Source organism: Musca domestica, unplaced genomic scaffold (assembly GCF_030504385.1).
Source record: "Musca domestica strain aabys unplaced genomic scaffold, Musca_domestica.polishedcontigs.V.1.1 3, whole genome shotgun sequence".
In the NCBI taxonomy this organism is placed as follows: Eukaryota; Metazoa; Arthropoda; class Insecta; order Diptera; family Muscidae; genus Musca; species Musca domestica.
The window spans coordinates 28,557,120-28,701,298 of NW_026712299.1; the positions used below are offsets into that span (position 1 = coordinate 28,557,120).

A 144,179-nucleotide genomic window follows, 5' to 3' on the forward strand; every position below is an offset into this window, starting at 1 on the left:
AGTAGAGTTCAAGTACTAATTTTCAAAATAACAAAATTTGTCTGTTGGACAAATGCGATTCGACAATTGCAAAATCTTCAATGGAAAGATAATATTTTTGTTCCTTTTTATACCCTCCACCAAAAAAGGTATGGAGGGTATATTAAGTTCGTCATTCCGTTTGTAACTCATCGAAATAATCATTTTAGACCCAACAAAGTATATATATTCTTGATCAGCGTAAAATTCTAAGACGATTTAGCCCTGTCCGTCCGTCTGTCCGTCTGTTGTAATCACGCTACAGTCTAAACGAATTAAGATAGAAAGCTAAAATTTTGCACAGATCTCTCTTTTGTCTGCAGGCAGGTCAAGTTCGAAGATGGGCTATATCGGTCCACGATATCGTATAGCCCCCATGTAACGGTACCCCCGATATTCGGTATTTTCATGATTTTACCCACATTTTTCAACGGAATTGTCTGAAAATCCACACAAGGAGTTCCTTGTGGGTACTTTATACCTCGGCAGAGAATTATTTATATAGGTCCACAATATCGTATAGCCCCCATGTAACGATACCCCCCGATATTCGGTATTTTGATGATTTTACCCACATTTTTCAACGGAATTGTCTGAAAATCCACACAAGGAGTTCCTTGTGGGTACTTTATACCTCGGCAGAGAATTGTCCATATAGGTCCCCGATATCGTATAGCCCCCATGTAACGGTACCCCCCGATATTCGGTATTTTCATGATTTTACCCACATTTTTCAACGGAATTGTCTGAAAATCCACACAAGGAGTTCCTTGTGGGTACTTTATACCTCGGCAGAGAATTATTTATATAGGTCCACAATATCGTATAGCCCCCATGTAACGATACCCCCCGATATTCGGTCTTTTGATGATTTTAGCCACATTTTTCAACGGAATTGTCTGAAAATCCACACAAGGAGTTCCTTGTGGGTACTTTATACCTCGGCAGATAATTGTCCATATAGGTCCACGATATCGTATAGCCCCCATGTAACGGTACCCCCGATATTCGGTATTTTGATGATTTTACCCACATTTTTCAACGGAATTGTCTGAAAATCCACACAAGGAGTTCCTTGTGGGTACTTTATACCTCGGCAGAGAATTGTCCATATAGGTCCACGATATCGTATAGCCCCCATGTAACGATACCCCCCGATATTCGGTATTTTGATGATTTTTGCCACATTTTTCAACGGAATTGTCTGAAAATCCACACAAGAAGTTCCTTGTGGGTACTTTATACCTCGGCAGAGAATTGTCCATATAGGTCCACGATATCGTATAGCCCCCATGTAACGGTACCCCCGATATTCGGTATTTTGATGATTTTAGCCACATTTTTCAACGGAATTGTCTGAAAATCCACACAAGGAGTTCCTTGTGGGTACTTTATACCTCGGCAGAGAATTGTCCATATAGGTCCACGATATCGTATAGCCCCCATGTAACGGTACCCCCCGATATTCGGTATTTTGATGATTTTAGCCACATTTTTCAACGGAATTGTCTGAAAATCCACACATGGAGTTCCTTGTGGATACTTTATACCTCGGCAGAGAATTATCTATATAGGTCCACAATATCGTATAGCCCCCATATAACGGTACCCCCCGATATTCGGTATTTTGATGATTTTAGCCACATTTTTCAACGGAATTGTCTGAAAATCCACACAAGGAGTTCCTTGTGGATACTTTATACCTCGGCAGAGAATTATCTATACAGGTCCACAATATCGTATAGCCCCCATATAACGGTACCCCCCGATATTCGGTATTTTGATGATTTTACCCACATTTTTCAACGGAATTGTCTGAAAATCCACACAAGGAGTTCCTTGTGGGTACTTTATACCTCGGCAGAGAATTATCTATATAGGTCCACAATATCGTATAGCCCCCATATAACGGTACCCCCGATATTCGTTATTTTGATGTTTTTAGCCATATTTTTCAAGGAATGGTCACAAGGGGTTCTTTGTGAGCACTTTACCCACCGACAGAGAATTCTCTATATAGGTTAACGATAACGTATAGCTCCCATATAATGGTACCCCGCGATATTCGGTATTTTGATGATTTTAGCCACATTTTCCAATCGTATTGTCTGTGAGTACTTTACACGCAGACATAGATTTGCCTTTATAGGTCCACAATATCGTATATCCCCCCATATATCGGCACCTTCCTATATTAGATATTTTAAAGATTTTAAAAGAATTTGTATTGGATTTTATTTTTTTGAAAAATTTCTAATTCGTTCCAAATGGTGGAGGGTATTCAAAGTTCGGCCCGGCCGAACTTACTGCTGTTTTACTTGTTTTCTTCTTTTTTCGTTTGTTCTTACTTGTCGCTTTAGGCGTTGGCCAGATTTGGGGACCAACCATGGTACAATAAAAAGGTAAGGTAGAGCTCCCAGCTGATTACAATTTTTTTATAAGTGTGTCCGACTTCTGCCAATTTTGTGCATGTATTTGTTGTTTTGAAAAATAAGAACAAAACATTTTCAAAATCAATAATTGGAAGAATCTTAAATTTCGGGGCGCGCATTAATGATATTAACCAGATTTGCCATGGAATTGAAAGATTGAACACTTTGGATCATATTTTCGAGAGAACGTCCAGGTATTTCATTCATCTTTCGCGCTATTTGACACATTTTAGAAATTTACAAAAAATACAAAATAAATGAAAACAATCTGTTGCCTATAATTTTGAATAATTCTGACAGGAAGCGGGTATAGCCTCAGGGCTGTATTTCTGTAGTTTTATGAAGCTGTTCTACCTCCTCATTGTACCATGGGACCAACTAGCACATTCGACGTCTTCATCAGAACAAATGACCACAACTATCACGGAAACACACAGAAGTAAGGTCACTTAATTACTAACTATTATTGTTAAAGCGACTCCCATTAGTCCGGTCGTACTAGCCTTTACGCCCTTTTTGACTTCTTTACTAAGACGTCATTTTGTTCTCGTTTTATTAAATATTAAACATAATTTTATTATTATTAACCATGGTAAAATAAGGAGGTAGGACAGCTTCGTAGAACTAAAAAAATACAGCCCTGACGCCCGCTTCCTGTCAGACTCATTCAAAATTATTGTTTTCATTTTTTTTTTCAAGCGCGAAAAATGAATAAAATGACTGGATTTCTCTATCAAAACTATGATCATAACTGTTCTATCATTCAATTTCATGGCTATATTGGATAATAGCTTAAATGCGCGAGCCGCAATTCATGTGTCTTCCAATCATTGCTTGTGAAAAATTTTTTTTTTTTTTTTTCATTTTTCAAAACAATAAATACATACACAACACTGGCAGAAGTCCGGCACACTTAGAAAAAAATTGTAATCAGCTGTTAGCTCTACCTTACCTTTTTTAGTGCTTTGACCAAAACAAATCCGGTTTTCTGACAGAACCGTCTTGAAAGATAAGGATAATCAGTATACTTTCTTTTTGTTATTAAATCTCTAACTGAAAATAAAAATACCAAAAATATATGCATAGAAGTCATATTAACGGGTCACCATAAACCACTAAACATAATAGATTAAAAGTTAGAAATATTACCGAAAACCATGCTCATCAGTAATTTTAAATATTTAGAGGGGACCTTGCAGCATTAAACACATCCCCCACAATCTTCTATAGGTTTTAAGCGTCAGTGGAAAGTTGGTTATGTTTTAGGCCTAAAAGAGCTCCCCTGCAGCCTTAAGGTGAGGTTACATAAACAGCTTGAAGTCATGGCTGGGCATATTTTGTGACATTTCATAAAGGGTTTCAGAGCCGCACTAAAATACTGCTGCCAAGCTATGTATATGCCTTCAACCTACTTATGTACTTACACCTTTAGTATTGTATTTTTTCAAACAATTAACAGTCAAATCACTATAAATTTTATATATTTTCTTCCTAAGTAACATGGGTTGGATATTAAGTAGACTTCCCAGGCTAACCAGTGTGGAACACACTCTAATTTATTTTTTCTCTCCATTGGCTCTAACTTTTTATACCCTACACCACATAGTGGTAAGAAAATTATGTCTTTGTGCATTTGTTTGTGACATGAAAAAGGAAGCGATATAGGATCTCCATAGAATAACTTTCTGAGTTGATGTATGCATGTCAGTCCGTCCGTCCGTCCGTCTGTCTGTCCATGTATTCTAGAGAACAAAATGCAGATAGCATTTATTATCCGATTGAGATGAAATTTTGCACAAATAATTTGTTTGGCCCAAGGACGAACCCTATTCAAATGAGATAATCGGTAAATATTTAGATATAGCTCCCATATATATCTTCGTCCGATTTGCCTTTTATTGTACACCAAACGTGTAATATCAGCCCGAATAGAGTGGAATTTTACGACCAAATTAGGCCTGAAAATAGGTATGCCAAATTTGATCAAAATCGGTTCAGATATAGCTATAGCTCCCATATATATGTTTCATCCGATTTGTTATTTTTGTCCTCCGCAGCCATAATATGCACTCTGTAACAACAATATTTGGGGAAATATATCAAATACAGTTCAAAAATACATTTGCTAAATTTTATCGAGATCGGTTCAGATTTGGATATAGTTCCCATATATAACTTCGTCCGATTTACCTTTTATTGTGCACCAAACGTCTAATATTTGCCCAAATGGGATGAAATTTGGCACTTACGACCGAATTGAGTCCAGAAGCTAGATGTCAAATTTGGTGAAGATCGGTTAAGATATAGCTATAGCTCCCATATATATTGTTCATCCGATTTCTAGTATTTGTTACCCACAGCCGTAATATGCACTCCGTAACAACGATATTTCAGGAAATATATCATATACAGCTCAGAAATATATTTGCAAAATTTTTTCCAGATCGGTTCAGATTTGGATATAGCTCCCGTATATATCTTTATCTGATTTTAAATTAATTTTGCACCAAATGGGCAATACAAGTCCGAATTTAAAAGATACAAATGCTTCGGCATATTTGGTCCTTTGAACTTTAAATTATAATTATAATCATAGCGTGTATGATTGAATTCTCCCATAAAAACTTTTAATTGTTACGTGGAGCTCTACTAAATTAGCAAAGTGTTGTAGGGTATCATAAAGTCGGCCCCGCCCGACTTAAGGACTACTCTTTACTGGTTTTGAACTCTATTAGCACTAAATTATATGTTAACTGCTTAGTTGGTTTAAATTGGTTGCCTAGTCGCTGTGTCAAAATTTTGTATATTTTTTAATTTGACTTTTCCCATTGATTTTCAATTCAAGTTTTGATAATTTTCCTCAACGACTTACCCAGCTTAATTCTTTACGATATACGACCGACTATCTACTAGTTCATATCCCCAAGCCATTTTCCGCCTCTAACTCCCTACCCCAAACAGCTGTTTTCGAACATTCATTTAGTTTCTGTTGCATTGAACGCATTTTTACATGCCGTCGCCTGCATAATTATTATTTTCCTATATATTTTGTATTTATTTCTTACATCTACTTCGCCTTACTAACCTTATTTTCTCGACTAAATTGTTGAAAACATTTAACGTCGTAATATATTCCCATGAAATACAGAATCTCGTTCGAAGAGAAACTGTTATCTAAGTAAACCTGTTTTTTCTATTTGGGAAAGTACTCACGCTGGGTGGTCTAAGTCTTTTGGAATATCCTACAGACTGTTTTTACCATTTCTTTGCAATACGCGTCGAAGTTCAGAGTATGCTCTATTAAGTTAGTTTGCAATTTTGCTCCATGTGGATTTTTTTGAAATGGTACAGTTGACAGTAATACTAGGAACACAATTGGTGCGAACGACGAATTTCGCCCTACGCGGCGACAAAATGAGCCGCGAAAATTCGTCGTATGGAACACAATACCGACGAAATTATAAAACAGCTGATAAAGTTGTTTACTTTTTGCTGATTTGTTGACTACAATGAATCAGAGAATTGTAAAGTTAATTAAAATTGTTAAAATAATAAACATAATGCATATTATAGTAAAAGCTTATCTGCTTGTGCGAAAACGTTTACGGAGAAGATGGTGGATACGGCCAGTGAACATTAAAAGAAACACCGAAGGATTCCAGAGAATGGCTTTTACGGAGCTAAAATTAAGAGATGAAGAGCACTTCTTTAAAGCTACAAGGATGACCGTGGAGAAGTTTAATGCTCTTCTAGATTTGCTTAAACCACGATTGCAAAGATTTTCAAAAAGAAAGCCAATTGACGAGGAAACACGTTTGGGCTTAACTCTAATGTAAGTGTTTGCTGAGAACTAATTTCCAGACAACAATTGATCCATATATTTTATTGCCAGATACCTAGCTCATGGTTGCAGTACACAGTTTTTGGCATGGACATACAAAATGGGTGTTTCGACTGTGAGAAAGATAATTTATGAAACTTGCGATGCGATCTGGAGCGAGCTCCATGAGGTATATGTTTCCCAACCTAATCACCATAAGTGGAAAAGTATTGCTGAAAGGTTTGGAAACTTAAATGTATAGTGTTAAATAAAATAATAATATATGATATATTTATTTGAAAAGATTTTACACGAAAACAGGCATGCCGCATTGTGTTGGGGCTATTGATGGCAAGCATGTCAACATCTTTTGTCCAAAAAATAGTGGTTCACTTTTTTATAATTATAAAAAAAGTTTCAGCATTGTGCTAATGGCGGTATGTGACGCGGATTATAATTTTATGTTTGTTGATGTTGGAGCTTTTGGCAGCCAAAGTGATGGTGGAGTCTTTGCAAGAAGTTCGTTTGGAAAAATGATTTTGAGAAATCAAATTAATCTTCCCCCTGGTGATAAACTACCTGGTAAAAGATTTTGTACATTTAATTATAGTAATTAAATTTTGAGTTTATACATTTAGGCACTGATAAAACGTTTCCGTATTTCTTTGTGGGAGACAATGCTTTCCCTTTGAAGAGAAATTTAATGAGGCCATATCCTGGACGAAGCTTGTCTGCCGCTAAACAAAATTTTAACAAAAAGTTATCTGCCGCTCGTGTATACATTGAAAAATCTTTTGGCATTTTAAAAAACAGGTGGAGGATTTTACATACAAACATTCAAGTGTCACCCAAAAACGTAGATAAAATAGTTTTAGCAACGGTAGTTCTTCATAATTACCTAATGTTAGATAAAACCTGCGGATATTTTGAAGAAAGTTTGGTGGATCACGAAGAAAATGGAGTAATTATTCGTGGTACATGGAGGCAGGCATCAGAATCCCAGCCTTCTATCCGAATTTCCCATGCCAACCGTTCATCAGCAAGTGCTTTTGCTGTGAGAGACGAATTAACAAACCACTTTTTTGAAATTCATTCCTGAAAAATTTCTTCGAATTCAATTTCATTAATATTTTAGTAATCAAAAATTTAATTTTATTTAACTTAAAATAAAAAATCTTATAAAACAAAACCAAAACTCAAATGTATTTAATACAAACTATATACTAAGGCAACATTTAATGTCATTTCAGTCATAATTAAAAAAAAAACTTAAAAAACAAAAAAAGAAAAAATTCAGTTCATAGAATTGAAATTTAAAAACTAAACTCACGACCTTAGCCTCGATTTCTGATATTGTGGCCTGTGGTAAATTCGACTCAATTAGTTTTTGGGCCAAGCTTTCGAAAAGCAACAAGGTTGAGTTGCGGCTACTTTCACTCCCTGAAGCAATTTCTCTTACAGAATTTGCACACTCCTGCATGAAGACCGTAGTTATTTCTGCGTCCGCGTGCTTCTTGGTGTACTTCGGCGGAGGTTCGTTTGCTTGGCTGCTGCTTTCGTCAGTTAGCAGAAAATCGTTGACAGAAGACGACGAGCAATCAAGAATGCTTGGCAAATCATTGTCTATGTTATCAATGTTTCCAATTGTTCTACTCAAATGAAAACACATTAAAATTTGGTAGTAACATATTAATAGAATGTACTTACGTTCGTGCATCTTTGTAGTCATCTAAAAACTCCAGCGACTCCATATATCTCCATCTTTTAGATGGGCTTGGTGCGCCACTTCCGGAAGCAAGCTGAGCTGCTCTTTTGCGCCTTTTGTAGGTGTCTCGGAGCCCTTTCCACCGTTTCCTGCAAGCTTCACCTAAATTTTGCAATGTAAAACAACATTGTCATTTATTTCTTGCTTACCCGACAAATTGACCAAGCTGCCAATTTCCTCCCATACTTCCGTCTTTTTTTGAACATTCTTGTAGTCTTTTGAGGCCAAATTATACAAGAACTCATAATTCTTTACGTTCTCTATTATAATTTCAGTTATGTCCATCTTCTCTATTATAAATTCACTGATATCCATCTTCACTCAAGTACAAGTACACAAATAAATAAACAAATTATTTATGTTTTTTTATACGAATAACAGATAGTAGAGTGACCATAACAAATTTTAAAGTAAAAAGTAACTTTATTTACTAAAACACATAAAATTCGTACAAGTATGGCCACATTGTATTGTTTTGTTCGCCGGTCGCCGGCGTATGAAATAGAAATAAAGCTAATTGAGTTCGCGGCGACCGACGAAATTTTCGCCGGTGCCGTGATTGTGTGCACTTCCATATACACATATGTGTTGTATTTTTGACGACGAACATACGCCGCGAAAAAATTGGTCGTTCGCTCCAATTGTGTTCCTAGCATAAATTGCTTTGTTCTTAGCTCATTGGATCGGTTGAGAGAGTATTGTATTGTAACGGCCATCTTTGTCATATGAACGATTGTTGTATTTCTATTTTCTCGGACAGTTGGATGTATGTATGAGTGCAGAAACAATACTGCTTGAGAATGAGAGGTTCTGTAAAAAGTAGAGTCTTTCCTATGAAATATTCTTTTTTCCATTGAAGGAAATGAGAATATGATGTTCTTATTCAGCCAACTGCCAAACGAACAGTTTGGATTTGAAAAAAGAGAAGAAATAATAACAATGCTTAGGTTCTTGCAAAAAAATTAGTTCGGGATGTTGTTTACAGTAGCCGGTATAAGAAATTGATAAATAAAACAAAATTGTCTACCCAACCTATTTAATGATAGAATGGAAATATATTATGAAATTGAAACATCCTCATTTGTAATTTATAATTGGCTTCAATAACAAACTTTTAAATTGTATACGTTTATAAAATTGTTAATAAATCAATGACATTCTCCTGAATTTGTAGTTTTTAATGCAAATGTGGGAACCATCAATATAATTGTCCCAAACACTGTATACGTATTGTGCTTTCAATTGCATTGAAAATAATTGACCACATCAGCCAGTAGTAAGAATGAAATAGTTTATTCTTATTTTAACTGATGTTAAAGAAATGAACTTAAATCTTTAGTAGTAGGGAAACATAGAATTTAAGTGTTGTTTCAAAGATGTATTTTTTAACAGATTAGCAGTTGTTACTTTGAGCAGATCGACTTTATGTATCCGTCCATTTGCTATCTCATTTAAATAATGATAGAGTTTTGTAGGATAGTCATAGTCGGATCTTTCAAACATATATATTTTAGCCAGTATTATAAGATGTGGTTAATTTTTATTTTAGAATCAAAAATAACCGACTTCAAACTTGAATAAATGTATCAGGATTGTTATAGGAATAGTGTTCTCCATGAACACCCACTAAAAATTATTTATTAATGTTTAGGCTACTTTATGTATAAATTATTTGAAGAGAATAACCTGATAATTGAAGAATCATAATAAATTCAATTTATGTCAAATCTTTTGTGGTTAGTCAATAATTAAAAAAAGAAAACTTGAAAAATATATATGTTAGTGTAGCCTTAGCTCAACATGGACCATTCAGAACATATATATTTTTTAATCTTAACAATGCATTTTATATGCATTTGGAACTTTCCTTTAAAACTACTGAAAAATACCATTTTGCTAAATCACCTACACTTGACATCCCTAACGATAATAATATAAGAAAGAGAAGACTAATGGTAGTTGTGTTCCAGTACTTTTTTAGTAGTAAAACTAGTAGAAGAGAGAACAGTACGAAATGCCATTCTCATTTAGGTGTGCTCAAAAAATAAGGGAACGCAAAATTAGTAGAAATGCGATAAAATGTCAACATTAAAAATTCCAAAAGAAAACAGTCTAAATCGGACTGGTGAAACCTTACTAAAATGAACGCCAAAATTTAAAAAAAATGAGTATTGAAAATAAGTTAAAATTAATAATTATTTTTGAATGCTGTTTATTTAGAAATTTGCTTTTTCAGAATGCGTTGAAGAGTATTTAGAGGTGGAGTTTTCTCAAATCCCAACCCCGGAGATGCTGACATGTTTGTTAATGTTAAGTCTGCTAGAAGACTTAATGCCACAAGTTGGGAAGACAGCCAACCTAAAAAATAAAAAGAAAATGTTCGCAGTAATAAGCGAACTTCTTTGATTTTAAGCTAAATTTTTCAATTTACCTAATTTTGGACTGTTTTCCAATACGTTTTCTTCGTCTGATTCCCCATTCAGGCAGTCCTCTTCACTCCTGGAATCATCTAAAAGTGAATACATCAGTTGCTCCATATTTTCTCTTTTTGTTTTTTGCACGACAAACATTAGTTTTTCTTTAGTCTTTAAGTTTATCTTTTTTCTTTACATTTGTTGTGACGCGCGAACATTGAAAAGTATCAATACATTTTTCAACCTTGTTAGCCCTACCAATTAAATGTCAAATTTACAATTTGCACATTTCTGCTCGGTCAAATTCATGTAGCTAAACAAGCAGAAATGTGCACCACTCAGCGCCATTTTCTTCTCGATAGAGCTGCAAGTTTTTGCTAGTTTTTGGAGTACGGGAACGCATTGTAGCAGAATTGGTACTAATTTGTAGGTTCTGGAACACAACTGATGCTATTAATAATACTGGCAATAATAGTTCGTGTTGTAACAGCTAGACGAACTGTAATTACTTCATTTTTGTCAGTTAAAGTGATAAGATCAAATTCAGTTGTTCAGTTAAATAAGTTTTATCGATTGTGTCAAAGTTTTAACGGTCAAAATGCCAAAAAAAGTGTGTGTTTAAGTGCCAGTTGTACAAACATTTGTATATATTCCCCCTAAATGAACATGAGTATTGTGAACGACAATTGCAGAAATAGTGTTCAATTCTACAAATTGACGCCCAAAAAGTGAACAAAAACATGCGAATATGTGACAATCACTTTCTACCAGAATTTTGTGGAAAAATGAGACTAAAATTAGGAGCCATTCGGGGTGAGTTTATAAGTTTTGTGTTAGTTTGTGTTTTTACAGGGTACATTTTAAAGTTTTTATTGAATTAACTTAAAAACAAGTTAAAAAGTTTCCGTCGGTTTTGCCGACAGATTGATACCCTCAGCCTATGTCCGTTTATTGAAGTATATTTTGAAATGCTTTATTTTATTACAAAATTAGAGCCTTTATAAGAGAGTTACCGAAGGAGTGGGAGAATATTGTGCATTTCGCTTATGACCTTAGTCTGATATAAACAGTGACAGACGGACTGACGAACATCGCTAGATCGACTCCGAATGTCCTGAAATGGATTTCGTCCAAGGAGACCTAGGGTCTAAAACCGTTATTTCGATTAGGCACGTTTTGACCGTATCATAAGATATATACTCTCTCTAGCCATATGGCTGATGGTATAAAAAATCAGCAGATAATGCATTTTACTCTCAAAAAATGTATTCAAAAAGCTGCAGCAACAAATAAAACATTTTATAAATAGATTAACTAAGTGATGCAAAATCTAAAAGAGAAATAAGTACGACCTTTTTAAGAGAAATATGTTATACAATTTTTTATTGTACTGCGCCAATCCTGTTGTTTTTATTCTAACATTACAACCGGATTACGAAAATATATCCAAGACAGAAATCATATAAAACTTATTTAAAAACACATAATTTTTTTGTAACACATAATGTTTCATAAATACATTTCAGTTGTATTTTTATATTTTTTTATAAACAAATATGTTAGTGTGAATCTTTTCACAGAAAATAAAAACAAACTCAATGAAAGTCAAAGCAGGTACGCTACTTGATCTTGTCTGGTTGCAGTCCATCTATTAAAAACATTTCAAGTTTAAATTAAATTATCTCAAATGTTTTTATGTCTCTGCTAGAAGGATATGGAATACATAAAAATTAACGACTTCCGCTATTTAACCGGGATGTTGCCTAATGCAATCGGAAACTTGTGTGTAAGTTATACATTCATAATCTCATTTATTATTATTTTTTTTTTTTTCATTTCAGATGTACCAAATGAGGAGCAACTTCTTGGTCTACCAAAATCCTTAAGAACGCAGACTCAACTAATTGAAATGAAACCAAATGAAATCATTTCCATCTTCTTGTTTTGATGAAGAGATAAATTCAGAATCACCAAAAAATAAACAAGAGCCCAATACCCAATCCATAAAAAAGAAGAATTGATTGCACATCATACTTTTCCCTTTGAAACTTCTTATTTACGTGTCATGAAGCCCCTAAAGTGTTACGAAAGAAATATCAAAATTCCAAAAGCACTAAATAATGAAAACCACACGCCTACAATGTGCAATTGTAACTGCCACAAACAAAATGCAGCAATTGAATTAGAAATTACAAAGCGAAAATTGCATATGGAAATAACTTTTCTGAAATCACCACTGGAAATTCAAAAGAATTACTATGAGAGCATCATAAGTGGCATCAAAAAAAAGGAATTGACCTTAGAGAGAAAAATTGAACAGATAGCTGAGTCCTTAGAGGCTATCCACGAAGATTCTATTTATTTCAAGGATATGAAAAGTAAAGAGTCAGCTCATTTCTAAAGAATGATATGCGACGACACAGTACATTATAGCTTGATACAAAATAATATAGCGCAAAGTATGTATATAACGTCGAGGAAATGCTATAATTTTATGAGAAATGAGCTGAATTTTAATCTTTCACATCCGGGAAGTTTATTGAATTGGCGTCCCATAAATAGAGTAGAAATGGGTAGTGACCCCTTTATAAAAGAAAATTTGAGGAACGTTGTGAAGAAATTTTCTAAAAGGGAGCGCCAAGTATTAATAGCATTTGACGAAATGGAAATGCGCCGAGAATTGGAGTATCGACGGGTTTGAAGATCTAGGTAATGGCAACAGAAGGGGAAATATTGCCAGAAAAGCTCTCATTTTTATGCTGAAGGCTTGTTGTAGCAACTGGAAACACATTATGAGTATCTGCGCATTCTCAAGTGGTGCTGAGGCGTAGTTTGCGACCAAGGTTCCGCAAACTTGAAGTTGCACACATAGCTATGTCAAGGAGAGTTCCATTTTTTTTATAAAATTAAAAACATAGTTTTTCTATGGGACTTTCCCCACATTTTCAAGTCCCTAGCTAGAGCTATTCAAGTGTTTAGCAATACTGTTTCCGCAGCCATACGAACCCGTGTCGTCAATAGTGTCCTGAATGAAGAGGCGGAGGTTACAGCCGATTTTATTAAAAAAATCAATGACATTTCTGACGAATTAAATGTTAAAAATATGTACTCGAGGAAACCACATGGCCAACCTATCAAAGAGGATGCAGCTTAAAAATAAACCGACTCAAAAATGCATTGGAATTTGTTAATCAAATACAGGTAAAATCCCAAGTCAAATGAGGTTAAAGCAAACAATACTCGGCATCATTATGTTGTCGGATAAATAATTTAAAAACTGCGAAGACGTGAATACTATTCTTATCGGGAAACTGAGTCAAGATGCTCTAGAGAATGCGATTTTTTTCTAAAAATGAAAAACTATGGCACAGTGTTGCGATTAATTAACCCGCAAGATTTATAATAATTTAATTTATAATTTACCAATTTGTTATATATTGGTATAAAAAAATTTGAAAAGTAGCCACAAATCACTTATTTAAAGAAATCTTCTACCAGTCCATATTACGAAAAACAACCAGCACATTGCCCTGGTTTTTACAGGAAGGAGAATGTAAAGGCCACCGCAAAAACCATCTTTCATACCTACTACAACTTTTAATATTTAAAAATACAACATGGCTCTCGAAGAATTTAGTGCTTGAACAGACCAACGCACTTATGAACAAAAGTAAAAAAGGAAACTTTATATAATAAATAAAGACCAAAAACGAGAAAAATTTGGAGTCCAAGGAGGTACGGTATTTCGACCATATTTATATTCAATTATTTATAACTTTATATTTTCCAGCAGCCACGTCATCACCATCTTTCAACTTGCCTAGATGGTTGATACTTTGGAGGGTGTGGAATACAATGAATATTTAGTGTCACAAGTAACAAGTCATACAAAAAGGTACATTTCTTTATTTAAATTTATTTAAAATATGTATATTAAACTACTTTTTTAATCCACCAAAATGTTCTTGCGAAAGTATTATTATTTCTGTGACTATATTTTTATTGGTGAAAAAAGCAAGTGTTTAACATACACGTTAATATTATAAATTCAATGATGTTGATGCAAATTAAATGTTATTTAAATATGCAAAAGACTTTTGGAGGACTCTGTATGGACTACTTGAAAAAGAAGGAAGAGTAGGTTCTATTTTAGTACAATTTTATTTTGCTGACTAACAAAAATATTGGAACATAGATTTCGGTGGATGGCTCACTTTACTATTTTAGTAGCAGTTAAATACCGAACGGAAATCAGCATGGAATAGAAATTTTAAGAGTAAGTTATGAAATTGTAAAGTTAATGTAATATTTCAGGGCATTAATGATTCCTTTTTTATTTAGTTGTGTCCGGCTCTGTTCACTATATTAGTGAATGTATGATGCCAACACAAGGATATTCGACCGAATGTATGAAATATTGGAACATAGATTTCGGTGGATGGCTCACTTTACTATTTTAGTAGCAGTTAGACGCCGACAGAATGTAGGTTAATTTGTTAAAACTAATTATTTTACTAACTCACAATTCTTTCCTGATATTTATGAAATTTAGGAATAATTGGATTACTTTCGTAACATATATTCAATTAATTTCAACATAGCGCGAAATATAACATTAACTTTTAGGAACTTTAATTTTATTAGAAGTAAAATGTTTCATTCATTCTAACTTTTTAATATTTACATGTCAATTTTCTTAAATACATGTCAAGTACTTAAATACAATATAAGTTTATATATACCATGGTACAATAAGGAGGTAGAACAGCTTCGTAAAACTACAAAAATACAGCCCTGAGGCTATGCCCGCTTCCTGTCAGACTAATTCAAAATTATTGTTTTCATTGTTTTTTTCATATTTTTCCTCATTTTTAAAATGAGTTAAATATCTTAAATGCGCGAGCCGCAATTCATGTATCTTCCAATCATTGGTTTTGAAAATATATTTTTTTTTCATTTTTTAAAACAATTAATACATACACAAAATTGGCAGAAGTCGGGCACACTTAGAAAAAAATTGTAATCAGCTGTTAGCTCTACCTTACCTTTTTGTTGTACCATGATATATACCTTTTTCATTTCATCTATAAGTTATGTATTTAACTGAACTAAAAACTAGTAGGCAAAGGTTACAGTCGGGCGCGGCCGCCGTTTTATATCCTAAAACACTATAATAAACTGCACAGCTTGTATAGGCGTGATACTCGAACGAATTCCACAAGATAATTTGATAAATAGTAAAAAACAATCAGGTTTCCTTCTCTAATTTTCGAATTATATGACCTTAAATGAATTTCCTCATTTCCAATTTATAGGTAGATGTTTCACCTAATTGGTCTTTGTAGATCTGGAACCAATATTTTCCAAAAACCTAATATCTCCAAGTGACAAAAATTTAACATTATTGGGTTTTGGCCGAAACCACGAAGCATATTCGTTCGTTAATTTTGCCTTATATAAACGCCCTATGTCATGATAATGGGTATTCGAAACAATATTTTGATACTCAAATTCATCTATATGATTTGCTGTATCTCCGATATTTGACTATATTCGTCAACAAAATCAACGTTAACGAACGAAATAGTCATAAAGTGCGTCCTTCTTGAATTTGTGAATTCTCCAAAATGTCACTTTCAGCATTTCGGTGTAATGGAATTTTCGTATTTTTCCCCCAAAAGTTAGGAGACTATTTCACCCATTATATATTTTTCAATATTCCGTAATCATCAGCCTGTTTCCGCTTTCTGTCAATAATATTTACGCTGACAAACGAAAACTTTTGTTCATTTTTCAAGAAAATTTTTAAAATAATGAAATTCGAGAAAAGGACTTGGAACGATTACTTCACTTCTCATAAAGATATATTTGACATTATTTTCATGGCGATCCACTATATATGGCTCTATTGCAAATGTCAACTGGTGCGTATTTCAAGAAAAGTAATGCTTCTGTGACAGAAAAAGCAGAAAGATAAAAGAGGAAAGGAAGGAAAAATTCGTTTAATAACACAAATAAAATAATTAATTGTATGTATATATGAATAGGTTTCGTGATGTCGTTTGGCCGTTTCATACCTCCTCAGAATGAGCAACACCAAGGGAAGCAACAAATAGGTGAGAGCAATAATAGTTGCAGCAAAAGATTTAGAGATTTACAGCAAACAGTGAAATTCTCTAACATACAGCAGAAATTAAGCAAATCTTACAACTCAAGACTTTAAGACTTTCTTTACTGGTTTTAATTCTACTTAGTACCACTTTAATTTTAACAAATCAAAATGACAATGCCAAAAAAAGTACTCCATTATTGTTGCAAAATCTAATTTGTTAAACAACAACTCAGCAATGAATACAGCTATTTATGAAATTGTATAAAATAATGTATAAATAATACGCGCAACACATAGACACTTTCATAAAATTTGCAATACATTATATATGATAATGTTCGGCAATTGTATTGGGCCGTAAGGAAAATTGTTGGTATTATAGCTGATACAAATTTGTATTAGAACTAATGATATGTTTATATTACCCCTTATTGTCGGTCTAACCTAGTTTGGAAAGATTTACTTGACGAATATGCAATGGAATTGGAAATATTAATCCCCTCGGTCTACTGAATCCGCTAAAATGTAAAAGTACTATATTAACAGGATTTATTTTCATTAATCATAATAAACGGATTTATTTCAAATCCGATGAATTTACGATATGATATGATAAGTTTCTAATACAACATTTAAGGTGACTGGCTTAAATTATCATGGCTTCTTCGGAAAAGAACTAAGGACCGTAGGTCCAAAATCGAACTAAGTCAACCTAAAACACCTTTGTTCTTCTACCATGGTAGAAGAATATAGGTAGATGCATCAACGCTTGGGAACATTGATATGTCAAAATTTTTAAAATGTTTTATGAAAAATAGGAGGATTTTTTAACGTTTTTTGTACAACGCAAATCAGAGGTTGTTAATGAAATAATTTTTAAAAATTTTAATAATTTTTCATTCAACATTTTCAATTCCAAAATCGGTTTGACAGTTCATTGTCTCAGCAGCTGTATCGATGCGACTACCTGTATTCTTCTACCATGTTGTTCTACGAAAAAGACAGCCAGTCAAAACCGCATTTTATGTATTCTCAACTTTAGTTTAGAGAAAATACTATAAATATCGGAATTATGGGAATTGGAACTTCATTGAACTTCATTAAAGTTCAAATTCTGCCAAGTCAATTGGATCCTCTTAATTGGCCTGGTTTCTGTCCATCAGGCTTCTCTCAGAGAATATGCTTACACTGTAAGCAATAAGTAGAAGAATATCTTCTAAGGTAAAACTGTGGTTCAACTCATCTATTAAACTATATATCAAAACAAGTAAAAAAGCTGTAAGTTCGGCCGGGCCGAACTTTGAATACCCGCCACCAACGAATTTGGCAATTTTCAAAAAAAAAAAATAAAATCTCTTAAAAATTCTCCTAAAATCTTGAAAATACCAGATGTAGCCGTTATATAGGGTCTATACGACGACGTGGACCTGCATAGGCAACTTTTGACATAAGTAATTACAATATTCAAATGCGAAACTTGAAAAAAAATGCATAACCGTTATATGAGGGCTATACGATGACGTGGACCTGCACCGACAATCTCCTGTCATAGGCTGTAGCATCCATTACGAACATCAAATATCAAATTTGAAACAATTCCGGTAAATAATGTCGCTAAAATCATCAAAATACCGAATATCGGGAGGTACCGTTATATGGGGACTATACATGGTCCATTTTCAATACCAAAACACCTGCAGACATAATATACATTTAAGTAAAAATTTAACAATCTACTTCATTTCGTTCGAAGCTTGAGTGATTTCCACAGACGGATAAATGGACGGACATCGCTAAATCGACATAGAATTATATGCTGATCAAAAATATATATACTTTGTGGGGTCTAAAATGTTTATTTTGAGGTGTTACAAACGGAATGACAAAGTATACCCTCCATAGAGTGGTGGAGGGTATAAAAAGAGATATTGCTTATTCTAGGCGAATAACATTTAAAACGCCACAGCTTTGTGATAAGACTATAAGTATGATATAAGATTTTCGTACCGCCAGAAGAAGACTGAATAGTTACATAACCCCTGCAAAATCAGACTATTTTCATTTAAAAGTCAGGACTGGAGTCAAAAAGTAAATGGTAATTTATTAGTGAGATTGGTTTATTAAAATGTATGACAACTGGCAGATATCACAGTGGAGCTCAATGAAAAGTTTGTCAATTTACCTTCTCCAGATAATGAGCCTCCCTACTATGGATATAATATGGGACCATTTGATAACTACATCATCAATAGATAGATATTTTGAATTCTACAGCATTACGAATAAGGAGATTCCAAATTGCTTCAAAGAAGTCATTAGTCCTGATAGAATCCTATTCGTATGAATCATACAAAAATCACTTTAATGCCGAAAGCAGTTCGCCAATATTGTCCAATTCGTATCTGACCTTATATTGATATAAATGTTACAACGTGCCATATTTGGACTATATCGTCTACTTCCTATACTCTATGTGGATATATGCGTGTGGAGCCAGATATAACTCTTGACACTATATGGAGTGGATTTTGAAAGAATGGCACAATATTGTCCATTTCGTATCGGACCTAAATAGATATGATATAAATATTGCGACGTGCCAGGATTGGACAATATTGGTAACTTCCTACCAGAAGGAGTGGACCTATATATTCCGTCGTAATACCAGATCTTGGTGAAAATGTGTGAAATTTGAAGACTATCGGACTCTTACATCATATTTTATAAGAGTTATAATTACTCAAAATGTTGACCCTTTGTGGGAGAGGCACTTGATGGAGTGGAGTGATATTATCCAGAACTGACGCAAATGTTAGGAATTAATATTTTAAACTAATATTTGCGCCAGTTTTTATACCCTCCGTCTGTCCATGTATTCTTGTGAACAAAATGCAGGTCGCATTTATTATCCGATTGAGATGAAATTTTCTAAACAATATTTTTTTGGCCCAAGGACGAACCCTATTGAAATTGGTGAGAATCGGATCAAATTTAGATATAGCTCCCATATATATCTTCATCCGATTTCGGGTTAAATGTGCACCAAATATCCACTATCAGTCCAAATTACCTGAATTTTGGCACACCCAACCGAGTTCGGCCTAGAAGCAAGTATATCAAATTTGGAGAAAATCGGTTCAGATATAGCTATAGCTCCCATATATATCTTTCATCCGATTTGGTGTTTAAGCCTCTTACATTCGTAATATGCACTCCACAAGAATGATATTTGGTACCAGATATAAGATACAGCCCAGAAATAGCTGTTTGTAATTTTATCGAAATCGGTTCAGATTTGGATATAGCTCCCATATATATCTTCATCCGATTTCGGGTTAATTGTGCACCAAATGGCCGATATAAGTCCAAATGGACTGAATTTTAGTACATCGGACCAAATTCAGCCTAGAAGCAAGTATATCAAATTTAGTGAAAATCGGTTCAGATATAGATATAGCAACCATATATATGTTTCATCCGATTTAGAGTTTTAGTCCCATACATTCGTAATATTCACTCCACAACCGTGATATTTGGTACCAGGTATTAGATGGAGCACAGGAATAGCTGTTTTAAATTTTATCGAAATCGGTTCAGATTTGGATATAGCTCTCATATATAACTTCATCCGATTTCGGGTTAAATGTGCACTAAATGGTCAATATCAGCCCAAATCACCAGTCTAGAAGCTAATACGTAAAATTTGGAGAAACCCGGTTCAGAGATAGCTATAGTTCGTAAAATGCACGATAGAATTAGATATATTTTGATTTTGTACCAAATATCTCATAGAGCTCTGAAATGCCCTGTATAAACCTTTTTACGAGAGCTCTACTAAATATGCATAGTGGTGTAGGGTATCATATAGTCGGCCCCGCCCGACTTTTGAACTTTCCTTACTGGTTTTTTTTGAAATTTTCCAACTTTTTGCGGGGGACGTACCAGAAGGAATGCCCATCTCCGAACTCGATTTAAGTTTGACAATAATATTACGATGTACCAAGTTTGGAACAAATCTGATACTCCATTCGATAGTTATGCACACCAGCCAGTCAGACAGTTGAACGAACATCGCTAAATCGGCTCCAAATGTCCTGAAACGGATTTGGTCCAAAGAGACCTAGGGTCTAAAAGCAGTATTTCGATGAGGCACGTTTTGGTCATATCAAATGATATACAGGGTGAGATAAAAAAAACTGCAACAAAATCAAATGTCATAATTATACCCTCAGCCATATGGCTACAGAGGGTAGTCGAAATAACGATATTAGACCCTAGGTCTACTTGGACCAAATCCGTTTCAGAAAATTTGGAGTTGATGTAGCGATGTCCGTCCGTCTGTCTATCTGTCTGCCTGGCTGGTGCGCACGATAACTCTCGAAGGGAGTATCCGATTTGGCCCAAACTTGGTACATCGTAATATTTTTGTCAAACTTAGATCGTGTTCGGAGATGGGCAATATCGGTCCACTCCTTCTGGTACCTGCCCCACAAAAGTTGGAAATTTTCAAAAAATATATTTTCTGCACAGAAAGAGAAACGGTAATTCGAATTTGCCCCAAGTTTGCAAATCCTAGTATTTGCGTCAGTTCTAGATCAGGTGCGAAAATGGGCAATATCGGTCGGAAGTCAAAATATATTTAAATAATCGAACATTGACTGAGGGCAAAACCGAAAGATACTTTTAAACTTGTTTTTAATTAACATTTAACTATTCCGCTTCAGAAAACTCATATTATCCATATCCAACTTTCATTTTCCTTTAACATAACAATACAGTCTATTGTTAAAATAAATATTATTTTGTTCTCTACTCTCTCAAATATTAAACATTCAAATAATGATGTGTTTTTAATTGAAATACAATAATGGTACTTTTCCACATCCATTTTAGTTTGACTTAATCTAATAACACAACAATAACGATGGCAATAGGAAGGATATTTGGCAAATCCTAGTCTAATATTAATTTAATGTATGCAAATAAATCTCCTGCTCATAATTGTGTCGAAATGCATGTGTAAATATTCATTATCGATATTTGATATTGCATTATGTACGTGTGTGTGTGTGTGAGAGAGAAGTGGGATTTTTATTTATTTTTTTTTTTAAATCCCAACAATGACAATTTATAAGTTTTTTTTTGTGAAAATAATGTGTCACTTAAATGGAAAATAAATATTTGTTGTTAGAATTTATATTTCCGACACATTGCGGTCCAAAGTGGTTATATTTAAATACATTCCGCTTCTATTGATTATATCCAACAGCATGGCACAAGTAAAGGAAAGAAATGCAGTAATCAAAATGAATGAGAAAACCTATGTGTGACTGCACCCCTCATGATCCAATATAAGGTCCCCCTTCCAGCTCAGCTGATTACCAAACGATCTGTCTATTAAATTTGAATTCGCTGCAACCAAAACAAACGACAAACATGATTTTTACTGTTATGCGAAAATATTTGTTTGGCCATTTGAAATTTGTTGTAAAAATAAACCAGTAAAGAAAGTCCTAAAGTCGGGCGATTTTATGATACCCTACACCACTTTGCTAATTTAGTGGAGATCCGCGTAACAATTAAAAGTTTTTATGGGAAAATTCAATCATACACGCTATGATTATAATTATAATTTAAAGTTCAAAGGACTAAACATGCCGAAGCATTTGTATCTGTTAAATTCGGACTTGTATTGCCCATTTGGTGCGCAATTAATTTGAAATCGGATAAAGATATATATGGGAGCTATATCCAAATCTGAACCGATCTCGATAAAATTTGGCAAATATGTTTCTGAGCTGTATTTGATATATTTCCCTGAATATCGTTGTTACGGAGTGCATATTACGGCTGTGGGTAACAAATATGGCAAATCGGATGAACAGTACATATGGGAGCTATAGCTATATCTGAACCGAACTCAAATTTGGCATACTACCTTCTAGACTCAATTCGGCCGTAAGTGCCAAATTTCATCCCATTTGGGCAAATATTAGCTGTTTGGTGCACAATTAAAGGTAAATCGGACGAAAATATATATATGGGAGCTATATCTAAATTTTTACCGATTATCTCCAATTTCAATAGGGTTCGTCCTTGGGCCAAACAAATATTGTTTGGAAAATTTCATCTCAATCGCATAACCACCATAGTATGGAGGGTATATTAAGTTTGCCATTCCGTTTGTAACACCTCGAAATATTAATTTTAGACCCCACAAAGTACATATATTCTTGATCAGCATAAAATTCTATGTCGACTTAGCGATGTCCGTCAGTCTGTCCGTCGGTAATATCACTCTAGCTTCCGAACGAAATGATGTAGGTTGATAAAATTTTACTTAAATGTATATAATGTCTGAGGACTTTTCATATTGAAAATGAGTCAGGTACCTCCCTATTTTCGGTATTTTGATGATTTTAGCGACATTATTCACCGGAATTGTTTCATATTTGGTATTTGTAGTCCGTAATGAATACTACAGCCTAAGACAGAAAATTGTCTGTGCAGATCCACGTCTTCGTATAGCCCCCATATAATGGTACTCTCCTATTTTCGGTATTTTGATAATTTTAGCGGCATTATTCGCCGGAATTGTTTCAAATTTAGTATCTGAAGTTCGTAATGGTACCTCCCTATATTTGCATACCCTCAGCTAGAGGGGGTATATATCATTTGATACAGTCAAAACGTGCCTAGTCGAAACAACCGTTTTTAGACCCTAGATCTCTTTGGACCAAATCAGTTTCAGGACATTTAAAGTCGATCTAGCGACGTCCGTCCGTCTGTCTGCCTGGCTGGTTCCCACGGTAACTCTCGAAGGGAGTATCCGATTTGGTCCAAACTTGGTACACCGTAATATTTTTGTCAAACTTAGATTGTGTTCGGAGATGGACAATATCGGTCCACTCCATCAAGTACCTCCCACATCAAGGCTATTTAAACTGTTATAAAATGTGATGTAAGATCCTGATTGTCTTGAAATTTCACACATCCTAATATTTTTATCAAACCAAGGTCTGCTGTTAAGATGGAATATATCCACTCCTTCTGGCAACGACCCCACAAAAGGTCGAAATTTAAAAAAAATATTTTTTGCACAGAAAGAGAAACGATAATCCGATTTCGCTGCAACTTTGTCAGGTGCAAAAATGAGTAATATCGGTTGACTCCATCAAGTGCCTCCCCCACAAAGGATCAAAATTTTGAATAATTGTAACTCTTATAAAATGTGATGTCACAATTCGATTATCTTACCAATATTTTTATAAACATAAGATCTGGTGGTAAGATGAAATATATCGGTCCACTCCTTCTGGTACCTCTCACACAAAAGGTAGACATTTTGAGTACCCATTAGGCTCATAAAACGCGAAATTAACATCCGATTCCATTTAGACTTGGCACATATGAATATTTCTATCAACACAGGATCTGTTATAAAGACGGTAGTGATCGGACCATTCCTCCCCCACAAAGGGTCAAAGTTTAGAATAACCAAACGTTTATAAAATCCAAAATAAGCATCAGGTTCTCTTTATATTTCATACATTACATTATTTCCACTGACAAAAGATTTGTTGTGAAGATGGGATATATCGGACTACTCCTTCTGGTACCTCCCCCACAGAAGCTCAAAATTTTGAATATCCATGAAGCTCATAAACAGCGAAATTAACATTCGATTCTATTCAGATGGTACATCTCAATATTCCCATCAACACAAGATCTGTTATAAAGATAAGGTTCAACGTTTTAAAGAACAAAATGCTCAAAGAAAGCGAAATTAGCATCCAACTTTCCTCAAATTTCACACTTACAAACATTTTTGCTAATACAATATCTCTTGTGTAGATGATATATATTTGTGAACCCCTTCTGGTACCTCATTCACAAAGGGTCCCAATTTTCAATACATTTATCTGTCATAACCTGCGAAACAAGTCAGCGATTTACAAATTTACAATTGCTATATCTAAATATATATATATATATATATATATATATATATATATATATATATATATATATATATATATATATATATATATCTTTGGCAGAAACCTGAAATGAATATGGAATCTATGATTTTCCATAAATTCGATATAAATGTTAGATTTCCTTGTAATATTGCCCATACCAATATTATTATATGTATTATTATGATGTGTGTATTTTATTATGATGTGTGAAAATGGAATGCTTCGATCGACTCTATCTGGTACCTCACGCACGTGATAACATTTTCCAAAAATTATCATATATCTCATGATAAGAGAATTTTTAACTGATTTTTTTTTTTTTTTTTTTTTTTTTTTTTTGTAAATTTTCACACATTTCTACCTTTTTGTATGGTATCAAAGTACGTCCCGGCCGAACTTACAACTTTGTTACTTGTTAAATATCAAAGTTCTGTGGGTAAATGTGACTAGGATTATCAAACTACCGAATATCGGTGGGCATCGTTATGTGTGCGCTATATGAAATATATATAAATATTCAATGTTCTGCCACCGGAGCTAGAACCGATTATGAACTACAAATGCAAATTTTTAGACAATACAATGGAAAAATGTGGCAAAAATCATCAAAATACCGAATATCGGGATGTACCGTTACATGGGGGCTATACCTACAAAAACCAATTTTTAGACAAATCCGTGGGAAAATGTAGCAAAAATCATCAAAATATAGAATATCGGGAGGTACCGTTATATGAGGTCTATACAAAAACGTAAACCTATACATACAATGTTCCGCTACTGGAGATAGAACCTACTATAGCCTACAAATACCAATTTTTAGTCAAATCCGGTAAAAAATCTCATTTTCAATACTAACAATCCTAGACATAATACAAATTGTTGTTAAAAATTTTTGAAGCTCTATGTCAATAATATTGGCTGTATCCTCATTTCAACAGACAGACGAACATAGTTAAATCGATTTAGAATTTTATGCTGATTATGAATATATATATACTTTATGGCGTCTACGATAAATATTTAGGGATGTTACCAATGACAAGGCTAATATACCCTGCTTTTCAAGGTGGAGGTTATACAAATTTATATGGATTGGTTTCAGTGCCAACCCCGGTTTTATTGTACCATGTGTGTATTCTCGTATGTATTTCATGTATGTATCATAAGATTCCGTATGCTTACTCACATATTATTTGTTGTCCAGGAACCTGTTACCTATCCACACAATATACAAACGTATCATTATTCGCAGTTTAATAACAGATGTTTTCTTTTTGCTGTTTTTACGTTAGTTTTTAGTTGTAATTCAATACATTTTATTTCACACAATCATGGAACTTTTATAGATTTCTTTATTATTTATTAAAATTGTATTTTGATACACTAATTTTAGTATTTATATGCCTCACATAGCTTATATTTAATTTTAACACCGATAAAAATAATAATCACATATTTTGATTTTTAAAGACAAATTTCAGAAAACATATTTTAACGCAATGTTTCACCGACCGATATGAACTGACATACCATACATTTTTTGGTTGTCAATGGCATATCAGTGGTTGCTTAATGTTCAACTCAAACCAATCAAGCGTTTCTTGAGACTCATCGTTCAACGATCATTGAAGACGATTACAAGAATCAATCATCAAACCTAACTCAATGATGTCAAGGGTGGCGCAATTTGAGCTTCTTTTATAACGACGATCAAAGTATGGAGTATATATTGAGTTTCTTTCAATTGATGATATATGTACATTGCAGTCAAATGTGTCGAAAATCGTATTGTCCTGCCAAAACAAGTAAAATAGTATCAGTCAGTTTTGTCGACAGTTGTATGCCCTCAACCAATGTTATGCCATGTTTACCTCATCTAATGCAGGTAAAAATTCAGGTATTGGCAAAATACAAGATAAGCGAACATTTTCGAGCATATCCAATTTTATGCGAAATCAGAAATTCCATATTCATCCCAGGTTTATGGTTGAGAGAAATATTTAGTTGTAAAGAATCACTGACTTGTTTCGCAAGTTATGGCAGATAAAATTATGAGTATTGAAAATTGTGACCCATTGTGGGTGAGATACCAGAAGGGGTTCACAAATATACAAAGTGAGATAAAAAACTGCAACAAAGTCAAGCGCTAAAATTTTTAATTTTTTTTTTTTAATTTTATTGAATGAAACAAAAATGTCGGAAATAGCATCAAATTTTAGAATACGTTTAGATTTGTTGGAATTGGGAACCTTTGGAACGAATTATGGCCTTCAAACGGCCTATGAAACCGTCACACTCTGTCCGAATGTTGCTCTGCGGTATTTTGGCCCATTCCCGGCTAAGCGCTTGCTTGAGGTGATAGACACTTTGGTGTTGAGTTCTGGTGGCAAACCGAAGATGCACATTTTCAGCTGACCTCTTGGCAAGTAAACACGATCAGTTTGTTTGTTTGCAAACTGCTGGACAACGAATGTTTTCTCATCGGAGAAAACCGAATTCGGCAGTTCACCACTTTCGGCCAAGCGAAGCAATTCTTTAGCTCTTTTGAGTCTACAGCGGTCTAAGTTCTTGCACATTTTGGATTTTCAATGTCTCTACCCCGAGCTTATTTTTAAATATTTGCCTAATGGAATATTGGGATATGTTCAGCTCACGAGCCATTTTTCGGCTACTGCGACGTAGGTTTCGATCAAGTCGCTTCTTTACTTTTCGAACCACTTCTGCTAATGTTGCTGTTTTCTTCCGTCCACTTCCTTGACGTCGGGCTATGCTACAGTATCATGGTAACGAGCGATGGTACGAGACACAAAAGATTTATTCACATTTAAATTCTGGAGTGCTCTAACGATAGCCACTTCTGGTTTTCCAGCCTAATATAAAGAAATCACACTATCACGCTTGAATTCCATCACGAAAAACTTTTTTGTGGAAAATTGGAAATGACAGCAGTCTGAAGTTGGTTACAGTTTTTTCTTCTCACCCTGTAGTATATAAAAAATTAGGCAATGAATGCGTGAGTGGTTCTTATGAACGTAATTTTTGGAAATTAGAAGAGTACGATCGGTGATACTTCAATGTGGAAAAAAGTTATGATTTTTTGTTGCGTGAAACCGACAAAAATGAGGTTGTCAAACAAAAAATGTTCTTAAAATATCGAAAAAATTAACATTTTCATTTACAGAACTGGATGAAACTGCAATATTTTATAAATTATTTTTTTTTTTATTAGGATGAAACAATATTTAATTCATATCGGATTTTGTATTACCACCCTGACATTCATTGCCTTTTAACTGAAATTAAATTTGTGAAATATAAAAACCCTAGTGTACTTTTATGCTGACCTACCTTTACATAAATATTTCAAAGTTAACTCAAAGAATATGACAATTTCTGAGTAGTTCGTTTGCCATACACGTAATTCATATTCACTAGACCATGAAAATGTGTTCCCAATAATCGTTCGTGTAATCAATAATTGTATAGCAGTTGGAAATAAGCAAAACAATTATGAGGTTCAGTTACAGTGAATATTTTATACCCTATATTATTACTATTATTATTATTATTTATAACACAAAGTACCACGAGCTTTCAGTGAAAAAATTGATTGAAGAAGCAGTGAACTTTCCCAGGAAAAATGCCTAATTTAAATCGAATATGGGAACTATAACTACTCCTGATAAGAGTATTGCTTATTCCTTAATTTTCCCGATTTAAATTTTGAAATTTTTTCCTTATTTTTTATTCTTGGTTGTTTAACTATCTTTAAAGAGTAAGTTATTTGAAATTTATTTTTAAAAATCTGAAAAACCATACCGAGAATTTAGCTCGTGAGCGCCATCTGTTGAAATGGCCAAAAAATGCCAAACAATAATATATTGCCATTTTCATGCATGTCTTTAAAATTATATTGATGAATGGCAATGATGTATGGTTGCAGTTATTTTCAGTTATTGCCAGCACAAAACTTATTGTAGACAAAAACCAAATTGTGTAACGCAGCGTCATCTTCCTGATATTTCTTTTGTTGGTGTATTTTATGTGATAGTTTCAAATGTAGATGGTAATATGTAACAATAGGGAGAACATAAATATAGCACTTTCAGATTAAATGTAACCTTTTGCAATTGAAATAAAACCTTTTGCAGCGGAATTTAAGCCTTTTGCAGTGGAATTAAAACCTTTTGCAACCGAAATGAAACTTTTTGCAAATCAAATGAAACTTTTAGATTTATAGAAGGAAAACTAATAAAACTAACAATTTATTTTTAGTAAGTTTAAAATTAAATCAACTAATTATAACTAATATATAGTTTAAGAGAAATGTTTATTGATTATTAATATCTACATTTTTATATTATTTCTTAAAACATCAGTTATTCAATTATTGTAATAACAAATGGCTCTTTATTGATTTGATATAAAATATTTCCATATTATAAAATTCTAAATGCTTAACGCTAAAAAGAGAAATTTAAACAAATTTTGGCCTTTATAGGTATGGGCAGGACTGAAATGCCAAATTCAGTTTTACTACAATGTTTTACAGTAATCTTACCTAATAAAGAATTCCCGCTTCGCAGTGTTATTGATTATGAAAATACAGCTATCTTGCATGTGGGCTATTAAATGGTTTGCTCTATCGCTTACACAATGTAATGCCTTATTGAAACATCCCGGTATCATTTTCAATACCAAAAATCCTAGACACAATACAATGTTGTGCCAAATTACAAAGTTTTAGATCAAATTTCATCTCAATATCGTGATTTCAATAGACAGACAGGTGGACATCATTAAAATCAACGTTGATCATGATTGCATATACTTTATGGGGTCTACGACGAATATTTAGAGGTGTTACAAACGGAATGAAAAATTTGATAAAAAATTCTGTTAAAATTTTAAAAATACAGAATATAGCCATTATATTGGGGTCTATACGACGTGAATCTACATAGGCATTGTTTGTCATAAGCCATTACCAACCATATTCAAATTCGACACTTGAAATAAACGGTGAATAATGTAGCTAAAATCATCAATCATCTGATATCTGGTGCCACATATTATTCTTGTGGAGTGCATATTACGCATGTGAGCAGGGACTTTAACAACAAATCGGATGAAACATATACAGGGTGGGATGAAAAATCTGAAACCAACTTAAGACTGCTGTCATTTCTAAGCCAATCGTCCGACTGCTGTTAAAATTATTCCAGTGACAGCTTATAGCACAAGTAGCTTTCGTTAAAGCACTCCAACATTTAAATGTGAATAAATCTTTTGTGTCTCGTACCATCGCTCATTACCGTGATACTGGTAGCGTAGCCCGACGTCAAGGAAGTGGACGGAAGAAAACAGCAACATCAGCGGAAATGGTTCGACAAGAAAAGAAACGACTTGATAGAAACCCGCGCTGCAGTGGCCGAAAAATGGCTCGTGAGGTGAACATATCGTATATATGGGAGCTATATCCAAATCTGAATCGATCTTGACAACCGATTTTCACCAAATTGTTCCAAAATTCAGGTCATTTAAGTTGATGTTGCTCATTTGGTGCACAATTAACCCGAAATCGGTTAAATATATGTATGAAAGCTATATCCAAATCTGAACCGATCTTGACAAAATTTTAGGTATTTATTTCTGAATTGTTATTTCTGAATTGTATCTGGTATCAAATATCATTGTTGTGGAATGCATATTACGCATGTGAGGGACTTAAAACCCTGAATCGGAAGAAACATATAGATGGGAGCTATAGCTATATCTGAACCGATTTTCACCAACACTTGCAAAAATTTATTTCTTGACTGAGTTCCGACTGAAATGTCGAAATTCACTCCATCTGGTGCTCAAAAAACCTGAAATCGGATAAAGTTATTTATGGAAGCTATATCTATATATGAACCAATCCTGACCAAATTTTAAACACTTATTTCTGAGCTGTATCTAATATCTGGTACCAAATATTATTCTTGTGGAGTGCATATTACGCATGTGAGGGATTTTAACAACAAATCGGATGAAATATTCTGGTATACTGGTAGCGTAGCCCGACGTCAAGGAAGTGGAAGAGGACGGGAGAAAACAGCAACATCAGCAGAAATGGTTCGAAAAGTAAAGAAGCCACTTGATAGAAATATTCCATTCGGCAAATTCCAAAATTGTGCAAGAACTTACACCGTAACAGAAAGAAAATAGACTCAAAAGAGCTAAAGAGTTGTTTCGCTTGGCCGCTACTCAAGCGCCGGTCAGGGTGATGTTGTGAGCCGCCATGACAGCCGACGGTCGTTCTTCGACCGCGGCATCAGGATATATGCCGAATATTATATATATTCTGGAGGGTGTATTAAAGCCTTGAGCACGCAAACATTTTGGCCGCAGACCTTGGACTTTCCAACAGGACTCAGCACCATCGCACTCAGCACGCTTCATTTCCAGCGTACAATGGCCACCAAAATCTCCGGATACCAATCCGTTGGACTATTGTGTCTGGAGTAATTTGGAAAGCAAGGTTGGCACTAAAAAATACCAAAGTGTCGATCAATTTAAGCAAGCGCTTCGCCGGGAATGGGCCAAAATACCGCAGAATCGCCAAAATACCACAGGCTGTAATTCGTGCCAATTGTGACCAATTGGAACAAATCTAAACTTATTCTAAAATTTGATGCTATTTCCAACATTTCTTTTTGCTTTCGTTCAATAAAATTTAAAAAAAAAGCTTAAAAATTATGCCGTTTGACTTTGTTGCAGTTTTTTTATCTCACCCTATATATACGAACTATAGCTATATCTCAACCGATTTTCACCAAATTTGATATACTTGCTTCTAGACTGATTTCCTCAGATGTGCCAAAATTCAGGTTATATTGGTCATTTGGTGCACAATTAACCCGAAATCGGTTGAAGATATGTATGAAAGCTATATCCAAATCTGAACCGATCTTGACAAAATTTTAGGCATTTATTTCTGAATTGTTTCTGATATCTGGTATCAAATATCATTGTTGTGGAGTGCATATTACTTATGTGAGGGATTTAAACACCAAATCGGATGAAAAATATATATGGGAGCTACAGCTATAACTGAACCGATTTTCACCAAATTTGATGCACTTGCTTCTAGACTGAATTCGGTCGGAAGTGCCAAAATTTAGGACATTTGGACTAATATTGGTTATTTGGTGCACAATTAACCCGAAATCGGTTGAAGTTATATGGAGCTATATCTAAATTTGATCCTATTATCACCAATTTAAAAATAATAATAATAATAATAATAATAATAATAATAATAATAATAATAATAATAATAATAATAATATTAATGGACAGACGGACGGACTGACATGCATAAATCCACTCGGAAAGTGATTCTATAAAGATGGTCAAAAGTAACTATGGGTATATTTCGCTTCCTTCTCCATGCCACTATGTGGTGTAGGGCATGGCATAATAACAGATGGTAGAACAAAGCTACCTACTAAATACATATTTAATACCCTCCACCATACATAGTATGGAGGGTATATTAAGTTCGTCATTCCGTTTGTAACTCATCGAAATAATCATTTTAGCCCCAACAAAGTATATATATTCTTGATCACGGTAAAATTCTAAGACGAATTAGCCATGTCATCCCGTCTGTCCGCCTGTTGTAATCACGCTACAGTCTAAACGAATTAAGATAGGACAGATCCCTCTTTTGTCTGCAGGCAGTTCAAGTTCGAAGATAGGCTATATCGGTCCACGATATCGTATAGCCCCCATATAACGATGCCCTCCGATTTTAGCCACATTTTTCAACGGAATTGTCTGATAATCCACACAAGGAGTTCCTTGTAGGTACTTTATCCCTTGGAAGAGTATTATCTATATAGGTCCACGATATCGTATAGCCCCCATACAACGGTACCTCCGATATTCGGAATTTTGATGATTTTACCCACATTTTTCAACGGAGTTGTCTGAAAATCCACACAAGGAGTACCTTTTCGGTTATTTATACCTCGGAAGAGAATTATCTATATAGGTCCACGATATCGTATGTCCCCCATATAACGGTACCCCCGATATTCGGTGTTTTGATGATTTTAGTCATATTTTCCTATGGTATTGTCTGAAAATCCACACAAGGAGTTCTTTGTGAGCTCTTTAACCCCTGAAAGGTAATTGTCTATATAGGTCCACAATATCGGATATCCCCCCATAAAGCACCTTCCGATATTAGATATTTTAAAGATTTTAATAGAATTTTTAATGGATTTTGTTTTTTGAAAATTTTCTAATTGGTTCCAAATGGTGGAGGGTATTCAAATTTTGGCCCGGCCGAACTGCTTTTTTACTTGTTTCTTTTTGAGACATGTGTACGGTATAAATATGGCCTGAAATGATTTAATTACAAGTTTCGAATTGATTTAATTACTATTTACCGAATATGGTATTTTCTATAAAATTTTAAATTATATCAATCGAAAATGCTCTTACAGAAATTAATTTCAATCGATTCGATATCGAGTACAAAAATTTGGACTAGATTTGTCCCCAAATAAGAATTTTATAACTTCGCCTGATTTAATGTGAATGATGAATTTTCGCAATAAGTTTGTCACAGTTTGGTTCATATAGCTTTAGTATAGCTTTAACTCCCAAATTTATATAAATTTCAACCGGTTTTCTATTTTTGCTATATTACCTCAATTATATTTTTCATTAAATTTTCAAGCCAAAGATACTGTAAGTAGGTGTTTCGAGTGGGAATATTAACTCTTTTCTAAATCGGACCTAATTAAATAATATGCCTTCCATAAAAAATTACGTCTGATTAAGATTCTTATTAAGGTTATAGTGCTTGTAAAAAGCATTATGAGCTACAAATTACACACACACAATGTTCTACCACCGGATCTTTAACCCATTACGAACTACAAATACCACATTTTAGACAAATCTGTGGAAAAATGCGGATATTTGGAGGTACCTTTGTATGGATGCTGTCTTATATTCTGCTGCCAGAAGAAGAACACGCTACTAACGCTACTAATTTAGAACAATTCCGTGGAAAAATGTGGCAAAAATCATCAAAATACCGAAATTCAGGAGGCCATGGACAGGGTAAGTGTACCAATTGTCGTCACTTTTAGGTTTTCGCGTTTTAAATGGTTCACCATTCTGAGTGGAACTTTTCAATTATTACAAAGTTAATTTATTCAGATTTGAAATTTTGTATAGTTTTTTTTTGCAAAGAATATGGAGTTTTATTAAAATAATGCTTTTAGTTAGTAGTCGGCACCAATTGCCGGTATGACATGTTCCAACGGTCGGCATACCGATTTTTTGTAAGGATAAATAATAATAATAAAAACATAATTTATTAAAATATTATATTTTTGTTTAGTTAAACTGATTCCACGTCTTTATTGTACTTTCTTTAAGAATATGGACTGTACCGTTCATGCTGAGGACCTTCACAGACAAAAATTTAATTTCTATACCCTCCACCATACATAGTATGGAGGGTATATTAAGTTCGACATTTCGAACTCATCGAAATAATAATTTTAGACCCAACAAAGTATATATATTCTTGATCAGTGTAGAATTCTAAGACGATTTAGCCCTGTCCGTCCGTCTGTTGTAATCACGCCAAAACGAATTAAGCAAAAAAAAAACGAAGCAAAAATTTTGCACAGTTCTGTCTTTTGTCTGCAGGCAGGTCAATTTCGAAAATGGACTAGGATATCGTATAGCCCCCATATAACGGTACCTCCCGATATTCGATATTTTGAGATTTTGCCACATTTTTCAGCGGTATTGTCTGAAATTCCACACAAGATACTTGTGAGAACTTTTCAACATGAAAAATAATTGTCTATATAGGTCCACGATATCGTTTAGCCCCCATATAACGGTACCTCCCGATATTTTGAATTGTCTGAAATTCTACAGAAGGAGTTCCTTGTGACTACTTGACCCGCTGGAAGAGAATTATCTGTATCGACCCAGGATATCCTATATATATTTATGAGATTTTAACAGAATTTTTAATGATTTTTTTTTTTTTTTGAAAATATCAAAGTTCGGCCAGGCCGAACTTACTGCATTTTTACTTGTTATTAGAATAAATCTTCTTTTCTCGGCGAAATTGTACACAAAGATAGGTGACATTATATTCGAAGCAAGCAAATATTTCTGTTTACATTTAGTTAAAATTGTTTAATTTATTTGAGCTTAAAAATAAAATGTGCCGACTACTGGGACATGCCGAACTTAGGTACACTTACTCTATATCATGGCACAATTAAAGACGGTAGAACAAAGCTACCCGCCCAAATACAATTTTTTTCTTATTATGTCAAAAAATATACACAATATGTGTATATTGTTTTGAATAAAAAATACAATAATTTGGTTGCAAAATAAATGCAAAATTTTCAACGTAAATGGTAAACAAATTGTAAAATTTTGTGATAAATCTGTATTGTTCTACTATTTTATATTCTATCTCGAGGAACAACCCCGAACCATGGTACAATGATATCAAGGTAGGGCTACGATACCATATGGTTTCAATTTTTTTTATTTTCTTGGCTTAATATGTCATCTTTATTTGTTTATGTATGTGTTTTCTTTTCAATAACAAAAAAATTGTTCAGAAAACATTCAAATTCGGATGTTTTCAAAATGTTTATTTCATCGTATGCATCGACAAAATCTAGAGTTTTTGTAGCGAAATAATCCTTTAGAGATGTATAGAACCTGGTTTTGAAAAGAAGTGTTGACCTTTCATTCAGTTTTCGCGGTTTTCAATTATTTATTCAAAATAAATGCAACAAGTTGTTTGATTTTGTTATTGTTTTGATACTATTTCTGACATTACAAGCCAAACAGGTAGACCTCTATACTTGCAATTTTTTCAAAATTGACCTACCTTCTCTTCATTGTACCATGCCCCGAACTTCCATTCGTATTCAAATAGTCTTTTAAATATGCAAAGCCTACTGTTGCATATTTAAAAGACTATGTGACACTATAAGACTCCAGCACAGGGTTGCATTTTTCTAGTTTCTTTGAAGTTGAGCAACCTTTCTTATTGAGCCATGCCCAATCTCATATTCAATACCAATCCATCCTAGACACTATACAAACTGTTGTGTTCTTTTAATTTTTTAAATGCAATGAAGCCACTTCCAATTTCTGGTTACCCAATAACTCATTACCAATAACTCATTAATTTTAAACATTGCTATCACGAAAAAATGAATGTTTAGGAGCGAGACCAAAGGGGTTTATATTTCTAAGTTTTTTGGTTGTGCCTACTTAATCTCTATGTTTTTTTGATTATAACTTTTTTTTAAATCAGATGCTATAACTGCCAACAATGAGCGTTACGAAAGTCCACGAAATCTCGGCCGTTTTTAATACTTATTTCTTATTAGAACTTATTCATTCATTTACATTGTAGAGGTAGGTAACACATTTTATTTCCATTATTTTTCTTACATTCCTTTGGTTTTTCCACAATAGTTGCTAACGAACTTTATAAATTTCCTAATTCCCTTTTAATTTTTGGAATCTCCCAGATGTGCGTAAGCATTATATTACACTACTTTCAGGTAGAGGAGATACTGCAATCCATCATGCGTTACAATTTTCTAGATGCACATCTTCTTGTTATCATAATATGAACGATTTTACACTCTGGGTGGTTTGTATCATCTGACAACAATACGAAAAAAAACGTCAACAAAAAACAGCTGGTCGAATATTGTTGTTGCTATTGTGGCCTCTTTTCTCCTCCCAACGAAGCAAAATGAACTACATTCAATAAGACATGCTGTTGTTGTTGCTTTTGATGTTTGCTGGTGTCGATGATGACTAAACTACAGCTAAAGTGGAGAACGTGAGTGCCGAGACATATTCACGAGACTCAGAAATTGATGAATGTTTAAACGTAATTGGGGTATACTAGCTACAAGAGCGGTCGTGGCCGGCATACGTGCATAAAACGACGTACATCCATATAACTGCGAAACGAGTACCCATGTACGCGTCCGTTACATGTTTTTTTCGTATTCTCCCTCCAACGTTTGCTGCAAAGTCACGAGAGTTTGGATTTGTTGTTGTCTTGTATATAAACAAAAACGGCTGGCAGAGAGAAGCAACATTTTGAGATAAGCCAATTTAATATGTATGTATGGATGTTTATATATATTTATATGTAAAAAATGTAAACAAAAAATGTGTGTTTGTTTGTTTGTCAACAGCGGTGCTCTGCCTTTGTGTACGTGGATTGTATTGTGGACATTGTTCGGGCGACTGCGCTGCCTCTGCCGTAGAGAGAGTGAGTACGCTGAGAATATGTGCGAATGAGAGGGATATGTCAGTTGTCGGTATAAAACCGGCTGATTGGCACGAAATGGCAAGCATTCATTCCAAAGTTGTCAATTGTATAACTACAAACGTCAGATCAACGTGCCACACGGCAATAAAGCAAAAGCACAAAATAAAACCGAGAAAAACAATTCGTTCACATTGTGTAACATTCAAAACATCATACGGAGTTAGAAGATTTCAATAAGAAAATCAGCAATTCTGTTCGAAAAAAAGAAACAGTAGTCGAGTCTTTTTCGTGAAGTTCCAGATAACAAAAAAAAAATCAATACAAAATGAGTCAAATTGTGAAACAAACCAGCCGCTTGATGCCACAAGTCACCAAACAAGGTAAGGGAGTGTATCGCATGTTGGCCACAAAAGTAAACATTGAACAACATTTGATGATGAAAATCCATTGGAATCTGGTCGCCACCACAAGGCATGGGTCATTGGCCAGAAGAAGTGCGTGTTAGAAACATAAATGACAAACGTGATTTGGAGAACAATTTGGACACAATTGCGTGTTAGTTATGGGTTTTAAGTCTGGATGGCACAGTGTGTGTTGACTGCATTTATCCCCCAATGGGAGCTATTATTTTATTGGAAAATATTTTTCAAGCTCAATTTTTAATCTGTTTCCAAAAAGTAAGAGAAGATCATGAACTCACAATTGGTCCAACTAAAACCATTTTTCCAAAAAACATTCTCGTTTTTTAAATCGTCGTTTCAGAAATTTTAAATTGGGTATTTCTTTCGAAGACTTCATAAGAAATATGATTTTCAAGGGGTTATAAATGCGACTTTAAATAGATTTTCCGAAATTTCAAACCTTGATCCAAATAAATAGAATAGATGATTAAAATCTGTGTTATTTATATATCCAATTGTTTTGAAGTTTGGTTTTACCAACAAGAATCCAATTGGATTGTAGAAAACTTTTCAAAATAGTTTCATCTAATCGGCAAAGAAGAACAATCCTAAGATTTTTTGTTAATTTGTGGTGGTTGTACTTTTTTAGTTTTTTCCATTCCAAAATTGCCATATTTTTTTCAATCTCCTAAAAAACATGATTTTAATTTATATCCATTTTCTTTTATTCCAGTGGCCTGCTTCTCCACCTCTTCGGCTCGCCTGCAAGAAGGAGAGACCTTTAAAGGAACCCTGAAACCTAAAAGTGCCCGCTTTGTGGAATTCCAAAAGAAATTGAGAGCCAAAACACCATTGGGTAAATTGGATGAATTCTCACGTCATCCCTTCCAAGAAGTTGAACCCTTGAGACCATGGCCCAACAATGTTAACCCACACACCGGTGAAATTGGCGGTCCTGCTGGTCCAGAACCCACACGTTACGGCGATTGGGAACGCAAGGGGCGTGTATCTGATTTCTAGTCACCATATCATTAATATAAGTATTCCAACCACATACACATACCCCCCAAAATACATCATCCCAAATCCTAAATTATCATAACACTTATAGTTGTTAGTAAGATATACATACATACGATAACATAGAGAGGCACTTTAGTTTTTTTTTTTGTTTTTTTGTATAATATTAAGAAAATTGTCTAGCATGTAAGTTGCAAGGCTTCTCAATGACCTGATACAGACAGAAAATCGCAAAACAAATTGAAAAAAGGGAAACAAATCAAATAATAGCCTTGCTTTAGGGTTACTTACTTGTTCTTTTCTTATTATGCATTGTTAAGTTGTGTTTTCATACAACTATCATAAATAGACTGCTGTATTAAATGTAATAACTCGAAATGAAAAGAAAATAAAAAACCAAAAAAAAATATTTTAAAAATAAAAAAACTATTTAAAAACATAATCACTTTAATTTTTTACTTTATTTATTGGTTAAAAAATCATCACTAATTTAATAGAAAAACAAAGGGGTCCATCATTTTTGTCCTTAATATAACAGCTGTTGGCTGCCTTGTTCCTTGAGCCGTGTCACCATTTCCTCACTTATCGCCCACAGTTGATTTTGCAAATTCTCATTTTGCGACAATTTGCTTGGCTCACAGAAATAACAATTGTTGAAGTAAAGCCCTGTAAGGCCAGTCAGTTCATTGGCAGTGGCACAATAGATACTTGTGGCTGCCGCCTGTTGCTGCATAAAAAAGAAAAGAAAAAAAAAACAAAGGAATGAAAACAAATTACAATAACCCGTAACCTTCGGAATGGTGTGTGTGGTGTAAATAAACTTCTGGCGTTCTTATGTCTTTGTTGTTGTTTCCACAAATATTCTTTTTTAATATTTAAATTGATATTAATTAAGAAACAACAACAACAATAAGAATATATCGCTGATTCCAAAGGTGTTTTGATTCTTACCAGCGATTTAGTGAATGGCCTCACTAAAGCAAACAGTAAACGGTAGAACCACCAATTCCTTTGTATACTCGTTGACACCATATTGCCCGGGTGGACAGAGAACACAGAAATGCCACGGTGCTTCCAAAGCTGGAAAGAAAAAGATGATAGTTTGGTTATTATGGATCCAGGGAATATGTCATGTGTTGGTTACAGTTAAATGATTAAATTGGGTTATTAAAGACGAAATTTTCAGTATCAATTTAAATTTAAAAATTAAAGAAATGCATTACGGTGTAATCTGTAGCCTGTGAAGATGGTCATCAGTTATCCTACATTAGTACCAATCAACGCTTGACAAAGTGGTCCACATGATACCCTATACAATACACAACACGAGAGTAGGGAAAAATTTATCGTTATTTTCAAAAAACGTAGTAACAAGATGGTTAATTTTTTTCATCCTTAAAAAGTGGCATAAAGTGAAATTATTCATATTTAGTAGAAATACCCGTAACAAATAATGGTTTATATTGGAAATTTATGTGAAGTAGATCCTAACAACTATGAACCTTTTTATACCCTACACCACACTGTGATCAGGGTATTATGTGTTTTGAATGCGTATTATGGCTTTAGAGCAGACATGATTAGGAATCAGAGGGGTGGTATATCCAACTCTGAAGCAATTTCCACCAAACTAGACAGAGGCATTTATTCCTCTGTACCAAATATGATATGGCTTAAAATATACACAGGAGGCCGAATGCCGTCCACTAAAAAAGTATCAAATTTAGAAAAATGTTGGTTCGTGTTACCGGAGTTGGACATACTCAGAGGAGAAATTCTCAAGCCCTGAACGAAGGTCAGCTGCAAAAAAAGTTTCACATTTGGTATTTGGACATTTGGTATTGAAAATGGGTCATGTAGGTCCAGGTCTTCGTATAGTCCCCATATAACGGTACCTACCGACATTATTCAACGGAATTGTTTAAAATTTCGTGTTTGAAGTTTGTAATGCATACTGCAGCCTGTGATAGAAATTGTCTGTGCAAGTCCACGTTTTGGTATAGCCACCATATAATGGTAGCTCCCTATATTCGGTAGTTCGATAATTTTAGCTACATTATTTATCAAATTTTGTTTTTTCAAGTTTAGCATTTAAATATTGTCATGGCTTCTGAAAAAATTCCTATGCAGGTCCACGTCATCGCATAGACTTCAATACATTCCTACATTTGGTATTTTTAAGATTTAAACAGAATTTTTAACGGATTTTATTTTTTTGAAAATGTCCAATTTCGTTTCAAATGGTAGAGGGTATTCAAAATTCGGTCCGGCCGAACTTACAGCTTTTTTACAAATAATAATCTTTAGTTGTTGTAAATTTTAAATTTCTACTGTCATTTTGTTACACGTCCTCGATGACCACCTACTGGGGTCATGAATATATTCTGTAAATTAAAGTAACTTTCGCAGATACCTAACGAGCCCTTTTTATTAAATTAAAGGAAAATACATATACTCTTCCAATCATCTTGCCAACACATGATCACCCGGTGAAGAATTTCACCCGCTCCTCTTGCGTACTGAGTTTCGTTCATACATATATACGCATTTACGTTTTGAACATGAAGCAGAATGTCCTGCTGCATTGGCACAATGTAGAAATGATTTCTTCTTCTTTGTGTTATTCTTATCAAACCGGGTTCTGTTGGTGGACTAATCCAATACTGGTTTATTGATTGGATGGATGCAGCTTTAAGATGCCATGTGGTAGCTGCGTGTACAAGAAAGAACAAGTTCAGACAAAAAAAAAAAGATGAAAAACAAACAAATAAATCGAATATGTATTATATTTTTTTGTATCATATTTATTTGTCAGAATTTCTTTTATTTTTTGGTTGCTGTCTACTCGTGTCTTGCACAACAAGTCTTGATACTCTATCCTTTGGCAAATGTCGCAACGATTCCGATCGGACGATGGGTGTGAGGAAGTATGTCATAGATTTATTTTAATTTTATGTTTATTAGGCGTTTGACTGTGCACGTGAGTCAACACGATATTAAGCCGGTTTTGAGATTGGATATTTGTGTGGTACAGTAAACAGTGGATGATGACATTCTCAAAACGATTTTGGTTAGGCGTTTGAAATATTCTTTAATCTCTAAGCAATTCGGTATATAATGTTCTGAATGGGTACTTTCATTGGTCAATAGTCGTATATGTCCATGTTTAAATATAACGCCCGTGTACCGATTTTGAAGTGCTATACGATATAGGGTGAGATAAACAAAACTGCAACAAAGTCGAATGCCATAATTTTTACATTTTTTAAATGTTATTGAATGAATGCAAAAAAATTCGAAAATGGCATCAAATTTTAGAATAAGTTTAGATTTGTTCGAATTGGTCACCTTTAGCACGAATTATGACCTTCAAACGGCCAATGAAACGTCACACGCTACCCGAATGTTGCTCTGCGGTATTTTGGAACATTCCCGGCGAAGCACTTGCATGAGGTGATCGACATTTTGGTATTTTTTAGTGCCAACCTTGCTTTCCAAAATACTCCAGACACAATAGTCCAACGGATTAGTACCCGGATAAGCGAGGAAATGAAGCGAGGAACGCGTGTTGAGTGCGATGGTGCTGAGCCCTGTTGGGATGTCCAAGGGCTGCGGCCAAAATGTTTGAGTGCCCAAGGCTTTAATACACCCTCCAGAATATTTTCGCGATAATTTTATAACGGTCGATTAATACGAGCGGAGAGTGAACATCGGCTGTTATGGCGGCCCACACTATCACCATGGCCGGCGCTTGAGTTCTGGTGGTAAACCGAAGGTGCACATTTTTAGCTGACCTCTTTGGCAAGTAAACACGATTATTTTGTTTGTTTACAAACTGCTGGACAACGAATATTTTCTCATCGGAGAAAACCGAATTCGGCAGTTTACCACTTTCGTCCAAGCGAAGCAACTCTTTAGCTCTTTTGAGTCTATTTTCTTTCTTTTGCGGTGTAAGTTCTTGCACTTTTTGGAATTTCAATGGCTTTACCCCGAGCTCATTTTTCAATATTTTCCGAATGGAATATTGCGATATGTTCAGCTTTCGAGCCATTTTTCGGCCACTGCGACGCGGGTTTCGATCAAGTCGCTTCTTTACTTTTCGAACCAATTCTGCTGATGTTGCTGTTTTCTTCCGTCCACTTTCTTGACATCGGGCTACGCTACCAGTATCACAGTAACGAGCGATGGTACGAGACACAAAAGATTTATTCACATTTAAATGCTGAAGTGCTCTGACGATAGCCACTTGTGATTTTCCAGCAAATATAAAGAAATCACACTATCACGCTTGAATTCCATCTCGAACCACTTTTTTTTTGGAAAATTCTTACCAGAATGCTTTTGTACGCTTGTAAATAATATAATGAGCTGTCACTGGGTAATTTTAACAGCTGTCGGACGAGTGGCTTAGAAATGACAGCAGTCTGAAGTTGGTTGCAGTTTTTTCATCTCACCAATTTTCAACAGAATTACCTATAGTTTTGTATTTTGGTTTCTTAATGGATACTTAATTCGCTTACAGAAATTTGTAATGTTTGCCTTGTTTAGGTAAAGTTTTTTTGTAATCACACCCGCTAATTTTAGGTATTTTGAAGGTTTTGACTATATTTTTTCAATAAAAAGGCCTCCATGTTTGTATTTTCCCACTTCTGGTGCTTTCTTCTCATTATACTACCCTGTTTGCTATTCTAGGTGTTCAATACTGAGCACAGAGGAACAGGGTGACGTATATTGATCAATTTAAAATTCGAGTTTTTAGTGAATATAATATTACCATGGAAATTTCAAAATAGGGCACTGTTCCCTTAGTCCCAATATGGTGGATATTATGGATTATTGATTTTTTTAGGTTTCAGGCTAATTTTTCCCACCGAATTTGTTGTAATTTACCATTTTGGGTACAAAGAAGACCAATATTGCTCTGTCAAAAATTTTTAAATATAAATCTATTTGCTTGGCTGCAACGAATTTTGAATTGATATTCATTTTTGCATTTATACGAATTGAACCTGCATGAAATTCAAAGTCATCATAAAAATTATATAACAGATAAATGCAGATACAATTTTTGAATACCTTCTCCCCTAACTCACCTTTGCCAGCTTGGCAGCAAACAATACATTACATAACTTGGCATTATTGTAGGCCATCATGCTCCAATATTTCTCTGGTGGCGGCGACAAGTGTTGTGGCGTTAGATTATCCGCTGGTAGATTTGCAAACCTGGAATGACATTAAAAATAGATGCGTTATATTTTATTGACAACAAATAAAAAGAATCACTATAAAAACTGTGGTGATTTTAAATGAGCAACATATTAATACCCTACACTATGTTGGATGAACTTAAGATATATTACATGGAATGTAAATGAAATGCTGGAATCTAAATCAGGAAGATGTTCAAATGTATCACAAATGTAGCTGACAAAAAAAAAAAAAAGAACTACTCACTAAAACAATTCTAAAAAGTCAATTCGTCCATGTCGTCTTGAAAGTATGAAACTCCACCGCGGTTTAAACAATAGCAACCTCTACTGCATCACAAGTTGTGCGTCGTTTCTGCAACAATAAATGCAACGAGGATTTATAATATGGTGGAATTTAAGACTATTTTTAGAAGATCAGAGGAACTCTTGGATTGATAAGATCTTAAGAAACAGAAAAAAAAAACTATAACTGTGGTTTAATAAAAAATCCAGCAGAGCCAAAATAACTAATTTTTGAAAAACAATTTTTTTGAATGGCAGTGAGCTTTTATTCTGGATTTTTAAGCTTTTTTCAAAGGCCAGCCTAGCCGTAATCATTGCTTTTTATAGCCTACACCACATAGTTGTAAGGGTTTGTTTTTTGTTTGTAACACGAAAAAGGAAGCGAGGTAGACCCATAGTTACTTTTGAGGATCTTCGTAGAGAATCATTTTCTGAATCGATTTATGCATGTCAGTTCGTCCGTCTGTCCATGTAATTTTGTGAACAGAATGCAGGTCGCATTTATAATTGGATTCGGATAAAATTTCCAAACAATATTTGTTTGGCCCAAGGATGAAGCCTATTTAATTTGGTGAGAATCGGTTCCAATTTATATATAGCTCCCATATACATATATCCACAACCGATTTCGGGTTAATTGTGCACCAAATGGCCAATAACAGTCCAAATTACCTAAATTTTAACACATCCCACCGAATTCGGTCTAGAAGCAAGGACATCACATTTTTTCAAAATAGGTTCAGATATAGCTTTAGCTCACATATATATGTTTCATCCGTTTGGCCTTTATTCGTAATATGCTCTCCACGACAATGATATTTGGTACCAGATATCTTATAAAGCTAGGAAATACCTTTGCCAAATTTTATCAAGATCGGCTAAGATTTGGATATAGCTCCCATATACAGGGTGAAATAAAAAAAACTGCAACATTTTTTTTTTAAATTTTATTGAATTTATGTATTCACATTTAAATGCTGGAGTGCTCTAACGATAGCCACTTCTGGTTTTCCAACCAAATATAAAGAAAGCACACTATCACGCTTGAATTTCATCTCGAATAACTTTTTTTCTGAAAAATTCTCATCAAAATGCTTTTGTACGCTTGTAAACAATATAATGAGCTGTCACTGGAACAATTTTAACAGCTGTCGGACGAGTGGCTTAGAATTGACAGCAGCCCGAAGTTGGTTGCAGTTTTTTTCATTTCACCCTATACTCCCGCTTGCCAGAGAGGAGTTAGGAAATTGTTCTACCCAAATAAGCCATGTCCTTCATATTTTTTTTTTAGAAGTCGATATACATATAAAAATTGTCAACCTCTAAGTGATTATTTACAAACAAAAGAATAAGCTAATAATACCTCCTCTCTATTATCAGCGTTATAGTTATATAAAAAACAACATTCACTAGAATTCCAAAACAATGTGTATGCGCCGCACAAAATGTTGTTTATTAGAGATTAATTTACATAGCCTACAACGCACACTGCCGGACTAAAAATAACCACAATAACAACTTGAAATAGTGGCAGCAGCAATAATAGCAAACAACAACCAGGGCAGCGATCGTTATAATTTAATAAACTATGCATAAATTTTATGAAAATCTCGGCGAGAATGAGATAACAAATTGAAAACTGCTATGCAGCAAGAATAGCTTGCAAAAAAAAAAAAAAAACGAAAACAAATTGTAAAAAAAAAATAAAAATAATAGGAAAAAACATATTAAATCCGCCCATATCACTTGATGTTGGAATACACGCATTCACTCACATGCTGGCTCACTGGGTGTATTCAAAATCAAGAGTCACGTTTCGGCCAGGGATGGGAATGCGGTTTGGTGATGATCTTCTTGAATTTAAAGAAGGAAAATATTCTGATTTGAAGAAGTACGGTCCAACGACGTCGCCAGCCCATAAATTGCACCAAACTGTGATTTTTTCTGAATGTATTGGTAGCTTTTACAATGCTTCTGGCTGATCTTCACTCCAATTCTTGACAGAGAACGCATTTAGCCACCAAAATGCACAATTTTTTGGTTATTTTTTGGACAAAATTTCCAAACAAAATATTTCACATGGTACTAACTTTTCAGCTGCACCATCTCAATATTGAAAAGAGTAATAGAAAAATGTTTACTTCTTGCACCAAAAACTCTCAAAATCTTTTGAAATTTATCGAGGAGCATATTAGTTAATCCCTTGCAAAATGGTTATACATAGTCCCAAACAGTTCCACATTTGTTGTGGCCAAAACCATTTCAACGCTTTTTCATAATAAAAATTAACCACCACTATATCTAAATCCTATAAACCAACAGTGACCTCAATATGAAATTTTAGGATTCAAGCTCAATCCATTCATTCAACGACAAATTTAGTACAATTTAGTACTTTTCGAGTACGCATTCCCAAGTTCACCTGCTTTTCTCAAAACTTTATACCAACATGGATTCTATATAAAAATGCAGAATTCTATCAGTTCACACATATCCCAATTGTACGAAATTTAGCACACATAAGTACGTATTTCTAATACTTCCTACATACCCCAATCCTACAACCCAAAATTCCAAAATTCCAAAACTACCACAATACCTCAATCATACAGCCCCATAGAAATCTCATTTCCAATTTCAGAATTCAAGGTCTATCCTTTCACCACAATTCCAATTTGTACCAAATTTTGTACCATTTAGTACAAATACTTACAAATTTCCATAACTACCTGCACCATACAATCCAATAGAAATCTTATTCCCAAATTTCAGGAGTTCAACTCAATTGTACCAAATTTAGTACCACTTAGTACACATAAGTACGAATTTCAAAAGCTTCCTAAATACCCCAATCCAACACTCCCACAATAATCCCAATTCCAAAGTTTAGAAGTCCATCCTTATTGGTCCGCCTAAATACATATTGTACCAAATTTAGTACATATAAGTACAAATTTCCAAAACTGCCCACATATACCAATCCTACACTCCGACAGTAATCTTTTTTCCAATTTTCAAGATACCAGCTCTATTGGTTCATTCAAATCCAAATTGTACCAAATTTAGTACCATTTAGAACACATAAGTGCAATTTTCATAAATACAGTCCAATATAAATCTTATTTTCAAATTTCAGGATTCCAACTCTACCAGCTCCAACTGTTCTAAAAATACAAATTGTACTCAATTTAGTACCGTTTAGTACTTTTCGTATACATGAGTACACACTTCCAAAACTAACTCCTTAAATCCACTCTACTCCTCAACCTTGATCCCCATTCCAAATTTCAAGTTTTTAGCTCTAACCGTTTGGATGATACGAAATGGTACCAAATGTAGTACATCTTAGAACTTTTCGTACACTTATAGTGTCGTGTAGTAAATTTCCAAAACAAAACAAACACTAGTACATCTATCATACATGCCATTAATGACCCTCATTCCAAATTTAAGAGTCTTCCTCAAATACAAAAGGTACCATAATAAGTACCGCTTAATACTATTCGTACCGTTCTAGTACGAATTTCCAAAAACCCAGTCTTATCTGACCCCTTTGGACCAAAAGCGACTTTCACTCAAAATGTCAACATTTTAGCTTCAGCCGTTCTGAAATTAATATAAATTATAGACCAGACTGAAGATAGTGAAAGAAAACACGAAACCAGTACTGCCAAAAAGATAATAGGTAAAAAATCACCCTTTAGTATCACAATATTAATCAATTAAATAGTAATTTCTAAAATAACCACTTAAATCTTTTCTTCTTTTTTAGTTTTGCTGCGACAAATTCAAAACATCCCATTCCTGAAGCATTGTTTATTTAAGACGCCATCACTTTGAAATTATCTATTCGATTCTGTTCAATTCGCTTTATTTATTTCTTCTTTTGATAATTACAACAAAAACAACAAATGTGGTCTCGTTCCAAGCTTACTATTTAATTCATTAGATAGATGAGAGGCACATGCTTCGTTTTTGCTGCTCACATGCATGTGCTAAGAGTTCAAACACATTTGAGTTTATATATGTAAATTTTTCAAAACAAAATAAAATGTAAATAAAAAATAGTAAATCCAATGACAACAACAACAACAACTACAACCATACAGAAATAAATACCGGCTATTTGTTTAGGCGTATAACGAACAAATGCCTATTTAAAGTAGCTAAAGAAATAGACTTTGGACTTACATCCAAGTGCACTCCGCCGGCGAATGGGCAATGTTGCGCACATTGGTACAGACATACAAATGTCTAAAAGTATGTATGTACATGATGTGTTGATATTCACAACACCAACCGCCAAGAGCCCCTAACCGCAGAGAGCGCGAGCTTAAAATCAAATGCGACAACATTGCCATAATTACTCCAATGGATATTTGAATCAGACGCCAGTAAAGACGCGACAGAGCACCCACTCTCTGCTGCCAGTCAGCCAGTCAATTGTGATGATCGGTGGCATATGCACAGCAAAAAACAAAATATGCAACAGTATGTAAATCTTGTATGAAAAACCACAAAACAAAATAAAACATTGCAGATTCCTTTGTGGAAGATATTTGTCACTGTAGAGATGAAAAGTTAGATGACATCACTTTATTAGAAGACTCGAACATCTCTCTGAGATAAAACATATACATAATTTTTTGAGGATTTACGAGATGGTAGAAATTCGAAGGTAAACGGGTGCAAACATACAGGGTGAGATAAAAAACTGCAACCAACTTCAGACTGCTGTCATTTCAAAAACACTCGTCCGACAGCTGTTAAAATTATTCCAGTGACAGCTCATTATATTGTTTACAAGCATACAAAAGCATTATGGTGAGAATTTTCCAGAAAAAAAGCTATTCGTGATGGAATTCAAGCGTGATAGAGTGATTTCTTTATATTTGGTTGGAAAACCATAAGTGGCTATCGTTAGAGCACACCAGCATTTAAATGTGAATAAATCTTTTGTGTCTCGTACCATCGCTCGGTACCGTGACACTGGTTGCTAGCCCGACGTCAAGGAAGTGGTCGGAAGAAAACATCAACATCAGCAGAAATGGTTCGAAAAGTAAAGAAGCGGCTTGATCGAAACCCGCGACGCAGTGGCCGAAAAATGGCTCGTGAGCTGAACATATCGCAATATTCTATTCGGCAAATATAAAAAATGAGCTCTGGATAAAGCCATTGAAATTCCAAAAAGTGCAAGAACTTACATCGCAAAAGAAAGAAAAGAGCAAAAGGGTTGCTTCACTTTGTCGAATGTGGTGAACTGCCGAATTTGGTTTTCTCCGATGAGAAAACATTCATTGTCCAGTAGTTTGTAAACAAACAAAATGATCGTGTTTACTTGCCAAAGAGGTCAGCTGAAAAAGTACACCTTGGGTTGGCCACCAGAACTCAAGCGCCGGCCATGGTGATGATGTGGACCGTCACAACAGCCGATGGTCGCTCTACGCTCGTATTAATCGACCGTGGCATCAGAATAAATGCCGAATATTATCGCGAAAATTTTCTGGAGGGTGTATTAAAGCCTTGGGCACGCAAACATTTGGACCGCTGACCTTGGACATTCCAACTGGGCTCAGCACCATCGCACTCCATACGCGCCACCCAAGAATGGTTACAAAATTAGATTCCTCGCTTCATTTCCAGCGCACAATGGCCACCAAATCTCCGGATACCAATCCGTTGGACTATTGTGTCTGGAGTATTTTGGAAGGCAAGGTTGGCACTAAAAAATGCCAAAGTTTCGATCACCTTAAGCAAGCGCTTCGCCGGGAATGGACCAAAATACCGCAGGGCAACATTCGGGCAGCGTGTGACGGGTTTATTGGCCGTTTGAAGGCTATAATTCGTGCCAAAGGTAACCAATTCGAACAAATATAAACTTATTCAACAATTTGATGCTATTTCCGACAACTTTTTGCTTTCATTTAATAATAATTAAAAAAAAATGTAAAAATTATGGCGTTTGACATTGTTGCAGTTTTTTTATCTCACCCTGTATATTAATAATCAGCATAAAATTCGAAGTCGATGTTCATCTGTCTGTTCAAACATTGTATGTATAGGTCCACGTTTTTGTATAGCTCCATATAGCTGTATTTCCCGATATTCGGTATTTTGATGATTTTTGGCACATTTTCCCATGAATATGTCTTCCTTTATCCTAAGGTATTAAAATTAAATGTTTTTTTCTTGGTTTTTTTTTTTACTTTTTGTATCCTTTTGTCGAATTTTGTACATTTACATACGTAAGATTTCGCTATTCCCGATCTATTGTGTACCACTTTTCGTAGTTAAGAAATAATTCATTTTATCATAGACGAAGCCACATACGAGAATCGAGAGCTGCTGCTCTTTTTCTCTCTCCTTCTCTCTCTCAGTCTCAATACTTAAAACGAAATATTTAGTACCGTTTTTTTCGTGCCCTCTTATTGGTCGTAGTGGAAAATGCCACACTCATAAATTGATATCTGTATCTTTTTTTTCCGATCTTTCAATATCAATGGTACCAATTTTCAGAGCTTTGGTACTTTTAAAAATAATTTCCAAAATCCCTTTTCTTACACTACTTGGCAGAAGTACTGATTTAGGTCATTTCGATACACCTCCTTTGATTGAGCCTCTCATTTCTCTCTGATTGGGCTTTTTTCCGTCTTCTTAACGCAGATTCATGTTACTACCAAGAATACACTTCTACAAATAGGCGGTATAACTGCCTTCTAAAGCAGATGATATACCCAACTTCTAATAGAAGACCAATCAGTTGTCTAAAGAAAACTCTATCCCACTTCCGAAAGTTCGCATACTTTCACCATGTACTGTGTACCGGTTTCTTTATTTTCTACAAATCGTAGAAGAAACAATCGAAAACAAATGATAAAACAACAATAAAAACAAGACAAGACACAAGACAAAACAACTCAGTGAGACAGACAGACAATTGGACTTTGGATTTGTTTTGGTTCATTTCAGCAAACTCAAGTTTGCGCACATTTTTCTTTTTGTATTCGAGGGGGACTTTAAACCATGCTCGAATGGAAATGACGAAGTACCAAAGAAATTTAAACAAACAAAATTTTTGAATTTCAATATCAGACAAATGCTGCTGAGAATTTTCAGCAATTATTTGATAATGCAATTTTATTGTTATTATTAGCCTTAAGGCAATTATAATCACTGAGGGTATAAGGAAATTGTCCTATAATTTTAAGTTGGAACTGTTATCAGTAATCTAGCCAGCCAGTCAGTCAACCATTCTACAATTGGTTGACGTCATAACGAACCGGGGTTGTTGGTGGGTTTAAAGTTCAAATTGATTTATTCAATGAAAATGATAACCCACATTAGACTGATTTTGATTGAATTAGTGAAAATGCAATTGGGACAATGAGTTTGTTTTGTTTCGAAGAATTAGTCCAAAGGGAGGTACAAATTATGGACGTACATCCGTTGATTATGCTGTGCTTTAAAAATGGTAAAAATACCCCCCTAATAAATCGGATGTAAATTTCGCTTTTTATGAGCTTCATGGATATTTACAATTTTCAGTCTTTGTGTAGGAGGTACCAAAAGGAGTGGACCGATATGTTCCATCTTTACGTCAGACCTTGATTTAATAAAAACATTGTGATGCTCGTAATTTGAAGACAATCGGGCTCTTACATCACATTTTATAAGAGTTATAATTATTCAAAATGTTGACCTTTGTGGGGGAGGTACTTATTGGAGCGGACCGACACTGTCCATTTTTTCACCTGACCTAGCACTGATGCAAATATTAGGATTTGCAAGGTTAGAGCAAAATCGGATTATCCTTTCTCTTTGTATTTTTTTTTTTTATTTTGTGAAAATTTCGACCTTTCGTGGGGTCGGTACAAGAAGGAGTGAATTGATACATTCATACAAATGGTCTCCCGTACTGTTCTCTTTTCACATATTTGAGGGCCCTTCCCACCCCGAAACGTGCACCTCGATTTCCACATTCTTTGCCCGAGTAACCCTATCGTCCAAAAACAAGTAAATACTCGACGTTGCTGAATGGCGCCCAACATGGGGCCACATCGACTGAATAATATTAGAAATTCTAAATAGATTGAACATTTTTGATAGCATTCTATAACCGGATTTATACGACTGAACCTAAACTCTTCTTATTATACCCTACAACACTATGTGTTGGGGGGTGTTATAAGTTTGATTGGCCCAAAAATTATGTTACACCTCGAAATATTGGTTTCCCACATAGGAAAGTATAAATGGATCTTCCTATCTCGCCGAGCTGAGTCGATCTAGCTATGTATGTCCATCCGTCCGTCTGTCCGTCTATCCATGTTAATTTGTAATCACTCTACAGGTCGCAATTAAGGTCCGATTTTCACGAAATTTAGAATGGAGGTGGGGCTAGAACCAGAATAGAACCCTATTGCTTTTGGAGATGATCACATAATATTTAGGGGTCGAAATGGACGAAAACCTGAAATATTTCCTGATTTTGCAGTTGCTCTACAGGTCGCAATTATAGACCAATCGACGCCGAATTTAGAATGGGGCTAGAGCTTAGGCTGGGCAGAAGTCATCCAAATTTGGTGGTCATCGGGTAATATTTAGCGGGTTAAATAGACCATAACATTTGTGTTAAATAAAAGTCAAATGGATATGATATGAATATTTTTAATCCCGGCGAAATCACAAGTAGACGAACCGGTCAATCCTGACCGTTACGTATATGCCGATAGTAAATATATCGGATATATATATAGCGAAATATATACAATGTATATATACAAAGGAAGGGGATGTTAGCTAGAATGCTAATATCTCAAGAATGGCTGGACCGATTTTGACAAATTTTGTCAATTCAGAAAATGCCCTCTTGGCATAAAAGAATAAAATCTGAAAAAAATGCATAAAAATATGCCAATGTTAATATAGAATTTGTAGTATTTTTTGGCATTTTTATATTTTTTCATATTTTTTATCGCATGCGATTTTTTAAATTTGACTTAGAATATTGAAGTGTATATTTTGTATTATTTTTTCACCGTACAATACAGGTTTGGGTTATTATATATAGATTGCAATTATCGTCCGATCCTCACGAAAATTTTCACAAGGGTAGGGTTAGGCTCAGAAGGGCTAGGCCCATTGTTTTCAAAGATGTCCGCAATATATTTGAGTGTTTAAATGGACCAAGAAGAGAGAGAGGGAAGAATTGTAGCATTTTGGACGACCACTGGATTATATTTAGCTATAAAATGGACCACAACAACTAACAGCACGACGGAGTGTGTAAATATTGGGCAAATGTCCCTGTTCAAAATGCTAAGGGTAATATCTGGTTAGTGCTCCGTGCCATAATTTCAAAAGCGAAATCTTCCAAAATCGATTTGGACATAAAGGGACTTCTAACAAATTGTAGTGTTGTAGGGTATCACATGGTCGGCCCCACACGACTATAGCTTTTGCTTACTTGTCTCACCTTAAAGTACGTTCAATACAGTTCAAGAAACCACGAGACTTATAAGCCGCAATGACAGTAAGAAGATATGTAGATCCATTTTCAACTCATTACGACATTACTCAGACATTTGAATAATTAAGTTTTACTTCTAGGTCTTAGTTTACTCACCAAGGCCTTTCATTCCCAAAGGATTTTCCACCCCGGACCTCGAGCTTAATTTTGAGTCACAATATATTGACCCATAATTCAAATCTTCCATGTATAGTAATAAGTGGACAGTATCCCATGTTTGACCCCCATTGTATCTTCTTCTATTTTAAAAATAAAACTTTTTTTATCAATAAGATCTAACAAAGGAAAACTATATTATCAGCAGGCAAACAACATATTCTACTGCCCGTTCTATTCAACCTTCCACATAAGATTTATTTCCAGCTTTGTTAATAAAATATAAAAAGTTTTTTTTTCTTTGCAATTATCAGTAAAAAATGCGTTACAATATTTGCTGAAGCGTTTATTTTCTAACAATGTTGACATAATAAATGAGTGTGTGCGTTTGTATTTATTTATATGCACAAGTGCATACAGTAGAAAGGTGAAGACAATGGAAATAGATTCCTTTGTAACATTTGGTATAAAAATATCACAATATGAAGAGGTAAGTTGTCATTACTTAAAATAGCTACTTAGAATTGTAAAAATAGTATGCCAAAGTTGGAGTTTCTTATTGTCCCATGACAATTTTTTTCAATATAAGGAGAGTACGATAGTGAAATATTATGTATAACAAAACAATTTTGATCTGGTATTTTAAAATTGTTATTTTATTGATGGATTTTAATGAATTTTATTCAATAACTTATTGCAATATTTATACTTAAGAGAGAAAATTCCCTCAGCAAAAGTAAGTGAGGAAAGAGTAAAAGGTAGTATACATTATAAAATGATAACATACATAATACTGATCTGTAGACCAAAAGTCTCAGTGACATTGAGCACCAACATAGCCTAATTATACCTCCTTTTTTAAGTTTAGAAATTACACCTAGCTCGGAAAACGGCCCAAAGATGTATTTTGAATTATTTTCACTTTTTGCGTTGGAGTTGCCAGAAAAAAATACTATGCCACCCTGAAAAAATTAAACATATTCTGGACTAGCAATACAATAAAGACCAAACAAGTAAAAAGCTGCAAATTCGGCCGAGACAAACTTTGAATACCCTACACCATTTGGAACGAGATTGGCAATTTTCAAAGAAAATAAAATCCGTAAAAAATCGGTTTAAGTCTTAAAAATATCGAATGTATCCGTTATATTAAGGTGTTTACGACATCCCTGCATAGGCAACTTCTGTCATAGTCCAATACAAAATTCACATGCGAAACTTGAAAAAAAAAATCGGTAGCTAAAATCTTCGAAATACCGAATGTAGGAAGGTACCATTACATGCGGGCTATGTGCAACCTGCACAGACATCTTTCTGACCATTACGAACTTCAAATACCAAATTTGAAACAATTCCGGTGAATAATGTCGCTAAAATCATCAAAATACCGAATATCGAAAGGTGCCGTTACATGTGGTCATTACGAAGTCGTTGACGTGGAATTTTCTGTCTTAGGCTGTAGTATCCATTACGAACTTCAAATACCAAATTTGAAACAATTCCGGTGAATAATGTCGCTTAAATCACCAAAAAACCGAAAATAGGGAGGTACCGTTATATGTGGGCTATACGAAGACGTGAACCTGCACGGACAATTTTAAATACCAAAAGTGCTGCAGACGTAATATACATTTTAGTAAAATAATATACATTTTAGTAAAATTTCCACAGACGGACGGACATCGCTAATCGGCATAGAATTTTATGCTGATCGAGAATATATACCTTGTGGGGTGTCAAATGTATATTTCGGGGTGTTACAAATGGAATGACAAATTTAATATGGTGGAGGGTATAAAAATAATTTTTTCATATTTAATATCGAGATTCTATATTCGAACGCGGTCGATTTTAAGCGGCAAGTTCGCCTGTAATCGAAAGAGTACTGCAGTTCCTTGGCAAAATGTGGCTAAATTCATCACAATAACTTATATCGGAAGATGCCGTTAAATTGATGCTGGCAGGCGACATAAAATGGAAAAACTGCAACTAAAATCAGACTGCTGTAATTTTCAAGTCACTCGTCCGACAGCTGTTGAAATTATTCCAGTGACAGCTCATTATATTATTTACAAGCGTACAAAAGCATTTTGGTGAGAATTTTTTAGAAAAAAAGTTATTAAAGAAAACAGCAACATCAGCAGAAATGGTTCGAAAAGTAAAGAAGCGACTTGATCGAAACCCGAGTCGCAGTGGCCGAAAAATGGCTCGTGAGCTGAACATATCGCAATATTCCATTCGGCAAATATTGAAAAATGAGCTCGGGGTAAAGCCATTGAAAAAGCAAAAAGTGCAAGTACTTACACTGCAACCGAAAGATAATAGACTCAAAAGAGCTAAAGAGTTGCTTCGCTTGGCCGAAAGTGGTGAACTGCCGAATTTGGTTTTCTCCGATGAGAAAACATTCGTTGTCCAGCAGTTTGTAAACAAACAAAATGATCGTGTTTACTTGCCAAAGAGGACAGCTGAAAATGTGCATCTTCGGTTGGCCACCAGAACTCAAGCGCCGGCCATGGTGATGATGTGGGCCGCCATAACAGGCGATGGTCGCTCTCCGCTCGTATTAATGGACCGTGGCATCTGAATAAATGCCAAATATTATCGCGAAAATATTCTGGAGGGTGTATTAAAGCCTTGGGCACGCAAACATTTTGGCCGCAGACCTTGAACATTCCAACAGGACTCAGCACCATCGCACTCAGCACGCGCCACACAAGAATGGATACACAATGAGGTTCCTCGCTTCATATCCAGCGCACAATTGCCACAAAAATCTCCAGATACCAGGACTAATGTGTCTGGAGTATTTTGGAAAGCAAGGTTGGCAAGGTTTACTAAGAAATACCAAAGTGTCGATCACCCCAAGCAAGCGCTTCACTGGAATGGGCCAAAATACCGCAGAGCAATATTCGGGCAGCGTGTGGCGGTTTCATTGGCCGTTTGAAGGCCATAATTCGTGCTAAAGGTGACCAATTCGAATAAATCTAAACTTATTCCAAAATTTGATGCTATTTACGACATTTTTGCTTTTTTCAATAAAATTAAAAAAAGGAAAAATGATAGCGTTTGACTTTGTTGCTGTATTTTTTCTCACCCTTTATATCGTATTTATTTGGGTCCGATATGAAATGGACAATATTGGTCCCATGATTCAGAATCCACTCCATAGAGGTCCAAGAGTTTGAATAATCATAAAAGAAGTCAAAATATATTTAAATAATCGAACATTGGCTAAGGGTATACATCTGTCGGCAGAACCGACTGACACTTTTAAACTTGTTTGTAGTATGTGCGAGTGAGCATGGACCTTTGTAAAATGTTAAGTTTATAAAGATTCATAAAGAGATAATGAATGACCAACAGGTCCTATATGAGGAAATTACTTTCTTCAATTTCGTTTAAAAAGTTTCGCTGACTCAAAATATTCATGCAACTTTAAGCACATATTGATGTATGGTCAGGAGAATAAATATTTAAAATTTCAGGATAACAATGACTTAGTCACGTTTCTTTGTCTCAACATTTCTTTTCTGTTGGTAGTTGTTTTCTTGTTTTTGAATAAAATATAAGATTTTGATGGTTAAAATTGCCTTTTATTAATTTACGACTCAAAAAAACTGTTAATATTTTCGAAGAACCCGAAAAAGTTGTTAATAAATTCTGAAAGCCACTGAGTCACTTAAGCCGGGGATTGGAAAGTGCAGCAGAGAAATGAATATGAATTCTAGCAATAAAAAATATGTCAAATACAAATGTCACATAATACATTTATACAGATGTCGGATTTCCCGCCAAATAACAGGTTTTTTTTATTATTATGATGCTTCCTGTTAGTTTTCAATATATGTAGTTCTATTAATAAAATAGTTATCGCAAATCAAATCGCTCGTTTTATTGTCATTCTCACAAGGAAGACAGATTGACAGTAATTAAAAATCACTACCTACCGGCAGGCGTCGACAGATAACGACGCACAAAAGATAGTCGTGATTGCCTTTGTTGTTGTCGTTGTTCAGTATTGTAGCACAATGAACTTTTTGTTGTTGTTTTTTTTTTGTAATATAAAAATATTAATAAAAATTGACTTTCATTCTCACAGAAAGGGAAATGCATTAAGACTTGCAAAATAAATAGCCGGAAAAAGTCAATAGACAATGCAATTAACAAAAATCCGCAATAGGATTATTCGATGGATCAAAAAGTGCCGAATAAATATTTTTGGCAAAACAATGAAAATACACAGTGCAACAAAATTTGGTGTGGATGGTCCTTGATGAGAAGATAAGGAATCTGAAAGGGATGGTTTGTTAAAATCCACATGAGTTGGGGCTGTGCTGCAAAATTGTGAACTTTCCGAGGCTACGACATTTTATAATGCTAGAGAGGGTATATATCATTTGATACGGTCAAAACGTGCCTAGTCGAAATAATGGTTTTAGACCCTAGGTCTCTTTCGACCAAATCCGTTTCAGGACATTTGGAGTCGATCTAGCGATGTCCGCCCGTCTCTCGAAGGGAGTATCCGTTTTGGTCCAAACTAACTAGGTACATCGTAATATAATTATCAAACTTAGATCGAGTTCGGAGGTGGGCAATATCGGTTCACTTCTTCTGGTACCTCCCCCACAGAAGGTCTGCACAGAAAGAGACAGGATAACTGATTTTGCTCCTACTTTGAAAATCCTAATATCTGAATCAATGATAGGTGCGAAAATAGACAATTTCAGTCCACTTCATCAAGTACCACCCCCACAAAGTGACAACATTTTGAATATTTGTAACTCTTATAAAATGTGATGTAAGTGTCCGATTGTCTTCAAATTACACACATCACAATATTTGCATTAGCCCAAGATCTGGTGTGAAGATGGAATATATCGGTACACAACTTACGGTACCTTCCCCACAAATGGTTAATGTTTTGAATAACCATGAAGCTCATAAAATGCGAAATTAACATCCCATTCCATTCAGACATTTCATCAACACAAGTTATAAAGGTGGTAGAGATCGGAACATTTCTTCTGGTACCTGCCCAAATAGGGTTCAAGACTATGAAAAGCAAAAGGCTCAAAGAAAACCAAATAAGCGCCTAACTCTCTTCAAATTTCACACATACAAACATTTTTGCTAACACAATATCTGTTGTGAAAATGATATATCTGCGAACCGCTTCTGGTACCTCACCCACAAAGGGTAACAAATTTCAATAATTGTATCTGTCATAATTTAGGAAATAAGTCAGCGATTCTTTACAACTTGCTATATCTAAATATTTCTCTCAACCAGAAACCTGAGATGAATATTGAATTTATGTATTCGCATAAAATTGGATATAAATATTTGAATTTCTTGTAATTTGGATATACCAATATTTTTATCTGTCCACTATATCTGGTGCCTCAACATTTTCTAAATATTATCACATATCTCATATAAAGAGAAGGTGATAACCAATATAGCCCAAACCTGGCACTTCGTAATATTTATATCACATTTATTTAGGTCCGATAAGAAATGGACGATGTTGGCCCATTCCTTCGGAACCTACTCCATAGAGGGTCAAAAATTTGAATAATCATAACAAAAGTCATTATAATCGAACATTGGCTGAGGGTATACATCTGTCGGCAAAACTGACCCATACTTTTTAACTTGTTTTTTTTTTTACCAAATATAGAACCACAAATTATAGTGCACCAAATACCCAATTAAGTACCACTTAGTACTTTTAGAACAAATTTAGTACACATTTCCAAAGCCACCTCCATATCTTAAGCACAGACAATAACAGTGCCACCCCTATTTCCGGATCTCAGAGCCAATGCCAAATTAAGTATCATTAAGTACTTTTCGTACGTTTATAGTATTTAAGTACCATTTAGTGTTTCTCGTGCAAATATAGTACACATACAACACCTATCGGTTCACACAAATCCAAATTTAACCAAATTTAGTGCTCATAAGTGTGAATTTCCAAAAGCTCCTACATACCCAAATCCAATGCTCCAAATTTCCAAAACTACCTTCATACCTTAATCATACAATCACATAGAAATCTCTTTAGCCAATTTCAGGATTCTACCCCTATCGGCTCACACAAACCCTAATTGTACTAAATTTATTACCATTTATTACACATAAGTATGAATTTCCAAAGCTTCCAAGATACCCCAACCCTACACTCCAACAGTAATCCCATTTGCAAATTTTAGGATTTCGCCTCTATCGGTTCGCCCAAATGCAAATCGTACCAAAATTAGTACCATGCAGTACACATAAGTACCCATTTCGAAATCCTACACTCCAAAATTTCAGTCTTCCAGCTTTATCGGTTTACCCAAATTTTACCAAAATTTGGTACAATTAAGTTCGTATAAGTATCAATTTCTAAAACAACCCACATATCCCAATCCTACACTTCGACAATAATCTTATTTCCAATTTTCAGGATACCAGCTCTATAGATGTATCCAAATCCAAATTGTATTAAATGTAGTACACATAAGTTCAAATTTTCATAACTACCTAAATGTTATCTTATTTTTAAATTTCAGGATTCCAACTCTATTGGTTCTCCCAAAATTTTAATTGTACCAAATTTAGTACCATTTGGTACACATAAGTACGAATTTCCAAAACTATCTACATACCTCAGTCCTACAATGCAATAATAATCTCATTTGTTTCAGAATTCAGAATTCAAGCTCTATCGGTTCACCCAAATCGAAAATGTACCAAATTCAGTATCATTTAGTACTTTTCGTGCACGTTTCTACAACTTCCTCCATATCCCACTCCAGTAATAGTAATTTCAAATTTCAGGATCCAGCTCCATCCGTTCCTCCAAATTCAAATTGTACTAAGTTTAGTACCATTTAGTACATTTCGTATACATGAGTACACACTTCCAAAATTAACTTCTTACATCGGTTCTACTTCACCTCAACCTTGATTCCCATTCCAAATTTTAATTTTTTACCTCTGACCGTTCACATGATACAAAATGGTACCAAATGTAGAACATTTTAGTACTTTTCGTACATTTATAGAGCAAATTTCCAAAAACCCTTTGGTACATCTATCATACACTCCATCAGTGACCCTCCGACAGTAATCTTATTTCCAACTTTCAGAATACTATTGGTTCACCCAAATCAAAATTTTACCAAATTTAGTAATATTTAGAACACTTAAGTACAATTTTTCCTAACCACCTGCATCATATAGTCCTATAGATACCTTATTTTCAAAATTTCAGGATTCCTACTCTACTGATTCACCTAACATTTAAATTGTACCAAATTTAGTACCATTTAGTAAGCATAAGAACGAATTTTCAAAACTACCTATAAATCTCAGTCATACAATGCAATAGTAATCTTATTTCTAAATTTCAGAATTCCAGCTCTATTGGTTCAACCAAATTGAAAATGTACCAAATACAGTACCATTTAGTACTTTTCGTGCACATAAGTACAAATATCTAAAACTTCCTCCATATCCCAATCCTACTCTCCGCTAGTAATGGTAATTTCAAATTTTAAATTTTTCAGTTCCATTCATTCCTCTAAATTCAAATTGTACCAAATTTAGTACCGTTTAGTAATTTTCGTATACATGAGTACACACTCGCGAAACTACCTCTTTACATCGACTCTACTTCTCAACTTTGAATCCCATTCCAAATTTCAAGTTTTTACCTCCACATGATACGAAATGCTACCAAATGTAGTACATTTTAGTACTTTTCGTACACTTATAGTGTGGATTAAAAAAACAGAAGTTCTAGCTGTTTCCCCACTTTATGTACCAAATTCCGTACCGTTTAGTACTTTTTAGGTTACACGTTATAGTACGCATTTAAAATCGATCAACTCATTATATCCACCACCATATTACACCTCGATACAAACATTTTAGACCCCAAAAAGTATATATATTCTTGATCAGCATAAAATTCTATGTCGATTTAGCGATGTCCGTCAGTCTGTCCGTCTGTGGAAATCATTTAACTTCCCAACGAATTAAAGTAGGTTAATAAAATTTTACCCAGGTGTGTGTTTGTTCTGCAGGACTTTTGGTATTGAAAATACCAAAATAACGGTACCTCCCTATATTCGGTATTGCGATGATTTTGCGACATTATTCACCAAAATTGTTTCAAGTTTCGTATTTGAATTTCGTAATGGGTACTACAGCTTGTGACGGAAAATTATCTATGCATGGTCCACGTCGTCGTATAGCCCCCAATATAACACTAACTCCCTATATTCGGTATTTTTATGATTTTTATGAACAAGATTTTGTTTCCGAATTCCTTCCAAATGGTGGAGGTTATATAAAGTTCAGCCCGGCCGAACTTACTGCTTTTTTACTTATGTTACAGGCTTAAATTCCCCTTAGCCTATTTTCAGCTTATGTGCGTGGAAAAAATATTCTATTAAAATTTACCCCAATTTAAATGTCATCCTCAAAATGACCCCCAAATTCCGGGGATGATGATATTTTCTTAGAATATTGAATAATAAGAACACATTTATCAGTCTTCTGCTTTGTGTCAAATCTCCGGCATAGCTGGCAAACATCCAAACGGCACGTGATTTTATACACGCTTCTTCCATAAAACAAGGAAGATCTCTCCAATCATCTTTTCAAAATACCCATGACATTGTTGTTATTATTTCAATTAAATTTGACAAAATAGGTAAATATTTTTCATAAAAGCTATTAAAAAATATTTAATATGGCAAGATGTTGTTTAAACAATAAATTGAAACGTTATTTGTTTCTGGTAGTTATTGACTTTTTCAGTTAAAGACGATCACAAAATACGAAAATGACTCACAGTCAGCTGAAGTGTATGCTGGCTACGACAGGTATAGCAGCTATTGGCTGGCACAGACAATAAACAAATAATAAGAAATGAAACAGGCAATCGCGATCGTATTTTTGCCATAGGTCAGTGATGCCATTGTTGGTTGGACTTTGTGAGAACAATGCGAGTGGGGAGGGAGCAACAACACAACTCGTGATAATAAGTGACGTTATGACGAGTTTTACCGAATCTCTTCGCCGATTTTACTCTTTCTCTATAATTATGAAGCAAACAACTCGCGGAATAACTAGGCAATCGATTGCCAAAAACCAAAAAAAAAAACATCAAATCACAACTTGTCTAATTTTTGGTAATTTTTTCATTTCCATCGTTCAAAGGTTGTCATCGCATGAACATTTGAAAGTGACACGACTGGCGTACGTGCAAATTGCAACGATTTCGAATGAGTGAAGAGATCAATTCTTGGAGATTATATTGAAATACATATTCAATTTCCATCTTGTGTATTCTTTTCTTCAAATTGCCAAAAAATGATGAACTGCATTGGTCTACCCAATGTCAAATTTGTTGCCAAGTCAACGACACTTTGCACCAAACACCAAGCTGACTACTTATTAAGAAGGGCTCAAGTAGACAATTTCAAGTTCTTATATAGAAGACTAAAAAGTTTTGTTAACGGAAGACTGGAAGAAGACCATTTGTAGATTTGACCATTTGGTCATTCTATAGAAAACGATTTGGTCTTTTGCTATAGAGGACCATTTGGCCTTCTTCAATAGAATACCATTGGGTTTTCTTCAGTAGAAGACCATAAGGTATTCTTCTGTAAAAGACCATCAGTATAAGAAAATTAGGTCTTCTTTAGTAGAAGACCACTTGGTCTTCTGCTACAGAAAACCATTTGGTCTTCTGCTACAGAAGACCATTTGGTCTTCTGCTACAGAAGACCATTTGGTCTTCTACTATAGAAGACCATTTGGTCTCCTACTATAGAAGACCATTTGGTCTTCTACTATAGAAGACCATTTGGTCTTCTACTATAGAAGACAATTTGGTCTTCTACTATAGAAGACAATTTGGTCTTCTGCAATAGAAGACAATTTGGTCTTCTGCAATAGAAGACAAGTTGGTATTCTTCTATAGAAGACCAGTCGGTCTTCTGCTATAGAAGACCAGTCGGTCTTCTGCTAGAGAAGACCAGTCGGTCTTCTGCTATAGAAGACCAGTCGATCTTCTGCTATAGAAGACCAGTCGATCTTCTGCTATAGAAGACCAGTCGGTCTTCTGCTATAGAAGACCAGTCGGTCTTCTGCTATAGAAGACCAGTCGGTCTTCTTCTATAGAAGATCAGTCGGTCTTCTGCTATAGAAGACCAGTCGGTCTTCTGCTATAGAAGACCAGTCGGTCTTCTGCTATAGAAGACCAGTCGGTCTTCTGCTATAGAAGATCATTTGGTATTCTACTATAGAAGACTATTAGGAGTTCTTCTATAGAAGACCATTAGGTCTTCTTCTACAGAATACCATTAGGTGTTCTTCTACAGAATACCATTAAGTCTCCTTCTATAGAAGACCATTCGGTCTTCTGCCATAGAAGACCATTCGGTATTCTGCCATAGAAGACCATTCGGTCTTCTGCCATAGAAGACCATTAGGTCATCTGCCATAGAAGACCATTCGGTCTTCTGCCATAAAAGACCATTTGGTCTTCTGCCATAGAAGACCATTCGGTCTTCTGCCAAAGAAGTCCATTCGGTCTTCTGCCAAAGAAGACCATTCGTTCTTCTGCCAAAGAAGACCATTCGTTCTTCTGCCAAAGAAGACCATTCGGTCTTCTGCCAAAGAAGACCATTCGGTCTTCTGCCATAGAAGATCATTCGGTTTTCTGCCATAGAAGACCATTCGGTCTTCTGCCATAGAAGACCATTCGGTCTTTTGCCATAGAAGACCATTCGGTCTTCTGGCATAGAAGACTATTCGGTCTTCTGGCATAGAAGACTATTCGGTCTTCTACTAGAGAAGACCATTTGACCTTCTATTATAGAAGACAATCTACTATAGAACACCAGGTCTTCTACTATAGAAGAACATTTGGTCTTCTACTATAGAAGAACATTTGGTCTTCTGCTATAGAAGACCGTTTGTTCCTCTTCAAAGAAGACCAGTTTGAAAGGCCCTTTGGTCTTTTTCTTTAGAAAGCCATTACGTTGCTTCTATTTGTTCTTATATAGAAGACAACCTAATCTTTATTTCAAAAGACCATACAATGAAACAATTCCGATGCTTCATTCATCCCTGAGTTTGCCTGAGAAGGGGGTGGGGTGAGAAATATTTAAGTTCCACAAACATTCTGAAGCAACAGACGTAAACATACACTTACGTACTCTTCGCTGCCTGCAGCGTTCTGTTAACGTTTACGTCAAGTACTTTAGGTCTTGGGTTTGTTTTTGGATTTCTCTGCGTCGTTTTTTGTTTTTCTCTTTTTTTGTTTGTTTGCTGATTACTTCCTCCTCACTCCAAGCACAGACATTCATCATTGCCACCACCACCACCAAGAGCATACTCTGTGGTGGCTAGGCCAGATGGAAGACTTTTTGGAGGCTACGTGAGAAATTCAACGCACACCAAACTTTAGCCACAGTACATAGTGGATACATGCATACAACGAATGTCAAGATCCAGCGTTAAGCAACAACAGCGACAACAACAATTGCAAACATGAAAATTGTTCCAAAATACGGCAAACAACAACAGCAACAACTGGCACTCTTCTGCTTTGCCAGCCAGGGTTACATTGGAAAACAAAACAAAACAATTGCGTTGTAAGGAAAGCCATGCTAGTCTTTATGCAGAGATGATAATTTGTTTGGGCGCTGGAAGTCACATTAAAATCATACGCACATTTCCAAGTACAGTTATGGGTCATTCAAGTGGCAGTGTCTGTTAAAATTTTATTTATTCGGATGGGAAACATATTGATGAGCTGATGGATAACACAATGATGGGTTATTCAGATAAGGATGATATTCATGTGTGCACAATGTTCGAACGTGAGCTGTTAGGAAAATACTTTCACTCTCATTTACATAGAAAAAAAGGATTCACAACCAAACATGCACACAAAATTATATGAGTAAGGCACTTTTATATGTGAAAAGAGTACCGTTTGGAGGTATAATAATATAGCTCAGCAGGATAGTTTAGTATTTCATACACAAACGGTTGGTCGTAAATAAGAAAACCGTTGTTCTGGTCCGGGCAACGTAATTCATCCTTAAGAAAGAGATATTTTCTTCTGTAAATAAATTCGATAAGTAGATTATGAAGTGGAACTAAATATTTGGCTCTTATGGAATTCCAGAGCAGCGATGGAAAATTAAATATCATATAAAAGGTACTAAACAGGTACTTTTTTAAATGATGTGGTACTTTTCAATATCTATACAATTATTGAAAAATGTTGAAATGCGTGTGAGTTACCAGATATAGTGGACCGAAGTATCTCTCAATTCTTACCAATTTTGTGGCCTTTTGTGGGGGAGATACCAGAAGGGGTATAGCGATACCTACCGTCTTTACACACGATGTTGTGTTAAAAATATTGAGATGTGCAAAATTCGAAGAGAATCGAATATTTTTTCTCGCATTTTATGAGCGTTTTTTATTCAAAATGTTGACCTTTTGTGGGGGAGGTACCAGAAGGAGTGGACCGATATGTCCCATCTTCACACCAGATCTTGTGTTAGTAGAAATATTAATATGTACCGAGTTTGAATTGAATCGGATACTTATTTTTTTATTTACTTATAAATGTTTTAATTATTCAAAATTTTGAGCCTTTGTGGGGGAGATACCAGAAGGAGTAGACCGACATAGAAAACATTATCGGGGAATTTCAATAGAGTAGTAGATATTTCCTGGAGACTTTTTGAATGACTTCTATGGATTAGAAAACAATCTGAAGGTCATCTATAGTGCAAAAAACAGAAAGTCTTCCATAGAATAGAGCAGCTTCTAGAGGTATTATAGCATAGGGAGTTCTTTTTGGAAGAAAATATCTTTTTGAAGATTACATAGAATTTAAGTTATTTTAGATTTCTTTCCAAATTTACTGAAATGCCATGTGGGTCACTGTTGGTATGAACGGGGTAAGATCTGGGTTTTTGAAACTTCGAACTAAACTGTTATATAAAAATACTAATGTTTTCCCGTGGTATTTAGAGGATAAGGTCGAAACTCCGAAAATTAGAGTGCCGGACGAATTTTGCTACTATTGGTCAACGAGGAATTTTTCAAGTCTAAAATAAAGTTATGGTAAACGGTAATTGTTATACCCTACACCACAAGGTGGTCAGGGTATTATATCTTTGTGCATTTGTTTGTAACAGGCAAAAGGAAACGAGATAGACCCATAGTTCCTTTTGATGATCTGCATAGAATCACATTCTGAGTCGATTTATGCATGTCCGTCCGTCCGTCTGTCCATGTATTTTTGTAAACCAAGTACAGTTCGCATTTATTGCCCTATCCAGATGAAATTTTGCACAAGTCATTTGTTTGTCCCAAGGACGAACCCTATTGAAATTGGAGATAATCGGTCAAAATTTAGATATAGCTCTCATATATATCTTCGTTCGATGTGCCTTTTATTGTGCACCAAACGTGTAATATCAGTCCGAATAGTATGGAATTTTGCACGTACGATCAGATTGGACCTGAAAATAAGTATGCCAAATTTTCGAAATCGGTTCAGATATAGCTATAGCTCCCATATATATTGTTCATCCGATTTGTTACTTTTGTCCTCCGCAGCCGTAATATGCACTCTGTAACAACAATATTTGGGGAAATATATCAAATACAGCTCAGAAATACATTTGCTAAATTTTATCGAGATCGGTTCAGATTTGGATATAGCTCCTATATATAACTTCGTCCGATTTACCTAATATTCGCCCAAATGGGATGGAATTTGGCACATACGACCGGATTGAGTCTAGAAGCTAGTATGTCAAATTTGGTGAAGATCGGTTGAGATATAGCTATAGCTCCCATATATATTGTTCATCCGATTTGTTATATTTGTTACCTACAGCCGTAATATGCACTCCGTAACTACGATATTTAGGGAAATATATCAAATACAGCTCAGAAATATCTTTGCCAAATTTTATTGAAATCGGTTCCTCCCATATATATTTTTATCCGATTTCAAATTAATTGTGCACCAAATGGGCAGAACAAGACCGAATTTAAAAGATACAAATGCTTCGGCATATTTAGTCCTTTGAAGTTTAAAGTATAATTATCATAGCGTGTATGATTGAATTCTCCCATAAAAACTTTTAATTGTTATGCGGAGCTCTACTAAATTAGCAAAGTGGTGTAGGGTATCATAAAGTCGGCCCCGCCCGACTTTAAGACTTTCTTTACTGGTTTTGGCTATTATCTTTTCGCAACACTGGCTTAAAGAGGTAAATCAGGAAAAAAAATAAATAAGAATCTATATAGATAATATGCTGTCATAGGAGGAGATGCCCCATGAGAAATCTAAATACCAATTTATAATCAATACCTTTGAAAATGTGATATAAATCATACAAAAAAAATTGAACTTCGGGAGGTACAGTTATATGGGGCTGTGAAAAACTTAGATCTGTGTAAATAATTCCCTATCAAAGAGTATGGTACCTATTGTCAATACTAAATAAGTCCGTAGAATGATCACCCTAATAGCGAATATCGGGAGGTACCGTTATATTGGAGCAATAGACCTGTTCATGTCATAGGAGGTACTACCCATTGTGAAATATAAATGTGTAAAAAATGTGACACAAATCATTAAAATACTAAATATCGGGAAATAAAGATGTACGGAAACTGGGGGCTAATATCCTGTCAAAGGATATGGTACCTAATTTGAACACCAAAAATCAACTTTGAAAACATTCCTTTTAATAATATGACTAAAATCATCCTAATACAGAATTTTGGGCGGTTCGGTAACATGGCGATTATGCCAAAACTTGACTGTTCTTTGAAAGTATGTTTCATATAGACTGAGAACACAAAAAACCCAATTTACAACAAATTATGTTTATATTAAATTATATGGTATCGTTATATGGGGCTGTACCGAAGCGTGGACGTCTATGACCCATTGTAAATTTACATAGACAGACATGACTAATTCGACATAAAATCTTTTGCTGATGAAGTATATATTCTTACTTTACGAGTTACAAACGGAATAAAAACCCTACTCTACCCTCCATATCCATATCAATATTCCATTTTAATGTGCTATTTTGTTGAACACAACTGTATGTCGGCACGTTTTCCGAACTCTCGTGATTTACATTGTTTACAAACTTGTCTGGATCTATGTAAATACACGTCCATACACACATACAGTTACGACACACATATTTCAATTTATGAATTGTTTATGTGGGTCACGTTTGTTGTTTTTTTTTTCGTTTCTTCAATTCTAAGAATTGTCCAAGAAATGTAAAATAAAATTAATAAGGAAACGATGGACGTTAAAAACTAAAAATACTTTTTTTTTTCAATAATATATAACTATTCATATATCAACAATATAGGAGTGTGTTTGTATGTAATAAATAAATACGCATTTGAAAATGAAATGTAGACGTGCGTTCTGAATAGATTCCACAACATCGAGCAGTCTATCTCACAAGGTGACTGTAATAGGAATTACAACATCGCTCTTTATCTGAAGAGAACAAATAGTGTAAATTGATAAAGTTCAGGCGTTATGTGTCTGCCGACTACGACGCACAATGTAATTAAATGGCGCAATGCAAGCCACAAAGCCACGGAGACGAGGTTAATGTTGAAAGTGGATTTAATCTAAAAAGGCCCTGCAGTTCTATATTTATAAACAAGGAGGAAAATAACGAACTGACTGAGAATCAACGCCCAGACGGAACGGCTGAAGCTAGAATCTTGGAGTTGTGCACGAGGTCCAGTCTTGGTGCGTAGGCGTGTGATAAGGCAGGATTTTTGGAAATTCATTCAAAAGAGTACGAAAAGTACTAAAGAGTGCATACTTTGTATTGGACATTTATAATGAGAGTCACTGATGTAGTGCAGAATAGATGCACCAAAGGCTTTTAGGAACTTCGAACTTTCGGTTACGAAAATTTCTAAAATGGTACAAAACTTTTAAAATGGCACCATTTGGTATTATGTGAACGGATAGTGGTCCAATCTTGGTGCTTAGCCGTGTGGTGGATTTTTCGAAAACTTATTAAAAGGGTACGAAAAGTACTAAAAATCTAATACTTTGTATTGGACTTGAGAAAGAGTCTGATGTCTGATGCAGTGCAGGATAGAAGCACCAAATGATTTTTGGAAATTCGAACTTTAGGTTGCGAAAATTTCTTAAATGGTACTAAACTTCTAAAGTGGTACCATTTGGTGATATGTGAACGGAGAGAGCTAAAAAATGCATGAGAAGCAAGGTTGGAAAGTAGGTTTGATATATGATCATGATTTTGGAAATGTGTACTAAGTGTGCAAACTGTACTTAGTAGTACTAAATTGGGAAAAGTTTAGTTTAGGGTGAACCGATGAAGCTGGAATTTTGAAATTTTCTATTGAAGACCATGTTGGTGATAGGTTTGTGATAAAGAGGTGGTTTTGGAAATGTATACTGCAAGTGCACGAAAAGTACTAAATAGTACTATAATTGGTTCAATTTGGGTGAACAGATAGTGCTTGAAATCTGAAATTTGGTATTAGGATCGCTGTTTATATGTAACCTGGACATATGGAGCTGATTTCAGAAATGTGTTGTACAAAAAGTACAGAATGGTACTATATTTGGTATTGGGTGAAGGGATAGAGATACAATTTTGAAATTTAATATTTAGATTACTGATGATATATGTGTTTGAAATTTGGTGGTGGATTGGAATGCATTCTATATTTGTACGAAAAGTACTAAATGGTACTAAATTTGGTATTGGGTAAAGGGATAAAGCTGGAATCTCGAAATTTGATATTGAGGCCTCTGTTGGTATCTGAAATTAAGCTATGGAGGTTGTTTTGGAAATGTGTACGAAAAATACTAAATAGTAATACATTTGATACTGAGTGAATGTATAGAGTTGAAACCTTAAATTTGATATAGATATCACTGTTGGTGTCTGTGGTTAAGATATGAAGGTGGTTTTGGAAATGTGTACTATAATTGTTCGAAAAGTACTAAGTAGTACTAACTTGGATATTAGGTGAAGGAATATAGCCGGAATCCCGAAATTTTATATTCAGGTCTCTGTTGGCATTTGAAATTGAGATAGGGATGTGATTTCGGAAATGTGTAACTGTACGAAATAGTACTGCATTTGGTGTCTAGGATGGAACTTTGATGTCTGGGATGGAAAGGTGTAGATTGTTTTGGATATGTGCACTAAAATCTTACTAAATTTGGTAATGGGTGAAATTCTGAAATTTAATATGGTGGTCACTGTTGGTTTCTAGGATTTACACATAGAGTTGTTGAAATAGTTTAGGACAGAAAAATTGTATGTGGGTCCATAGTGCAATGGTTTCACTAATATCCTCTACGGCAAACATTGAAATGAGAAATTTTATTTTTTTGGTGGTAAAATTTTCCCATTATTCTTTCCGAACTTGGGCCTTGAAAGTCTACAAATTTATTACGTTGTATGAAGTTTTGATTAACAAAGGTAACTTTTCGCTGACGAAGTAGCGGAGTCTTTCTAGTGTAAACATGATATAACATTTGAAATATCGAATTGAGAATATCTAAAATATTTACCGAAATATTTTCGTGATAATACATATGGAGAGCAAATGTCAAATGAAAACCAATTAGATTAAACTGGCCCACCGCGAGAGAAAATTTAAGAAGGTATCTCGTTATGGAGTCTATTACGAATAGTGCATCTATTTTTAATGCCCTTTGTTGTAGACAGAATCTATATTCTCTATAAACTTGGGGGTCCAAGAAACAATTACAAATCGACAGATTTTTTTTTAGTTTGGGACCTATGGCAAAAAGTGATCCAATATTGCGATTTTTTTCACAGGATATTTTCCAGGAACCCGAAAGTCGAATTACAGAACATTTGGTTAACATTTTTTTTTAAACATTCTAATCCGGGAAATTAGGTTGTACCATTGCAGGGGCTAAACGCGGACCGACATAACACATTTTAACATCGTGAGAATAATGTTAATGTCTAAATATCTAAACTCAACAGTCGGTCAGACAGATCTACGGACACGACTAAATCAATTTGGAATTACACGCTGATCATGGTAAAATATACTTTGTTTTCGACTATTAATTTCAGGTATTTCAAATGGAAAAACCATATTTAATTACTCACCTTCCTATGACAAGGGTATACAATTTAAAAATTTGTTTTTGTTTTTTTTAATTAGTAGTTAGTCAATTGCAAATTAAGTTAAAAACAAAATTAATTTTTAATTGATAGTAATTAATGTGAATTTAATACAAACAAAGATTATGGTAGGGCGGGACCGACAATTTGGTATCCTATGCTACTAAAGAATGGGGTGAAGTTTATCGAGATTTATTATCCTTTAGACAAGCAAGAACGAATTCCAAACCGATTGACTTGGATCCACTCGGAACTGATTCATTTTCAGTATGTTGAATGGCCTAGGTCTCTTTGGACCAAATCCGTTTCAGAACATTTGGAGTCGATCTACCGATGTCCATCCGACCGTCCGTCCGTCTATTTGTCTGGCTGGTGCGCACGATAACTTTAGAAGGGAGTATCCGATTTCATCCAAACTTGGCACATCGTAATATTATTATCGAGTTCGGAGATGGGCAATATCGCTCCACTCCTTCTGGCAACTCCCACACAAAAGGTCAGAATTTCCAAAGAAAATAACTTAAACTCATAGAAAGAAAAAGGATAATCCGATTTTGCTCCAACTTTGCGAATCCTAATATTTTCATTATTGCTAGGTCAGGTGCGAAAATGGACCATATCGATCCACTCCATCAAGTACCTCCCTCACAAAGGCTCAAAATTTTGAAGAATTATAACTCTTATAAATTATGATGTAGGAGTCCGATTGTCTTCAAATTACACACATAACAATATTTTCATTAAGCCAAGGTCTGTTATGAAGATGGAATATATCGGTCTACTCTTTCTGGTACCTCCCCTACAAAGGGTCAAAATTTTAAATAACCATGAAGCTCATAAAACGCTCACAGAATCCATTCAGACTTGGAACATTCCAATATTTCTATTAATACAAGATCTGTTATAAATATGGTATAGATTGCTTCTGGTATCTCCCCGATATAGGGTTCAAAATTTTAAGAAACAAAACACTAAAAAAACGAAATAAGTATCCAACTTCCTTCAAAAATTCTACACAAACATTTTTGGTGACACAAGATCTGTTGTGAAGATGATACATATATTCGAACACTTCTGGTACCTCAGCTACAAATGTTCAATGCTTTTATCCGTCATAACTTGCGAAATAAGTCAGCGATTCTTTACAACTTGCTATATCTAAATATTTCTCTCAACCAGAAACCTGAGATGAATATGGAATATATTGAAATTTATGATTTCCCATAAAATTGGATATAAGTGTTCGATTTTCTTGTAATTTTGCCCATACCAATATTTGTATCTGTATTAGATGAAGTATGAAAATTTAATACTTTGATCGACTATATATGGTGCCTCACGCACATTTTAACATAGTCGACATAGTCCAAACCTGGCACGTCACAATATTTATATCACTTTCGGAACCTACCCCATAGAGGGTCAACAATTTGAATAATCATAAAAAAGTCAAAATATATTTAAATTACGAACACTGGCTGAGGGTACACATCTGTCATCAAAACCGACTGATACTTTTTAACTTGATAATTGAAAGACTGATATCATAAGTCACACACCCTGCATACATTATGAAATCACTCGTTTACTGGCTATGGGGCATCGATATCAACATTGTCCCTCTGTATCTTTTGGTAAGGAAAGAGGACAAAATTTACCTTCATGGCATTTTCCAGGAATTCCTTCTCAAAAACTATATTTTTATCCATATCACAAACCCAATAAAATATAGGGATAAAAAAATCTTGTTATATCCTCCATTCCGTTTGTAACTCATCGAAATATTAATTTTAGACCCAACAAAGTATATATATGCTTGATCAGCGTAAAATTCTAAGACTTGTAATCACGCTACAGCCAAAACGAATTAAGATAGGAATCTAAAATTTTGCACAGATCTGTCTTTTGTCTGCAGGCATGTCGAGTCCGAAGATGGGCTATTGCGGTCCACGATATCGTATAGCCCCCATATAACGGTACCACCCGATATTCGGTATTTTAATGATTTTAGCCACATTTTCAATAGAATTGTTTTAAATTCTACACAAGGAGTTCTTTGCTAGTACTTTAACCCCTGAAAGATAATTGTCTATATAAGTCCCCGATATCATATATCCCTCATATAATGCTACCACCCGATATTCGGTATTTTTATGATTTTAGTCACATTTTTCAATGGAATTGTCTGAAAATTCACCCAAGGTGTTGCTTGTGAGTACTTTATCACCTGGACGTGAATTATTATTAAGATTTTCAAGTTTCTTCCAAATGGTGGAGGGTATAAAAATTCCGGAGTGGGAAAAGTTCTCCTTGACATACTTTTTTAACGTACAATAAAAATTTAAAGAATGTAGATTCAACAGTTTAATAATGGAGTCAGTAACTCTCTCATCACTGGGCAATTAGAAATTGCATATTGTCCAAATATGGCTGCAATCGAATGAAATGATATAATTTGCATATAAAGGGTTTATATTGCATTTTAATCGAAATCACAAAGTATACCTAGCGTCCCCCCAAATCAGATCCCAATTGGACATATTATTACACTTTCTATTCATTTTCTACCTATATATCTATATGAAAATGGATCTATATAAAGTAAAGTGTTATGTGCCTAACAATTTCAAAGGCCCTAGAAAAACTCCCTCGCAACTTATCAATTTCGCCTGGATATATGTAAGTACACACATATAAATGTTTATATGTAGGTATGTAATAAACGCACAATTGCCTTCAAATTGTTGATATGTTTACATTTTTTGTTTGAGTTTTCAAACATCAACCAATACTATTTTCAATTTGGTGTAAAATCTAAACGAACAGACAGACAAATGATCATGCGTATGGTGCGTGATTATTGGAAATTGTAGTGTTTTCCATATGTCGGCAGACACATGTATACGTACATGAGTCGGTCTAGAAATACCCCACAAACTCGGACCCACACACAAAATTTGTTCAAAAAATAAGCATTGCAGTGAAGTGCTTACACTTGTATGTGCACGTTTACCAATCTATGGTGCATTTCTTTGGCGACTTTTTTTTATTTCATTTCAAGTGCTCAAATAATTTTGAAGTACCATACAATGTAAATGATTTGTGTGCGTGTGTGTGTGTCTGAGTACAAAGTACACATTTGACCATACATTTTCATCACGTGATTAGGTTAGGTGTTAGACATATTCACTATAATAAATACATTTATGTTGACATTTGATATGACATGTCATATCTACAATGGGACGATTGTACTGCCAACCATATTGGATAGATTGGATACAGTTTGTGTGTTTGTGCATGTGTTCCTTTTTAATGATATATGTATGTTGACCTACATAGATTTGTATGTTAAGGGATTTGAAGGTGAAACTGATTAGTGTAGGTATATTGGAAAACAAATCAGACATCAACGAAGAAGAATCTAGAAAGACAATTTTTGGTATTATTATAAATAAGTCATACGTTTTGAAGGATATATAATGAAAATATTTCAGATACACCATAACGTACAAAAGACATTCATTCGGTTTAAAAGCTATGAATATCCTGTATTATTTTTAAGTATTACGAGCAACACCGAGCAATTTCTGCAGATTATGAATGTAGAGCTGAATATAGAACAAGTTAAAAAGCACTAAGTTCGGCCGGGCCGAACTTTTAATACCCTCCACCATTTGCAACGAATTTGGAAAATTTTAAAAAATAAAATCCTTAAAAAATTCTGTTAAAATTTTAAAAATACCGAATATAGCCGTTATATTGGGGTCTATACGACGTGGACATACATATTCAAATTGGAAACTTAAAATAAACGGTGAATAATGTAGCTAAAATCATCAAAATATCGTATATAAGGAGGTGCCGTTGAATTGGAGCTGTGCGAAGACCTGGACCAGCATAGACAATTTTCTGTCACAGGCTGTAGCATCTTTTACGAACTTCAAATACCACATCTCAAACAATTTCGGTGGGTATTGTACCTAAAATCGTCAAAATACCGAATATAGGGAGGTACTGATATATGGGGCCTATACGAAGACCTGGACCCGCACAGACAATTTTCTGTCACAGACTGTAGTTCCCATAACGAACTTCAAATACCAATTTTGAAACAATTCCGGTGAATAATGTCGCTAAAATCATCAAAATACCGAATATAGGGAGGTACCGTTATATGGGGGCTATATGAAGACGTGGACCTGCACAGACAATTTTCTGTCTTAGGGTGTAGTATCCATTTTGAACTTCAAATACCAAATTTGAAAAAATTCCTGTGAATGATGTCGCTAAAATCATCAAAATACCGAATATCGGGAGGTACCGTTATATGGGGGCTATACGAAGACGTGGACCTGCACAGACAATTTTCCGTCTTAGGGTGTAGTATCCATTTTGAACTTCAAATACCAAATTTGAAACAATTCCGGTGAATAATGTCGCTAAAATCATCAAAATACCGAATATAGGGAGGTACCGCTAAATCGACTTAGAATTTTACGCTGATAAAGAATATATATACTTTGTTGGGTCTGATAAGAGAATTTCGAGGAGTTACAAACGGAATGACAAAGTTAATATACCCTCCATAGTATGGTGGAGGGTATAATAACGTACAAAGGACATTCATTCGATTTAAAAGCAATGAATATCCTGTATTATTTTTAAGTATTTCGAGCAACACCAAAAATAATTACTGGCAAAATCCTGCAGATTATGAAAGTAGTGCTGAATATAGAACTATCGGTGTTTTAAAAATTTACATCGTAAGTAACGTAAATAGAGGGGGCAAGTTCTCCCTCTTTCACATTTTTTGAAAATTTCGGATGAAAATTCCTTGAAATCCGTTGCTTGTGGGCAAATAGTATCTTCGGCAATATTGCTGTTAAAAACACGAGGATTACTTTGGTCCATAATTTTAAAATTAAAATATGGCTCGAGAGGATATATATAATTTGATACGGCTAAAACGTGCCTCATCGAAATAACGGTTTTAGATCCTTGGCCAAATCTGTTTCAGGACATTTGGAGTCGATCTAGCGATCCGTCCGTCTTTCTGGCCGATGCGCACGATAATTTCAAAGGGAGTATCCCGTTCGGTCCAAACTTGGTACATCGTACTATTATTATCAAACTTAGATCGGCTTCGGAGATGGTCAATATCGGTCCACTTCTTCTGGTAAATAAAAGTAAAAAAAGAGAAAGAATAATCCGATTTTGCTCCAACATTGCAAATCCTAATATTTGCATCAGTGCTAGATCTGGTGCGAAAATGAACAATATCGATTAACACCATCAAGTACCTCCCCCACAAAGTTTAAAAAAATTTTGAATAATTATAACTCTTATAAAATGTGATGAAAGTATCCGATAGTCTTCAAATAACACACATCACAATATTTTTATTAACCCAAGGTCTGTGTGAAAATGGAATATATCGTGCCATTCCTTTTAGTATCTCCCCCACAAAGGGTCAAAATTTTGAATATTTATGAAGCTCATAAAACGCGAAAATAACATCAGATTCCATTCAAACTTGGCACATCTCAGTATTTCCGTCAACACAAGATCTGTTATAAAGATGGTAAAGATTGGATCATTCCTTCTGGTACCTCCCACACAAAGGGTCAAAGTTTTAAATAACCAAAACGATCATAAAATCCGAAATAAGCATCCGGTTCTTATCATATTTCATAGATCTCAACATTTTCGATAAGAGAAGATCTGTTATGAAGATTGTAGAGATCGAACCATTCCTTCTGGTACCTCCCCCACAAAGGCTCAACATATTTTTATCTGTATTAGGTGAAGTATGAAAATGGAATACTTCGGTCTACATCTGTCGGTAAAACCGGCTGAAACTTTTTGACTTCCATATTTCCATTCGAGGTAGACGTCAAAAGTCTAAATCATACCTAAACGCCAGGAATTCACACTTTATTTTAATTTATGAAAATATCTCCGACAAAAAATCATTTTAGAATGACGTCAAGCAAAAAGAAATCTCAATTTCCATTATGTATCAAAAAATATTTAAATAAATGTTCCAAAAAATATTTCTTCTGATTTTTTTTTTTTCAAGTAGACGACTGAAAATAACATAAAATGGCATTTAAGGCAGAAGGTGTAAAAAGAAGATGTAATCAACACAGAATTTCACTGTAAATCTCACAATAAACTATGTCTACCCCTAGATATAATAGTTTTAAAGACAATTGCATATTAAAAGTCAGCATTTTGTGTTTGTGAAATTTGTACCAAGAAAAATATCATCAATTTTTGTTAATTAAAAAATGCACCACAAATATTCTTATAATTACACTGTCCAATAGCAGTCAGATTTAAGAAAACTTCCAAGTGGATTTGATAGTACTTGTTTGTAGATCAAATCCCCAAAGAAGTGTCGGGTTCTTAGGCCAAACTTTCTTGAGGCCTTTATATGGATTTTACCATATACAACATATACAAAGGAACCACTATAGTTTGCGATATTTTTCGCAACATTTAAAATAGAGCTTTGATAATTGAAAGAGATCTTTAGTTTACGTCCAGAATACTTAGTAAAGAAAATGGGTAATATCTGTCCCCTTTTTGATATAGCTCCCATGTAAGGATAAAATCGATTTCTATTTTTATACCCTACACCACATAGTGGTAAGGGCATTATGTTTTTGTGCATTTGTTTGCAACATGGAGGAGGAAGCGAGATAGACCCAAAGTTACTTTTGAGGATCTTCCTAGAATCACTTTCTGAGTCGATTTATGAATGTCAGTCCGCCTGTCCATCCGTCTGAACATATATTTTTGTGAACACTCAATCCACAGAAATGAAATTTGGTTCCAGATATCAGATACAGCCCAGAAATACCCCCGCTACTTCCTCAGCGAAAATCTACCTTAAAATTTTTGATTCGTTCCAACATATCGTTTTAGTCTCAAAATTCACAATTTATTCAGTTTGGCAATATTTTTTAATCAAAATTTCAAACTTAGCTCTAAATTTTCAGACTTTCAAGGTTTTATATATTTTTCAAATTTTTCCTTTTTCGGAGAGAACAATAGGATAATGTTTACCTTTTACCCAAACCGTCTTCTAAAACTTTTATTTTGAAGTTTTCCATTGCACAATGGACCCACATCCTATAATTCTGTCTTAAACCAATAGTGTCCTAGAAACCAACAGTGTCCTCAACATCAAATTTCAGAATTTCAGCTCTATCTTTTCACCTAATACCAATTTTTACCGAATATAGTACTAATTAGTACTTTTCGTGCACTTGTAGTACACATTTTTAAAACCAACTCTTTATAACAAACATACCACTAACATGGAGCCCACTACCAACATTTCGAATTGCCTACTTCTTCCGCACATCCAAAACGAAATTGCACCAAATTTAGTGCCCTTTAGTACAGTTCTTGCACTTGGTACACATTTCCAAAACCACCTCCTCGCATCAACCCTATTTCCAAGAATTGATTCTCATACCAAATTTCAAGATTTTAGCACTATCCGTTCACACTATTATTCCATATGGGACCGAATTTATTACATACATTTTAGTAATTTTGGTACACGTATTGTTAGAACCCTTTTGTTTGTTTAGCCTAAACAACATCAACGACTCTTACACCAAAATTCAGACTTCCAACTCTATTATATAAATACTAAAGTTAATACTAATCGTACTTTTTAATACATATTTCCAAATCCCCTGCATGTATAACCAACCGCACAAAAAGCCAAATTAGACTTCCAATTCAATATCTTACCCAAAATCAAAAACCACCTCCAAATATCAACTCTACACACCAACAGTGATCCCAATGCCAAATTACATTTCCATTTACATTACCACCTCCTTATGTCAACCCTATTTTCAGACTTTATTCTCACACCAAATTTCAAGTTTTTAGCTCTATCCGTTGACATAATACCAAATGGTACTATTTTACAAATTTAGCACCATTTTGGAACTTTTCGCAGCTTTGAAGTTCGAATTTTCAAAAACAATTTGCTACTCTAGTCTATACTTCATCATTCCGTTTGTTCAATACAAAGTATTAAATTTTAGGATATTGCAAAACTTTTTATACCCTTTTCATACAAATTTCCAAAAGGCAGCCTTATCATACGCCTACACTTAAAGCCTTGCGGAATTTCAAGATTCCAGCTTCAGCCTCGTCTGATTCTCAGTCAGTTACTAATTTCCTTACTCCTTTATATATGATCTATGAGACGAAATCATATTGAAATTTATCGTGTAGGTCATGTCATGTATAACTTCTTAATATAAGATTGTTAATATCGTTGACCGGTCAGACACACATTTTCTTTTGTTAAAATGTCATCCATACCTATCGATCAAGTTTATCTACTCAATCGTTATCTGAGAACATTTTGTATTATTATTTTTAATAAGATTTATTTTTATAAAAACACCTTCGCCTAAAAGTATGCTAGTGTTCATTTAATTTCTCAGCATTACTTGCTAACGCAAGAATTAAGAAAATGTTGAAGAAACGTCGAAGGAGAACATTCGACACTACATTTCAACGGCAACGGCAACGGCTAACGGCATCCATTTTTGTAATAAATATCTCCAAATTGCCCAGGTTTTATGTGGGTCAAGACAAGTGTCGTTTGAAATAAAAATATGTATATGAATATAAATGTTTGTATGTATGTACATTAAAAATCAATTGGACAGCAAGGCATATACATTTAGACATAGCACTAATTTGTATGAAGAGTTAACTGGGATACTTTACTGCATTGGTCCGAATATTCAGGGAAAAATATTTTCCATAGATTTAGATTAGATTTGCAATAAAATTCTTATTACAATTATTCCCTAACAAATAATGGCACAAACACATTTGTAGAACAGTTGTTGAGGTATAATTGTTAATCGACTAATGCAGATATTGTTGACTGATAACATATTTGCCCATTAACTATTTGTGTAAATCTGACAAAAGCACAACAATACGAGAGTTATGATCGAATAATGATTCCATAGAAATGCGATACATAGGATTCCCTAACAAACAATTCCACATCATATTTTATAATGAAAAAACATGTATTATTTTGTAAGCTTTCAAAAAAATTGATCCATATGTTTTTAGCTGATAACATATTTTTTTCTATTACTCACCTGTGGGACTCTGATGAAAGCACCACAATACGGGTGTTGTGATCGAATAACGATTCCAACTGTTGTGTTATATAGAAATTTGATAAATGCGATACTTGGAATGTTGTTTCCAGCCCGTCTTCAGTAGTGGTATAAGGTAAAGCAAAAACCCCAGCATTTAAGATCAGCATATCAATGTGCCTGAAAGATGAAAGTATTTTTTTAAATGATCTACCAAATTCGACATAAAGAACTTACTTTACACTCTGTTTAACTTCTTCTACAAAGGAACACACAGACTTAAAAGAGCCCAAATCCAATGACATCCACCGCAAACGGCTGCGACAAGCAGCTCGATCCTTAGCAATACGTTCGATAGCTTCTTCGGTGGCAGAACGATTGCGACAAGCCATTATGACATCACAGCCATGAAATGCCAATGAACGTGTAGTCTCATAACCAATACCACTATTAGCTCCCGTCACTATGGCCAAACGACCATGCAGATCTTTGCCATGCAAAACTTGCAAAGCATTAGTGCTGCCATCAAAACGCTGCCGTACTTGTGATATATTCATAGGTGGTTCTTCCAAGGCAAATGCCAAACGTGGATCCATATAAGTTGTTTGTTGTGTAGTGGTATTAAAAAATACTGTCCTTTGTGTTCCCTCTTCGAAACGTTTCTCCCAACCTAGTGGCAATTCCAATGTCATGCGCTTTGATCGTCCTGTGCGTGGATGTGTCATCTGGGCTACTTTTGTTTGTTTGCTGGAAAAGTGTTATTTTAAACAAATGGGTTAAAATGAATTAAAGTTGTTGAGTTATAGAAAAGCTTTATGGACCGGATTATGAAAATTTGTGAAAGGAATTAATTCCCATAGAGAGTCATTCTAAAGTGCGCAGCAACAATCGATCTCGATAGGATGTAAAAGTGAACAGCTTTTGTCAATGAGAGATGGCCTCCAATAATAATGTAATAATAATTCAAATCTTGAGAATTCGAACGCCATAAGCTGTCGTCCTTGGACGGTCTGGAACACAAGCCTACACTTCAAAAGCGAGCAAGCTTTATCCTTTACTCGCTTTTGAAGAGTAGGCTTGGCCGACGTACTGACCATAATGATTAGCCGACGTACTGACCAAAATGCTTTAAGAAACCAAAATTAAGATTTTTTAAACACACTTTTTCAGCATTGCAGCGCAGAATATTAAAGTTGAAATATGATAAGAGTTACATATTAATGCTGATCTTACTTTATATAACAAACGTAGCCATTTTCCGTAGCCTGTTCCTCCCATCCTGGTGGCAGTTCATCTTCACTATCAGAGTCTGGTAGAAAACCTTATAGAATAAGAATAAAATAAAAATTCAATTTTCTGTCATTTGGAAAAAAATTAAAATTTACTTACTCATATCTCAAACGAACTTTACTCTTTAGTTTGGAAAAACAACAAACTGTTCAAAAGCAGGTGAAAAATGAATGAATTCGCAAGGTGTTTACTTATTTATTTTATTATTTACCCCCTTTACTGCAACCGGCTTTTATTTATTGTGTTTTGTTGTATGGCATTGACTTAACAATTGCTTATTTTCATTTGATTGGCTAGGAGAGAACACCATCAGATGTTTGTTCTTTCTCTCTCTGTGTGAAACACAGCTGACAACTGTTTGAATAAAACAACGATTATTGGATGACGTGACGTGCGATAATAGCAATAAGTATAAACACCGTTAATATTGGCGATATCATGGAAATATTATACAAAATACTCATAATTTAATTGATGACGAGAAGAATGCGGTTCTAGAATAGAAAATGTATCATTTTTTGTTCACCAATAAAGTGACCTGTAGTAGGATTATTCAACGTATTTTTTTGGTTACCTACAAATACCGGTAAAATTAAAATGCAAAATTATGAAAAAAAATCCAAATTAAGTGTTACCATTAGCGATTTTGAACAAGAGATTACCTTGTTAATTTTGTAATGGGAGAACCATGTGGTCTGTTCCAGAAATGCAAGAAGGTAAAAGTTTTTTACTACGACAACCGATTTCCCTTTTGGATATCGAAGAAAATTGCAAAACTAGTATATTCTTGTAGGTAGTGGAACAGAGCAATGGTTTAATGAACAGACAAGGTAAATTACAAAAAAAGCAGAAATGGAATGATCATTTGAAATGGATTTACCTTCTTAATTTTACCATTAATGCAATATAATCTCAATGTAATCAAATGAAATAAAAAACAAGTAAAAAACATTAACTTCGGACCGGGCCGAACTTTAAATACACTCCATTTTTATATAAAAGTATGTGAAATCAAACATGATCCACTTTCAACTACAAATACCAGTGAAACCATTTGGATAATGTTTCATGAGTAAATGGGACCAGAATTATCGGAGTTAGAACCCATTGCGAACTACAAATACCCATTTTTAGACAAATCCATGGAAAAAAATCATCAAGATACTGAATATCCGGAATTATCATTATGTGGGGCTATATGAAAACGTGGATCTATATATACTGAAGCGACTCGGTCAAAACCCGCGTCGCAGTGGACGAAAAAAGGTTCGTGAACTGAACATTTCGCAATATTCCATTCGGCAAATATTGAAAAATGAGCTCGGGGTAAAGCCATTGAAATTCCAAAAAGTGCAAAAAATTACACCGCAACCGAAAGAAAATAGACTCAAAAGAGCTAAAGAGTTGCTTCGCTTGGCCGAAAGTGGTGAACTGCCGTATCGAATTTGGCTTTCTTCGATGAGGAAACATTCGTTGTCCAGCAGTTAGTAAACAAACAAAATGATCGTGTTTACTTGCCAAAGAGGTCAGCTGATAACAGCCGATGGTCGCTCTCCGCTCGTATTAATCGACCGTGGCATCAGAATAAATGCCGAATATTATCGCGAAAATATTCTAGAGGGTGTATTAAAGCCTCGGGCATGGCATCACTTTGGCCCACTCAGCTCGCGCCACCCAAGAATGGTTACAAAATGAGGTTCCTCACTTCATTTCCAGCGCTAAATGGCCACCAAAATCTCCAGATACCAATCCGTTGAACTATTGTGTCTGGAGTATTCTGGAAAGCAAGGTTGGCACTAAAAAAGTGTCGATCAAGCAAGCACTTCACCGGGAAGTGGCGAAAATACCGCAGAGCAACATTCGGGCAGCTTGTTTAATTTAATGTCATTAAAATTTAAAAAAAAATGTAAAAATTATGACGTTTGACTTTGTTGTAATTTTTTTTATCTCACCCGGTATGTATAAAACTGCTACAGACAATAAGGGTTTATGTATGTGCTGTCACTTTTATTATCCATGTGAATTTCCGTGTTTTCTGTCAAAATTGCCATTTTACATATCACTCATAATTCTTACTATCACACACTTGCATGTTTATTATTGTTTTCTTTGGTTATATTGTGATTTAATTGTATTTTCTAAAAAAATATATTATAATTTAACATATTTTCCCACAATACACAAACAACACTTTTGATTAAATTATGTTTTTCCAATAAAAATAGGGCACGCTGTGATCGAAAACGTATACATGTACTTTACTCATGTATTTCCCCACTGAAATGTTGTCCATATATCACACGATGTGTGCAACTTTTACAAAACGAAAATTTGACACTACATCTGTTGAAAACATATCGTCTAATGGAGCATTAAGCAATGAAATTGCCAATTCAAATCCAAGTGCATTTACTGTAATTGGAAGGTTTCTATGGCCTTTTATTAATAGCAACATGAAAGAAACTTCAGTGTGCATGTCTACATTAGGTCTTTTGTCCGGTTTGAATTTTCCCAGTTTTCAATTGGAACACATTGCTCTTTGCAAAAAAATTATAGTCTTATTTAATGTTTATTAAACTTTGTAAAAAATATCTTAGAGACACGGGAATAGGCTAAGAGTCTATATAATTACATATATAATATATAACACCTAAGAAAAAATAAAATTACTGAACAATCCCTCCGATTATTCTTAAAATCTAGACACAGTTATATTCAAATATAGCACCAGTCCTTTATTCTCTACAATTCTGGTTTATTTATGATACCATAGAACAGTGGCAATTTACTGTGATCATGTCGTATCAATATTAGGAACGGAGTATCGCCACGGAATACAACATCGGTGCCGGAACGATATAAATATGCTGCGGTGGCAGCTGCAGCCTCTGTACCTTGCTCGTCTACGGCAAAGTCTACTTTGTGTATTATTTCATTAACAAAGAGATCCGAATGATAGCCATTGTAAGTGAAACGTTGTGCTTCCAGATTAGATAATGCTTGAAGATTCGCATCATTAGGAGCTTGTCTTTTTTCAATGGCATGTGCCGGAGTGGTGTCTTCAATTGTTTGCATAGCTGGCATTTCTGTGGTTGCAGTTGTACTATTACCTTGCTCCTCTTCCTCTTCACCAAATCGACTTGAGAATATTAACGGTTTTTCATTGTATCTATCGTAATATTGTTGGTTGACAGCTGCCAGACCTTTACGTGCGGGAACGGTTGGAGTCTGAGCCACAGGTGTGGGCACTGGAGAAAATATTGGTCTTCTGCCATTGTTGGCCATATTTCTTCCACCAATCAGTGATAAATCACTCAAGCCGGGATTGAATACATCAGTCACACCCATTGCTGGCAGGATGTCATTCAGGGTCATGGTGCGGGCAAAATGCATTTTGGGGAACACCATGACTGTGGTTTTCAGCATCATCTTATCAATCATATCGTTAATTTTGCGGGCATCCAAGACACTCATTAATCCACGTAATTTCAGACGAGTCGAGTCATTCGGTTGAATAACATACATGGTAGTTTCATTGCCCTTATATGGCAACCCTAGAATACGGCAATCATACTCCTTGGCATCATAAAATGGAAAGATACCACCAGTAGCCATTAGCTGGACACGAATGGGTTTTGTGTTTGGACCATCCTGATAGAAATTATCCTCTTTTGTGGAACGCTGGAAGAATGGTGTCTGCCAAAAGCCTCTAAAGTACAAAGTACTGGCAAGAATTATGTTCGTTACCGAGGGTATATTTCGTGAAATCAATTCGGGTATTTTTCCATTGGTATTGTCATTTGACCATTTATTGATGTACTTTGTAGCTTCGCGGGATTTTGTCTTATAGTCAAGTTGCGCCAAATGTGAATCGTAAATGGAACCAATGACTTGTCTGAAAGAAGAGAGAGAAAATGAGAATATTTCAATTGTTAATTAAAAAAAAGGTATGGCTTATGATAAAAGGAAATATTCGACATGAGATTTACATGTTGGGCGCCATGGCCTACATAAGGTCAACCAGTAAGCCCATCTGACAACTAAGTTGGTAGTTAAAAGACATAATTGTGATTTAAAAATTCAAAGAGAGTCAAATCACAATAATGCAAAAACTACTGAATTTATTCTGAAATTGTTGTCAAAAGTAGTCTTCTTGGGCGCCATTAAAAGAATCTTAAGGTGAAAGACAATACACAAAACGCTTTTCTAACTGGCTTAAGTCATGGGCTGGCTTCTTCGGAAAAGATTAAGAAGCCAAAATCAAACTAAGTGAATCTAAAACTCCTTTATTCCTCTACGAAGAAGCCAGCCGATGACTTAAGCCAGTCAAAAAAGCGTTTTATGTATTCTCACCTTTAGATTTATTGATATTCAAAAGTTGAAACCTTGCCCTACGTATAGCTTTTATATTCCTCTTTTCAGATTCGATTCATTTATTAAATTCCCAATTGTAATTCGTTGCATTCTCCCCGGAAATACCCGCATGGAGGAATAAATGGCAGAAGCCTTTTGCACAATCATTTGGTTTTTCCCTCTCCCACAAACAACAAGTGACTCAACAATTATTCCATCTAATATTATAATTATTTGTGATGATTTTGTCGCCACTCATCAGACGGAAGCCCATTATTGTTTTTGACACATTCTGCTCATGTCCACAACAAAACTAAAAATATCATAGAAATTATAATTTTAAACAATATTCTTTTTGTTCTTCCATTTTAAATGAAGTAATTAACAATAACGTGAGATCAGACTGTTGTTATTACGCTGATCAAAATAATTTGTAATTATTGTATTGGTACCGCTGATTTGATTGAGTGATTGAACCGAACACAAGTGACAAATATTAATTGAATTTAAAAACGCTCCAAAAACTTTATAGAATCAATTTATCCTCAGGTCCATTCAGATTTTACAAAAATCGATTTAAGGGCTAATTTACACATAAATTAGACGTTTTTCGAAGATAGGTCTTTTTATTGACGTTTATTTGATTTATTTATTATTTGATTTATGAAATTCATTTATTTTATTTATGAAATTAACATTTCAAATAACGTATTTTATTAAAATATATTCCGTATAAATAAGGCTTAATGTCATCAGCGATGATAAGAATAATTATTCCAAATTGTGAACCTTATATTTATATGAGATATATACAGGGTGAGATAAAAAAAACTGCTACAAAGTCAAACGCCATAATTTTTAAATTTTTTTAATTTTATTGAATGAAAGCAAGAAATGTCGGAAATAGCATCAATTTTAGAATATGTTTAGATTTGTTCGAATTAGTCACCTTTGGCACGAATTATGGCCTCAAACGGCCAAAGAAACCGTCACACGCTGCCCGAATGTTGCTCTGCTTTATTTTGGTCAATTTTGCACCAAATGGACAATACAAGTCCAAATTTAAAAGATACAAATGCTTCGGCATATTTAGTCCTTTGAATTTTAAATTATAATCTCCCATAAAATGAATTCTCCCATAAAAAACTTTTAATTGTTATGTGGAGCTCAACTAAATTAGCAAAGTGGTGTAGGGTATAATAAAATCGGCCCCGTCCGACTTTAGGACTTTCTTTAGTGTTTTTTTTTTTTTTTTGTTATTGTTCAAATGCAAAATTTAAAGAACTCCTTGTTTCGCGGGTTTTTCTCAATTTAAAAAAAAAAATTAAAAATAAACAAAGCTAACTGTTGCATATTTAAAAGTCTATTTGACACTATAAGGCTCCAGCACAGAGTTGCATTTATCTAGTTTCTTTGAAGTTGAACAACCTTTCTTTTTGAGCCATGGGTTAATCCAGAAAAAAATTGTATACAAGCGCGCTATCGAAATCCAGGGGAGTTCAATAAGATTTGCCTATGTAAACATGCTTTCATAAAACAAATTAATTATTTCGAAACTTGTTTGACTTCTAGTAAATAAAAAACACGAACTGATCTTTTCCCAAATAAATGTATGAGGACTCGAATCAAACACTTACCTATAATCTGGATTTAACGTATAGCCCTCCTGAACAAACAAACCATTCGCAACATTAATCGTGTGATTTATTTGCTCCGTTTTACGATTGCTGGCGGTCTCTCTAACGTTCTTCTTGGCGGCGGTATAAAACCAATTGGGACGCTTTCTCGTATTCGCGTCCCTTCCGGTGTTCACATCAAAGTTTTGCATATCATCTATCATTGAGCCGAATATTTGATGGAATTTTCCGGGATTTGTATTAAATTCTGGTATGTTTTCAAGGCCGAGAACTGCTTTCAATTCCTGATAACTTTTGCCCTTGGCTCCGAGCATAAGCAGTGATAGAGCAGACATTAACGAAAGCGGTGAAAATATTTCGCTGCGTGTAGCGTAGGGATCCATGTAGCTTAATTGTTGGAGCATATTGTGACCGAATTGTAGGGCATTTTCAGCTATCATATCGGCTGTGGAATAGCCAGGGGCCGTCGTAGATGCGGCTCCCGGTGGCGGCGGTGGTGGTGGGGAGTTGACGGTTGAAAATATGAAATTGGGTGAATCGGTGCCCTGTGGCGGTTGCGAATTTGTTAATTGTGCCGATCCCGATCCCATATTTAGAGGATTTGCGATCATTTGAGAAATCAAGTCATCTCCTGCTACCAAAGTTGCAATTGCCAAAACCACCAACAATGTGGGTGCCGACAACTGCCAGATATTTAAAATTCCCATCACAAGCTGTTTGTATGCTTATCCAAAAAAGCAAAACACTGGGAGAAGATTTCTTTTTATAGAACCGCACACTCTGTTTACTACAAACAAACGCGATTGCAAAACTAGATTTCCAAACAACAAAAAACGAAGAGATGTTCAAATGCTGCTGGTTCTGGCCAATCGGGTTTTATTGAGTTTTAATTGACGTATTTTTTTTTTTTTTTTTTTTGTCACTTGGCGTTCTATATTTTTTTATAATCTTTCTTTTTTATTATAATTAGTAGAAGTAGGTATGAACTATGTTCGTTTGTTTGTGTGTTTGTATGTTGCTCTTCTTTCAATTTCGATCGTGGCGATCTTACATTTGCATCACTCACACAGAAGCGGTATCGCACAAAACCCGTCTTTAACACTTAAAGCGATCCAAACAAACTGATCGTTCAGTAAACTAAGCTTTGCAATTTAGCTGGTCTTTAAAATAACGTTCTCTCTCAAAATTGCTGCGTATCTTCGTCTTTTTTTTCGGATCAATCCATAGAGAGTAGAGATGGCAAAAATGAAAAATTGTACGAAAAGGGAAAATATTTGGGGAACGGATGCAAATAGTATTCAATTCGTTACTATAGCTTCTGATAGAAAATTTAAAATATCCAAAAATGTAACAGGGGATTATTAAAAGTAACAAGTAAAAAAGCAGTAAGTTGGGCCGGGCCGAATTTTGAATACCCTCCACCATTTGGAACGAATTAGAAAATATTCAAAAAAATAAAATCCATTGAAAATTCTGTTAAAATCTTTAAAATACCTAATATCGGAAGGTGCCGATATATGGGGGATATACGCTATTGAGGACCTATATAGACAAATCTATGTCTGGGGGTAAAGTACTCACAAGGAACTCCTTGTGTGGATTTTCAGATAATACCATTGGGAAATGTGGCTAAAATCCTCAAAATCCCGAATATCGGGGGTACCGTTATATGGGGGATATACGATATTGTGGACCTATATAGACAAATACCTTTCAGGGGTTAAAGTGCTCACAAAGAAATCCTTGTGTGGATTTTCAGAGAATGCCATTGGAATATATAGCTAAAATCATCTAAATAACGAATAACGGGGGTACCGTTATATGGGGGCTATACGATATCGTTAACCTATACAGAGAACTCTATGTCAGGGGGTAAAGTGCTCACAAAGAACCCCTTGTGTGGAATTTCAGACAATTCCGTTGAAAAATGTGGCTGAAATCGTCAAAATACCGAATATCAGAGGGTACCGTTATATGGGGGATATACGATATCGTGGACCTATACAGACAACTCTCTTTCAGGGAGTAAAGTACTCACAAAGAACTCCTTGTGTGGATTATCAGACAATTCCATTGAAAAATGTGGATAAAATCATCAAAATACCAAATATCGGGGGTACCGTTATATGGGGGCTATACGATATCGTGGACCTATATAGATAATTCTCTGCCGAGGTATAAAGTACCCACAAAGAATTATTTGTGTGGATTTTCAGACAATTCCATTGAAAAATGTGGCTAACATCATCAAAATACCGAATATCGGGGGTACCGTTATATGGGGGCTATACGATATCGTGGACCGATATACCCCATCTTCGAACTTGACCTGCCTGCAGACAAAAAAAAGATCTGTGCAAAATTTTAGCTTCCTATCTTAATTCGTTTAGACTGTAGCGTGATTACAACAGACGGACGGATAGGGCTAAATCGTCTTAGAATTTTACGCTGATCAAGAATATATATACTTTTTTGGGTCTAAAATGATTATTTCGATGAGTTACAAACGGAATGACGAACTAAATATACCCTCCATACTTTTTTTGGTGGAGGGTATAAAAAATAACTGTCGTCGTAGAATAAACAAGTAAAAAAGCTGTAAGTTCGGCCGGGCCGAACTTTTAATACCCTCCACCATTTGGTACAAAATTTGGCAATTTCCAAAAAATAAAATCCGTTAAAAATTCTGTTAATATCTTAAGAATTCCGAATGCTTATACGACGACGTGGGCCTGCATAGGCAAGTTTTGTCATAAGTTATTACAATATATAATGCGAAACTTGAAGAAAAATCTATTTATAATGTAGCTAAAATCATTAAAATACCGTATATGGGGGGTACCGTTATATGGGGGTTATACGAAGGTGTGGACCTGCACAGACAATTTTCTGGCATGGGCTGAAGTATCCATTACGACCTTCACATGCCGTATTTGAAACAATAATGTCGCTAAAATCATCAACATACCAAATATCGGGGGGTACGGTATATGGGGGCTATATGAAGACTTGGACCTATATGGCCCATTTTCTGTTTTATGCTGCAGTATCTATTACGAACTTCAAGTACCAAATTTGGAACGATTTCGCTAAATAATGTCGCTAAAATCATCAAAATACCGAATATCGGGGGCTACCGTTATATGGGGGCTATATGAGGACGTGGACCTGCATGGCTCATTTTTTGACTTAGGATTACGAATCCATTACGAACTTCAAATACCAACTTAGAAACGATTCCGGTAAACAATGTCGCTAAAATCATCAAAATACCGAATATCGGGAGGTACCGTTATATGGGGGCTATATGATTTCTTGGACCTACATGGCCCATTTACGAACTTAACCTGCCTACTGGCAAAATATACATGTTTGCAAAATTTTAGCCTTCTATCTCTATTTGTTCGAAAGATGGCGTGATTACAACAGACAGACAGACAGACAGACAGACAGACAGACAGACACACAGACAGACAGACGGACATGGCTAAATCGTCTTAGAATTTTACTCTGATCAAGAATATATATACTTTGTTGGGTCTGACATGAGTATTTCAAGGAGTTACAAACGGAATGACAAAATTAATATACCCTCCATAGTATGGTGGAGGGTATAAAAAGGTAACCTCGTACTCATATGTTTACAATTCTTTCAAAATGCTTCATTTGATGGCATCTTATTATTGAAATGTTTATTAATAAATTCATTGTATATCCAAATGGGAACCTGTTTTTATGCAGTTAAATTTAACAAGAACAAGTAAAAAAGCTGTAAGTTCGGCCGGGCCGAACTTTGAATTCCCTTCATCATTTGGAAGGAATTTGAAAATTTTCAAAGGAAATAAAATCCTTTAAAAATTCTGTTAAAATCTTAAAAATACCGAATATAGGGGTTATATGGTGGTCTATACAAAGACGTGTATCTGCATAGGCAACTCCTGTCATAGGGCATTACAAAATTCAAATACGAAACTAGAAGAAAAAAATCCGGTGAATAATGTAGCTAAAATCATCAAAATATCGAATATAGGGAGGTACCGTTATATCGGGGCTATACGAAGACCTGGACCTGTCTGTCATAGGCTGTAATATACACATTACGAACTTCAAATACCATATTTGAAACAATTCCGGTGAATAATGTAGCTAAAATACCGAATATAAGGAGGTACTGATATATATGGGGCGAAGACCTGGACCTGCATAGACAATTTTCTATCGGAGACTGTAGTTCCCATTTCTAACTCTAAATACGAAATTTGAAACAACTCCGGTGAGTAATGTCCCTAAAATCGTCAAAATATCGAATATCGGGGAGTACCCTCTTCCAGAGGGTAAATTGCTTAGAAAATCATCAAAATACCGAATATAGGGATGTACCGTTATATGGGGGATATAGGATATCGTGAACCTATATAGACAATACTATTGCAGAGGGTAAAGTACTCATAAGGAACACCTTTTGTGGATTTTCAGACAATTTCATTAAAAAAATTGGATACAGTCATCAAATTATCGAATATCGGGGATGCCTCTATATGAGGGCTATGCAATATGGTGGACCGATATAGTCCATCTTCGAACTTGACTTGCCTGCAGACAAAAGGCTGATCTGTGCAAAATATAATCTTCCTATCTTTTTTCGTTATGACTCTAACGTGATTACAACAGACGGACGGAATCGTCTGATCATAAATATATCTACTTTGTTATGTCTAAAATTATTATTTCGATCACTTACAAACGGAATGACGACCTTTATATACCCTCCGCACTATGTATGGCGGTGGGTAGAAAAATTACAGAAAATGCAGAGATGTATATTTCATGTTTCTCTGCCGTTGAGGTGAGAATACATAAGATGACATATTACTGCCATAATTGAGACCCCCTTTGTTCTTCTACGGAAAAAACTAGTCCGTGAGTTATGTCAGAAAAAATTTAAATAGGGCGGCATTGACTGTCATGTTACTCTTATATTTACCTACAAGTTTTGCCAGTAATTATGCGTTTTACCAACACTCTTCATTTATTTGACGTATTTTCAAAAAAAAAATTGACAACCTAAATGACGTAATTTTGCAAATAAGGTTTTATTTTTTTAATGTATATTCGTACTTACGACGAATAAAAAGTACATTGTTATCATTGCCATCACTGGCAAAGTAAATCACCCAGAGCGCGAGCAAGAGCGACACTTGTTTTTTTGCCGATCAAAAGAACTTGTTTTAATAATTTTGCCAATCGTAGGAAAACCCATGAACCCTAAGTACTCTCATGACTCACGTAAACAGAACATTTTTGTTTTTTGTCAATTCCACTGTAAAGCACGACAATTATTATTCAAAAGCAAACAAACTATTAACGTGGATACGCAAGCGCGCATCATTTAGCTCGTACTACAATGTTATTAACAATACTACGGGGTTTTGTTTAACGTAATCGTATGTAGATAAAATTCATTGATGTATAGTGGGGCATCAATAAATGTGAAAATGTTCTTTGTTACATTTTTTTATACCCTACAACATACATAGTATGGAGGGTATATTAAGTTCGTCATTCCGTTTGTAACTTATCGAAATAATCATTTTAGACATAACAAAATATATTTATTATTGATCAGCGTAAAGCGATTTAGTCCTGTCCGTCTGTTGTAATCACGATAGAGTCAAAACGAATAAAGATAGAAAGCTAAAATTTTGCACAGATCAGTCTTTTTTCTGCAGGCAGGTCAAGTTCGAATATGGGCTATATCGGTCCACAATATCGTATAGCCCCCATACAACGGTACCACCCGATATTCGGTATTTTGATGATTTTAACCACATTTTCTAATGGAATTGTCTAAAAATCCACACAAGGAGTTCTTTCAGAGTACTTTAGACCCACGATATCGTATAGCCCCCATACAACGGTACCCCCCGATATTCGGTATTTTGATGAATTTAGCCACATTTTCCAATGGAATTGTTTGAAAATCCACATAAGGGATTCATTCTGAGTACTTTACTCCCTGCAGAGAATTGTCTATATAGGTCTAAAATATCGTATAGCCCCCATACAAAGGTACCCCTCGATATTCGGTATTTTTATGATTTTAGCCACATTTTCCAATGGACTTGTCGGAAAATCCACACAAGGAGTTCTTTCTGAGTACTTTACCCTCTGGAATGGAATTGTTTACATAAGTCCACGATATCGTATAGCCCCCATACAACTGAACCCCCCAATATTTGGTATTTTGATCATTTTAGCCACATTTTCCGGTGAAATTGTCTGAAAATAAACAAGAGGAGTTTCTTTTGAGTACTTTACCCCCTGGAAGAAAATTGTCTATATAAGTCTACGATATCGTATAGCCCCCTTACAACGGTACCCCCGATATTCGCTATTTTGATGATTGTAGCCAATTTTTTCAATAAAATTGTCTGGAAATCCACATAAGGATTTCCTTCTAAGTACTTCATCCCCTGGAAGATTATTGTCTATATAGGTCCACGATATCGTTTGTCCCCAATATAACGGTACCCCCCTATATTAGGTATTTTGATGATTTTAGCAACATTTTTCAATGAAATTGTCTAAAAATCCATACTAGAAGCTCTTTCTAAGTACACTACTCCCTGGAAGAGAAATATCTATATAGGTTCAAGATATCGTATAGCCCACACACAGCGGAACCCCCCGATATTAGATATTTGCCGATTTTGAGGATGTTATTCGCCGGAGTCGTTTGATATTGCGTACCTAGAATTCGTAATGGGTACTATAGCCTATGACAAAAAATTGCTTATGCAGACCCACGTCTTCGTATAGCCCCCATATAATGCTACATCCCAATATTCGGTATTTTGATAATTTTAGCGACACTATTCATCGTAGTTGTTTCAAATTTCGTATTTAGAGTTCGTAATGGGAACTAGAGTCTATGACAGAAAATTGTTTATCCAGGCCTTCGTACAAGCCTCATATATCAGTACCTCCCTATATTCGGTATTTTGACGATTTTAGCTACATTATTCACGGAGCCAAGTAATGGCTTATGAAAAAAGTTGCCTATGTAGGTCCACATCTTCGTATAGATACCAATATAACGTCTATATTCGATATTTTTAAGATTTAAACAGATTTTTTGGCGAATGTTATTATTATTTTTTTTTTTTTTGAAAATTTCCAAATGGTGAAGTGTATTCAAAGTTCGGCCCGCCCGTACAAACAATTCTATAAAAAAAGGTTTTGAGGATAGTTTTGAGTAAATTTTGATTATGTACCAAAAAAATACAAAAAAAAAAAATAAATAAACCAAAATTCAACGCAGGGAAGTTATTTCAGAATTCTCATAAGCATAAATAAACGCTAACACTCCTTATCACATGGTAAATCTTCCTAAGCAATCCAGATCAGGATATTGCAAAACAAAAAACTGTTTTAATAATATTGTGAAAGAATTAAGCTGGAAATACATAAAGCGCATATTTGGCTGGCTTAAGTCATCGGCTGGCTTCTTCGGAAATGAACAAAGGAGCCTAGGGCCAAAATCGAGCTAAGTCAACCTAAAACTCCTTTGTTCATCTACGAAGAAGCCAGCCGATGACTTAAGCCAGCCAAATATGCGCTTTATGTGTTTCCACCCTTATCCTTCCTCTTAAAAAGGCAATTAAAACTTAAAAAAGGTAAAATGTAATTATAAAATCTAAGGTTTTTATCTAAAATTTCATATTAGTGTAAATGCGCTATAGTCAAGCGATGGAATTCCCAATATATCGTTACATTTTCATAATTGTTATTATAATTAATTGAATTGGTTGTGTTGTTTTTCTAAGAGTACTGCGCTATAATATGCATTCAAAAGTCTAGTAATTCCCCTGTTATATTTAGAATTTAAGGTCTGATAAGCAATGGGAATTTCCAGCGATACATATAGCAAAAGCGAATCCACGAAATGGAAATGGGTTTTGTGATTGAAAAAAAAAAAAAAAAAAATATATATATATATATATATATATATATATATATATATATATATATATATATATATATATTCTATGACATAATATTACTCGGTAGAAGCATACATACTAATGCAGTACACTTTTTGCCCCCTATATCACATCACAAAGTCACATAGGTATAAAATTTATTCGCTAGCCTTGGATTTGATTACCTATTATGGGATCTTCCCTGCCACCATTATTTCATAATGGAAATCACCAAAATTTGCCCTACGGGTCACAGTAAACATAAAATCCCCTTTTCCATCAAGTATTCTGTGTATTATAATGTATGTACTTAAATAAAGTTCCCATTACTGCAGCATTGATGTCACATATTGAGTCGTTAACATTATATAAACATACATACATCTCACCCATTCATTCATTCATTGAATAAGAAAAAAAGTGAAATTTAAGTTTGGGAAAACCCAAGTTATCTTAAAATGTACTATTGGCAGCTGATCTCGTTTCTTTGTATTGTTTCCGCTTTTTGTTGTTATTATATTTCTTTGAACTGAAACAATCCTACAGAATTTGATGTACAAACATCTTCTCTACAGGCATATACGATTAGGAAAGTACAGACTCTTATTAAGTAGAATTTCTAAAATTTACTAATATGGTAATTAAAACAAAGATTGCTCAATCAATACAAAACTGTAACCAATTTTTATATCACAGGTGGGTGCATGGACCTATTCAAAGAGGGTTATGAAAATGAAAAAAAAAATGATTTTAAGATAGGTATGCATACCTGACAAAGTTTACAACGATATCCACGTAAAAATACTTTTTAAAACTTTCCCTAAAGTAAAAAAAAAACCCTCACTCTCTCTCTTTTAAATTAAACAAGTAACAAAGTTGTAAGTTCGGCCGCGCCTAACCACCATTCCCACCATTTGGAACGAATTTGGCGATTTTCAAAAAAAAAAATATATACATAAAATCCGTTTAAAATTCTGTTAAAATCTTGAATGTAGCCTTCATATTAAGGCCTAAACGATGACGTGGACCTGCATAGGCAACTTTTGTCATAAGCCATTAAAATATTCAAATGCGAAATTAAAAAAAAAAATCGGTGAGTAATGTAGATAAAATCATCAAAATACCGAATATCGGGAGGTGCCGTTATATGGGGGCTATTCGAAGACGTGGACCTGCACAGACAATTTTTGTCATAGGCTGTAGTATCCATTACGAACTTCAAATACCGAATTTGAAACAATTCCGGTGAATAAGTCGCTAAAATCATCAAAATACCGATTATCGGGAGGTACCGTTATATGGGGGCTACACGAAGACGTGGACCTGCACAGACAATTTTCTTTCATAGGCTGCAGTATTCATTACGAACCTCAAATACCACATTTGAAACAATTCCGGTGAATAATGTCGCTAAAGTCATCAAAATACCGAATATCGGGTAGTACCGTTATATGGGGGCTATACGAAGACGTTGACCTGCACAGAAAATTTTCTGTCATAGGCTGTAGTATCCATTACGGACCTCAAATACCAAATTTGAAACATTACCGGTGAATATTGTTGCTTAAATCACCAAAATACCGAAAATATGGAGTTACCATTATATGAGGGCTATACCAAAACGTGGACCTTCATGGCCCATTTTCAAAGCCAAAGTCCTGCAAACATAATATACATTTGAGTAACATTTTATCAACCAACTTTATTTCGTTTGGAAGCTAGATTGATTTCCACAGACGGACGGACATCGCTAAATCGCCATAGAATTTTATGCTGATCAAGAATCTATATACATATACTTTGTGGGGTCTAAAATGTATATTTCGAGGTGTTACAAACGGAATGACAAACTTAATATACCATCCATACTATGGTGGAGGGTATAAAAAACCCGAATGTTCTAAAAGCAGCAACACATCTTCTGTCCAACACATTCAACAATCTTGTACCTACCTCACACAAATTCAACAACAAAGAGAACAAGCCAAAATGTCCTTCCCTAAATCCCTACAAATTAAGGGTTTTGCCATATGGGATTATATCTAAATTTTTGAGAGGAATATCCCTATCCATAGAGAAGCCGATATGTAAAATTGTAATTGCTTTGGTCGCGAATTGGGGCTGCAAACAGCAGGCATAGTGGAAAGGTGAAACTAGATTGATTAGTATTAAAGAGGAATTAAACTCCCCACAGAAACCCGGAAATAGCAAATTACAGCTGATTTGGTTGGAAATTGGGACAAAAACCTTCCAAATGCAGAATCGTGGGCAATGTTTAAGAAAGGAAGTCAATACTGGTGACTACAAATCGCCACGGTTGAACATCGAATCACTTGACGTCCAAATACTTTACGTCCTTTATGTGGTGTAGCTGTCTAAACTGACGATTCTAAGATGGAATGTGGGATAGGTGTTAGGGCCTTCTGTGATATCCTCAATATAGGTACATCCTGCAAACTTAGCGACGACTTTAGTGTATTTTCGAGGTGGAAATCTTGGTGGTCAAAAAGCCATAGATCGATCTATTAGCAAACAGGAAAAGTGAAACAGTGAAATTGAGGATTAAAATTCTTTTTCCATTAAATTTATGGCAGTTTTGAAGTGCAGAAAATCCTTGGAAAACACTGGGTTGTCTATCAAGCTCTATTGGGTTCCAGGACATTACCATATTCCAGGTACTGAGACAGAGAAATGAACTGACAAGACGGGAATCCGAACCAACAGACATTGAAGTTGAAAACTCGGTTAGACCACCCCTGTGCCACCTTTTTCGTGCAATACACAAACACTGCTCTGACAAATTTCAACAAGAGATTCCAACAAAAATAACTAGATGAGAGGGAATGTAATGTCCCTAAGAAAATCTGGCCTATAATCTCCGAGAAGAGAACAAGACCACTCGTCTTCGTGGTGAAACCTGACCTACAACTTGTGGTTTGTATCATCACAGGCCACTGCATCGTGAGAGCGCTGACTTCTAAGTGGATTAGCTATGATAACGATTACTGTAGGTTCTGCCAAGATGAGGAGAAAATTGATTTGATTATTTACTCTGCGAGGGTTAAACTAGCGACTTAGAACCAGCAATGACAAATTTCGAATAGTATTTTCTCGTTATATAAAGTAGAATTGAAGATCCGAAGAATTGAGAACGTAAATCAATCGAAAAGTCATTCTCCCGCCGCCGAAAAAATAATGGTCAAAATCGTACTAAAAACTAAACTCGGTTATGTCTATTTATACCCTACACCACATAATGGTAAGGGTATTATGTCTTTGTGCATTTGTTTGTGACATGTAGAAGGAAGCGAGATAGACCCATAGTTACTTTTGAGGATCTCCATAGAATCACTTTCTGAGACGATTTATGCATGTCAGGCTGTCTGTCCGTCCGTTCATGTATTCTTGTCAGGTCGAATTTATTATCCGATTGAGATGAAATTTTCCAAAAAAAAATATTTGGCCCAAGGTCGAACCCTATTAATATTGGTGATAATCGGATCAGATTTAGACGTAGCTCCCATATAAATCTTTATCTGATTTCGGGTTAATTGTGCCCCAAATGGCCAATATCTGCCCAAAAAGTCCTGAATTTTGGCTCCTTCGACCGAATACAGTCTAGAAGCAAGTACATCAAATTTGAAGAAAATCGGTTCAGATATAGCTATAGCTCCTATATAAACGTTTCATCGGATTTGGTGTTTAAGTCCCTCACATTCGTAATATGCATTCGACAACAATGATATTTGGTACCAAATATCTTTATTGAGATCGGATATCATTAATCCGATTTCAGGTTTATTGTGCAAATAATGGAGAGAAAAGAGAATAAGATTTGGCAGGCTTGTCTTCGTAAAGTTATATATAATTTTTATCCTTGGTTTAATATATCTCACCACGGTTATCACATTAGGCCATGGTGCTTGTTCGGGATTACAGCGTCATTTGAAACCTGCAAAGTTATTTTCTGATATTTGTAAAGGACTTTTTTATTTTTTATTCTTTTGCTGTCATTTACCATAGCTTACCGTTTCCAACTATGTGGTACAAGCCTACAATAAATTTTGTATAAAAAATACAAAATGTACCAATAATACATTTTATTTGTATCCCAAAAAATAAGCGCCACCCTGTACTAGCAAAAAATTATTTAAAAACAAATAAAACAGAGTTTAATTTCCAATTTTAAAACTCTTCACAATAATCTATTGCCAAAACATGAAATAATTAGTTTCCCGATTGAAATTGAACATGTCTTGTAAAAAAAGAAATATACCAATTTAAAAACCGAAATGTCAGGTTTTAGCTTATTTTGAAGTTGTTACCCAAATATACCTTAAATTGGGAGTAAATGTTAAGTTGGGGTTATAACCATTTTTAATACCTATTATCCATATAAGTATGCAAAAAAATCATTAATTAAATTATAGAATCCCCGCACTTCTTGAAAAAATGTCCCTAGGTCTACAGTTACATAGAGTTAATTTAATTAGAAAATCCCCCAACTTTTTGAGAAAATCCCCCGATTTGCTCGTTGAAATCAACTGGCAACACGATGATGTCAAACAGTAGTAAAAAGCGTCTGCTACGGCCGATGAAGTAATTGACTCTAGCAAACAAATCCCTAACAATGTTTTTATTGTAATCATGAATTTTGCATTTTAACATGTTTGTCATATATCTATATAATCGCTTACTGCTTGATCACAAATTCATCACTTTATACTATGTACTGCCAAACGAAATATTAAAAAATTTGCAGAAAGCAAGCAGAAATTACGTAAGAAATTTTCATTGGGACAAACGAACTTGGCAACAACTACGACACTGTTCAAGAAACACAATTTTTACTTGGGTACATAGGGTCCATTTAGCAAACCATTTTATTTTTTCCACCATCTGCTTTTAATGAATTCAGGCACTTGTTTAGCATTTTTCTAATCTTTATTTCATAAATTACATATTAAGATCTTTTTGACATGTTCTGTATGAGACTCCAGCACCGAAACCAGTGCCCATTATAAGGGGCCATGCTTTCCTCTTGAAAATGAGCAGCGAGAGAACTGAACCGATGGCCAATCCGCTAACACTTTTTATACCCATGTCGGTAATGCAACGGTCGATTTTCTTTCCAAATTCATCTTCGGATTTGCTGACTTGTGGCATCTTGTTAGAATCCGGTGTTTTTATTTGTTTGTTATTTAAGAAAAATGCAAAAAATTCCTTCGTTCGTTCGGCAGCAACGAAACTATGCGTCCGACTCTTTTTCGATTGTATCAGCTGGTAGCATTTTTTTTTGACAGACAGTTGAGGTAATGTGTACACTTGAAATAAAGCGTACGAAGTGTGGCAGAATTATAATTTTTACAGACATTGCATATGTTTTGGGTCAAATTTATCTTAACAGAATAATAGCATGTTTCCATTGGAAACCGAACAACGTTGTTCGCTCTCAGAATTAGGTACACGAATTAACCCGTTCATACGGCACGATTCGTAATTCATAGTAAAATAATTCCTTTTTTCAAAAATTTTGTTTGTTGATTTTAATGGGAATTTATACGAAAATACATGAAATTCTCACTAATATGAATAGAAGAAATGATTGTTTTTCTCCCAAAGATTTATTATATCATTAATTTTATAATTTTCATTCACGTTTTCAACTTTATGTGTAAATGTTGACATTTTGAACATATTTTTGTATTTTTCTATTTTTAAATTTTGCTGGAGAGACACTTGTCAAACATTTTTTCTGCCGATAGAAACATTTTGAAAATGTTGCCTCTTTTGTTTGCGTTTTCTGTGGAAATGTTAACTCATGGACAAAATGCGTACCTCGAATGAGAGAGAAAACAAAATTTACTTTCGTTTGAATATACATACGCCATTCAACATTGTAGTTTTCATTCATAATTTTCAGTCTTCCCAAAAATTTTTAAAATTTCATCAAATTTTTCTATTTTTAATTTTTAAATGTCACAATTTATTTTTTCGATAAATGCTCTCATTTGTTAGGGATGGGACATATTTTTTCGTTGTTCTGAGAGTGATTTGATTTGAACAATGTACAAATATGAGTGTTCGCTCAGGAAATTTTAGTTGTGTTCCAATACTTTTTTAGTAGTAAAACTAGCAGAAGAGAGAACAGATCGAAATGTCATTCTCAATTAGGTGTGCTCAAAAAATAAGGGAACGGAAAATTAGCAGAAATGCGATAAAATGTCAAAATTCAAAATTCCAAGAGTAAACAGTCCAAATCGGACTGGTGAAACCTTACTGAAAAGGACGCCAAAATTTAAAAAAATTAGTATTGAAGACGATACGTTAAAATTAACAATCTATAATAATAATTAATAATCTGATTCACATTCAGCCAGTCCTCTTCACTACTGGAATCATCCAAAAGTGCTCCATATTTTCTCTTTTTGTTTTTTTGCACTACAAATATTAGTTTTTCCTTTAGTTTTTAAATTGATCATTTCTTTATTTTTGTTATGGCGCGGGAACATTGAAATGTATCAATACATTTTTCAACCTTGTTAGCCCTGCCAATTAAATGTCAAATTCACAATTTGCACATTTCTGCTCGGCCAAATTCATGTAGCTAAAACAAGCAGAAATGTGCACCACTCAGCGCCATTTTTTTCTCGAGAGAGCTGCAAGTTTTGCTAGTTTTTGCAGTACGGGAACGCGTTGTAGCAGAATTAGTACTAATTAGTACCAATTTGTAGGTTCTGGAACACAACTTTTGTGTGAAGAATTAGGTAGTTTTTTCATAGTTAAGGGTCAAACAACGAATAGAGACCGAATCAAGTGCAGTGGAAACGCCACATAATCTAACCTCGGTAAAATTAAGAAGATAACGGCGTGCAAGCATATGTTTGCATTTTCTACAAATCTTTATCATTGTCAAAATTTATATTCATTGTATATAATCAAATCAGAGGTGAGAAACACAAGCAAGACCCAGATAATATCGGACAAGAAGGACACTTTTGGCAACAATTTCACAATAGACTTAGCAGTTTTTGCACCATTTGATATTCTTTGCATTTCAAATAACATTTATCTCTTTTGACAGCAAACTTAGTTGTCAGATGAACTTGATGGCTGACATTACATTGGCCATGGTGATAAGTTTAATTACAGAAAATACAGGGCTGGGGATGCTTATCTGAAATTATGTTAACTTTTTAATTCTACCATCTTTCTAACGATACATTCAATTGATTCTGATTTTTTTTTTGTGGTTTTTATTTTCCAAAACAATAAACACAAACAGTGTACAATAATTTTCAAGGTAAGGCATAATATGGCCTTAATAAAATGTTTTCTTTCTTCTTATAGCCCATGGTAGAAATAAGAAGGTAAAGTCATGCAAATCATATGTTTATAATTTTTTCAAATTTATACATTTGAGGTTATCGTAACCTATTGTCAAAACCTATATTCATAAATCCATTGTATACACACAAAATCATCATGGGAACTGTTTTTTATGCATTGAAATTTGACAAGGTAAATTACAGAAAATGCAGAGCTCGACATGCTAATTTGAAATGAGGTTATTGTTGTATTTTATTGTACCATTTTATAGCCTTGTAATATCAAAACACATTCATAGATTTTGTGTGCCTATGTATTGTTTTAAATAATATTCAAAATAATTTTGAAAATTTACAAATTGTGTTGAAATAAACATTAAAATTTACAGCTTTTGGGGGAACTAAAACTCTAACACATTTGTTGTGTTTTTCAAATGTGATAAATCTGACCTGCCTTTGGTTTGTTCCAGAACTGCAAGAATGTAAAAGTTTTTACTACGATAAGCGATTCTGCCTTTATGAGATCCAAAAAAATTCCAAAAATAGTAGATTCTTGAAGGTGCTGGAACATAATATTCACAATTATTTGGAAAATTTACAATTTCTGTTGAAATAAATATTCAAATTTACAGATTTTGGGGGAATAAAAACTGTAGGTTGTGTTTTTCAAATTTCTTGTGATTATTGTATCATGAATACAAAACAAAACTGACAGAAGGATATTTTGACACTTTTTTCTCTATAACTTTTTCATGAATATTTAGTCTTATGTCCTTAAAAGAAATAATGTATTAATTTTTTAGATATTCAATGTGAATATGTAAAATCAATTCAGATAACAGCAAGTGTTGTTGTACAACAATCGTAACAACAACCACATACAAATTTGTTTTTGTACGTAGTACAAGTGTCAGAGTAATGTGTCCAAAAATTTAAACAAAATAATTAATTTTCAATAGATTATTTTAATTTCAAAAATATAAATTTTTGGAATTTTGATCATTGAATTGAAATGCAGAGGAATAGTTCTTAAAATATTTAATTTTGATGCTTTCACGTCATTCCCCTGAATGTATATTGGTCCTAATATCTCAACACTTCAAGCAATCGCTAGAAAATCGTGGAAAAGGCAACATCCCTTTCAAGTTGAAACCAAACAGCATACATACATAAAGTATTCTACATTTTGCAATTTTAGGAAACAAGAAATATACGAATATATTATTTAACGTTGTGTCGCTTTTCCAAAAAAGTTTCCGAACCATCGCCTTTGGCGTTTTTGTGAAGTTCAACTGCGATTTATTATTAGGCAAAAAATATGTTCACATTACTCTGCAGTGAAATTGTATATACCTATTGTATATAAAGAAATGGAATTAAATCACAAAATGTCATATTGACACTAGTATTACTATAGAGTCAAATCAGCTGGGACTTGCTGTTAGCTGTAATAATTATACCATGGATGAAGCTTCACAAGAGCTATAATGTAGATGGCGTTGTAAGCGCCACTGTTATTGAACATTCAGCTGATTGTCTATGTTATGAGGTATGTTCAGTCGTCTTCATCTACCGTACTTATAACAGCTGATGTCCTTTCCACTAGTTCCACACATTGAATAATTCGTATGAGCCAGTTCGTTGAGTTGAGGCGACGAGAATCTAGTTTTTTAATTAAATTTTAGTTTTTATTTATATTTTTGTGTAATTCACATTCACATGTGAACTTAAAATAATATTCCATTTAGTTGCTGCTGAGTTGATATGTGGGAATTCGTTTAACATATTTTACTCAATTCCATTAACCCCCTATGGCCAGTGATTTCGAGATTTTAGATTTAGAAGTACCATCAATTAATCAAGAAATACTCCCACAATATCCCCAGAATATACAACGCTTCAATGTCAACGAAATAAGTTACAATGATTTCTATTGGCTGTTTATGGAACGTAATGTCCCAGTTGTGTTGGAACAGGTGTCCACACACTGGGAATGTCGCAATTGGGTAAAATCAGAAACTGCAGCTGATTCGTTTGATACCTCTACTACCAACAAGACTAGCATTAACTATGACTACCTCAAGGAAAGAATTGACAACACTCTGGTGCCAGTGGCCAATTGTGGCGTGGAATATTTTAATAGCCATGCCAAGAGTGAAATGTTGTTTTATGATTTCTTAAAGTATTGGCAAAATGAACAGGGAAACGAACACGAGACCAATCCCACTGAATTAAGCAACAGGAAAGAAAATTCCACCGACCTATTGTACCTAAAAGACTGGCATTTGAAGGCTCAGAATCCCAACTATGACTTCTATAAAGTTCCTAAACATTTTGCCTCCGATTGGCTGAATGAACATTTATTGGCCACAAACAGTGATGATTATCGTTTTGTCTATATGGGACCAAAGGGCACATGGTAAGTAAACACAACAATATTTGCCAGACTATTGCATATAGGTAGGCAATAATTTATTTCAATTATATTTCAAGGACACCATTTCATTCGGATGTTTTTGGATCATTTAGTTGGTCGACAAACATAATTGGCATCAAGAAGTGGCTACTTTTACCACCGGGTGAAGAGTTAAAACTGAACGACCGTTTGGGCAATTTACCTTTTTGTATCGACGAACAGCTATTGGAGGAACATAATGTCCATTTTTATACATTACTGCAAAAAGAGAATGAATCATTGTTTGTACCCAGTGGCTGGTATCATCAAGTATCCAATGTCACCGATACCATATCTGTTAATCACAACTGGTTCAATGCCTGTAATTTAGAACGTATTTGGAACAATCTCTCGCAACAGATGCAACGTGTTATGGCCGAAATAGATGACTGCCGTCAAATGGATAACTTCAATGACCACTGTCAGACAATGTTACGTGCAAGTTTTGGGATAAACTACCTCGATTTTATACAACTATTACAATCAATAACCGAAAGACGTTTGATAGCTAGAAATAATAACACTGCCTCAGATTTAACTGACAACCACCATCAACAAAAAACCACAACAACAAGACCATTATCATCTATGTCGTCGACATCATCACCGACACTGTCTTCCAAATTGATATTTTTCGATCATTATATACCCAATGATTATCATATGCAGCATGATTTGCAACGCATTGTACAGGTGGTTGATTCAATGCTTCAAGATCCGGTTATTTGTGATGATCGCATAGTTTTATATCGTAAATGTATACAATTAAAGGAAACACTTACTTCATCGTTTATACCATCATTATTGTCATGAACATTATATTACATATAGAGACATAATATATTTATATAACGATTGTATATATAATTTTTATTTTTTCAAAGAATACCAAATAGATTTTTAAATAAAGACCAATGTGAAGAAAAGTGTAACGATTATCTTTTCATATTTTTTAGACACAGAACCTGATATTTTAAAAAATGGAAAATGTTATTTTCAAATAAAAGTAGAATTTTATATGTTTCCTTATACGACGCCAATCGGAGGTTATTATGATATGCGTTTTTTTAACAATTCTTACAAATTTGCATAATTTTTCATTCAAAATTGTTAATCCCAAAATTGACAGTTCATTTTCCCAGCAGCTGTCTCGATGCGTCAACCTGGATTCTTCTACCATGGAATACATTTTCACTCTTTACAGATCCCTGCATTGATTTTAAAGACGGACTTGTACAAAAATACAGAAATTATCGTAAGATTGTTTTACCACTTTTCCTAGCTTTAGTTCGAGCTTATATTAGGCAAGTTCTCTGGCGGCAATTCTTTTTTTTTAATGGAGAGAGGGGCAAGGGGAATAGAAATTGGAAAAAACTTGTACTGTTGTACTGTCCTTTTGAGTTTTTATTTTTATACAAAAAAAACAGTAAGGAAAAGTCAAAAGCCGGGCGGGCCCGACTACATGATACTCTACACCACTATGCATATTTAGTAGAGCTCCTGTAACCAAAAGAATATATTTGAAGTGGATCATACCACCTATATCAATGTTTGGCTTTAGAGCAGTTACAGTTTGGTTTCAGAGAGAAAAAAATATATGTATCGATTTTCACTAAATTTAATGAAGACATTTTAATCTTTTAAAATAAATAACATTGCTATTGAGTGCATGATATAAGGATTATATTAAAAAATATATATCGGAGCCGAGTTCCACAAAATGGAAACGTACATCCCGAAATTCACTCCATTTGGGCTGATATTAGCTATTATTTGTACAATAGACCTGAAATATGGGAGCTATAGCTATATCTGAACAGATTTTCTCCAAATTTGATGTACTTGCCTCTAGACTGAATTTGGTCGGATGTTCCAAAATTCAGTCCATTTGATATTAGCCATTTGGTGCACAATAAACCTAATATCAGATAAAGATATGTATGGGAGCTATATCCTAATCCGAACCAATCTCGATAAAATTTGACTGAGGTATTTACGAGCAGTATTTGATGTCCGGTATCATTCGTGTGCAACCCGAAATCGGTTGAATATATATGGAAGCTATACCTAAGCCTGAACTGATCTTGACAAAATTTGATATACTTATTTCAGAGCTGAATTTGATATCTTGTACCAAAGATCATTGTTGTAGAATGCATATCGCGCATGTGAGGGACTTAAAACCCCAAATCGGATAAACATATAAATGGGAGCTATAGCTTGATGTACTTGCTTCTATTCTGAAGTTGGTGGGATTTACCAAAATTCAGGTCATTTGGACTTATATTGGCATTTGGTGCATAATTAACCCAAAATCGGTTGAAGATATATGGGAGCTATATCTAAATCTGATCCGGTTATCACCAATTTCAATAGGGTTTGTCCTTGGACCAAGCAAATAAATGCGACATGCATTTTGTTCACAAGAATACATGGACTGACGTGCATAAATCGACTTGGAAAGTGATTCTATGAATATTCTTCTCCCTTTAACAAGCAAATGCACAATGAAATAATACCCTTACCACTATGTGGTGTAGGGTATAAAAAAGGAAAATTGCTGAAAAGAATTACCCTGCTTAACTCCAAGAGGCAGGTTCCAAAGGAAACGATAAAAAGTCCGCCAGTAAATTCGCCTAGTATAAATCTGGACTTATTTTTGGTTTTCTGTTTTAATTTAAAGAAAAAATTAAACAAAAAGTGCAGCTTTTTTATTTAAAAAATAGCTTTTCTGTGTGCCTATTTTGAGAAAACGACTTTTTGTACCATTTTTTAACAACATTTTAGCGGTAACACTGGTCTACACAGCTGTATGCATTATCAAAGGCAACCAGAAAAAGTTTATTGTTAAATAAACCCCGAACCGCCAGAATAAAGAATAAATTATCAATACAACAACAGCAACAAGTACACAACGCAAGCAAACAAGTTCCATTAAACTCTAAACAACAAACTCTTTGGCTACTTCACTATATGGACTGGTATGTTAATTCGTTAATATAGCTCAATAGGAACGCATCGAATTAAGCAACGATTTTTGTTTAAGAAAATGCCTCTTAAAGGTATTAAAGTATTGGAATTTGCCGGTCTGGCCCCAGCACCGTTTTGTGGAAAAATTTTGGCTGACTTTGGGGCAAAGGTTACTGTTATAGATAGGGTGAGTTAATAGACTTCAGACTAAGTCAATTTTATAATGTTCTTCAATTTTATTTTAAAGGTCCCAGATAATCATTTCAATTGTATGAATCGTGGCAAACGTGTTTTGGCCATTAATCTAAAGGTGCCCGAAGGACAAAAACTTGCCCGCAAATTGGCCGGAACTCAAGATGTTCTCATCGAACCATTCCGTCCGGGAATTATGGAAAAACTGAATTTGGGTCCCGAAATTCTTTGCAAAGACAATCCCAGACTCATTTATGCCAGATTAACAGGCTTTGGCCAACATGGTCGATTGGCTGCTCGTGCTGGTCATGACATAAATTATGCCGCCATTTCTGGTGTGTTATCCATGTTGGGTAATAAAAACCAAAAACCACAACCTCCCATAAATATATTGGCAGATTTTGCTGGTGGTGGGCTGATGTGTTCTTTGGGTATTTGTATGGCCCTGCTGGAACGTCATCGCTCAGGACGAGGCCAGGTTGTTGATTCGGCAATGGTTGATGGTGCAGCATATGTGGCAAGTTGGCTATTTATGGCTCGCAATGTTATCTCTCTGTTCCAAGGTGAACGTGGCACAAATGTACTGGATGGTGGTTTTTACTTTTATGATGTGTACGAGACTAAAGATGGAAAATATATGTCCGTTGGGGCATTGGAACAACAATTTTTCGAAGAATTCAAACAGAAATTGGGTCTTCCAGAACTTTCTCAGGCTATTGCCGATGAGAATGAAATGCAAACTGCCAAAGATTTGGTAACCAAAAAATTCCTGGAAAAAACTCAAGCTGAATGGTCGGCCATATTTGAGGATAACGATGCTTGTGTTTATCCCGTTGTCGATTGGGAAAATGTCATGGAACATGAGCACAATAAAGCACGACAGGCATTTCAAAAATTGGATGATGGTTGTTTGGCACCCAATCCGGCACCACGTCTAAGTCGTACACCTGGTAAGCTTTCAACGCGGCCCAGCTCATCGTCGGAGGCCGTTGAGGAGTCACTGGATATTATTAGAGATTTAAAATTAAGCAGCCAAGAATTGCAAAAATTAGTAAGTGAAAAAGTGTTGATATTACCCACACAAGCTAAATTATAAGCGAAATAAGAAAACTATTTGTAGAATTTTTCAATTGTGATAAGATTTTAAAGAGATTTTGATAAGGTAACAATGTTTTTTATATACAGTTTTTGGGAAAAAAAATCTGCTTATGTTGTTATTATTGTTGTTTAAATAAATATATTAAAATACATATGTACTTAAAAATGCAAAGTAGTTTTCGTTGTGTCATTGGGTGTATTATGATGTTTATGTGATAAGAGCGTTGTACCCTTATTAACATAATGGTAGAATTGATAGAATTGGAATTTTCACCTACGAATTTTTAATTTTGAACCTAATATTTAATTACAAAGTTAAGATGAAAGTGCATATGGAATGTGTTGTTTATATATTCAAACTGGGTTAATTTGAAATGGATTGTTGTACTTTGTAATTTCGTACAACAAATTCCATTCGTAATTAGACGTTTTCTGTTTGTAATTTGAATTGTTATGGGTTAGAAGCTTCGTTCGAGATTCTCAAATAAAACATTAACTTTTAATTAAATTTTACAATTGTTATAATTGAAAAGGTATGTGCGAAGATAGACTATAGGTATGTACCATGGTAGAAGAATACAGGCAGATGCATCAACGCTTAGGAACATTAATGTGTCAAAAATTTCAAAATGTATTCAAAAATAAGAAGATTTTTATATGTTTTCTTATACGACGTCAATCGGAGGTTTTTATAATATGCGTTTTTGAGCAATTTCAACAAATTTAAATAATTTTTCTTTAAAAAAAATAAATTCCAAAATTGGTATGACAGTGAAGTTTACTGTACAAATATTTCAAAAAGTTATCCAAAAAGTTATTATTTTTAAGAAAATCTAATAAGAAAACAGCTGTTTTGAACAACGATGCGTTATCCCAGTGAATTGTTGAGCAAATATAATCAAATTTGCGATTTTGATTGTGAAAAATTAGTTATTTAATGGTGCAATGCAATGTTGAATGCTTATAATCAGAAAAATAATTAGAATCAGTAAAGATAGTCTTAAAGTCGGGCGGGCCGACTTTATTTCGGATTTCAAGTTCGTCATGATCTTCGAACAGTTTAAGTCTTGAGTGGGCCGACTTTATGATACCCTACACCACTTTACATATTTAGTTAAGCTTCACATAACAAATAAAAGTTTTTATGGGGAATTTGTGTGAATTAAATCATTCCAACTATGATTATAGTTATAAGTTATATAGTCCAAAGCAACTTATATATCAGAGGAATATCCCCCTCTGAATCGATTTCTACTAAATTTGCTGAGGCATTTGTGCCTTTTGAATTCGGGCTTGTATTATCCATTTGGTGCACAATTAACTTGAAAGCGGATAAAGATATATATGGGAGCTATATCCAAATCTGAACCGATCTCGATACAATTTGGCAAAGGTATTTCTGAGCTGTATTTGATAGATATCCCCAAATATTGTTACTTCGGAGTGCATAATGCGGCTGTGCAGGACAAATTCAAAAAATCGGATAAACGATATATATGGGAGCTAAAGCTATATCTGAACCGATTTTCACCAAATTTGACATATTTGTTTCAAGACTGAATTTGGTCCTAAGTGCCAAATTCCATCCTATTGGGGCTAATATTACACGTTTGGTGCACAATAAAAGGCAAATCGGACGAAGATATATGGGAGCTATATCTAAATCTGAACCGATCGAAAAAAAATTTAGCAAAGGTATTTCTGAGTTGTATTTAATATATTTCCCCAAATATCGTTGTTACAGAGTGCATATTATGGCTGCGGAGGGCAAAAATGACAAATTGGATGAACAATATATATGGGAGCTATAGGTATATCTGAATCGATTTCGATACAATTTGGCATACTTATTTTCAGGGTTTATTTGGTCGTGTGTCCAAAATTCTATATTATTTGGGCTGATATTACACGTTTGCTGCACAATAAAAGGCAAATCGGACGAAGATATATATGGGATATATATTTAAATTTTTACCGATTATCTCCAATTTCAATAGGGTTTGTTCTTGGGTCAAACAAAATATTTGTGCAAAATTTCATCTTGATCGGGCAATAAATGCGACCTGTACTTTGTTTACAAGAATACATGGACACAGACGAACATGCATAAATCGACTCAGAATGTGATTCTATGCAGGTCATCAGGAGGATCTATAGGTCTATCTCGTTTCCTTTTGTCTGTGACAAAGGCATAATACCCTGACCACCTTGTGGTGTAGGGTACAATAAGTAAACTATTGTCTGAAATTATCAAACATTTTTGCATCGGCCACAATACATTTTTTCAATCAGTTGATCTTACTGTGTAAATTATTCTAATAAGATTTTACAAACTCCCAGTAACTCATCTGTCAAAATGACCGATGGCCCCTATTGTATGCGACGCTACTGTATCGCTTGTATCTTAAACATCTGTTGCTGTGTTGTCGGCCGTTTTGTTTTGATTCCTTTTGTGTTGTCCGCCTTTCCCTTTTGATTCCATCTTTATTTCGATTTTCTCTCTGTGCTGTCTTTCTTTTCAGTGTTGCCATATTTAATTTAATACCACGCTTGTAGCTCCGTAGCTTGTAGCTCAACTCTGCATTCTGCTGTTAGTTGTTCTCTTAGGTTGTTGTGGTCTATTTTAAAATTAGGTAGATGCGGATCGATTCGTTACGTGTATTTTGATGTAAAAGTATCTACATATACGGAATTATACACGTGTTTATTTAAACAAAATTTAACAAATACAAAGAAAAGTGTTTAATATTATATTGCAGTATCCAGAATACCATTTGGACCAGAATTTCTTGTTACAAAACACTGAGAAAGTTAGCATCCAATTTGTTTGGATTAACAATGATTCATTTCTTTGTATACTTTTTGTGTTTGTAAACTACACCATTTCCATAGAGATGGTATTAAATTGATTTTCACAAATTGGGAAATAAAAAAAAAACAGTGGGAGAAATTTTAGTAATATATTTTCATAACATTTTCATATTATAGTATATTTCTTATAATTACAGAAACTTTAAATAAACAAATGGCAGATTTGGAACAACTCAGCAACAAAGAGTTGCATAAAAAATGTCTAGAATGCGGCCTTGCCAATATCCCCGTTACAGATTCAACACGAAAATTACTTATACGTAAAATACAAAATGCCATATCTGGCAATCAGAAACAAGCGAAAACAGTGAAACGTCTTGGAGCTAAGAAACCGACAGCAGCTGCATCCAACGTTCATATTGCAGTTAATACCAAAATACGTGTTAGAGACGACGTTCCCAAGAACAAGGAATCTTTACATTTAACTCAACGTTCCGCAGCCGGAGCCAAAACAAAAAAATCGGAATCCGAAGCCTTGAACAATTCCACCAAATTATCAACAAAGTCCACAAATGCTCAAACTAAAAGTACCCTTAAAGGTATTTTGAAGAATACTTCCAGAAATAATCTTTCTATATCACAAAGACCATCGCAAAACATAACAAGTAATACGCTGTCAGAAAGGTACTCTGCATACGATTCACAGGCGGCGAATTTCGGAATTTGCCATAAAATGCAGCCAAAGGTAGTAAATTCCCCACAATCGCCAAAAGTGAATACCACAGTATGGCCACATAATACAACAGCAAAATCTCAAGTTCTAACAAAGACACCTGTCTTCTGTACATCTTACATACAAGAATCCAGCATTTATAGGACATAGAGTAAGGTTTATTTACCATGAAGAAAAAACAAAAGTGCAATACACCCAGGGAGAAGCTAGGAAAATATTTTTTTTTCATCCATCCCAAAACTCAGTTATTTTTTATTGACATTTCAGTGTCTGAATTCTAATTTAGAATATAAGTAATATTATAACCAAGTGTCTTATTATTAACTTTATATTATCTGTGTATTTATATTAATATGAACTAATTAAAGTTTTTACTCTTTAAATCGATCATGTTTTTTTTTCGCAATGTATACATGAATTAAATTTAATTACCGCTGAGAAACTTTCCGAAATCCACTCGATCTCAAATGTCAATTCCATGGCGTATACGTTAAATAATATTCACTGGATTATGAGCATGACGTATATGCTATGGAGTTGACATTTGAAATCTGTTAAGAAATTGTGTTCAGCTCATTTTTGGCTCAATGATTAAGTAAATAAACAGAATTGTGGATTTTGGAATGAAGCTCAGCCAGAAGCATTCCAAAAGCATTAAAAGAAAACCCCACAGTTTTGTACGGTTTATGGGCTGGGCCATTTTTGGGCCGTATTTCTTTAAAGATGCTGCGAATCGTAACGTCTAATATCCAACTTTTTTGCACAAAATACAAGAGCTTGACTTGCATGCCCTGCGGTTTCAACAAAATGTTACCACACAGAACGCGAAACAATGGAATTATTGAGTGGCGAGCTCGGAGAAACCATGGCATAATTATAGAAGGTAGCACAAAGCTAACAATTTTTTTTCTTTTTGTGCCCTTATTCTGTCAAAACGTATACACATTTTTTATATGCGTGTGCATTGCTTTGAAAAAAATACAATAATTTGAAATTATTTCAAATTTAGTTGCAAATTAAATGCAAATTTTCGACGAAATGGGTAACAAATTATACAATTTTGTGATAAAACTATATTGTCCTACTATTTTAGGTTCCATCTTGTGGAACAACCCAGAAATTCCATTCTTGTTTCGCGGAATTTCCCCAATATTAGAATTTTGTTAAAAAAAAATAAAAATAAAAAAAAAACAGCTGTTGCATATTTTAAAGTCTATTTGATACTATAAGACTCCAGCACAGAGTTGAATTTCTCTAGTTTCTTTAAAGTTAAGCAACCTTTCTTATTGAGCCGTGGGAGAAACTTTTTATTTCCAGTAGACATCCGTTCCATTTTACACCTTTAGAATATTTTTTGTGGGACTATGTTAAAGCTCATGTCTAAATAGACAAATCCTCTTTAATTGAGCTTTGGAAGACAACATTGAAGCATTTGAGGTGTGGGTACACAAGCAGCTTGAAGTCTTCGCATAGCATATTTTGTGACATATCATAAATAAATGCCAGAGCCGCAAGCGAATCCTGCTGTATTTTTTTGTATATAGTCATGATATTAAGCTGCTTATGTACTCTCACCTTTATTAGTGAAATCCCGAATACAATAGGCGAATTAGTCTTCTCTTTTTGTCAATTTTTTTCTGCGCAAAATTCATCAAAAATAAAGAAAATAAATATTTTTTAAAATTCAAAAAGTTGTGTTTTAACAACAAAACATGATGAAAGCATGCCTTACCATGTCTTCTTGAAAATACGCCATCAATTCAAAGAAAAGAAGATCTAATGCAATTTATAAAATCAACCTTAAATATATATTTTTTATATTCCAAAGAATATTTTGACATCTAATTGTGTCAACAGCTGACTTTTTGGCAACCTTACTGAATACACTTGGATTTATACTCTTCGATAAATCGATAAGTTCTAAGTCGACTTCGTTTGCCCTGGCTCAAGTTTAGTCATTCATTTTTCGCCAATATCCAAGTGCCCAGCCGGTTAGCCACGCGCTTCTTTGTGAAAATTTAAGCAAAAAGAGAACAAAGATAGTCATATTAACTAGAATAAACCGTGGAAATTAAAGGGGAATATTTGTGCGTTTTTCTTTTGCAAACGTTTACGAATTAAGAATTGCACAAATTTGGATTGGAAGGTGGCAAATTAATGCAGTAAATTGAAACGAAGTAACAAAAAATAAGTGTGAGACATCATCCCAATTACATATAAAATAACACCGAGATCATAGCAACACTCAAAAGACGAATAAGCAACAAAGAAAAAAAGCGAAGTCAGTGGAAGTAAAGAAATAAAGAGGAAAAAAGAGACAAATCAATCATTGACAGGCAACGAACGGAACGAATCGATAGCAACCAGACGAACAAAAAACGTTTTGCATTTAAAGGATTTATAAGTATTGCAGAGCAAAAAGGATTATAACAACGTGCATTGAAAAGGTAGGTTTTGTTGCAACCCATTCGTTGAGCAAGATTGCAAATTGCACAGTGAAGGTTAATCAAAACTTCTAATTTTTTCCACGCTGCAGACGTTCGTTTCGCAGTTAATTTTCCATTGAGTCAACGATTGGAGTCCAGTGCAAAAACAAGTGTTATCATGATGCATCCACAAATAACTATGCAGTTGATACAAATCTTGGAAAAGACTGTTTCACCAGGTAAGAAGGATTTTCTTGAAAAAATAAATGCATTTTGTAGTAATTTTGGCGCTTGTATACACATAATTAAGACCGTTTTATTTGTATAGGTGCAGGCATTTCTGCTTCCCCTTTGTTTCCCCCCACAACCTTTCGTTGATTGTGTAGGCATGTGTGTGCGTCTCATACTTTTTGCACACAACGAAAATAGGGAAGAAGCAGAATGGGAATTAAAATTATTTAACTACAGCCGCCAAGCTTTTATTGAGTTTGTTGTTGTTCTTGTGTTTTATGTTTCATGTTCTATGTGTGTGTTGTGTGCATGTGAAGGGATAAATGGGTACACATGGTTGTATTTCTCAGCTGCACTTTTTGAAAAATAACGGACGGTTAGCAGCTATTGGCGGCTACTGTTTAGAGATTGTAGTTTGTTGGCTCATTGGAAAACAGGAATAGGCGTTGTACAATCCTGATTATCTAATGCCATTAAAAACTGTAGAGATAAGATGCTGTGTCAGCAGTGCAATAATGCAAGTTGGCAGATTCTAAATGTATCAATTGAAAAAAAGCCCTAGTTCCCCTACAAAAAAGGCTCTTATCCCCCAATGACACAATTTTCTTTATATACCAATATGTAACAGATTCATATTCAATAATGTAGGGTATGGTTAAGATTACAAAAATGTGACAATTTGTAGACCAATTTTGATTAGGGAAACTTCGCGAAAATTGTCTAATTGAAAATTTGAGTATTCGTATTCAGCTTCGATGCATTAAAAAAATAACTTGCAAAGTTTAAAACTATGCTAGTCAACAGAGCCTTGGCCGTTGGTTATGGTTTTTTTTTTACAAATTACTGACCCTCAAAATATTTTCGCAAAATTTCAATTGGAGACAAGTGCGTTTTTCTCTTTAATTTAATTTTTTCTAGACAACCATAATCACTCTATTTCCATATTTCAGACAAAAATGAATTGCTCTCGGCGAAAAACTTCTTGGAGCAGGCTGCCGAAAGTAATTTGCCGGAATTTCTCAAGGCATTATCCGATATACTGGTCACTGTTACCAATAGCCCTGTGGCTCGTATGGCAGCTGGTCTGCAATTGAAGAATCATTTGACTAGTAAGGATGAGAATATTAATTTACAATATCAACAGAGGTGGCATCAATTTCCAGAAGCCACAAAGGAATACATCAAGAAGAATGTGAGTATTTAGATATTTTACTACTTCCGTTCGTTATTTAATTTGGTGTTTTGTCTTTTATAGATCCTTGATGCTTTGGGTACCGAAAATACCCGACCATCTTGTGCTGCTCAATGTGTTGCCTATGTTGCTGTGGCAGAATTGCCCATCAATCGTTGGGGAATGCTTATACAGACACTGGTAAATAAGGTGGTAAATGCTGGCTCCAGCGAAATGGATCGTGAGGCGGCTTTAGAAGCAATCGGCTATATTTGCCAAGACATACGTTATGGTGTCTTGGAAAATCAATCGAATCAAATTCTAACAGCCATCATTCACGGCATGCGTAAACAGGAGCCAAGTAATCATGTACGTTTGGCAGCTACAACGGCTTTGTTAAATTCCTTGGAGTTCACAAAGGCCAACTTTGAGAAGGATGTTGAGCGTAACTATATAATGGAAGTTGTTTGTGTTGCAACTCAATCACCAGATACTCAAGTGTGTGTAGCTGCTCTACAGTGCTTGGTTAAGATCATGTCATTGTACTATCAGTATATGGAACCTTATATGGCACAAGCTTTGTTCCCCATTACATTGGAAGCCATGAAATCCGAAAATGATCAAATTGCTCTGCAAGGTGTAGAGTTTTGGTCCAATGTCAGCGATGAAGAAATTGATTTGGCCATTGAAAATCAAGAGGCCAATGATGCCGGTCGCCCGCCTACGCGTGTTTCGAAACATTACGCAAGAGGTGCTCTCAAGTTTTTGGTCCCCGTTCTTGTGGAAAAACTTACAAAGCAAGAGGAATGTGAGGATGAGGACACCTGGAGTCCAGCCAAGGCTTCTTCTGTGTGCCTTATGCTCTTGGCCACATGTTGTGAAGATGAAATTGTACCTCATGTATTTCCCTTCATTAAAGACAACATTGAGTCGGCAGATTGGCGTTTTCGTGATGCTGCTGTCATGGCATTTGGTTCTATTCTAAGTGGTATTGAGGCCAATACTTTGAAATCGTTGGTAGAGCAGGCTATGCCAACTCTAATTCGTTTGATGTATGATCAAAGCGTGAATGTTCGCGATACGACCGCTTGGACCTTTGGACGTATCTGTGATGTAAGTAGAATTTTATATGAAAATACATATATTTTACTTAACAAATTCCCCAACTTTTAATATTTTCTAGATAATTCCTGATGCTGCCATCAATAAAACATATTTGCAGCCATTGTTGGAATGTTTCATTCAAAGTTTAAAGGCCGAACCACGTGTCGCTGCCAATGTTTGCTGGGCATTCATTGGTCTGTCGGATGCCGCCTATGAAGCAGCTGAAGCCAGTGAAAGTGAAACACCAGAAACCTATTGCCTTTCACCATATTTTGAGTACATAATTACCCAACTTTTGGAAACCACTGACCGTCAGGATGCCAATCAAGGAAACTTGCGTGCAGCTGCTTATGAAGCACTTATGGACATGATCAAGAACTCGCCCCTGGATTGTTATTTGATTGTTCAGCGTACAACAATTGTCATTTTGGAACGTCTTAATCAAGTTTTGCAAATGGAAACTCACATTTCCAGTCACAACGATCGCCACCAGTTCAATGATTTGCAATCTCTGCTCTGTGCTACACTGCAAAGTGTATTGCGCAAAGTACGTGAAGATGATGCACCACAAATTTCGGATGCCATTATGACAGCACTACTCACCATGTTCAGTTCAAGCTCGGGTAAATCGGGTGGTGTCCAGGAGGATGCCTTCTTGGCTGTATCCACCTTGGTGGAATTATTAGGATTGAAATTCGTCAAGTACATGGATGCTTTCAAGCCATTCTTGTATATGGGTTTGAAGAATCACCAGGAATATCAAGTTTGTTGTGCAGCAGTAGGCCTAACCGGTGACATATGCCGTGCTCTCAAGCAGCTCATTATTCCCTACTGCGATGAAATAATGAATCTCCTTTTGGCCAACTTGTCCGAGCCTACGTTGCATCGTAGTGTCAAACCACAAATATTGTCCGCATTTGGCGATATGGCTCTCAGTATTGGCGGTGAATTTGTAAAATATCTAAATGTTGTCTTGGAGATGTTGAGAGCTGCATCACAACTTGAGGTAAGACATTGGCTTTTATGCTAGCACTAGTTGATATACTCTGGTTTTCGGCAGAGTGACACAGAAAAATTTATGAAACATTAGATAGAAATATTTTTTCACTTGCAACAAAATTGATTTGATTTTTTTTTTGATCTTCATTAAAATGACTTTCTTTTTGTAGGTCGATCCCAACAGCTACGATATGGTTGAATATTTGAATGAATTGCGTGAAAGTGTCTTGGAAGCTTATACCGGTATTATTCAAGGTCTGAAGGGCGTTGAAAAAACACCACATCCAGATGTCTTCCATTTGGAACCACATCTCGGACACATACTTATGTTTATCAAGCGCATTGCGGACGAAGGCGACAATCCGGATTCTATGATTGCCAGCGCCGCAGGTTTCATTGGCGATTTGTGCAGCGCATTTGGTCCCCGCCTATTGCCTTTGGTCGATAATACCACCATTACACAATTCTTATCCGAAGGCAAACGATCAAAATCCAGTCGCACCAAGTCTCTGTGTAACTGGGCCCTGAAAGAAATCAAGAAATTACGCGATCAACAGCCAATAGCCCAGTAAATTGAAGTGAAGTTCATATTTTAAGGAGATACTTTAAGAATTTCCAAAAAAATAATCGTAATTTTTTAAAAAGAAAATGGTAAGTTTAGCATTTGATTTAACTGATTTACTGTATATTTGAATTATAAATCCCTATATTATTGATCACAGAAATTACAGAACAGCACAGGTTCAAGAACGTATATTTCTACTTCATGTGTAGATATTTAGATTAGATAGAGAACGTTAGAGAGAATTAAGATAAATTTAAAAAAACGATGCCACTTCAAGAAATGTTGGAATCGCATGAGCATTTTCCGAAGATCTTCCTGAACTGAATCTACATTTTCATCAATGTTACAATTTTTGTGTTTGTTTTCTCTTACAATTTTTATTTTACTTTTGTTACTAAGTCCAGAAAGCAAGGCATTGTCGTTGTGCCTCAAATGGTGGATCTCTCTCCTATATACGAGTTAGTAATCCTGCTACTGGAAGTTTATTAATCCATTTTTTCAACCGTTCTGCAAGAGAATTATAAGTAAACTTTACATAATTGAATTAACATTACTCATGTTTTTTTTACATAACCCACTACCACTGTGCAGCACCGATAGAAGTCTATAGAAAGTCCCTGATCTGAAAATCGAGCAATCTTTCTAAAAGCTAAGCAGATTTGGAAATGACTCGGTGTTCCAGTCTTGGGAAAGTTAGGCTAGGTTAGAGGGTGTGCAGTTGCTGAAGCAACCGCTCCACTCGGAGATCTGCTGGTCCATTGTGATCATCCTAGTTTAGAGAGAAGGGAAAAAGGAAGTAGATAAGTAAAGAGATAGTGTTATTTAAAAAAAAAATTGGGAATATAATTGGTAACTATTCCCGAGGAGCGAAATCATTAATACCATTTATTTGGACAGGGAATTTTGAAGAATTTGAGAGTTTCTATTACCCATGTTTTGGTTTGGTTTAAGGATGCGCATCAACACGGGAGTTACTTTATTTGGAGATCCTTTGGTTGTTTGGGACAGGAGATATGTAGAAGCGGGAAAAGGGAGGGAAGTGTAAGTCTGCCTATCCAGATAATGCTTTTATGCGAACTTGTAGATGATGATGGGATCTATGTCTAGAAAAACGTTGGAGTTTCTGTCTCCCACCTGCCAAATAGCCTAAGTCTCTTGTTGGATAACATGCGACACCTGCATAGAAGGCCGTCTCTACCTCTTCTACTCTACCTTTTCTTCATCTTCACATAGTCTGTAGCAGTCAGAAGCACTGTTTTCCCATCTTGAGGTCAGAGGGTCTGATTCTACTACGGTCTAAGACAGAAAATGGTGTGAAGGTCAACGCATGAGCGATATCTTGCTGATTTCGGCAACATTATTCAACGGAATTGTTACAAATTTTGTATTTAAAGTTCGTTAGCAAGGTGGTCTGCCTACCCAGAAAATGCTTTTATGCGAACTTGTAGATGATGATGGGATCTATGTCTAGAAAAACGTTGGAGTTTCTGTCTCCCAACTGGCAAATAGCCTAAGTCTCTTGTTGGATAACATGCGACACCTGTATAGAAGGCCATCTCTACCTCTTCTACTCTACCTTTTCTTCATCTTCACATAGTCTGTAGCAGTCAGAAGCACTGTTTTCTCATCTAGAGGTCAGAGGGTCTGATTCTACTACGGCCTAAGACAGAAAATTGTGTGTGCAGGTCCACGCATGAGCGATATCTTGATGATTTCGTCAACATTATTCAACGGAATTGTTACAAATTTTGTATTTAAAGTTCGTTTTCTGATTTTTTTGAAATTGTTTTAATTTTTTTTTAATTTTCAAATTGTGGAGGGTAGTAAAATTTCGGCCCGGTCGAACTTAGCTTCCTTTTTAATTTTTAAGTTTGAAATGAAATAAATAGAAACCTATTTCTATTTCTTTACAGCAAATTCCTGTTCCCGCCCTTCTACACATTAATATAAATTATTTTTTCGCAATTAAGGTAAATCAACGAAACAAAAAAACCAAACAGTAAATAAATGGCTTTGTTTAAATTATTTTGGTGTGCCGAGAATAATCACTACGAACGATAAAAACAAAACTCATCCAAAGGTGCATTGTTTTCTTTTGTGTATGTATATGTATTTAAAATTATTTTTTATATGAAATTTCCATTCTAAGAGAAAATCGAAAAGATTATAATTTTTTTTTTTTGTAATTTTTTTAAGTTTTTTTTTTTTTGCTATTTATTGAGAATTTTCTTCTATCCTATTTGACTAAGTCACCAACATTTTCATTTCGAAGCTTATGATTTTTTCTACAACTATTTATTTAAAATTTCCGAAAAAACAAAGATCATCTTACAAAAAATGAATGTACTTCTGTAATGTATTTAGGTATATCTTTTCGTTGATTTTTTTCTTTTTTCCATAAACTATATCTGTCGAGCATTTTCTCTAACAATATTAATAAATACCAACAAAAATTGGTTTATATAATTAAATGCATAAAAAACCACCTTACTACATGCAAATCGTAAAATAACACTGTATACAAAAAAACACCTATTATTAATTTATAACATTCATTTGTTTTTAGTTCATTTAATTATTAAAGAAAACTAGATATTTTCCCTTCGCTTATTTCCCACACAACACTAAATATTTAGTTCATATATTTTTATAAAATACAGTTAGTTTTCATATGAAAATAATCACATTTCTCTTTCTTTTTTCAAAACCGTTTAAAAAATTCGAAAACTTGCAAAACTAATTACTCCCTTATAACAAAAGAAGATTTGTGTTTAATTTACGTTTTTTCCTTTTTAAAATATTTTTTGGTTATTTTTGAAAAAAAAAAAAATGAATATTCAAAAATAATTGAAAAGAAAAAAATAATGAAACGATACACAACAATGGACCGGTCAAGCTTCTATTTACGCAAACACAAAATAACGAATAATTTCGTTCTTTGTGTAATTTTTGGCTTGAAATTGAATCAATAAATAATTGTTATTTTTATATGATTTGGAATACTCACTCTATATAAGGAGATTTTGTAATTACTATTTGAATTATCGATCTTCTGTTTTTATACCCTACACCACAAGGTGGTCAGGGTATTATGTCTTTGTGCATTTGTTTGTAACAGGCAAAAGGAAACGAGATAATAGACCCATAGTTCCTTTTGATGATCTGCATAGAATCACATTCTGAGTCAATTTATGCATGTCCGTCCGTCTGTCCATGTATTTTTATAAACAAAGAAAGTACAGGTCTCATTAATGCACGATTCAGATGAAATTTTGCACAAGTCTTTTGTTTAACCCAAGGACGAACCCTATTTAAATTGGAGATAATCGGTCAAAATTCAGATATAGGTCCCATATATATCTTCGCCCGATTTGCTTTTTATTGTGCACCAAACGTGTAACATCAGCCTGAATAGTATACAATTTTGCACATACAACTAAATCAGGCCTAAAAATAAGTATGCCAAATTTGATCGGTTCAGATATAGCTGTAGCTCCCATATATATTGTTCATCCGATTTGTTCTTTTTGTCCTCCACTGCCGAAGTATGCACTCTGTAATAACGATATTTGGGGAAATATATCAAATACAACTCAGAAATACCTTTGCTAAATTTTATCTAGGTCGGTTCAGATTTGGATATAGCTCCCATATATATCTTCGTACGATTTGCCTTTTATTGTGCACCAAACGTGTAATATTATTCCCAATGGTATGAAATTTGGCATTTACGACGAAATTGAGTCTAGAAACAAGTATGTCAAATTTGGTGAAAATCGGTTCAGATATAGCTATAGCTCCCATATATATTGTCCATTCGATTTGCTGAATTTGTCCTGCACAGCCGTATCATATCATAAATAGATAGTATCATAAAGTCGGCTCCACCCGACTTTAAGACTTTCTTTACTGTTTTTTATTTTTTTGCTAGAACCTTGAAAGTCTAGTGGAAACCTTCATTTCAAACAACTTATATATAACTTAAATTAAAAAAAATATACCAATATGTTTTTTGTTTGTGTAAACAGAAGCTCTTTGAGTCCACCTTTGTTACCGTGTATCTAATTTATGATTTTTTTTTGAAACTATTCTTTCAACAAATTTTCTAGTATATTCGAAAATACACAAGTAATTGATATATAGCTTAAAATCTTTAGGAAAAATTATTCAACAAAAAAAGTATAAGAAGAAAAAAAAAACAATTTTCAAAATATAAAAAAAACAAACCGATAGTATATAAGAACACATAATTTTTCACATTGTGTGAATGGAATTTTGAGTGAAATAAAAGTGAACTGCTGCATGATGTGAATTTATGAAAAAAAAAAAAATACAATTATGTATGAAATTATATGCTGTGCATGTGTGTAAGTATGAATCTAGTATTCTCTAGTGTGCGAGTGCAAATGTTTTGCCTGTGCGAGTATATTTGAATTTATTATTTATAAGCGAAGTATGATTGTGATAATTATTTTTTCTTTAACATTAAAGCGAGTGCATATTGATTATGTGTTTGATCTAGATATATATATTGTGTGAATGTGAATATATTTAATATGGTGTGAATGTGAAATCCATAGACATGGCTTACAAAGATACCCAACGCCTTTATGTTTTCAAATTCCGAAGTTGCCAAAAAATATTTCAAATAAACAACCGTAATCGGTTGCAATTCAGTTGCCACCACAAAAGGGGACCGGCGTAAGAAAATTATTTGGTCAATCCGGAGGCCTTTTAATACACTGTGGATAAGAAATACTGAAAAGAAATTTAATTGATATATAGTTGGTTGCGAAGGTGGAGGTTCGTGTAGCAGCAGCAGTATATAACAAATCTAAGATTCTGCTCGATCTGGAGACCTTTTGTGCTCATCAACCGAAATATATAGAGAAAAAATATTGGAAGGACATTAATTTGATTTAGAAACACGGCGAATACCAGCAGATTCTTTGTTTAAACAATCACCCCCCGAACCGATCGCGTCCCTTTATACCCTTCCCGAAAATTTTTATTTATATGTTGTGTCTATATCCTCGCGAGTTTGCCATTTGTCTCTAATATGAAAGAACCGCAGTATGTGGCATTCTTTTCAATTTGTCTTGGAGCCTGCAAAGTAAAACTCAAAGCTTCCAGAAGACTCAATCTCTCTTGTCTAGTAGAACAAAAAAAAAAAAAAAAAAAAAAAAAAAAAAAAAACACGGTGTGGTATTCAAAGGCTGGTCTTTATTCCATAACGATTTTCAATTTGTCTTGGAGTAATTCAGGGTTGAGAATCTACTACTGCTACCTTATTGATAACAAAGCTTGCAAGTAAGACTCAAAGCTTCCAGAAGACTCAATCTCTCTTGTCTAATAGAAAAAAGTGTGTGGTATTCAGGACTGGTCTTCTTTCTATAACTATTTCAAAGTGACTGGGTATGATTCAGTGTCGAGAATTAAGGGTAAGTTGACTTCACCTCTCGTTTCTTTTACCATCTTAAATGCTTGTTTATTGTTGTGAGTCACATTTTTCAATCGAATAGTTTCTAAATAGTCATTTTATGCATTCAAAGGATTGAAATTTCAGAATAACAACCAATTTGAGATCTGTATCGAAGGCCTTTCTCCATCTTAAATTTGTATGTGTATATGGATAAATTAAATTTCAGTTCCACTCTCCTCTCAACATTATCAGAATTATTGTAGTGATACACAAAGGTATTTGAAAGCTTCATGCAGCAAATCTAAAGAGGTGATTTTATATTAAATTTTAAACAAATAAATGGAAAATAAATTAAACAAATAAATGGAAAAGTATATATTCGGTTGGTCAACTTCAAATATTTAGTTACATTTTTAATTTCATTGACTCTAAATTTCCATTTTGAATTATCAAACGGTTGAATCTTCTTCAAGAAAATCTCTGAATTCATTTTATACCAAATTTTCAAAAAAAAAAAAGGTTAACATTTTTATATAGTGCTATCTATTGGCTTCTTCTTAAGGAGTTTTACCCCATCTGTATACGACATCCTATATTTTGTTTTGAAGTTTGAAATAACTTGGCTCTGCGACTACTTTGGGTATCGTTCAAGCCCTGTCTATCTAAAGTGTGAATGTTGAATTTGAAATCTTTTTTGCTCCCCCTCTATATGTATGAATAGCCGAATCCGCATTTAATTTTGTGTGACTGCAAATAAAATTGCAAAAAATAATATTATATTTTTTGTCCTGTCCGTTGTCCGTCCGCCTTAATCTACAGACATATATAATAATGTCTGATTATGCAATTCATATTTAATTATTTTTTCTCAAGTGTGAATGTGTGCAAATAAATTTTGTGTTTAAACTATTACAATTTTGTTTGTTTGTGTCAAACAATTGATTTCAAATACTTTATGATTGAAGACTTATTATTGCGCGCGTGCGTGCTTGTGTGATATTAATTGTAAGTTAAGTTAAATGAGAATAAAAAAAAACAACAACAACAACACTTAGATTCTAAGAATACAAAACCAACAACAAGAAACATTAAACTAGCTCAAAAAACAAATACAATAAAGGATTTTAAACGGATTTGAGATTCGCCAAAAATTAATGAAATTGAAACAAAAACAAAATAATGAATAAGAATTTTTATATTAAAAAAAAGAAAACAAATGTTTTTTTCTGTAAAGATGATGAGATGAAACACAACATAACATACAATTGTTTTTTGTTTTTATTTTACACATATAAAATATATTTTTTTATTATTTAAAAAAAAAAAAAAAAAAAAAAAAAACAAGAAACACCTTAAAACAAAACTAAACCAAACCAACACATTACTACTAGACATACATACTAGAGACTACGTACGCGTACTATTAGACTTTATACATACTTTTATACAATGAACTAACGAGAAACAACGTTGAAAAATAAGGACTTAATGAAAACAACAAAAACAAACAACAACTGACGACTTAATGCCTCGTACAAATTTAGAATTTTAGATTAATTATAAATATAAAAAAATTAAACAAGAACAGCAAAAAAAGAACACAGAAACTTGAAAACAAGCCAAGCCACACATTAGGATATAAAATCACTAAGAAAGATATTTGAGAAATGGTTAATTTTTTTCAGATACCTCTATTGCAGAGGAATTAATTGGGGGGAAATATATCCTCGTTGTCATTCATTAAAGCGACTCCTAATCCTAATTATTACTTGTTTTCAACGCAAACCCTTTGTAATTAAAACATCTAAGAATGGGACTATTTAATTTTTAGCCAAAATTTTAATTCAAGTTGCTACGTTTTCTGTAACTCCAATATCTAAAATTTGAATAGAGATTGAATAGAATTAAGAATCTTTGGTACCCTATTACAATTGTCCTGGAGGAGGATCATATCAAGATGCAGAATATGAGGCCTTATATTATTTATGATAACCACCCTTCTTCAAATCTAGAGGAATTTCCTTTTTCCCAAACAATAACAAAACTCTCACATGGGGATTTTCAATGAAATTTCTTAAAATTGTTTTTATACCCTCAGTCATATGGATAGAGAGGAGGGTATATATCATTTGATACGTGCCTAGTCGAAATAACAGTTTTCGAACCTAGGTCTCTTTGGAACAAAACCGTTTCAGGACATTTGGTGTATAGGGGACCGCTCCTTCTGGTACCTCCCACACAAGGGGTCAAACTTTTGAACAACAAATGCGAAATAAGTATTCGATTATTTTCAATCCATCTCAACATTTCTACCAAAACAAGATGTAATGTGAAGATGGGATATATCGGACCACTCCTTTGAATACCTTCCCACAAAGGGTCAACATTTGGAATATCTACAATGCTTATAAAATGCGAAATATGTATCAGATTTTCTTTAAATTTCGCAAATCCCAAAATTTTAAACATTACAATATATGATGCGACTCCACTCCTTCTAATACCTCTTCCACAACGGGTCAAAATTTTGCATATTAATAACTTACAAAATGTGAAATAGGAGTCCTATTGTCTTCAAATTTCGAACATCCCAATATTTCTACCAACACAAGATCAGGTACTCATAATCCAAAGCTGTCACCTCTAATTATTATATCAGAGTTAGGTCATAAGCGAAATGGACAATATTGTTCTACTCCATCGGTAGCTCTCCTATAGAGGGTCAACATTTGGAATAATAATAAAAAATGTCAAAATATATTTGAATAAATGGATAAAGGCTGAGGAAATCAATCTGTCGGCAAAACCGAGTGGTACTTTTAAACTGGTTTTTAATATAATTTTTTTCCTTTAAGGTTCAAAACATCTTCCCTTCTAACTCTAGAAAATAAAAATTGATATTTGAATGTCGACTTGGATATTATTTCAGATATTCTGAATAACAATTCCTCGATGATTTGTATCCTCTTCTTTGATATCATAAATATTATTTCATTTATGATCCATTTAATACTTGCAAATGGGTTATTGTGGTCTTTGACAGGGCCCAATAGACAATGAAAAATGTCAAGGCAATTTCCCTTTACTTACGCCATCTGTCGTTCTTATGAAAATGAAAAACGATATTTCATGAATGACAAAAAAAGTTTTCTCCATTAAATTCCGTGTTAGAATTATATTTCATTTTCTTTAATGTGGAGTTTTGCAATGAAGGACAAAAAAGGGTTTGATTTCAATGGCGCCTCGAAATTTTGTGGACCTCATAACCACGTGATGATAAAAGAAAATTAATTAAAATCGTTTTTTATCAAAATTGGATTTAATCTACATTTCCTTTTTGTTTTCTTGTAAAAAAGACTTAAAATTTAAACATTCTATACATTGTACAGACTTACTATACACACACAACAAGTGACAAACATCAACATATGTACGAACAACTCACGCGACTTGAAACGACGAATTATTGGAAGACATTTTTTGAATAATATAAAGACATACATAACAAAGAAAAACTATTTTACTTAAAAAAAATACAGAAACTAAATTGTAATTAAAGTATTAAAAATTTGCTAAATAAATGACCGTTTAAGATCTTTTACACATAATGAATAAATACAACATAACAACAACAACAAAAGAACATATGAAGAAATACATCATAACAAATGTATTTTATTTACACTACATCACTTTTTTAATCCAAAATCTCCTTTTATTAAAGATTAATTTGAAAAGGAAACAAAGGATTTTATTTCCTGTAAATTTTAAATCCTACAGGGCTGGGCCATTAATGTTTTTGAATGAAATTAATATATAATTTTTTTTTATAATAAACCAAACAGCGGTATTTTATTTTGGATTGAAACAGCATTTCAGTCTTCCTTTATCCATTTAGAGCCCAATTTTTTATACGAGAACAAATTTAAAAAAAAAGAAATTGTCTTAGGCCATATGAGGACGATCCTCTTTCATTTAATTTTTAAATCAAACAAAATTAAAAAAAAAGTTATACCATGAAACGTACATTCTTTGCTATTTTGGAATTTGTGGACTACATTTTTTCTGTCATGTATTAGATTTTTAATTTTGAGATCTTCTCAGGACCCTCAAAATCTTTCGGATTAAAAAAGTGATGCGAGCTCATTGTATCTTAAGTAGTGAGTGAGAGTGTGTGCGTTTGTGTGTTTGTATGTATGTGTGCGTGTGTGTGAAAGAATTTTCTTCTTTTATTATTTTTCATACTCTTAATTTTGGTGTGAGATTGAATCTGATGTGTGTGATAATTTATGATGATGATGTACACTTTGGTATGGATGTCTCAACAAATTTCTATTTACAGTTCTATTAGTTAAGCTCTATATCTAACAGAAAAAAAAACAAAACAATCTTAAGCGAAATCGTCGAAAGAAAAAAAAAACCAAATACCTGCTGCTACATAACACTCGTATATCGATCCGAGGAGATTTTTTGACCGACCACCCAAGCAGTAGAGAGCGTGAATGTAAGTTTTTGTACAAAATGTATATATTTTTTATTTTATTTACATTTTTAGTTTGTATTAATTGTTAATAATTTATTTAGTGACTCTTTAGGAACTATCGTTATTTTTTCTGAGGGTAATTCGCATAGCAAAGGAAGTTTTTCGTTAAGGGAGATCCTGCTTGATGATCTGAGGATGAGCAAATACTCTGGAGTTGGCAACTGCTTCAATCGTATACCATTGGCCCATTATGTTCATCTTAGAAGTATTAGTGGTGATAGAAAAGATATAAATCGGGAAACAGAAGGGTCGGTATTAAATTCCCCTCGACTTCTTGTTCCGGAATTCCCGTACGACGGGCGTCCACAGATATAGTTGATTATCCAACGTTTCAAACTTGGGCGGAGGGTAGTCTTCTACACGTCCTCAAACAGTATGGCATAATGGACCGTATCACCTTGATAAGTCAAGGGCTACCAACACTGTTTTTTTCAAACGGTTTGTTCTGGTTCAATCCTCTACAAATATGTGTGGTAATGTGGTACTATGTTGTGGACGGAATCCGTGCTGATGGTTGGCAAGTGGATAGCTTCGCCTAATGCTGGGAAGGAGTAAAGCCTCGCGAGTCTTAGCTACGGTAGTCAAGACCACTGTTATCTAATCTTGAGATCAAATATTTGATATTTCATTGTCCAATCAATATATGCCCACCACGATTCTTAGAGCAGGCCTACCAATAGATAGAAAGGGTCAGGTTCTTCTTTTCGAGATAGCCGGTCGGACAGATAGCTCTACATAAAATTTATTCTCCAAAATTGTATTTGAACTCTTGATCCATAAAAATTAAAAATTCGAAATATGTATAGGGGGCGACCATGAGCAATACCTAAACTTTATGGCGTATAATTGTTTTCTAAGAGTTACTAATTAATTTATTAACAATTATTTAATAATGCCTTAAAAAGACAACTTTTTATAACGAAATCTATTTACTTTTCCAGGTGTTAATTTAGAAAAAAAATGCAAAAATTTTCTAAAATGTGTGACTGGTGGTTCTAAATAAATGATAATTAATGGTGGTGATGATGTTGGTGATATGATATATGACAATGATGTTGTGAAAGATAATTCTTAAGAGCGTGAATGGTGGACACAAACCAAACGTTTTAATGAATGATGATGATGATGAGGATGATAATGGTGATGATTGGTTTCATTTACATTGATAACATAACAGAATACCAAAATAAACAAAACAAAAAAAAAACCACTTGATGATAATGGGTATAAATTTCCATGTACCTTAATCTTCTTCAAGCCACAGCCCCCCACATACACTGAAGATGGAAACATAACCAAAAAAAAAAAAAAAACTTATGAGAGATCGTATTAATTTATTTATTTTTTCCTTCTAAAGAATGGTATCACCCACCACCCCCAAATATCCATCTTTGATCCTTGGCCATTCTCGATGTCGTAGAGTAATTTATGATTAACGATTTTATGTGTGTGCGGCGGGTGCTCATCATTCCATTTTGTGTATTGTTCATAAAGCAATGTAAATGATAGTATTTTGTATTTGATATAACTAAAAAAAAATATGATAGTGATGATGATAATGATGATTAGTATAATAACGTTGATGATGATAATTATGATAATGTAATAATGAATTTGTTTAATTCGTATGATTGTGTGTGTAATCTATAGAAAATAATTATGTATGTAATGTGAATCCTTAGAGTAATATTACCATGAGTATGTGTGATTGTATGAATGATATTAACATTTGTAATAGAACTCAAAATAACATTCGAAAACAAATAACAACTTATGACATGTAACAACAATTGAACATTCAAAACAAGAAAAAAAAAAGTCTTCTACTCAGAAACCACATTTGAACGGACCAAACAACCAACAAAACATTAACAAAAGTGCTTAATAACAATAGAAACACGTGACTTTTACCATTGACTGAAACTTTTCAAAAATAAGCAAAATAGAAAATATAATCATTTTAAGGACAGTTTTTTGAAAGTAAAAACAAGTGGAACAAAAAAGCAATAGTAGCAAACACATTTTTTTACTAAACAGAGAATAACAATTCGATACTGAGAAGTTGGAAAAAATACTTGTAATGTGATTTGGGAACCAGATTATAAAACTAATTATTAAAAAGACCATAGTAGAAGACTAGAGGAAGGACACTTCCATTATTATCCTCTTCATAACCATACGTTAGAAATACTACTTAAAAGAAAGTCATTCAAAATAGTTCTATATATCTAGAAAAAGACCTTATTAGATGGTATTCTATCGTAAGAAATCTAATCGCTTGATCTTCCATCAATAGAAGAACACCATACTCACCCCTATTATGAAAATAATTTCCCATACATTTTGTTCCCATTTCCCGTTGTTGTTGTTATTATGAATTTTTTTCCCAGAAATAGTAATGTCCGAATGTGAATTCCGGTATTATGAAACGAAATGGGAATTTTTTTTTTAATTGCATGGGATTTTTATACCCTACACCACAAGGTGGTCAGGGTATTTGTCTTTGTGCATTTATTTGTAACAGGCAAAATTAATCGAGATAGACCCCCATAGTTCCTTTTGATGATCTGCATATGATCACATTCTGAGTCGATTTATGAATGTCCATCCGTCTGTTTGTCCGTCAGCCCATGTATTTTAGTAAATAAAGTACAGGTTGCATTTATTGTCCGATCTAGATGAAATTTTGCACAAATCATTTGTATGACCCAAGGACGAACCCTATTTAAATTGGAGATAATCAGACGAAATTTAGATATATCTCCCATATATATCTTCGTCCGATTTCCTTTTATTGTGCACCAAACGTGTAATATCAGTCAAAATTGTATGGGATTTGGCACTTACGACCAAATTGAGCCTAGAAACAAGTATGTAAAAATTGGTGAAAATCGGTTCAGATTTAGCTATAGCTCCCATATAAATTGTTCATCCGATTTGTTATTTTTGTCCTCCACAGCCGAAGTATGCACTCTGTAACAAAGACATTCGAGGAAATATATATAAAAAAACTCAGAAATACTCAGAATAAACTCAGAAATACCTTTGCCAAACCTCGTCCGATTTGCTTTTTATTGTGCAACAAACGTATGGAATTGTATGGAATTTGGCGCTTACGACTAAATTGAGTCTAGAAACAAGTGTGTCAAAATCAACTATAGTTCCCATTTATATTATTCATACGATTTGTTATATTTGTCCCCCACATCCATAATATGCCCTCCGTAACAACGATATTCGAGGAAATATAAAAAAAAAATATTTTGTGAAAACTCCTATTTATTCTTTAATAGGGGTGACTGGTATTTATTGAAATACCTTTGAATGGTTCTATGTCTATGGAAGGTCATTTGAAATGTTTTATATCTACATTTTATGATCTGAAGGAGTGAATTGTCTTTATAAAGAAGGACATTTATATGATCATTAATAATAGCAAAAAGTGTTTTTATTGTCTTCTATCTAAGCGAGTGCTCTGTTCCAGAACCTTAAAGAATCTACCAGTTTTAAGTATCGTTTCGATATCATAAAGAATAAATAAGATATCGTAGTAACATTTGTTACATTCTTGCAGTTCTGGATCAGAGCAAAAGCCATTTCATTTGATCTGTATTAACAGATGACAAATTTAATGTTTTTTTTTTTTTTTTTTTTTTCAAAAAAATAAAATAGATTTTGAAGTACCCTCAAATGTAGGTATTTCAATACAAAATTGTTTCATCGGGAAAAAGAAACATTACCAGTATTTTTTCCAACCTATAACATCGCATAATTTTACATAAAATTTAAATGACAATTATCATTTCAAAAATAAATTTTATAGAAAATAGGGAAAAGACAAAAGCAACAAGGACAAAGAAACATATATTCGAATGTTAAGAATAATATATAGGGCGAGTCGTCGTCGTTTTTTTATTTTATCATTGATTTTGTTGTGATATTTGTGTATGTAGTGTGAATTTGAATGATTGAGTGAGTGTGATTGACGCGTGCGTTTGTTATCCTCAATACCTTATCATATTTGCGTACAAAACTACATAAAAAAGATTGTTTGTATGTGTAAGACTGTGTGTATGAGTTTATTGTGTGCCTCTGTCCCATCATCCAACTTAATTTTGTATATTAAAAAAATTCTTAGTTTAAAAAAAACTACTTTTTCCACATAACCTCAATCCAATCAGTCTCTCCCTAATACTTTATGAAAAATAACATTTGTTTTAAAATCCAAAACTCAAGGAATTTTTTATTTTACCAATTTTAATAGCTTTTTCAATGAAATACAATTAATTGATTTTCTTTTTTTAATATAATTTGAAATAAAACAAGATCATTCAAAAGAAATATTAACATATTTATTGTAATTTGTATGACTGATAGTTTGTACGTTAAAAACAATTTTATGTGTGTGAAACAAAATAAAGAATCATTTTTTTCTTTCGACGCAAACAAAAAACTGGGAAATGTGTTTTATTTTGGGGGGACTCTGGGAAAGTTGAGTAAAATGGGTGGAGATATTGTCATGGGTGTTATTACAGGTCACTGCTGTGCTCTACCATTTTCATGATTTTCAACAAGAGATTCAGATTACTGGGGAAGCAAAGGGTCAATGACCTGAAATCTTCTAATGCGCAACCAGCGATAATCCTACACAACCAGTAAGGAAAAGTCAAAATAGGGTGGGGCCGAATATATGATACCCTTACACCACTAGGCATATTTAGTAGAGCTCTTGTAACAAAATAATTTATTTGAAGTAGATCATACCATGGTACAATGAAGAGAAGGTAGACCAACTTTAAAAAAATTGCAAGTATAGAGGTCTACCTGTTTGGCTTGTAATGTCAGAATTAGCATCAAAACAATAAAAAAGCAAACAACTTGTTGCATTGATTTTAAATAATAAATAAAACCGCGAAAACTGAAAGAAAGATCAAAATTTCTTTTCAAAACCAGGTTCTATATATCTCTAAAGGATTATTTCGCTACAAAAACTCTAGATTTTGTCGATGCATTCGTTGCAATAAGCATTTTGAAAACACACGAATTTGAATATTTTCTGAACAATTTTTTATTATTGAAAAGAAGACACGCACATAAGCAAATGAAGTTGACATATTAAGCCAGAAAAATAAAAAAATTGAAATCATATGGTAGTTCTGCCCTACCTTGAATTCATTGTACCATGGATCATACCACCTATCAACCTATAGCTATAGAACAGTTATACAGGCATGTCACAAAATCATATCGAAATTGTTTGAATTTCGTAATTCTAAATCGTTCGTTTTTGTTTTATCTTCTATAGATTTCGTACGATTTGGTGAACTACGATTTCAGCGTAAATATGGCAACATTATATATTCAATATGGTAACATTAGGGGAATGAAATCAGGAAGGAATCAAAACAAAACACATGATTTGAAACATTGTATTTTATGCCAAATCATAAAAACAGATAAAATTATTGAAAATTGTGACACTATGTGGGTGAGGTGCCAGAAGGGCTTCGAAGATATATACAAATTCTGTGTTAGCAAAAATTTTGTATGTTTGAAATTTGCAGAGATGCTTATTTCTCTTTATTTGAGCGTTTTTTTTTTTTTCAAAATCTTGAACCCTATGTATGGGGGAGGTACCAGAAGAAATGGTTCGATCTATACCATCTTTATAACAGATCTTGTGTTGATAGAAATATTCAGATGTGCCAAGTCTAAACGGAATCGGATGTTAATTTGGCGTTTTATGAGCCACATGGGTATTCAAAATGTCGACACTTTGTGGGGGAGGTACCAGAAGGAGTGGACCGATATATTCCATTTTAACACCAGATCTTAGGTTTATAGAAATATTGGGGTGTGTGAAATTTTGGTTCCTTACATCATATTTTATATGAGTTATAATTATTCAAAATTTTGACCCTTTGTGGTGGAGGTACTTGATGGAGTGGACCGATATAGTCCATTTTCGCACCTGACCTAGCACTTACGCAAATATTAGGATTCGCAAAGTTCAAGCAAAATCGGATCATCCTTTCTCTTTCTGTGCAGAAAATAAATTTTTTGCAAATTTCGGTCTTTTGTGGGGGATGTACTTGATGGAGTGATCCGATATTGTCCATATTTGCACCTGACCTTGCGCTGTTACAAATATTAGGATTTCCAAAGATGGGGCAAAATCGGATCATCCTTTCTCTTTCTGTGCAGAAAATATATATTTTTTTTTGAAAATTTCGACCTTTTGTGGGGGAGGTACCAGAAGGAGTGGACCGATGTATTCCATCTTCACACCAGATATTACGCTAATAAAATTATTGGGATGTGTGAAATTTGAAGACAATCGGACCCTTACTTCACATTTTATAAGAGTTGTTATTATTCAAAATTTTGACCCTTTGTGGGGGAGGTACTTGATAGAGTGGACCAATATTGTCCATTTTCGCATTTGACCTAGCACTGACAAAAATATTAGGATTTGCAAAGTTGGAGCAGAAAATATATTTTTTGAAAATTTCGACCTTTTGTGGGGGAGGTACCAGAAGGAGTGGACCGATATTGCCCATCTCCGAACTCGATCTAAGTTTGACAAAAATATTACGATGTACAAAGTTTGGACCAAATCGGGTACTCCCTTCGAGAGTTATCGTGCGCACCAGCCAGCCAGACAGACAGACGGACGGACATCGCTAGATCGACTCCAAATGTCCTGAAACGGATTTGGTCCAAAGAGACCTAGGGTCTAAAACCGTTATTTCGTCTAGGCACGTTTAACCGTATCAAATGATATATACCCTCTGTAGCCATATGGCTGAGGGTATAAAAATATAATAAATAATAAATGATGTAAATTTAATTGTGTATTTGTCATTAAGACAAAATTGTTATTACTTAAAAGTGTTATGAGAGTGTATTTAAGTCATAAGATTCCATAAAAATACAATTTCATTTGCAAAAACAAAAGTGGTTTCAAACCCGACAAATTTGCGTTTTACGATTTCTGAAGAAGCTAAATACGAAATTAAAATCACTTTCGTACCGAATTCGTTCCTAAGACATGCTTGACAATTTGGTTTCAGAGGGAACTAATTTATGCGAGGCATATCCAATTCTGAATCGATTTTCACTAGATTTGATGTACTTGCTTCTAGACTGAATTCGGTCGAATCTGCCAAAAGTCAGATTATTTGGACTGATATTGGCCATTTGGTGCACAGTTAAACCGAAATCTGTTGATTGTCACCAATTTCAATTAGATTCGTCCTTGGGCCAAACAAATATTGTTTGCAAAATTGCATCTCAATCTGATAAAAAATGCGACCTCCATTTTGTTCACAAGACAGACGGACTGACATGCATAAATCGACTCAAAAAGTGATTCTATGAATATCCTCAAAAGTAACTATGGGTCTATCTCGCTTCCTTCTAACTGTTACAAACTAATGGACAAAGACATAATACCTTTACCACTGTGTGGTGTAGGGTATAAAAATGGAAAGGAATATACCATGGCAAAATTACAGATAGTAGTGTGAATTCAACAAGACGATACCAAGAGGCGAGTTCGGCGAGCATTTTTTTTTAAGTTTGGGACCGGTCAATTGGTCGCCGAAATCGTGCGGTTTAATACTTTTAAGGTGTGGATACATAAGCAGCTTGAAGTCTTCGCATGGTTTATATTGTGATATATCATAAAGTGAATCCTGCCGTCTGTTTCCCTTATAATTTGACATTAAGATGCCTATGCATGATGTCAAGCTGCTTATGTACTCACCTTTAGATTATTTTTTGTGGGGCTATATCTACACAGACAAGCGACATTGAAGCATTAATTCGTGAGATATTGACCAAAAAGTTGGAAAGAATATGCCAAAATTGGACCAGGCGGATGGACCATTCAAATACCAAATTATATAGATTTTTCTGAATTTTTGGTGTTTTTTTTGGGAAACCTAAAAATATCTTTTCAAAAATCACTTTACTTTTTAGTTGTCTATTTTGATCGCCAAATAATAAGTACTACAACAACAATTTATTAGGTGACTCATTTGATAATGGGAGTTTTTCTGGGTACTAATCATGGCTCAATAAACAGGTACTCCATTTCTTTGACGCTTTTTTTAATAAGATATTGGAATAAAATACATATATAATTAAAAGAGTGCTTTATTTGTAAATAACTAATTAAATTTTTTATAAATTATTGCTCATGGTACAATGAAATAAAGGTAACCTCATTTCAAATTAGCATTCCCAGCTCTGCATTTTCTGTAATTTGTCTTGTCAAATTTCAATCCATAAAAAACAGTTCCCATCTCTGATTTTATGTGTTTACAATGGTTTTATGAATATAGATTTTGACAATGAGATGTTGTCAAATGTATTAATTTGAAAAAATAGTAAACATATGATTACATGACTTCAAAATAAAAAATCCTGATATGTTGCAAATCTCCCTGATCCAAAATAGTTAAAAAACTCTGTTCCAGAATTTGCTAGTTTTAATTTTTTTTTTTCGATTTTTTAAAGGGTCATCGCTGCAAAAACTTTCACATTCTTGCAATTAGGGGACAGACTGTAAACAAATTGTGTTCCTCAAATTGTATAATTATTTTCTGAGGGGATTTTTATGACAGTATTCAGGATTGTGCTATGTCGACCGTACCTTGTATTCATGATACCATGTCTCTACTTGTTCTAATATTCCACCTATCTCAAATTGTAAATCTTCGTAATTACGATACGTTACGAATAACTCACATGTCATTAGAACTGTGTATGTGGCAACTACATTTCCCAAGTGCTGCCAATATTTCCCATAAAGTATAGCATTTTAAATTCACCGGATGTGGCAACATTATTTATCTATAATTGTACCGTTATTTTTTGTTTCTCCTTTAATGATGCAATTCATTCCCACAGTGTCAACTATTGGTGTTTGTCGTCGTTTGTTCCTCATCCATTTTGTTCATACAATTTCAATATGTCTACCCCAGCGCCAAAATATTCTTTTGGATTTGAAGAATTGCAATCGAAAGATCATCGCCTATGGAAATCAATATTGGCAGAATTTGTGGGAAACTTCATTTTGAATTTCTTTGCCATTGGCGCGTGTACACAACCTGAGGATGGAACATTTAAAGCTTTTTCGTTTGGCTTTAGCATTTTTATGGCCATAACAATTGTGGGTCATCTAAGTGGTGGACACATAAATCCGGCGGTTACGATTGCAATGGCCCTGGCTGGTCGCATAAGTCTCATCCGTATGGTTATGTATATTGTGGCTCAGTGTATGGGATCGGCAGCTGGTACGTGCGTGCTTAAGCAACTATTGGACGAAGCATATCACAATGGCTTGGGTCACACCTCTCTGGCCGAAAACATCACCGAGCTTCAAGGTATGGGCATAGAATTCGTACTTGGATTACTGTTGGTTCTAACCGTTTTTGGAGCTTGTGACCCTGGCAAACCGGACAATAGATTTATTGCACCCTTCAGTATTGGTATGGCAGTAACGCTGGGTCATTTGGGTACAATACGTTATACAGGAACTGGAATGAATCCAGCCCGAGCATTTGGTACGGCTTTTGCAACAGATCGTTGGGAATCGCATTGGGTCTATTGGGCTGGACCGATATTGGGTGGCATTGTTGCGTGTATGATTTATTCACAGTTTTTCGAGAAACCCATGCCGACACCAAAGCCAATCGAGGCATCTGATAAGTATCGCATTCATGCCTATGAACGTGAAATGAAAAAGTTGGAAATTGGCAGAGATTTTTCTTAAATTGTTGGGATCTCTTGTATATAATATATATTTTTTGTATTATTTGTAAGAAAATTATGATTTTGTAATATTTTGTTTGTATAAATTGTAATATTTTTAATTATGTAAATAACTATATTGTTTATAAATCTCGTAAAAATAACTCGTAATTTATTTCTAATGAGAAGGGGTATGAGGGTTTGCCAACGTCCAATTTAAATGCTGGTCAATTACCAATGTTGGTATTTCTCGGTTGAAAGTAGCTACAACTTCGCGGACTCCTTGAGGTCCCGTGTACAATATTATTTTTTCCTTGAAGTCCACACTTCTCTAGTAAGTGCTCTCTAAAGTTATGCTGGTGTATGGTGTAGTTCCAGTGTTTTTAAAAAAGGCTATCCACTTAAACTTTACTTTTTAAAAATGTTTAAATCACGTAGCTGGATTAATTTTGTATTTTATTAGGTCAGGTTGCTTTTCCGGCAGGTTTTGACCAGCACTTTTTTCTGAGGGAGAAGTTAGTTTTATTCTATTTTGCAAGAAAACTGTGGAAAATAAAACAGACGGAATCCCAGCATAAAATTGCATGCAATCAGCTTATTTGTCAAAACGAAACAATTTGTCCGCCATAAAAAGAAATGAAACACACAAATATTAAAAATGAATTGAAAAACAAAAGAATTCCGATTTCCAAAGTAAAAAAAAAATTAAAATTAAGTGTGTCAGGTTACCCTAAAATTTGTAACAATTGTTGCAAATTATTACTGGAAGTCGTCTGTTTACACAGAAGTTCTGCAAAAGAGAACCGTTCGAGAGAGAAATTTTGACAGTTCTATTACTGAGAGCATGCAAATTCTTGCTGGATAAATTTCTTCTTGCAAACACTTCCAACTCTTCTTCTTCTTCCGATGATGTATATTTTTGGCAAGAAATTTTAAAACATATTTATTTTGAAAAACGCAAGCACAATTGTTTTGTTTTTCGATTCATATTTAATTTTTGTGTTCTTAATTTCTATTATTTTCGGACAAATTGCTTTGTTTTGATTAATAAGCTGATTGCTTGCAAGTTTTTGCAGGGATTCCGGCTGACATTTAAAATTGTACAGTTTTTTCTTTATCAATTGTATGTGATAGAATCAAAGAGGTAGCCCATTACATCTTTTTTTCATATCCCTTCATTGCTAAAATTATATTTTGATGTACCAATTTTGACTTTGACAAGTAAATGGAGATGTTTGATTTTGACTTTTTTATTTATTTTTATTTACAGTGAAAACTTAGCTTTATTCCTAAAAATCAAAAGAAATGTATTGTCCACTTTATTTACAATGTAAACGAAGTTTTATCACTGGTAAACTACATTCTTTTGATCAGCTGTTTGCCTTTCACACAATCACTCATTCACAGTTTAACATGCATGTTCAACAAAAGTCATGCATTTTGTCGCCACCCCCCAAAGTCCACAAACATCCAATCTGGCAACATTATGCCACGGTGACGTTTCTGAAATATAGAAAAAAGTTTAGAAAAAAAGGTAATTTTTTAACGACGACGAATAAAGGAAACGAGAATTTCTGAAGCTAATATATTTAATAAATTACTTTCACAAGTAATATTGAAAAAATTCCTTTTGCAATTTATTTTTTTACGGCGCAGCGTGCAAAGAAGTGTATAAAAGCTTGTAGTATAAACCGATTGTTTTACAAATACCATTTCATTTACATTACACATGTTTTGTCTACGTAGGCCCGAAATTATTGCAGAAGAAGAATACAAAAGAAATACATTTGTTTAAATACAACAAATTGACTGGTGGCGGCTGTCGGTGTCCATTCATCATCGTCACACTCAACGACAACATCAACATCATCATCGAGTCATCACAAGCAAGTGGTACTTGACACAAGGTGCGGAAGGAAGGTGGGCAAACATAATTTTCTGCGAAGAGTAAGGGAGGAAGCTGAAGTTTTGTGGCAGCAGAATCAGTTTATCTGAGTTACTTCTTCTAGTTCTAAGAAAAGCTTAAAATGTTGGCCAGCAAGCAAAAAAGCTGGCAAAAACATTATTCCGTGATGCGTGCGGAATACGGTTTGTGTGTGACGTTGTTGTTGTTGCAACTTGTCGGTGTCAGTCATCAATTTTATTTGCCGGGCTTAGCACCCGTAAACTATTGCATGAAGTCCGATGCGTCCAGTAATTGCAAGGTAAGTAGTAAATGAGTCAGTAGAGTGTACATTTCATATTTTGCTTTTGCCAATTTGTCCAAGTATGTCTGGAGGGAGGAGCGCATATGCTTCTCTCACTTTAGTGTGATAAGAAATTTCCGCATTTTTTCCTTTTTTAATTTCTTATCTAGACACAAACTAATCAATTAGTTTGCGACACACATAGTTTTTTTTTGTTAAGTTTCATTTTTAATGAGCATTTCTTTTATCTTAGTTTTGTTCGGTTTCCCTCTCGGATTTGTTTTGTTTACAAAGTGAATAAAAGAGAAGAGACGATAAAATTCCAAGTTCCATGGAATGAAGAATCTATAACTACTGAATTGCTTTTTCGGTCTAATCTTTTGATATGATAACATTTTCCGAATTGGTGGTATATATTGATTTATTTTGTATCCAAGCAGAACGCTTTATATTTAAATGCTGCTATTATGAATTTTGCCACTTAGTTCGTAGGAACAAAGTGGTCGGTTAGGCTCCAAGAAACTAACATCTCAGTTTAGGTGGCTATAAGTTTGTTGTAGAGTAGATTACATGTTGTAACATTATTTTATATATATTAAATTCTTTGAGGCTAAAAGAGATTAATATGTCCGACACAGCCTTACTGTGTACCTTCATTAAATTTATGTTTAATGTTGTTTATATGTTGAACATTTTGATCATAAAGCTGCTTGATAGTCACATTAACCCTGTGACCTTATATCTCACTCTACAAGTTCAGGGTTTTGACATTTTAAAAAAAAGTCAATACTCATCAAAGATCTGTGTTTTTTAGTTACGTTTTTAATATGGTTTAGTGTTCCCCTTTTGGTGGTATGTCTTTTTAATCAAAAAAGACATGTTGTTTTTTTTTAATTAAAATTGGCTAAAAAAGTGAGATTTGTGTGGTCGTGGAGAGCAAAAGTAATAATAATAAAAAATATCTTGGAAATAAGAAGACATCGATTAATACCCATCCTAAATTTCTGTGAGTTTGGTTTAAATGTAGATTAGAAATGGTGCTGCAATAAAAATGAGTTGTGAAAGTGAATTTTTTTTTTATTTTTACGCTAAAGGGATTTTTGGTCTAATAGCTATGCTTTTCTTTTATAATTTTAAATATAAGAATAGTGCAATAATTAAGAGCTGCTCTACGTTATGTTAAAGGAAATCCTTTTCAGAATCTGTATCGCCGCCTAACCAAAGCCTTTGCTTACTTGTTTTAGGTTGAACACAAAATGTTTCATACCAAATATTATTGATATCCGGAGCAAACGATGGCTTAAAATTTTCCAAACAATATTTGTTTGGCCCAAGGGCGAACCCTATTGAAATTGGTGATAATCGGATCAGATTTGGATGTAACTCCCATATATATCTTCAACCGATTTCCGGTTAATTATGCATTAAATGGCCAATATCAGTCCAAATGATCTCAATTTTGGTACATCCGACCGAATTCAGTCTAGAAGCAAGTACTTCAAACTTGCTGAAAATCGGTTCAGATATAGCTATAGCTCCCATGTACAGGGTGAGATAAAAAACTGAAACAAAGTTAAACGCTATAATTTTTACATTTTTCTTTTTAAATTCTATTGAATGAAGGCAAAAAAGGTCGTAAATAGCATCAAACTTTAGAATAAGTTTAGATTTGTTCGAATTGGTCACCTTTGGCACGAATTATGGTCTTCAAACGGCCAATGAAACCGTCACACGCTGCCCGAATGTTGCTCTGCGGTATTTTGGCCCATTCCAGGTGAATCGCTTGCTTGAGGTGATCGACACTTTGGTATTTTTTTAGTGCCAACATTGCTTTCCAAAATACTCCAGACACAATAGTCCAACGGATTGGTATCCGGAGATTTTGGTGACCATTGTGCGCTGGAAATGAAGCGAGGAATCTCATTTTGTAACCATTCCTTTAATACATCCTCCAGGTTATTTTTGCGATAATATTCGGCATTTTTTCTGATGCCACGTCGATTAATAGGAGCGGAGAGCGACCATCGGCTGTTATGGCGGCCCACACCATGAACGGCGCTTGAGTTCTGGTGGCCATCCGAAAGTGCA

The 144,179-nt window shown here is 34.4% G+C and overlaps 10 protein-coding genes and 2 long non-coding RNA genes across 16 annotated transcripts in view; 8 read left to right on the forward strand and 4 right to left on the reverse strand.

The window, feature by feature from the left end:
• Window positions 1-5,744: 5,744 nt before the first annotated feature.
• LOC131803421 (uncharacterized) lies at window positions 5,745-7,078 on the forward strand. Its single transcript, XR_009342565.1, has 3 exons — window positions 5,745-6,282; window positions 6,343-6,852; window positions 6,909-7,078. It is a non-coding gene; the product is annotated as an uncharacterized LOC131803421 (long non-coding RNA).
• Window positions 7,079-7,726: 648 nt separating this feature from the next.
• LOC101898920 (uncharacterized) lies at window positions 7,727-8,310 on the reverse strand. The gene is made up of 3 exons (XR_009342595.1): window positions 8,185-8,310; window positions 7,978-8,137; window positions 7,727-7,919 (listed from the first exon to the last, which is right to left on the reverse strand). It is a non-coding gene; the product is annotated as an uncharacterized LOC101898920 (long non-coding RNA).
• Window positions 8,311-36,964: 28,654 nt separating this feature from the next.
• On the forward strand, window positions 36,965-38,761 carry LOC101887696 (succinate dehydrogenase assembly factor 4, mitochondrial). Its single transcript, XM_005188430.4, has 2 exons — window positions 36,965-37,278; window positions 38,033-38,761. Exons 1-2 carry the CDS (start codon window positions 37,224-37,226, stop codon window positions 38,317-38,319), a joined length of 342 nt encoding a protein of 113 aa, XP_005188487.1. The 5' UTR covers window positions 36,965-37,223; the 3' UTR covers window positions 38,320-38,761.
• Window positions 38,749-82,452, reverse strand: LOC101887524 (WW domain-containing oxidoreductase). The gene is made up of 8 exons (XM_011296229.3): window positions 82,338-82,452; window positions 82,226-82,271; window positions 82,070-82,157; window positions 81,074-81,583; window positions 80,837-81,016; window positions 43,413-43,542; window positions 39,271-39,399; window positions 38,749-39,046 (listed from the first exon to the last, which is right to left on the reverse strand). The coding sequence occupies exons 2-8, from the start codon at window positions 82,227-82,229 to the stop codon at window positions 38,846-38,848; spliced, it is 1,242 nt and encodes a 413-aa protein (XP_011294531.2). The 5' UTR covers window positions 82,230-82,271; window positions 82,338-82,452; the 3' UTR covers window positions 38,749-38,845.
• Window positions 82,453-84,676: 2,224 nt separating this feature from the next.
• On the reverse strand, window positions 84,677-89,264 carry LOC101887357 (serine protease inhibitor 28Dc). Its single transcript, XM_005188428.4, has 2 exons — window positions 88,117-89,264; window positions 84,677-86,021 (listed from the first exon to the last, which is right to left on the reverse strand). Exons 1-2 carry the CDS (start codon window positions 88,821-88,823, stop codon window positions 84,869-84,871), a joined length of 1,860 nt encoding a protein of 619 aa, XP_005188485.2. The 5' UTR covers window positions 88,824-89,264; the 3' UTR covers window positions 84,677-84,868.
• An 11,756-nt stretch (window positions 89,265-101,020) lies between these two features.
• On the reverse strand, window positions 101,021-101,392 carry LOC101888210 (MICOS complex subunit Mic10). The gene has a single exon (XM_005188433.4). It carries the CDS (start codon window positions 101,262-101,264, stop codon window positions 101,055-101,057), a length of 210 nt encoding a protein of 69 aa, XP_005188490.1. The 5' UTR covers window positions 101,265-101,392; the 3' UTR covers window positions 101,021-101,054.
• Window positions 101,393-105,033: 3,641 nt separating this feature from the next.
• LOC101888546 (2-oxoglutarate and iron-dependent oxygenase JMJD4 homolog) lies at window positions 105,034-106,807 on the forward strand. The gene is made up of 2 exons (XM_011296232.3): window positions 105,034-105,845; window positions 105,920-106,807. Exons 1-2 carry the CDS (start codon window positions 105,238-105,240, stop codon window positions 106,692-106,694), a joined length of 1,383 nt encoding a protein of 460 aa, XP_011294534.2. The 5' UTR covers window positions 105,034-105,237; the 3' UTR covers window positions 106,695-106,807.
• A 1,880-nt stretch (window positions 106,808-108,687) lies between these two features.
• Window positions 108,688-110,156, forward strand: LOC101888028 (alpha-methylacyl-CoA racemase). The gene is made up of 2 exons (XM_005188432.4): window positions 108,688-109,038; window positions 109,099-110,156. The coding sequence occupies exons 1-2, from the start codon at window positions 108,931-108,933 to the stop codon at window positions 110,137-110,139; spliced, it is 1,149 nt and encodes a 382-aa protein (XP_005188489.1). The 5' UTR covers window positions 108,688-108,930; the 3' UTR covers window positions 110,140-110,156.
• Window positions 110,157-113,016: 2,860 nt separating this feature from the next.
• LOC101888379 (LEM domain-containing protein Bocksbeutel) lies at window positions 113,017-114,068 on the forward strand. The gene is made up of 2 exons (XM_011296230.3): window positions 113,017-113,038; window positions 113,150-114,068. Exon 2 carries the CDS (start codon window positions 113,167-113,169, stop codon window positions 113,833-113,835), a length of 669 nt encoding a protein of 222 aa, XP_011294532.2. The 5' UTR covers window positions 113,017-113,038; window positions 113,150-113,166; the 3' UTR covers window positions 113,836-114,068.
• Window positions 114,069-115,629: 1,561 nt separating this feature from the next.
• LOC101901634 (importin subunit beta) lies at window positions 115,630-134,299 on the forward strand. Of its 2 annotated transcripts, XM_059124606.1 has the most exons (8): window positions 115,630-116,132; window positions 116,222-116,350; window positions 117,293-117,534; window positions 117,598-118,626; window positions 118,697-119,623; window positions 119,787-120,267; window positions 122,095-130,107; window positions 131,088-134,299. In XM_059124606.1, exons 2-6 carry the CDS (start codon window positions 116,290-116,292, stop codon window positions 120,186-120,188), a joined length of 2,661 nt encoding a protein of 886 aa, XP_058980589.1. In that variant the 5' UTR covers window positions 115,630-116,132; window positions 116,222-116,289; the 3' UTR covers window positions 120,189-120,267; window positions 122,095-130,107; window positions 131,088-134,299. The 2 variants fall into 2 exon arrangements, with proteins under 2 accessions (XP_058980589.1, XP_058980588.1); XM_059124605.1 differs by having other exon boundaries at window positions 122,095-134,299.
• Window positions 134,300-139,037: 4,738 nt separating this feature from the next.
• LOC101901799 (aquaporin) lies at window positions 139,038-140,069 on the forward strand. The gene has a single exon (XM_005183535.4). It carries the CDS (start codon window positions 139,124-139,126, stop codon window positions 139,925-139,927), a length of 804 nt encoding a protein of 267 aa, XP_005183592.1. The 5' UTR covers window positions 139,038-139,123; the 3' UTR covers window positions 139,928-140,069.
• A 1,260-nt stretch (window positions 140,070-141,329) lies between these two features.
• The window catches only part of LOC101901087 (transmembrane 9 superfamily member 2), a 9,952-nt gene continuing 7,102 nt past the window's right edge, over window positions 141,330-144,179 (forward strand). Inside the window, exons 1-2 of one of the 4 annotated variants that reach the window (XM_005183532.4) lie at window positions 141,330-141,439; window positions 141,652-142,109. In XM_005183532.4, coding sequence (XP_005183589.1) covers window positions 141,933-142,109 — 177 coding nt within the window. In that variant the 5' untranslated portion in view covers window positions 141,330-141,439; window positions 141,652-141,932. Of the gene's footprint in view, window positions 141,587-141,651; window positions 142,110-144,179 lie in introns of all 4 variants that reach the window. The other 3 variants (XM_005183531.3, XM_059124608.1, XM_005183530.4) reach the window with 3 other exon arrangements.

Excerpts from the sequence above, each read along its gene's own strand:
- LOC101887696 (XM_005188430.4), top strand. The coding sequence starts at position 37,224 with ATGAGTCAAATTGTGAAACAAACCAGCCGCTTGATGCCACAAGTCACC. Across the intron at positions 37,279-38,032 it reads GCCACAAGTCACCAAACAAG|TGGCCTGCTTCTCCACCTCT; the intron begins GTAAGGGAGTGT and ends CTTTTATTCCAG.
- LOC101887524 (XM_011296229.3), bottom strand. Across the intron at positions 81,584-82,069 it reads GGCTACGTTTGTTATATAAA|CAAACAAACAAAAGTAGCCC; the intron begins GTAAGATCAGCA and ends ACACTTTTCCAG. Across the intron at positions 39,047-39,270 it reads GGCCATTCACTAAATCGCTG|CAACAGGCGGCAGCCACAAG; the intron begins GTAAGAATCAAA and ends TTTTTTATGCAG.
- LOC101887357 (XM_005188428.4), bottom strand. The coding sequence starts at position 88,823 with ATGGGAATTTTAAATATCTGGCAGTTGTCGGCACCCACATTGTTGGTG. Across the intron at positions 86,022-88,116 it reads ACGTTAAATCCAGATTATAG|ACAAGTCATTGGTTCCATTT; the intron begins GTAAGTGTTTGA and ends CTCTTCTTTCAG.
- LOC101888210 (XM_005188433.4), bottom strand. The coding sequence starts at position 101,264 with ATGCCACAAGTCAGCAAATCCGAAGATGAATTTGGAAAGAAAATCGAC.
- LOC101888546 (XM_011296232.3), top strand. The coding sequence starts at position 105,238 with ATGGCCAGTGATTTCGAGATTTTAGATTTAGAAGTACCATCAATTAAT. Across the intron at positions 105,846-105,919 it reads ATGGGACCAAAGGGCACATG|GACACCATTTCATTCGGATG; the intron begins GTAAGTAAACAC and ends TTATATTTCAAG.
- LOC101888028 (XM_005188432.4), top strand. The coding sequence starts at position 108,931 with ATGCCTCTTAAAGGTATTAAAGTATTGGAATTTGCCGGTCTGGCCCCA. Across the intron at positions 109,039-109,098 it reads AGGTTACTGTTATAGATAGG|GTCCCAGATAATCATTTCAA; the intron begins GTGAGTTAATAG and ends TTTATTTTAAAG.
- LOC101888379 (XM_011296230.3), top strand. The coding sequence starts at position 113,167 with ATGGCAGATTTGGAACAACTCAGCAACAAAGAGTTGCATAAAAAATGT.
- LOC101901634 (XM_059124605.1), top strand. The coding sequence starts at position 116,290 with ATGATGCATCCACAAATAACTATGCAGTTGATACAAATCTTGGAAAAG. Across the intron at positions 118,627-118,696 it reads CCTTTGGACGTATCTGTGAT|ATAATTCCTGATGCTGCCAT; the intron begins GTAAGTAGAATT and ends AATATTTTCTAG. Across the intron at positions 119,624-119,786 it reads GAGCTGCATCACAACTTGAG|GTCGATCCCAACAGCTACGA; the intron begins GTAAGACATTGG and ends TTCTTTTTGTAG.
- LOC101901799 (XM_005183535.4), top strand. The coding sequence starts at position 139,124 with ATGTCTACCCCAGCGCCAAAATATTCTTTTGGATTTGAAGAATTGCAA.